This window comes from Rhinopithecus roxellana, chromosome 19 (genome assembly GCF_007565055.1).
Source record: "Rhinopithecus roxellana isolate Shanxi Qingling chromosome 19, ASM756505v1, whole genome shotgun sequence".
Classification (NCBI taxonomy): domain Eukaryota; kingdom Metazoa; phylum Chordata; class Mammalia; order Primates; family Cercopithecidae; genus Rhinopithecus; species Rhinopithecus roxellana.
Window position 1 is genome coordinate 29,099,544 of NC_044567.1, and position 144,179 is coordinate 29,243,722.

At 42.8% G+C, this 144,179-nt stretch overlaps 1 protein-coding gene across 2 annotated transcripts; it reads right to left on the reverse strand.

The window, feature by feature from the left end:
• Nucleotides 1-38,240: 38,240 nt before the first annotated feature.
• Nucleotides 38,241-98,308, reverse strand: HLF (HLF transcription factor, PAR bZIP family member). 2 transcript variants are annotated; one of them, XM_010357431.2, is made up of 4 exons: nucleotides 97,667-98,308; nucleotides 95,168-95,503; nucleotides 47,610-47,830; nucleotides 38,241-42,657 (listed from the first exon to the last, which is right to left on the reverse strand). In XM_010357431.2, the coding sequence occupies exons 1-4, from the start codon at nucleotides 97,779-97,781 to the stop codon at nucleotides 42,442-42,444; spliced, it is 888 nt and encodes a 295-aa protein (XP_010355733.1). In that variant the 5' UTR covers nucleotides 97,782-98,308; the 3' UTR covers nucleotides 38,241-42,441. The 2 variants fall into 2 exon arrangements, with proteins under 2 accessions (XP_010355733.1, XP_030779812.1); XM_030923952.1 differs by lacking the exon at nucleotides 97,667-98,308 and adding an exon at nucleotides 96,950-97,081.
• Nucleotides 98,309-144,179: the final 45,871 nt, after the last annotated feature.

The window sequence follows — 144,179 nt, forward strand, 5'->3', positions numbered from 1 at the left end:
TGTGAGCCACTGTGCCCGGCCACCACCTTTAACTATTTTGTCTTTCTCTCCTTTCATCACATTTACCTTACACACAGAACAGTTTCTGTACCAGTACCTCTGGGAATGGATATAGAAAAACCACACAATGGAGCAAGTTACCATCACTTTAAATGAAAGATAACTCACTTCCAACGCATACAGCACGATGGCTAGGATTTCTACTGTAACTCTCTAGTAAACTTGATCTCTATTATGGTTAATTTTATGTGTCAACTTGACTGGGTTAAGAGACACCCAGATAGCTGGTAAAACATTACTTCTGGGTATATCTGTGAGGGTGTTTCTGGAAGAGATTAGCACTGGATCAGTAGTCTGATTAAAGAAGATCTGCCCTCACTAATGTGGTCAGGGATCATTCAATCCTTCGATGGCCCAAATAGAACAAAAAGGCAGAGGAAGGCCAAATTCTCTCTCCTTGAGCTGGGACATTCATCTTCTCCTGCTCTTGGACATCAGAACTCCTGGTTCTTGGGCTATTGTACTCTGGGACTTACACTAACTGCACTGTCTTTCTCTCCAGGTTTTACCCCTGGCTCTATGGAGTCTTATTCTTAGAGCCTGTGTTGATAGTTGTGTGTGTGTGTGTGTGTGTGTGTGTGTGTGTATGCACATGTGCATATACACAAATCCACTCTCTGGCCTTCTCCACCCGCTCTGTGCCTCTGTTCCCTGGCAGCGCTGGCCTATATGCATCTGTGAGCTCATTTGCCCCTTGTGTTCCTGTTGGACCCAGCCAATGGGATGTTTCTGCAGGAAATCAAAGGGTAAGAGGAGAATGAGGACTTCATATGTAAGTCCCAGCTTTAGCCCAGCTGGATTGCTGTGGGTTGACTATGTGCCTCTATCAAAAGGCTGCCACTCCCATTGGGAGCCTTCTATGTTCAGCTCTCCTCTCAGGGTTCTGGAACTGCTCCTTCCTCTGGCTTCTTCAGCCCTAGGGATAGTAAACCTCCAACTGTTTTTAACCCTGGCAGAATTGCACTGTCTTTTTCTGTTTCCCTAAGACTTGCCCACACCTTTGTAAATAGTCTTTTTATAAAATTCTGTTCAAACAACTTAGTTTGAGTGTGCCATCAGATTCCTGCTGGGTTCCTATAGTTTCTCCTCTACCTCAACTATAAATATTTAAATTCCTCAGGCTTTGGTCTTAGACCCTTTTCTTTCTATATTTTTCCTAGTTTACTTCAATCACTTCTATTGTTGTACACTGACACTCTAATAAACTATATTCCTGGCTGAGAACTCTCCTTTGATTTTGAGACTTGTATAGCCAGCTGTCTATTTGGAAGTCCTGTGGACAGTAACCATACTAAAAGAGCATGCTCCATTCCCTGGTGTAAGTGTTACTGTCTGCTTAGCATCTGCTTATTACTATTGTCAATTCTGAGACTCTGTTGTTACAGCAGGACTCCAGCTATTCCACTCCAGGCCCTTCCCCTTACCCCCAATCTTTTGTATTGTCTCTTCTTCTAAATTGGCCTCTACCCAAAGGCAGTAGGGACAGTTTATTCAAAGTACGAGGTATTCTCAATTAAAAGAGGACTTTGTTCTGAAAGCTTATCAGGAGTTTAGAATTCTCAATGCTTTTCCCCATAGAACTTATGCTATAGCTTATGCCTTGATTTTTAGTTTACCTCACAAAGATTGCTGAAGGCATATTGTACTCGTAAGCTTCTCAAGGGCAATGACTGTATCTAGTTTATCTTTAAAAACAGCTTTATTGAGGTAAGATTCAAACATCATGCAATTTGTCCACTAAAAGTAAATAACTCAATGTTTTTTAGTATATTCATAGTATACCATCATCACAATCTAATTTTAGAATATTTTCATTCCTTCCTGCAAAACAAATCCCACACCCATTAGCAGTCATTTTCTCATCCTACCACACCCCATTTCTAGGCAACCACAAATCTACTCTTGGTCTCTATAGGTTTGCCTATTTTGGACATTTCATATAAGTAGATTGATACAATACATGGTCTTTTGTGACTGGTGTCTCTCACTTAGCATCATGTTGTAGTATATATTAGTACTTCATTTCTTTTTATTGCCAAATACTATTCTATCGTATAGATATATGACTTTTGTGTATTTATTCATTCATTGATGGATGTTTAGCTTGTTTCCACTCTTTGGCTATAAGGAATAATGCTGCCATGAACATTATGTATTTCGTGTAGAAATAGGTTTTCATTTCTCTTGGGTATATAGCTAGGAGTGGAATTTTCAGGTCATGTAGTAACACTATGCTTAACTTTTTGAATAACTGTCAAATAATTTTCCAAAATAGTTGTACCATTTTACATCCTTGATTAATAGATATTTATTTCAGCACTTTATGTCTTCTTCCTGCTTTCTGGCCTCCTCTGTTTCTGATAAGAAGCTCGTTTAAATCTTACTGGGTTTCTTTTGATGTGATGAGGTGTTCTTACTGTTTTTCAAGATTATTTGTGGCCAAGTGCGGTGCCTCATGCCTGTAATCCCAGCACTTTGGGAGGCCGAGACAGGTGGATCACAAGGTCAGGAGATCAAGACCATCCTGGCTAACATGGTGAAACCCCATTTCTACTAAAAATAATAATAATAAAAATTAGCCAGGTGTGGTGGTGGGTGCCTGTAGTCCCACCTACTCAGGAGGCTGAGGCAGGAGAATGGTGTGAACCCGGGAGGCGGAACTTGCAGTGAGCCGAGATGGCACCACTGCACTCCAGCCTGGGTGACAGAGTGAGACTCTGTCTAAAAAAAAAAAAAAGATTATTTGTCTCTCAGCATTTAACTAGGAAGTGTCTGAGTGTGGGTCTTTTTGTGTTTATCTTATTTGGCATTTGTTGAGCTTCTTGAATGGATAGATCAATATTTTTCATCAATGTTGGGAAATTTTTAGCCATAATTTCTTCAATTTCTTTGTCCCTTTCTCTCTCTCCTCTCCTTAATTTCTTCAATTTCTTTGTCCCTTTCTCTCTCTCCTCTCCTTTTGGTGCTCTCATTACATGTATGTTGGTGTGTTTCATGGCATTCCACATGTCTCTGAGGCTCTGTTTGTTTTTCTCAATTCTTTTTCCTCTCTCTCTCTTTTTTTTTTTTTTTTTTTTTTTTTTGAGACGGAGTCTGGCTCTGTCGCCCAGGCTGGAGTGCAGTGGCCGGATCTCAGCTCACTGCAAGCTCCGCTTCCTGGGTTTACGCCATTCTCCTGCCTCAGCCTCCCGAGTAGCTGGGACTACAGGCGCCCGCCACCTCGCCCGGCTAGTTTTTTTTTTTTTTTTGTATTTTTTAGTAGAGACGGGGTTTCACCGTGTTAGCCAGGATGGTCTCGATCTCCTGACCTTGTGATCCGCCCGTCTCGGCCTCCCAAAGTGCTGGGATTACAGGCTTGAGCCACCGCGCCTGGCCTCCTCTCTCTTTATGAGATTGCATAATCTTTATCACTCTATCTATCTTCAAGTTTGCCAATTCTTTCTTCTGACAGTTCAAGTCTGCTGTTGAGCTCTCTAGTGAATTATTCATTTTCACTACTGTACTTTTCAACTCCAGAACTTCCTTTCATCTGTGTGTGTGTGTGTGTGTGTGTGTAATTTATCTTTACTGATCTTCTGTATTTGATGAGATATTTTTACCATATGAGAGCTCTTCAAAAAATTCATAGAAAATGCATACTATAAAAAACTATGCATGAATTTCAAACTTTTTTGCACCAAATTAAACCCACACTAACTTGTTACAACATGTCTGAACATGATCTAGTTTGAGACAATAGGAAGGATAAGACATCAGTTGGAAAAGAATCCCATCAGAGAAATATAAATTCTGCTAAATTGAATCTGGAGCAAACATCAAATTTATGGTGAATCTTGAGTGGAAGAATGGTGAAATCATTGATGCTTTACAAAAAGTTTATGGGGACAATGTCCCAAAGAAATCAGCAGTTTACAAATGAATAATTCTTTTTAAGAAGGAATGAGACTATGTTGAAGATGAAGCCTGCAACAGCAGGCCATAAATATCAATTTGTAAAGAAAAAAATCAATATTGTTAATGCCCTAATTAGAGAGGACTGATAATTAACAGCAGAAACAATAGCCAGCACCAACACCATAGATAGCCCAATTAGTTTATCTTAAAAACTTCTGACTGAAAATTTAAAATTAAGCAAATTTTCTACTTTATGGGTGCCAGAACAATTGCACCCAGATTAGCTGCAGACAAGAGCAGAGCTTTCAATGGAAATTTTAAATAAGTGGGATCAAGATCCTAAAGCATTTCTTCGAAGAACTGTAAAAGGAGATAAAACATGGCTTTACCAGTATGACCTTGAAGACAAAGCAGAATTAAAGCAACGGCTACCAAGAGGTGGAAGTGGTCCAGTCAAAGAAAACGTGGAGGTTGGGCACAGAGCCTCACTCCTGCAATCCCAGCACTTTGGGAGGCCGAGGTGGACAGATTACCTGAGGTCAGGAGTTCGAGACCAGCCTGGCCAATGTGGCAAAAGCCTGTTTCTACTAAAAATGCAAAAATTAGCCAGGCGTGGTTACAGGTGGTGGGCACCTGTAACCCCAGCTACTTAGGAGGCTGAAGCAGGAGAGCTGGTTGAACCCAGGAGGTGGAGGTTGCAGTGAGCCAAGATCGCACCACTGCACTACAGCCTGAGCGTCAGAGCAAGACTGTGTCTGAAAAAAAAAAAAAAAAAAAAAAGGAAAGGAAAGAAAATGTGGGCTAGTTAAGAGCAAAGATTATGGCAAAAGTTTTTTGGGATGCTCAAGGCATTTTGCTTCTTGGCTTTCTGTAAAATCAAAGAACAATAACATCTACCTATTATGAGAGTGTTTTGAGAAAGTTAGCCAAAGCTTTGGCAGAAAAATACCTAGGAAAGCTTCATCATAGAGTCCTCCTCTGCCACTAAACTCCTGCTTATTCCTCTCAATAAACAAGGGCAATTTTGTAAGTTTAAATGGGAAATCTTTAAGCATGCACCCTCCAGTCCTGGTTTAGCTACTTCTGACTTCTTTTCCCCACCTAATCTTAATTTTTAAAGGACACCCAATTTTATTCAGTTAATAATATAAAAAAGACTGCACTGACATGGTTAAATTCGCAGGACCCTCAGTTCTTTAGTGATGGACTAAACTGCTGGTATCATCACTTACAAAATTGTCTTGACCTTGATGGAATTTATGTTGGGAAATAAGGTTTATATTTCTTATTTTTACTGTTTGTTGCTTCCACTTCCCATGAACTTTTTGAAGTGCTCTCATACCTTTATTTTTATGCATGTTTTCTTAGAATGTAGTTACAATAACTACTCTGAAGACTTTGTCTGCTAAGTACAACATCTGGGCCCTCTCTAAGGCTGTTTCTGTTGCCTGCTTTTTTTTCCCATGTATGGGTCATATTTCCCTGGTTCTTTTAATGTCTCACAACTTTTTACTGAAAACTAGACATTTTAGTTCGTATATCACAGCAATTTGAATACTGATTCTCTGGGGCTTGTTGTTTCCTTAGTCATTTGTTTAATAGCTAAGCTTAAGTACTTCTTCAAAGTCTATTGCAGTGTGCAGCTTTTAATGTCCCTGCTTAGATTTTTTTCCCCTTATTTTCATCGTTTTTTGTTTTGTTTTGTTTTTGTTTTTGTTTGACAGTCTTGCTCTTTCTCGCCCAGGCTGGAGTGCAATGGCACGATCCTGGCTCACTGCAACCTCTGCCTCCCATGTTCAAGTGATTCTTCCAGCTCAGCCTCCCGAGTAGCTGGGATTACAGCCACCCACCATCATGCCCAGCTAATTTTTGTACTTTTGTAGAGACAGGGTTTCACCATGTTGGCCAGGCTAGTCTCGAACTCCTGACCTCAGGTGATCACCCCCATGACCCTTGGACCCCCAAAGTGCTGGGATTACAGGCGTGAGCCACCATACCTGGCCCCCTTATTTTTATCTTTTAGCCTGGCTACATAGGGGTTTTCTTTAGGTCAGCATAAGCCATTTATTAGTCAAAGGTTATGCCTCAGTGTCCTTAGTCTGTTAGGTTTTTTTACCCTTTACTGTTGGAAATGATATGTGTAATGTGGAGGCTCTTATCACAGTTCAGGGAGCTTACTGCTTTTCTCCCTTGTTCACCTAGGAACTAGCAGCCTGGTGGTTCTCTCTCTGATTGCTTCTTGGAGGATGCAGCCTTGGGTATGCACACAGTCTTCCAGACTTTCAGGGATGACTACGATTTTATTTTTAAGCTTAGCTGTCTTAGAGTCACTCCTGAGTCAGAATAACATATTGTTCTGTTAGTCGTTAATCAGAAGTTGTGCTTATGCCCTTTTTACCAATAAAATTTCCACCTCTATGTTGATGGGCCTATGGGTAACTTGAGAAATGCTATGAAATCTGCCCCACATCCTTCTCTGATTTTTCCCAAGTGAGTGCAGCCTAGCACAGTCTTTCTGATTCCCAGACTTGACTGTACTCATAGAAGGGCTCTTCTTGGCTGTCTCTTTCCATGGTCTCCCTATTAAACTTCTGAATACTCTGCCATTTTGTTTGCACATGCACATACCAGCTGCCTCTTCATTGCCCTCCCAACAAGATTACGTTTTTTTTTTTTTTTTTTTTTTTTAAGAATGCCCTTACATATGGAGTTCACCCTTTTTTCCAAATAAAGTCAGTCTCCTCAGGCAGAGCTATGATGCTTTTGCTCTTTGTGGCTTGCCTTTCCCCCTAGGTAGAACCCCTGTGCCACTGCACTGAAGCTGGGACAGAGATCCTCTTTCCCCAGAGTGACCATCCCTGCTCCATGAGTAGGTACTGGGTGAGGGGAGTGTGGAGACCCCTTGTCTTCTCGTCTTACCTCTCCCAGCATGTAACTTCTCGCTTGCAAGTGAACTGAGGTGTAGGAAACCAGTCCCCCAGTATTCTTGACTTGCTGTGCCTACAACAGAGCTTCCACCTTATAACTGGGGGCTGGATGACACTTCTTGGCTTGCTTATGTGGAATAGAACTTCTGCAGACTGGGGCTTAGTGGGGTGAGAAATACTAGCATCCTGTCTCTTCTAGGGTGAAACCACAGCCTCAAACTAGGATGTAGAGAGAGATGGGGCCGTCTTGGCTGCTCATATACTGAGTAGAGTTTTCATAATAGGGAGGAAGATTAATGGGCAAATCACAGCTCAAATGCCACAGACTCTTGATATTATGATTGAAATTTTATAGATTTTCTTGAACTAATGTTTCTTATTTGCTATATGGCCTTATAACACTTTCCAGAGACTTTAAATGATGGATAATTTAAATAATTTTCTCTAATTCAATTGTTGTTTTTCTGGGGAGAGAGTCCACCAAGCTTGTTATTCCATTCTCCCAGAAGTCCCACCTCTTAATTCCTCTTTATATATTCACCATAATATCTCTTTGCACCTAACATAGAAGTGAAAAGCACATGCTCCAGTGTAACCAGCCTGAATTCAAGTCTCTAGTCCGACCCTTGTTAGCTGTGTTACTTAGTGCATGTTGTTAAACTAATAGTAGCTACCTCAGGGTATTGTGGTGAGAGTAAATGAGCTAATCCATGGAAAATGCCTAGCATGATATTTGTCTCAGAGTTAGCCATTCCCTAAAGGATCGCTGTCATGTTCATCTTGGTAACCCTGCGTGATGACAGATTGCCACAAGTGGGCACCAAGAACCAGGTGTAATGATGAAGGACTAGAGGGATTCAGTTAGGTTGCCCCAACAGTTACATTTGTAGGCTCATGCTTACATTTGTAAGCTAACGAGAGGTAAGTATTTTCCAAGAAAACAAAAGATGGAGTTTGAAGGCACGTTATAAACATTGCCTTTCTATTTCCCACAGAAGATGGAAATTCAGGATCCCTCCTAAACATCACCAGGCCATTTCCCCAACTTGGAAACTTGGCTATGCAAAAGGAACTCTGCTGTGAAAGGGGGAGTGCCTCTTTTGATTTGCAAGGTACTTTCCTGTGTATAAGATACTGTTCCATGAGTTGAGGGGATTCAAAGGTTCCCTTAAGGAGCAATCAACTGTAGTAAGTTGGCATTTACTTATTGAGTGTCTGCCATATGCTAAAGAGTCTCAATAGCTTAAGGCATCATCATGCCATTCCTTTTGTTTTTGTTGAAGAGTTCCCCAGAGGCTTGGCTGAGGATTTAGCCCATGTCCAGAGGGTGACAAAAAGTCAACAGACAATCTGGAGCAGGGAGAGGGCAACTTAATGAAGAATTAATTTAGTATGATTGATTGATTTTTCTTTTTCTTTTTTTTTTTTTTTTGAGACAAGGTCTCACTCTGTCACCTAGGCTGGAGTACAGTCATGTGATCTCAGCTCACAGCAACCTGTCTCCCAGGTTCAAGAAATTCTCCTGTCTCAGCCACCTGAATAGCTGGTATTACAGGCACACACCACCACACCTGGCTAATTTTTGCATTTTTAGTAGAGATGGGGTTTTGCCATGGTGACTAAGCTGGTCTTGAACTCCTGACTCAAGTGATCCACCTGCCATGGCCTCCCAAAGTGCTGGGATTGCAGGTATGAGCCACCGCACCCAACCAGAGTGAATTTGGCTCAATTTATTTAGAGTGGAGTGCAGGAAAGAAGAGCGTCAAAGGCCAGGGATGTCCCTGGCCATGTTGGAACAGATTGATGCGAAGTCAAACACTGTTAAAGCAGAAATTCTTAATATAATTAAATTTTAAGAGAAATCACAATAGTTAACAGAAATAAAAATGAAGCTGCTGTTCTGGCTGAAACAAGAGTAGCAAGCCTCGGTCTCCACCTACTAAGCTGCTTTCTCACCTTCTAACAGTCTAGAAAATGGTAGTTTTTGAAAACAAAATTCAATGTTGGAAGAATCTTGGGTGCATCTCTGTGTAATACAGTTTGAAACCCACTCTAACGGTTCAAACAGTAAGGTGAATGGATGAAGACCCAGGATAAAGGATGGTTGTGAGGATGGAGAAGATGAGGCAGAAGGATGGTCCAACGCCTTCACCCTGGCTGCCTCAGGCACCCTTTCTGTGTCACAGCTGCATCCTTTTCACTTTGCATCTTTCTTCTTTGCACTATTTCTCCTGTTTTTCTTCTCATTCTGTCCATTGCTTCATGCTAGTCTAGATTGGTCTGAGCCCAATCTGTGGCATTAACCTTGTTTCTTGTCTTTTTTTTTTTTTTTTTTTTTTGAGATGGAGTCTCGCTCTGTCGCCCGGGCTAGAGTGCAGTGGCCGGGTCTCAGCTCACTGCAAGCTCCGCCTCCCGGGTTTACGCCATTCTCCTGCCTCAGCCTCCCGAGTAGCTGGGACTACAGGCGCCCACCACCTCGCCCGGCTAGTTTTTTGTATTTTTTTTTTTTTTTTTAGTAGAGACGGGGTTTCACAGTGTTAGCCAGGATGGTCTCGATCTCCTGACCTCGTGATCCGCCCGTCTCGGCCTCCCAAAGTGGTTTCTTGTCTAGTTATAATTCACATTTGCGTTTCCCCTCCCAGAAATAACCCAGTCTTCTCACGGATCTGGGAAGCCACTGTGTTGTTAGGATTTTTTAGCTTTTGTGAAAATGAGAAAAAAAAAAAAGAATGAAGAGCATCTAGCAACCAATTATATGTATCAGTTTGAAATACATATATGTTTGTTTATACACACACACACATACACACACATTACTTGCCTGGGATTAAATAGCTAACTAGGAAGTGACAGAGCCAGGGCTTAAACCCACATCTGTCTGACTCCAAAGCTCTCATGCTTGGTATTTATGGATTCTAAGCTGCTTTGCCTGTTTTCCAGACCATCCATATTTGAGGTCCCTCCAACAATCCTACCCTGTTTCACATTCTAGTCAAAAGACATCTACCAACTTGAACGCAGTTAGGAAGGCTTTTGTACACAGCATTATTGTACATTCTCACGTCAATATCTTAGTTTGAGGATTACACTTTATTCCATTAAATTCAACAAATATTTATTGGGTGATTACTGTCTATCAGGTATTGAATAATAGAAAAAAATAGAGAGAGAGATTAACTGATCTCAAACCACTTTCATACTTTATCTCATTCAATCTGCATAGAAACCTCATAAAGTAGTTATAGTAGGTAAAATTATCCCAATATTCCAGATAAGCAAACTAAGGTTCAGACAGTTTGATTGTTTGTCTAATGTCACACAAATCTTACCAATTCACCAAGGTCCGGCTAAGACTCTCCTGCACTAAGTCTTCTTTCAAGAAGTATGGCAGTGATGTGGCTCTACCGTTAGCAGCTTCCTGATTTGGTTTCTGGCAGTAGCATCAGCAGCTCTCCTAAGCAGAGTGATCTTAGGGGCTGGGAGCTGTTCCTAGAAACTTAACTAGGAACCTGATCCTTGGACCTTCCCAACTATTAGTAATTCATTTAATACCTGGTAATAATTTCTTAGTTTTTAAAACCATCTGGAGTGGTTTCTAAAGTCTATAATTGGACCCTAACTGGTAAAATTACTAGCTAAAAATAATGAAGAAAAAAAAGAAAGAAAAATAACCATTGTCAAGGTCATTCTTCCCTCATTCAAAAGCAAAAGAACTGCAGGAGAGGAAAGATAGCTGTGTAGTTAAATACCATTTCTACTCAGTGACTTGAGCAGAAAAGTGTTGACTTTGTATCCTGTAATCTATCCATCTCATCCAGTTTCTATCTGGAGTTTCTCTGATAGAGAACCTTTTGCACAATCCCAAGAACAGTCACTTCTTTCATTTATAGGCAGTTATATATTAAGCCAAAATGTGTCTCTCTGTCACTTGTACCCATGGGTACTACCTACCTCCATCTTTGAGAGCTAGATAAAATTGCACTGATTTTTATAGAAGCTCTTTCAAAAATATTTTTGACCCCTATAAGACTAGTTAAAATTTTTCTTTCCAACCGGGCATGGTGACTCACACCTGTAACCTCAGCACTTTGGGAGTACATATCTTTTTCTATCTTGTTACTTTCAATTTGTTTATGTCTTTGAATCTGCAGTTTGCCTCTTGTAGACAGCATGAAGTTGGATCCTGTGGTTTTTAGTTTTTTTAAATTCATTCTGCCAATCTCCGTCTTTTGATTGGAGTGTTCAATCTACTTATATTTAATATAATTACTGATAAGATAGAATTTACTTAGGCCATTTTGCTATTTGTTTTCTATATGACCTATCTTTTTTATTTTTCTGTTTTTCAATTGTTGCCTTGTTTTGTGTTACATAGATATTTTCTAGTGTACCATTTATATTTCCCATGTCATGTCTTATACTATATATACTTTTAGTTATTTTCTTAGTGGGTGCTCTGGAGATTACATTTAACACTTTAATTTTTAACAATCTAATTTGGATTAATCCCAATTTAATTTCAATAGTATACAAAAACTGTGCCTATATTTCTCCATTTTCTCCCCCATCCTTTGTGCTATTACTGTTATAATTATACAAGTCCATCATTGCTTTTATAATCATTGCTTTATAGAGATGTCCTATAAATCACATAGAAAAAGAAAAGAATTACAAACAAAATACATTCATACTACCTTTTGTATTTATCTATGTAGTTACTTTTACTTATGTTCCTTATTTTTTCTTCATGAGTGTTTGAGCAAGTCTTCTTTCCTGTCAGCCTGAAGGACTCTTAGTAGTATTTCTTACAGGGCAGGTCTGCTGGTAATACATTCTTTTTTTAAAAAAAACCTGTCAATGTGTGGTTTTCTCCTTTATTTTTGAAGGATAGTTTTTTTGGTGAATACATAATTCATTTTTTTTTTTTAAGAGACAGGATTTTGCTTCATTGCCAAGGCTGGAGTGCAGCATCATGATCATAGCTCCTTGTAAACTTGAATCACTTCCTGGACTAAAGTGATTCTCCTGCCCCAGTTTCCCAAGTAACTTAGGACCACGGGCATGCATCACCACCCCTGGCTAATTAAAAAAAAGAAGAATAGAGATAGGGCCTCACTATGTTTTCCAGGCTAGTCTTGAGCTCCTGGCCTCAAGCAATCCTCTTGCCTCAGTCTCCCAAAGCATTGGGGTTACAGGCATGAGTCACTGTACCCAGCCCAGATACAGAATTCCTTATTGACAGTCTTTTTCTTTCTGTACTCTGAATAAGGCCTCCATGGTTCCTGATGAGAAATCAGTTGTTAATATTATTGAATATCACTTGTACATAATGAGTTGCTTCTCTTTTGCTGCTTTCAAAATTCTCCCTGTCTTTGGCATTTGACAGGTTGATTATAATGTGTCTAGGTGTAGCTCTCTTACATTTATCCTACTTAGAGTTCATTGAGCTTCTTAGATGTGCAGATAAATCTTTTTCATCAAATTTGGGAAGTTTTTGGCCATTATTTCCTCAGATATTCTTTCTTCCCCTTTTTTCTCTTGTCTGTTCTGGACCTATCATTATGTGTATGCTGGTGTGCTTGATGGTGTCTCACAGGTCTCTGAGGCTTTGTTTTTCTCAATTCTTTTTACTTTTTGTTCTCAGACTGGATAATTGCAAGCAGCCCATCTTCAGATTCTTTAATCTGTTATTTCTGCTCACTCAAGTCTGCCATTGGATTTCTTATTTCAGCTATTGTACTTTTCAACTCTAGAGCCTCTATTTTATTATCTTTTTATAAATTCTGTAGCTTTATTGATATGCTACATTTGCTGAAGCGTGTTCTCATTTAAAATAATAATTTTATTTTATTTATTTATTTATTTATTTATTTATTTATTTATTTAAGACAGGATCTTACCCTGTTACCCAGGCTGGAGTGCAGTGGTGAGATCATAACTCATTGCAGCCTTGACCTCCTAGGCTCAAGTGACCCTTCCATCTCAGCCTCACCAGTAGCTGGGACCACAGGTGTGCACCACCACACCTGGCTAATTTTTGTATTTTTTTGTAAAGACATGGTCTTGCTATGTTGCCCAGGCTGGTCTCAAACTGCTGAGCTCAAGTGATCCTCCTGCCGTGGTCTCCCAAAGTGCTGGGATTACAGGCATGAACTACCATGTCTGGCTTTTACTTTATTCTTTACACCTGGTTTTCTTTAGTTCTGTAAGCATATTGATAGTAGATGATTTAAATCCTTTGTCTAGTAAATCTAACATCTGGGTTTCCTCAGAGAAAGTTTCCATGAAGTACCATTTTCTCTGTATATGGGCCATGCTGTCCTTTTCTTCTATGTCTCATAATTTTTTATTGAAGACTGGATATTTTAAATGATATAATGTGGCAACCCTGGAAATCAGATTCCTTTCTTCTCCAGAGTTTGTTATTGTTGCTGTTTGTTGTTGTTGTTTGCTTATATAGTGATTTTTATAAATTAACTCTGTGAAGTCTCCACTCAGTTACTCTAGTGGCTAATAATGATTGGACAGAAATTTTCCTAAGTGCCTGGCATTAATAAGTTTCTTAGCTTTTGCCAAAGGGCTCTCTCTATGTGTTGCAATGTGTATTCAGTGCTCTGGCAGGCAGTCTATAATGCTGCCTTAGCCTTCACTTCCTGTTTGTGCAGAGCCTCAAGATCCACCAAAGGCAAGAGAGTAGGGCCTTCTCAGATCTTTCCTGGGCTGGCCTTCTAGATTTCCAGAAACATGCTGGAACTTTTAAAAGTCCTTTGTGGGCAGTTTATGGCTCAGATTTTCCTTTAAAGACTTCTGTCAGCCTCTTGTTTTTCCCAAATGTTTTCTCTGCTTCAGGCAGCTGTAATGTTTAACAATTACTGGTGATTGTTTTCAACAAATGTTCCAGGCCGTTTACATTGAGCCAGCTCTGAGTATGGTTAAATAAAGACAAGCTCTGAGAGTAGAGATTTCCAGGGAGTTATCAGACAGGTCAAATAGTGACAATCTCTAAAGATGAGACTTTTCGGGTGCTCCAAACATGTTCTGCTTTCTCTAGTGGCTGCTAAGATGCTGATTTTCACCACTACCATGGTTGTGAGGCTGCTGGTTTTCAAGGCTATTGTGATGCTGAGGAGATGGGGATGGGAGTAGGACAAGTTAAAACGCCACAGGGCTCTTTGTTCTTACTGAGATTCAATCATTTTCCCTGAATAATTACTCCTTGTATTGTTGAAAATCTTTGGTTAATTTCCAGAGTTCCGAGAAGTTGATTATAACAATTTTTGGCCAATGTCTCATTGCTTTTATGGAGAAACAGATTTTGCAGAGGTTCTTACCCTGCCATTTTGAAGGTCAGAACCCTCAGTTGCAGTATTTTCTAAGTAACCACATCCCATTGCTCACTCATATTTCACTTGTAGTCACCAAAATCTCTGAGTTTTTTGTTATCAACCACTGGTTACTCCTTCTTGTAGTTGATTGTTTTAAGTAGATTTAAGACATTTCATTTTTGCTAATTAAGTTTCATTTTCTTAACATTTGTTATAGTTCCAGGATAAATTATTTTGAATCCTGACATCAATAAGATTTTTTTTTTTAAGTTTCTTTTAAGTCATAGATAACATTGCTGGTCAAATCAGTGCATAGATCAGCTTTTTAATTAATTTATTTATCTTTTTAAGACAGAATCTTGCTCTTTCACCCAGATGGGAGTGCAGCGGTGTGATCTTGGCTCACTGTAGCCTCTGCCTCCCAGGCTCAAGTGATTCTTGTGTCTCAGCCTCTCAAGTAGCTAGGACTATGGACGCACACTACCATTCCCAGCTAAGTTTTGTATTTTTAATAGAGACAGGGTTTCACCATTTTGGCCGGGCTGATCTCGAATTCCTCTTCCACTGGATATCCCCTCTAGGGGCACATTTGTTTTCCATTAACTCGTTTTGAAACACGTGTCTATTTTCAAATAGTATCTCTAACATGACAAAATCTTACCAGTAAGACAACTTTTTCTAAAAAGGAAAGTTAGTTTCTAATGATTTATTCATAGTGAATTTTCCCAACTCTTATTGCTTACTAGTTCTTTACTCTTCACACATCATTTGTTTCTACAAAATATACTAACTGAAGTATCAGGGATCCATCATTGTTTTTGAAAAGTGGGGCAGACATCTTTCTATTCTCAATTTTCTAGGCTCCGTTTCATTTCCCCACACATTTCTCAAAGGGCAATAGCAATTGTGCAAGAATTCAATCTGCAACCTTAGCAATCTTGTCCCTGGTAAAGGAAAGGCCAGGAAGAACATAGTCTTGGAAAAAAACAGCTACACTGGTGGATTCCAATATGGGCAGCCTGGGCAACTAACAGATAGCTGTTGGTGAGATGTGAGAAATCAACCACATCAGAGTTCCAAACCACACTCAGAGGGATGTGGGGTGGTTCAGGGCTGGCTGTTTTTGTAATCATGACAGCACCCAGTCAGTCACTAGTGGATGGAGTAGAGAGGATCCAGCACTCCCCACCCCCTAGGTGAGGGAACTGGGTGAGAGTGCTGTAGGATAATAAAACCCAGCCAAGGTGACTGAAATTCAGAGCTGGAGCTTCAGATCCAGTCCCTAAGACAGGAGTCCTGCCCAGTGAACTAGACCAACTATGCTGGAACAGAGGGCACTAACCCTATTGAGACCAACTGTTGACTTGTTTCCTGTCTGTCTCAGGACGGCTCCAATGAAGCGTGGAGCAGCTGTGATTCCAATCCTGAGGGGTAAAAGAAGGCACGAGCTACCCAGAAATACGATTTTTGAGAGTTTGCACAGTATAATGGAAACAAAGATTTAGGGAGGCTAAGTAGACTGTAGTTAAATCCCTTGGCAAGTTACTTAATATCTTTGAGTTTTAAGTTCCTCATTGATAAAATAAAGATAATAATATCTCTCTTGTAGGATTAGTATGAAGGAAAAAGTTATACCTCAAGGACTCAACACACAAGAGGCCCAGGAGGCGAATGTCATTTCGCACTTCATTTTTTTCTCAGAGCAATTTCCGATCTGTACTGCCAGATGGCGCCCGTGAGCAGTGCCGCCCTTCCCTAAGGCTTTTCTTTCCACGCTTCGGGAGCTAGGTAATCTTCCTCTCTCTTAGTACTCAGGCTGGCATTTAAAATCCAGTGTTGCACACAGACTTTGTGTTTCTAATCCATCTGCTCCATGAAGAACTGTGAAACCCAGAAATACCTATTTCTAGTCAGACACCCATTTCTCCAATAGGATTTGTCAGATGATAAGGCTTTGTGATATAACCATGCAGCTGGGCATTCAAAAGAAGTCAAACAACCCTTAATTAGGAATCTGGTTTTTTGCACATTTACCCCCACTATAAGCGTGTAGAGACTTAACGGTCAGGCCGTGTAGGTTTGAATCTCAATGATAGCATTAGGCGAGTGACCTTGGACAAACTATTTGACCTCTCTAAATCTCACTTTCTTCATCTATGAAAGGGTTGTAATAATAGTAGCTGCTTCATGGGATTGTTGTGAGGTTAACTGAGATAACATACATAGGATACTCAACACAAAACCTGGCTCACAGTGCTTAGTGGCTTAGTGCTCACTAAGTGTAAGCAATTATACTAACAAGAGCATAAGCTTCGAAGTCAGATGGAAATAGATTTGACTCCTAGCTCTCCGACTTAAAAACTGCATGATCTTAAATAACTTATGTAACCTCTCTGAGTCCCACTTGCCTTGACAGTGCAAGATTATTATGAATATTGCAGTGAGATATATGCGATACCTTTTACTTTTTTTTGTATTATGACCCATTTCAAACAGGATTTGTGCTTACCTACCACAAACAAACAAACAGAGATAGCCCAAGGATTTTCATTAAAGCAAATAATAGAATCAGGTTGAAGAAAAAGCAAAGGCAGGAAAAGTAAGAAAAAGCCAGAGATAAGACTAGGCTCTTAGATAACATCATAAGATTAGGTCAGAAATTTGGCTTTGAGCTTCTTAGCATCCAAGGCAATAAAGAAGGGAAATATGGTTCGTTAGATGATTCACAGTGCCAAGATAAATGCAGAGGAGTTCTGAAGAAGAAACCCAGCTATTCCTAGTTCTGAGACTTAAGAGACTATAGCACATGGTGGATACACAATAGATATATAAATGTTAGCTGTTCTCATCTACAGCACAGAGGAAAGAGTGAGTCTAAGAATAAGAGCGACATGGGAGAGGTAACTTTCGAGATGAATAAGACTGAAGAAAGATCTTCCAAGCGCCTGGGGGGCTAGAGAGGAGTGGGAGCCTGTACATAAGGGAAGCGGGTGACAGTATCTGGACTGTCCCCACACATCAACAGCAAGGCAGCTTTAAGTGTGATGTCACACTGGGGTGAAGGTGTTTCCCTCTGGCTGAAAGGCCCAGGAACTTTGTCGTATGAGGAGGCTGGAGGGAAAGGATGCCTTCAAGCATTGTCCAAGCAGCTGTTTTGGTTTAGAGGCTATCCCTACTGGACATCTGGTGTTTAATGACAATCCATTTTTTTTTAGTGTGTTTTCTTTTGTTCTGTTTTCCTGAGGACCCAGACTTAGGGTTCTCAAGGAAAGAAAATGGTCAAGATAGCAGTAGGGAATGCTACCCTTTTTCTTCAATGTAATGGCCTTCTCAGCCATTAGAACCAGTGGAGAAATTGTCACATAGCGAAAGGGATGGAGCTTGGAGGTGCAAGTGAAGAAGGAAAGATTCTGGTGTCATTTAAACAGTAGGGAAAACAAAAACATAGGAATATAGCTTTAACAGGACACCCACATTCCTTTTCTCTGTGGCGTCTCAGAGAGGAGACTCTTACAGCTAGAATTTTTACTTCTAGCTCTTCAGTTTGCAGATGAAGACTCGGAGGCCTAGAGGGCTCAAATAAATGTGTTTACATCATTTAGATCACACAGATAGTTCATATCAGAGCCAGGTCTGGGACCTATGCTTATGGATTCCTAGGCCACAGGGCATGTAGAAGAAAGTAGTCTTCTGTAACATGTGTTACGATCTAGAGAAGAGACCTGAGGAATAAGTTTGGGTGTCAGTCCGCAAGGCAGTAAAGCACATGTGAAATAGCTGTGGAGATATGGTCAGGGACCTTTCTATATTGTGATGGCTGTGTTTGCCTCCTGGTGCTTCAGTGGCCACAACCCAATAACTGTAATCCCCATGGAGCTCTCCCTGCTGGCCTGCTGTGGGAGGTCCCACATTGCCATCGACCCACCTGGTACCTATGATGCTTCTTTGCTCAGTAAATAAGCATCTGTTCAATCATACATTGACTATCCAGTAGGGGCCAGGAACCGTACTAGGCACTTGAGTTAAAAATACAGAATACCTCTCTTAATGAGCTTCACAGTCTAGGTTAAATAGACAAGGGTAAGTGTGATAATCATTATATTAAAGGTTCTATAGGAATACAGAAGAGAGAGCATTTTGCCCCGCCTAGGAGTGGGAAGTGGTCAGGGAAGGTATCTGAAAGAAAGGCTACCTGAACTTAGACTGAAATAGGAGTAGGAATGGACAGGAGGGGAGGGAAGAGGGCATCAGGGAGTCACCAGGGAAGGACACTGTGGCATGAGAAGGCATAAAATGTTCAGAAAATGGAAAGTGGTTTGATTTCCCAGAGTTGGGTATGGAGAGGACATATTTATTATGCAAAAACTGCAATTACTTTTGCATCAACCTAATAGTACCATACTCTTTGCTTTCTTTTTTTTTTTTTCTTTAGACAGAGTCTGGCTCTGTTGCCTAGGTTGGAGTGCAGTGGTGCCATCTTGGCTCACTGCAACCTCTGCCTCCTGGGTTCAAGTGATCCTCCTGCCTCAGCCTCCTGATTAGCTGGGACTACAGGTGCCTGCCACCACGCCTGGCTAATTTTTGTATTTTTAGTAGAGATGGGGTTTCATTGTGTTAGCCCGGATGGTCTCGATCTCCTGACCTCGTGATCCGCCCGCCTCGGCCTCCCAAAGAGCTAGGATTACAGGCATGAGCCACTACACACAGCCGTTTGATTTATAATCTAATTTATCTTCTTTTTTTTCTTTTAGAGACAGAATCTCACTCTGTTGCTCAGGCTGGAGTGCATTGGGGTGATCTCGGCTCACCTCTACCTCCCAGGCTCAAGTGATTCTCCTGCCTCAGCCTCCCAAGTAACTGGGATTACAGGTATGTGCCACCACACCCAGCTAATTTTTGTATTTTTAGTAGAGACCAGGTTTGGCCTTGTTGGCCAGACTGGTCTCAAACTCCTCGCCTCAAGCAATGCGCCAGCCTTGGCCTCCCAGAATGCTGGGATTACAGGTAAGAGCCACTGTGCTCAGCCTTATAATCCAATTTAGGATGATTCTTTGGTTCTGTGCATTTAGGGATATCATACATCTAACTGTTGAGCAAGTTTTTGACTGCCAACTCTATGCTAGGTCCTTTGATGTGGCCCAAGGATGCAAGAGTAATGAAGACACCTTCCAAGGAAGCCACTCTCCCATGGAGGAGACAGACCCACCAAAAAAAAAAAAAAAAAGCCTTAAAATAAGATGTCCAAAATACAATGATGGAGAAACACAGGGCATTTGAGGAACACAGAATACCTGGAAATGTTTGTAACTTATCCTCCTCCCATGAAAGTCACAAAGGGGTTTTAAGAGTTTCCTTGCAAGTTTAAAAAACAGAGGGCGCTTTCCCTCTCAGTCAATCTGAAGATCCAGGCTCCCACCGACCTCCTTTCTCCAAGACCCTCCAACCATGGCCTCTCTCCTTGTGCTGCTAGCAAGCTTGTTGAACTTAAGTGGGAATGGGCCTCTTCCTTTCTGGATATAACCCCGAGATGTATTCCTCAGACCTCCTCCTTCTGGGATGAGAAGCCCCACACTTTCTATTAGCCCTGGAGTCCTACCAACATTCCTTTTCCTACCCTTGTTGGGGGGGACTCTCTTGGGCCCCTTTCGCGTCTAGCACTCCTGGAGTGGACTCAGGAATGCTGATGAATGCATTATCACACAGGCATGTTATTCTTGCTTGGGTGTCGATCTGAGCAGTTTCCAGTGAACTTATGGCTCTGCAGAAAGCATTGTTAAATGGGAAATTTATTTAAAAAAAGAAAAGCAAGAATATTTATATGGCACATGGCAAGTCAGAGAGGCAGATGTTATAGAGGTCTGGGTTCTAGTCCTGGTTTCCTTACATGCACCCTGGGTCCAAGCCTTTCCATGTGTCTCTACCCCGTAGTCCCAGCTACCATCACTTCTGCCTTCATCTGTTCCACTTAACTTCCACGTATACCTCATCATGATTTATTCTCCATATGGCAGCCAGAGGGATCTTTTTAAAATGTAAATCAGAGCATGCCACTCCCCTGCTAAAATATTTCAAATAGTTTTGCTGCACTTAGGATGAAATCCAAACTCCTTGACAAATCTTGTAATACCTTCCATATTCTGACATCTGCCTACCTCTCTAGCCCTATCCTGAACCCCTCTCCTCACTGTCTAAAGCTCTCTGACCTTCTGTCTGTCCCTTCATCACAGGAATGTCATTTCTGCCTCAGGACGTTTGCACCTGCAGTTTTTGTTGACTGAACTATATTTCCCCAAGACCTAGGCATGGCTTCTTCTTCTTATGAGTCAGGGCTTAGTTTCAAAGAGAACTTTGTTTTTTCTTCTTCTTTTTAAAGAAGTTTTTTCTGGTATTTCATCTAGAACTTCCCCATCACAACTTTTTCATTCTGCTTTCTTTTATTCTTTTCATGGTATTTATTTATTGTAATTTGAAATTATTTTGTTTGTTTGTTAAATGTCTTCCCTGTTCCCCTCATTGACTGTCCCAGTCACTAGAGCATCTAGAATAGGGTGTAAGCATAATAGATAATCAATAAGTTGTTGAATGTTTGAGTGAGTGACTATGCTAACGGTCATTTAATGTGCCTGAGCCCCAAATTCTTTAACAATAAAATGGGGAAGAATGTCTCCTTAGCTACATATTGGATTTATTTTTATTTATTTTTATTTTTTGAGACGGAGTCTCGCTCTGTCTCCCGGGCTGGAGTGCAGTGGCCCGATCTCAGCTCACTGCAAGCTCCTCCTCCCGAGTTCATGCCATTCTACTGCCTCAGCCTCCCAAGTAGCCAGGACTACAGGCGCCCGCCACCACGCCCGGCTAATTTTTGTATTTTTAGTAGAGACAGGGTTTCACTGTGTTAGCCAGGATGGTCTCGATCTCCTGACCTGGTGGTCTGCCCACCTCGGCCTTCCAAAATGCTGGGATTACAGGTGTGAGCCACTGCGCCCGGCCTGCCTATTGGATCTTTAATCATTGTTAGAAAACTCTCTGTGGTAGATATGGGTGTTATAGCCACAGAAGAAATGGAAATCCAGAAATAAATTGGGCTAAATAATTTGCCTAAAATCATAGTTGTGCCCTGCAAGTTTATCCTCATTGAGATACCAGCGAAGATCTTGGAGAGAGAAGCAAGGGAGAGAAATTTTCTATGTTCTTCCAAGTTTTAAATCTCACCAAAAAGCCACTCATTGGAGAATGGAGTCATATACTATCTATCTAGTACTCCTGACAGCAAGGTCTGTGGCTAGGACTCTATATTCCCACACAGAATTCTTCTGCATCTGATTCATTCTGAGCACACCCACTACATTCAGTCATTCATTTGCTTATATAGGTTGGTGTGAAAGTAATCGCGGTTTTTGCTATTACGTTCAAAGGCAAAAACCGCAATTACTTTCGCACCAACCTAATACATCAATTCATTGCGTACATGCTATTAGCGGCCAGTCGCTATTGTAGGTACATGGCAGCTTCAGGGAGGAACCCCTGACTCATAATAAAGGTTTGTTCCTGGAATCCCCTAGAAATGGATAGTCCCCAATGGGGTTTATTGGTCAAACTCGAATTCTTGAGGCTAATTAAAGTAATACATTTAAAATGATTGTTAGACCAGGTGAGGTGCCTCATGCTTGTAATCTCAGCACATTGGTAGGCCATGGTGGACAGATCACTTGAGGCCAGGAGTTCGAGACCAGTCTGGCCAACATGGCAAAACCCTGTCTCTACTAAAAATACAAAAATTTGTCGGGCAAGGTGGCACAGGCCTGTAATCCCAGCTGAGGCTTAGGCAGGGGAATCACCTGAACTCTGGAGGTGGAGGTTCCAGTGAGCTGAGATTGTACCACTTCACTCCAACCTGGGTGTCAGAGCGAGACTCTGTCTCAGAAAAATAAATAAATAAACAAATAAATAAAATGCTTGTTACCCAGGGTTCTGGCATGGAGTAGGCACTCAAGAGATGTTAGTGATAATGATGTTAGAACATGTACCTTTTTCCTTAGCCAGGTTGTCTAGAAGAGGAGAAAGAGATTTAAAATGCCCTTGGCAATTTTTCCCTCCCAGAGTCATCCTGTTAGAGAAACCCAGCTCACATGATTCCCATTGCCTTTTCCGAAATCCACAGCCTATACAAGCAACTGAAAGTAATAAGCATAATTTAAATGCTGTGTCTTTCCTAATTAAAATCCATCCAGAAAGGGATGCCAGGGTTATTTTTGTCTGTGTGGCAGAGGAAGTTTTATTACATAAATCCAGCCTTCTCAACAGAGTCCAAGAGGAGGTGTGTCCATGTGTGCTTGTGTGTGTCCTTGTGTGTGCACACATGCACCCATATGCATGTAGCATGAGTTTGGGGGTGTGGCCAAGAATGCATGGTTGGCACTGAACAGGTTGAAGGGTCTGAATTTTCAAAGGGAGCTATTGATAGAGTCACTGGCAATTGCTTCCCAAGGCACCTTAGGCTGGTGAAGAACCCTGGAGTCTACTTTGGCCCTCTTTGCTAGTTCTGAAGAAACACACTGGGATGGCTTTTCCATGAGGGGATGTTGACCTAGCTCTCTCAGCAGAGGCTCCGCATGCTTGGTGGCTCTTCTTGGAAACACTGGTTGCCAGAGCAGCTGTGTCAGCCTGGTTCTCCAGAAAAGATGGGAAAGCAGTCAGGGAGCCCTCTGCTAACCCAAGGGCTTCTTTCCAGGGGACAGCTCCCAAGAGCAATCCACACAGGAAACCCAGTCCAGATAGAAAAGAGATGACAATGGAAAAACAAGGAGGAAAAGAAGAGAAGGAAGGAAAAGGAAGAAGGGCAAGGAGATTGAAAAGGCTTAATTAAGAGACATTCTGAGGATGGGTTTTCTTTTCAAGGGCAGGAGTTCGTTTCTGTGTGGGAGGCCAGCTGGCTGAAGTATGAAGACAGTTTGGGGCACACGTTTCATTTTCAAGGGACTCTTCCTTCCCTTCACCTGGCCCTGAACCGTTGCTGTAACTCTACTAATACTTGTGAGATGAATCTCAATGTATTTTCTCTTGTTGATAAATTAGTTTCTTCTCCGGCAGCCCCTCTGCCACATTGCTACTGGGAAGGAGAATGTCCTAGAGTAGGCAAGAAGGCAGATATGATGCTAAGGGGACTTCCTACCCAACAGGAAAGAGAGGGGAAAATGCATCTGCAGGTCTGATGAGGGGGCTCAGAAGAGAGAAAAGACAGGGCAAGAGATAAGAGATGGGATGTTTTCACCCCTCAACTCAAACCCAGGGTCACTGTGGGTACGAGGGGAGGAAAGATATTGGGCAGGAGTCTCAAAACTTCCAGATAGGGAAATAGGATAACGTACACCTGGGAAACAGAAAGGTCTTGGAGACAGCCCATGGTTAGCCACCACAGCATCCAGCATGGCACAACAGCAGCAGGCTAGCAGGGCTGAGGAAGGTCCGTGTGAATGGGCTGGAGGTCCAACCGGCCGAGATTTGCGGACTCCAGCTTGGTGCAGGGAACACATTGAAGGCCCCCAGGGAGATGCAGAGGCTGAAAGAAATGAAGGACCAAAACAGCCCCCAGGCTGTCGATAAGAGGGTAGGGACCTCACCTCTGGAGTCCAGGTCAGGGATCACACACAAGGCTCTGAAGGACAAGGTGGGATTTGCCTTCCCAGGCAAATAGGCACAAACCAGACTAGAACAACCCACAGATCAGCACAGACCTAAGGCCAGCATGGGGACCTGAGACTCCCCACCTCATCGCCATAGAATCTGTGAGTTCTACCTGCACCCAGCTACTATCTTGAGAAACAGAAGAAGGTGAAAAGATCTTGAGAGAAACTGTCCTGGATACTTGTACTTTGAATGAATTGAATTCTTAACCCAAAGATATCAAATTGAGTGAAAGATCCTGCTTTAAACTGGAAAAGAAGAAATAATATGTAACTGGCCAATTAAGTTTTTAATGAACTCAAATAAGGATGAAATCAAGTATAGGTCATTTTAAGAGCTGCGTTTTTTTCACAGCTCAGTTGTAGTGTAAAGTTTTTGACCACTCAGTAATAAGGACCTTGCACATTTGCAAATAAATTTAGAGCGTACGAGTCATTTTCACATATGTTATTTTTTTTGAACTTCACATTGAATCAAGATGGATGTTAGTCTGACTTTACAGATGCAGAAAATGGAAGCTCAGCAGTAGTAGGACACTTGCCAAAGCTCAATGTAGATGAAGGCCTACTGTAGGGCCATTTCAACTACAAACTGCAGAGTCTCAGTCTAACACAGTGATGCTCAACTGGGGTGATATTTTTTTTTTGGCAATTTGAGTTGTTACAACAGAGGAGAAGGGGTGCTATTGGCATTTAGTTGGTATTTAGTAATGATATTTAGGGGTATTGTTAAACATCCCACAACGCACAGGACAGCCCCCACAACAAAGACTTATCTGGCCCAAAATATCAAGATTGCTGAGGTGGAGAAACCCTCTATGATATTATAGAGGATTCCCAGGGTGGAAAATGACTGTCTCCTTTCACACTTGTAGAAATGGACAAGAACTCAGAGCTGAGACAATTGCAACTTAACAAGAAAGCCCCAACTAACAAACTTATTTGCCAGAAACATAGACTTATTGGAGCTTCATTTCCAAAATGCTGTTGGCATTGGGTGAGTGAGAGGTCTTGCAGAGGATTAAGAAGAAATTGTGTTCACTATGGACAGGGGAGTACCCAGAGGTATACTGAAAGCAGATAGTATTTAATCTCCCCTCCTTTGACAACATAATTATCTTCAGCGACAATCATAAAATAAAACAAATAATAGTAACTGACAGAAAACCATGCTTTTTAAAATTTTTATTGAATGTCATGTTAATAATCATGTCATAAAGATGGCAACAATAGACACTGGGAACTACTAGAGGTGGGGAGGGAGGGAGCAGGGGGCAAGGGTTGAAAAATTATTGGGTGCTTGCTCACCATCTGGGTGACAAGATCATTTGTATCTCAAACCTTAGCATCACACAATATATCTAGTATGGTTTGGCTGTGTCCCCACCCAAATCTCATCTTGAATTGTAGCTCCCATAATTCTCCGAGGGAGAGACCCGATGGGAGATAATTGAATCACGGGGGGCGGTTTCCCCTAGACTGTTCTCATGGTAGTGAAAAAATCTCAGGAGCTCTGATGGTTTTATAAGGGGAAACCCCTTTTAGCTTGGCCCTCATTCTCTCTTGTCTGCCACCATGTAAGACATGCCTTCTGCCATGATTGTGAGGCCTCCCCAGCCATGTGGAACTGTGAATCCATTAAACATCTTTTTCTTTATAAACTACATAGTCTTGGTATGTCTTTATCAGCAGCATGAAAGCAGACTAATACAATATCCATGCATATATGTTCCCTGAATCTAAAAAAATTGAAATTATTAAATAGCAATGATGTCAGTAAAATAAATAAGTAAATATAGCAAAACAGGAAAAGAGCAGTAGACAACCCATACTTTTTAATTACATTAGTGTATCTTCTTTTAAAAGAAAAAAACATATACCTACATATCAGGCTGTGGCAATAATGCATAATAATATTACAGACTTTGTGTTTGTGCCTGGACTTCTGTAAATTTGTTAATAACTTGGTCAAAATTGGTCTTCTAGGCATATTTGGCTGGGTAACCAGATTTATCAAGCTATTTTCACTCACAGTTGATCAGAGAACTTTTAATTAATTTTAATTTTGAAATGTTCTTTCACACTGAGGAACAGATTTGCATATAGTAATTTTAATACTGACTTGAGGGCAAGTTTAGAAGAGATTCATAAAAATCCTATTCCCCAATAGGTTTCAGAAATTGCAATACTGCCCATGTCTTTGCTTCCTTTCAGGATTTATCCTAGCAGCTTTCCAAAGTCTTCGCATTTGAAAATTCCACCAAAATACCTTCAGCAGAAATTTCATAATTTCTTTTTTTTTTTTTTTTTTTTTTTGAGACGGAGTCTCGCTCTGTCGCCCGGACTGGAGTGCAGTGGCCGGATCTCAGCTCACTGCAAGCTCCGCCTCCCGGGTTCACGCCATTCTCCTGCCTCAGCCTCCCGAGTAGCTGGGACTACAGGCGCCGCCACCTCGCCCGGCTAGTTTTTTGTATTTTTTAGTAGAGACGGGGTTTCACCATGTTAGCCAGGATGGTCTCGATCTCCTGACCTCGTGATCCGCCCGTCTCGGCCTCCCAAAGTGCTGGGATTACAGGCTTGAGCCACCGCGCCCGGCCAGAAATTTCATAATTTCTATTGTAGTTGATAAAAACTTGAAAAACTTTTCTTTTGCAAAAAAGAAAAATGCTGAATAATATAGAACACTGATGTCATCCCTTTTAAAATCACTCCAGACGAGGTACCCTGAACTGCCTACACCATGGGCTGACCCACCCTGCTGCTCAGCCCTTGGATGCTTCCTGGAGGAGGAATGCTTCATGGTTTCGGGGAAGGATCTAGGTGGTAAGGCAGGCTTCATTGCATCACAATATTCCAAGATTAGATTTTTTCTTTTTTATGTTTTTTTAACTTTGCAAAAGGAATATGAAAATACAGAGACACATTAAGGAATAAATATCACACATTGAATTAGTTAGGATTAGGCTTGTTTGCAATCCATAACGTCATCTCTGTCCTCAAAAATGCTGGCAGCTTTGCAGAGGGGGCCCAGCTGTGGACAAGTATATTGAAATTGCACTGCAGAAAGTTAGCCACGGCAAGAGAGGGACATGTGGAGCGCTTGGGTTGGAAGTGGGTGGGTTCAGAGGAAGGAGTGACTGCTTCCAACTGGGAAACGAAGGAACATTTCATGGGAAAAGTGATGACATTCATCATGAAGAATGGGTAGAATTTAGATACTTAAAGCCTGCTTAGGCCTAGAAGACAGCAGAATGAAGAAATGAGGCTCTTGTACCTCCATATTTCCACCTGCAAAACAAGAATCAGATCATCTTTGCCCTTAGGATCCTCCATAGAAAATAGCCAAAGAGGAGACAGGGTGCTGTATTGAACAGCCTGGCCTAGGGAGCAGGGATTGTATTTAGCTGTGTGTAACACTTGGCAGGTCACTTTCCTTCTCTAGACCCCAAGGCTCTCATCTAGAAAATGAACAGATGCACCAGACGGAATACATCAAAAGCATCCTCTGACCCAAACGTTATCTTGTGATCCTCACAGTGCCTTGGGGAAGGTTTCTGAGAATGGGTAATGGACTTCCTGCTTGCTTAGACACTTTAGTGAATGGGTATCACAACTGTGGCATGGTTACAAGGTCACGGTCAGGGGGCCAGGACTACTAGGGTCCTGTCTGGGCTTTTTCTCTTTTCGTCTACCTGCCTGGGCCCTCAAATCTTCATCCCTACTTTGCCTATAGTCATTTCCACCTCTCATCCACGTGCACCCATTCACACCCCCTCCTCCACCACCGCTGCACACAGGGGAGAAAAGTAAGAAGGGAAGGAGCAGAGGAAAGAGGGAAAGACAGAGAGAGAAGGAGGGAGATAGAGAGGGGTGAGGGGAAATGGATGGGGAGAGAGAGAGAAAAGGAGGGAGGGAGTGCAGGAGTAAGGTAGAGAGAGTGAGAGAAACAATGACAGAGATGGAGACAGAATGAGAGATGAGGGGAAGGGAGAAAGAGGGAGAACGAGGCGGGGGGGAGGGAGCAAAGGAGAGGCGGAGGAGAAAAAGAGGGAGAGAGCGAGCGAGAGAGAAAAAGAATGAAAGATTGAGAGAGAGAGAGAGAGAAGGACCAGCTCAGTACACAAATAGCTCAAATCCAAGGTTCCCACTGACAGCCTTAAGGCTGGGGGACGTCTCCCCTGTGTCTCCCCTTTTAAATGATGTTTCCTCTATTTCCGAGATTCATCTTCATTCAAAAGAAAGAAAGGCACTTTGGTCTTTTAAGGGTTCCTTTTCATGAAGCCTCTCTTGTGTCAGCTTCCCTCTGTAGTTCTAGGGAGGCAGCAGGGGGTTGGGGCCTGAAAGAAGGGTGAAGGAGTTTCTGCAGTGCTGCCCAGGGAAGAGGCGGATGGGCTGGAGACAGGGAGGGGCATCGCAGGACAGGCACAGAAAGCTTGTCAAAGCACACTCATTTTTTGGCTTCAAAGCTATGAACAGAAAAGTTAGCAAGAGGAGAATAAGGTTACAGGTGGGGGAGGCTCGTTTTAGGAAAGACAGCCCTATCTCAGATGGAATAAACTGAGCCCTGGCTTCTCCCTCCCAAATCACAGGAAGTGGGCGGAGGAGCGCCAGGAGGCAGGCTGGGGAGTCAGCGAACTGTCAGAGGCATTTACTTCTTTCAGTGTATTCAAAATGAATTAATTATAACTGAGGACATTGGGGTATATTTACAGGGGGTTGAGGTGGCACACATGAGGTCTTCCCAGCCCATACTCCCTTGGAGATTTGGGATGTCAAAACACTCAGCAGCACAGACCTCCCGGCTCCCCTCTGACCCTGGGTAAGGTTTGCCATCACCAAATCTGTCTCCTTGTTTATTGTACCCTGAGTCCCTCACAGGGTTGCTGAAAGGGCCAAAAGGAAAAACAGCTGAGGGACTGTTAAGCTGTACAACGGTGTTCAGACGTGGTGGGATCCTGATCTCATGGGCAGGAATCATTTTTCCTTCCCTGAGTGCATCCTCTTCACAGGCAAAGTGCATGAGGGACCCTCCTTTTTCTTTCCTTCCTCTCACCCTCTTCCAAGGTCACAGGATGCTGGGAAGAGGAGGGACAGAAATGATGACTGGGGAAGAAACCTGGATTAGAGCTGGGCCTTGTGACTCATGCTGGAGCCCATTGTATCTACTTCCAAGGAAAATCACAGAATCCTCAATTGGCTGTGGATGTGGGGTCAACTAACGGGCACTGCCTTCCAGTCTTTTATACCCTGGGACTCATTTTCAGTAGTGGCTTCAGAATTTCTACAGAGAAGTAACTCAAGAGCTGTGGTCTATTTAAGGGGTAGAATGTGCCACCACAGGAATTAGAAGCCATGTTAGCAAAGCAAGGATCCTGGTTTTACTTGAGTATGTGCAAATTTGGGGTGGCTTTTGGAAATCAGTGGTGATCATGCGGGACAAAAGTCCATGGTGCTTGCACTATCAATTTACCTTGGGGACGGAAGATAAAGATGGGATGAGGATTGCTAGGGGTAAGATTGATGTCATGGCACGAGCATCAAATGGGAAGTTTGCAAACCTAGGATAGAATCCGGTCTCCAACATCAACTATTTGGCTTCTCATCTTGAAATAGGATAGTAGATGAGAGATTCTCTAAGACTCCTTTCTTAATCCATCTTCTGCCTCTAGTAGGTTAGGATAGAAACCTTACAAGTAAATCTAGCCTATAAGGCACAAATGTCTCAAATGGTGTCATTATGTTTTCTCATGTCCCTTGTGTTATTCATTTAATTTTCAAAGGTCAGAGAGAGAACACTAATCCTGAGCCACTTCTTTCAAGAGGCTCCTTATCTATCTCCTGCAAGGTCAAGGGAGAAGAGAGGGGATTGGGCAGTACAAAGGAAGAAACTCATTCTTGTTGAATGTTTACCATTCCAGGCCTCCAGATGCTTGATATTTGTTATCTTGCCGAGTACAAATAATATTAAGATGGCACTAACGACTCTGAGGTTCGGAAAGATTAAGTATAATGTTACCAGCTAAAAAGGCCTTCTCCATAGTGGACGCTCCATCAATACTTGTTTCTGAAATAAATGGACGCCAGAGACAGGGTTCGAACCCAGTTTTAATTCAACTCCAAAGCCTGTGTGTTTTTCACGCTGCATCCTCAAGCCCAGCTTGGAAAGGAAGATGGTGATTGAACTTCTTCAGAAGCTGCCCATCTCTGGCAAGCTTTGTCCACAATGTCATTCAGGAGAAACTCTTTTGAGGCCATGCACCAAATAATCAGTGATGACCTCACTTTCCCTCACCACTGACGAAGGATTCTGCAAGGCACGTTGGTTGATTCAAACAGAAGGAAATGTAAAAAGCAAGTATGTTGTGGCACTCGTGGTTGTGTTACAGTAGGTAATTAGTGAGACATGAGCAGGGCAGAAGAGGACCCCCCACCCCACCGCCCCGACCACCGGGAATATCAGGCGACCATCAGGTGTTGGTCAGGCAGTTGTTAAACTGTCTCTTTAAAATAATAATTGACCTCAGCTAGCACAAGGAAAAGACCAATCTCCCAATAGATAAAAACATCTGAAACTGGTGATGAGCAGCTTCTCTATGCGATCTCAGGAGTTGGGCGAGTGGGCTCAAGCATGTGCGCTAAGAGGCAAAATGGTGGCATGTAATTGGCATATGACCTTCTTCTAGGAACATTGGACGAGTAAGGGAAGAAGGTCTCAAGTGAACATACATACAACTTTAGAGAACACTGACAGTGTGGCTCCTCCCAAGTTGCAAGAGATAGACGCCTACTCAAACTAGCCTTAAAAAAAGGTGAGGCGGGAGAGGGTAATGATTATGCTAGATATTGTTCAGAATTCAAGGGAAGTGCAACAGTTAATCAGGAAGGGCAAGAATCAAGGAAATCCAAGGACTTTGAAGGACTGCAAAGACATGTACTAACTTGCTATTCACTCCTCCACTGACTCATTTTGTCCCTCTGTGATTTTTGGTGGTGGTGTTTTTTTGTTTGTTTGTTTTTTTGTTTTTTTGAGCCAATGTTTCGCTCTTGTTGCCCAGGCTGGAGTGCAATGGAGCAGTCTCGGCTCACTGCAACCTCCGCCTCCTGGGTTCAAGGGATTCTCCTGCGTCAGTCTCCCAAATAGCTGGGATTACAGGCACCCACCACCATGCCCAGCTAATGTTTTGTATTTTTTTTGAGACCAAGTTTTGCTCTTGTTGCCCAGGCCATGCAATGGTGTGATCTCAGCTCACTGCAACCTCCACCTCCTGGGTTCAAGTGATTCTCTTGCCTCAGCCTCTCAAGTAGCTGGGATTACAGGCGCCTGCCACCACACCCAGCTAATTTTTATATATTTAGTAGAGACGGGGTTTCACCATGTTGACCAGGCTGGTCTTGAACTTCTGACCTCAGGTGGTCCGCCTGCCTTCGCCTCCCAAAGTGCTGATTACAGGCGTGAGCCCCTGTGCTCTGTGTTGTTTAGGGGAGAACTTTGCAATCTTCAGTGTGCATAGGAATCATCTGGAGATCTTGTTAAACTAGAGATTGTTATTCAGGAGTCTAAGACAGGACCACAGAGTCTACGCTCCTGAAAAGCTTCCAGTTGATGCTGATGTTGCTAATTTGTGTACCACATTTGGAGAAGAACTTTGATCATGAGTTCACAAGCTCCAATTGTAATCACCTGGGGAAAAAATTTTAAACTATGCCTGAGTTCCACCCCTACCCCATTCCCACCCCTCCCATTTTTGACTCAGTTGAATGGAAGTATGACCTGGGATTCACATTTTTAAAGTTTCCCAGGTGATTCTAATGAGCAGTAAAGTTTGAGAGCCACTATCTTAGACTTCAGTTGATGCAGCGCCTCTGGGCCCAGGTGTCCCTCCTAGTCAGGCAGCTGTGGATGGAGGCAGGGCTCAAATTATAAACACATCAGCCACACTCGGGAATATATAGGACAGGTGGTCAAACAGGAAGCAGGAGTGGGCAGGTAGGCAAAGATCAGCACATCTAGAACAGGAAGGGGCTTGGAGTTCAAATAACTTGGGTTCAAATCCTGGCATTACCGCTTCCCTAGTTACATGCTTTGCTCCAGGAATTCTGATTTCAGAACTCTTTGAACTTTGGTTTCTTTAATGGAAAGATAAAGGCTACAATTCCTGACCCATATTCCTCTCAACCAGAGACTGCAGAGTAGAATAAACCGAGAGAGCTTTCTAAGGAAAATGGGCCGGCGTTCCACACCAGAGTCTGCAAATTCAACAAGTCGCAGGGTGGTGCCAGGCATGAGTGTTTTTGCAAACTCCTGAGAGGATCCTTATGCGCATCCCTGACTGTGAACCATGGATCGACTGAGATCATGGAACTTAGAGCTATTCTTGACTCCTTCTACTAAACCCTGCAGGCTCAGCCTTCCTAGATAGCTCTTGAATCTATGCATCCACCTCATCCCTAGAGACTTACTCAGAGACTAAAGTAGAAATCTCCCCCACTCTTCTAAATTCTATGCAATCCGTCTTCCTCATAACTGCCAGTATAATCTTTCTAACATAGACACCTGCTCATGTCATTCTCCTGGTCAGGCTAAAGTCCAAAGGTCTTAGAGCAGCATGCAAGGAAATTCATGGTCTGGTCATACCTCATTTTTTACCACTCATCTTAAACTGCACCAACCATGTGCAGTCGCCTGTAGGAGTGTTCTGTTCTCTTCTCTTACCTCTGTGCTGCCACCTGGGATATCCCTCTCCATCTCTTCCTGACAAGATCCGGCTCATCTTCACTCACCTCAACCATCACCTTCTTTCTGGGGACTCTCCAGACCCATCCTGTGCCCCATCAGAGCTTATGGGAGGCATGGGGTCAATTCTATTTTAGGGGCTATAAGAGACATTTCAAAAGATATAGAAATGCCAGAAGAAAGTTACAAAAAAAGTTGTTATTCTATCTTTAGGAATATGTATATTCACTTGGAAACAAATCAAACATTCTAATTTGAGCCTCTTCAAAAATGTTAGAACTGGCCAAATAACCCTTCTGCTCTTTCACCTCCATCAGCCCCACTCTAATGCCCTGCCTTAAGCCAGCAGGACACACATCTAGTGGTGCATAAAGTATATCCAAGGGATACGTTTGCATAGGCAAGTCTTAAGGGAATTTCTAGGTCCTCAAATTCTATATGTATTTTTTCTTAAAATTGACCTACCTGAGATAGTGGTTGTTGATGAGGCCTCATGCTGGTTGGTTTTTTTTCCTTTCCTCTCCTTTTGCAATCACATTTCCCCTCGTTTTACAAAACATAGGCATACTTCCTACCTGTCCTAAACCTTACTCTAGCTCTGGGCTCCAGTTCCAGGCATAAAAATGTCCAGGGCACCAGACAAAGGGACAACAAGGAAGTTTGTTGTCTGTGAAGTCTTTTTCTTTATCTGTTATCCACAACCACTCCCATCCATCTTCCTAGATTTGTAGTTCTGTTAAAGTTTTGTTTTTCATGGATAATAATTATTTAAAAATTTACCATAGGTGTGGTTTTGATCATGCATATGCTAGTAATGAAGGTAACCGTAAGTCATACCCAAAGAAAAAAAAATTTTGTTTTATGAGCCTTGTTTTATTTTCTCTGAAAATAATAAGAATCTCAGTCTACAGCTGTTGTTTTACCACCGAGAAATATGATGGAGGGGCACTATAAGGCTTTCAGGCATAAAAATATATTACATAAGAAACAAACTCAGTGGGGAAACAGAATGTAAATAATGATTTCAATAAAAAAAAAGTGGTATACAAATTCCAACTCTACTTTCCAAATGGATGTTGGTTGGTATTAAATCACTAGGGTTTTAATAGTTCATCAGATATATTAAAAAGAGTCATGAAGTAGCTTATTTTTAAATGCCAGTACTTAGAGCAGCTATTACATCCTTTGCAACTATTTAAACTTGTGATAAAAAAATTTTAGTTGTCAACTTTATAATGGGCAATGTGGATTCATGGTTTAAAAAGAATTTTAGGGAGCATGTGAGCAAAAAAATGGAAAGACTGGTGCTCTAAAAAATGGTAGGCCTCATCTTGAAGTGAGTATCTGAATAACTGGGGCTGGGGATGAAGGGGGCACTGAGTGGCCAGGGAGAGAATTTGGACTCAGGAGAGTATAATGAGTAGAAAAGCTGATCTGGAAGTAGAGGCTAGTTCCCCTGTGATATGGTTTGGCTGTGTCCCCACCCAAATTTCATCTTGAATTGTGGCTTCCACAATCCCATGTCATGGGAGGGACCTGGTGGGAGGTAACTGAATCATGGGGGCAGGTTTTTGCCATGCTGTTCTTGTGATAGTGAATAAGTATCACAAGATCTGATGGTTTTATAAAGGGCAGTTCCCCTGCACATGCTCTCGCTTGCCTGCTGCCATGTAAGATGCGCCTTTGCTCCTCCTTCACCTTCCACTAGGATTGTGAGGCCTCCCCAGCCATGTAGAACTGTGAGTCCATCAAACCTCTTTTTCTTTATACATGACTTAGTCTCAGGTATTTCTTCACAGCAGCATGAAAATGGACTAATACACCCTGAGAGCAACTGAACAATTCTGGACAGTGTTCAAACGCAGGATAAATGGAGGGAAGAGGTAGGCAGTGATGTTCTGAAGGCCCAACCCAGCAGGCTTAGCCTAACCAGGGTGGGAGTCTGTCCAGAAGGTGGACAAACCTCAAAGTCATGTATGTGAGGGGTGATGAGCCTAGATTGCAGTTGGGAACCTGGCAAAGATGTCAAGACATCAAATTAAGGACATTGGGCTTCAGAAGAAGGTTCTCATATTAGCGTTAGGCTAAACAGCAGTTAGGACATGCAATAAGCAACCCCAGTATCTCAATGGTTTAATACGGAGAAGCTTTTTCCTCCCTTGTGTAACAGTTTGATGACTCAGTGTCATGCCAGACCCCTATTAATCTCAACAAGCAAGGTACCATGTTTGAGAGGCAGAAGAAGAAACTCAGAGCTACCGAATGAGACATAAATTATTATTAGAGGAAATTTACACACAGGGATGGTCCAGTGGCAGTGGGCCAGACAGGAGAACCACAACCACTTGCAAATAGCATGTAGTTTATAATATAGCATTTCCACTTCGCACCCTCCCCTTAACAACCTCCACCTGACAACCTTCATTTAACCCAAAACAAAGGGCTTTGATCCCCTGTATGGCTTATGGTCCTTGGGACAGCCTGGGGGTTCAGATGTTCATCATAGATAAAAAATGAACCTCCAGGCTGGCCACTCCCGGATTCCTGAGCTTGGAACTCTGAACACATATTCCGCTGTGTCTGCCCTACAGGGTCATTCTCAGAGTATGCTTAAGCTATTGCTGTCAGGTGTGTTTGCCATACACTCAGGACCAGGGTCCCGTCCTTCTTAATCTCCATCTTCTCCAGGAGCCAGAAAAAAGGAGAGGGGATCAGGTGGCACTGTTTATGGGCCTTTCATGGAAGTGACACCTGGGGTTACTTCTGCTTATGTTCCTTTGGACAGAATTCAGTTGAATGGTCATACTAGAGGCAAGGGAGCCTGGAAAAAGTGGTCTAGTTGAATGTCCAGAAGGTGAATAAAGAGGTTTGGTCAACTCCTGATGTTTCCTACCCCTGTCAAACTCTGGAGTCAGTCTTTGGTCTGGGTTAAAATGCTGATTACCGGCCGGGCGCGGTGGCTCAAGCCTGTAATCCCAGCACTTTGGGAGGCCGAGACAGGCGGATCACGAGGTCAGGAGATGGAGACCATCCTGGCTAACATGGTGAAACCCCATCTCTACTAAAAAATACAAAAAACTAGCCGGGTGAGGTGGCGGGTGCCTGTAGTCCCAGCTACTTGGGAGGCTGAGGCAGGAGAATGGCGTAAACCCCGGAAGCGGAGCTTGCAGTGAGCTGAGATCTGGCCACTGCACTCCAGCCTGGGCGACAGAGCGAGACTCTGTCTCAAGAAAAAAAAAAAAAAAAAAGCTGATTACCTAATTTCCATAAGCCTATTTCTTTATCTGCAAAACAGGGATAATAATAGTACCTGTTTTGTAGTGTGAGGATTAAATGAGATGTGGAAGGCACAGGTTTAGGACTCAATAACTGTTACCTCTCTGTACTGTTTCCAGGCATCGTGCCAGGCTTTGCGGGATAAAAGGAAGTTAGAGACAGGGACTTTGGATCCAAGTCCTCCCTGACTCAAAACCCAGAGAGGCAGAGGATGCTTGCCACCATTGACTAGTCCTATCTCTTCTAAAGGGTCTTTTTGATTTATTACCAAGAAGCCATCTTCTGACCACAAAGACAAGATTTCAATAATTCTCACCCGGTTCCTAGCTGAAGATGTCCAAAGACACTTCTAGGAATGATTTTCAATGAGGAAATTGAATTTGTATGCTTTGAAGAGAGGGGCTTGATTGGGTGGTGTGGTATGTTTAAGCGTGCATGGAAGAGCCATCCTACATGCAGCATGTGATGGGCCCCAGGGACTGAGGACTTGTGTATGACTGGGAGTCTATGCAGCTTGGCTTTGTATCAGTTCTTGCCATCACAGAGTCCAAATGCTCTCCAGGCAGGAAGTCATTTCCTCCAAAAGATTTGAAGATGCCAAATATAAAATCAGTTGCCCCAGAAGAATCTTAAGCTCACTATTCTTATTCCTCTGAGAAAGGTGACAGGTGGGCTGGGTGTGGTGGCTCACGCCTGTAATCCCAGCACTTTAGGAGGCTGAGGTGGGCAGATCACGAGGTCAAGAGATGGAGACCATCCTGGCCAACATGGTGAAACCCTGTCTCTACTAAAAACACAAAACTTAGCTGGGCGTGGTGGCACGCACCTGTAGTCCCAGCTACTCGGGAGGCTGAGGCAGGAGAGTCATTTGAATCCAGGAGGCCGAGGTTGCAGTGAGCCGAGATCGCGCCACTGCACTCCAGCCTGGTGACAGAGTGAGACTCCACCTCAACAACAACAAAAAGGTGAAAGGTGTTTGATGGGTGAAAATAGAGCTGAACCTAACTTGTAACCATTCAATTTTAACTGGAGGTTGTCACTAAGTAAGAGATGCCCATCGACCTTGTGCACAAAGCTGGTGCTAGTCTATGAACTGTTGATGAAGTCATACTATGAAAGAACATTTCTAATGGTGTACCATCCGTTCTCACACCATCAGCCATCGTGCTCCAGCATGTGAGCAGGGGAATGGTTTTCTGTCCTCTTTGAAGGAACAAATGGTCTGAAATATTGAATAGGAAAAATGCTCAAGGCATACATTCTACTCCCGTGGTCCCCATGCAGTTATCTATTGAAGGCCTCGGATGTGCCAGAGACAATTCATTTGTTGCCATTAGTTCTCCCCACTACCCTCAGAAGTGAGTATACCTTCATTTTACAGATGAGATTTACGTTCAAAACTGTTTAGAAGCTGCTCAAGGTCACATACCCACTAGGTGACAGATCTGAATCCAGAATTCTACTCCTCAACACAGAGTCCCCTTCTCACTACGCCAGAGATGCTGAGTTTCTTGGCCTGGTCTGCAGCCCCACACAGCCGGTTTTGAGCTCCCCAGGTGAATCCACTGGGCTTCATGGGCTGAGAACCACTGCTCTACATCAGCCTTCTTACAGGAATCAGGGGTTTTACGCCCCCTTGCATCACAGGTTCCTTCAGGGAAGTAAAAAAAAAAAAAAAGCGACAAGTCTTCTCTACCGCAAAATAAATGTGTTTATACACAAAAAAGTTGCATACAATTTCAGGTAATTATGGAATTTCTGAAGCTTCTGCATGGATCCTCCAAGGATCATGAACTTGAATTAAGAGCCAAGTCTATAAATCCTTGACACCAATTACTTGGCTGCACATGGGAGTTGGCTGGGATCACTTTAAAAATTCAGATTTCCAGGCCCCATCCACGAACTACTGATTCAGAATCTCTGGATTTATACTCCTAGATGTTGCTGAATTATTTTTTATATATTAGAGAACAAGATAGTCTGTGGACTGGCTTTTGGGAACCACCCCTCTAAATGATGCTCATTCCAGGGATCAGAATTCATCTCAGCCGCTTTTACCTCTGTAGCATTAGGTAAGCTACTTAACTCCCCTTTCAATTTTGTCTTCTGTAAATGGGGATAATAATTGTCCCTACCTCATAGAGCTAATATGGAATAAAATACTCCATCTAAGTGTTTAGCACAGTGTCTGGCACATAACTACCCAATAAATGTTAATTTATTACTAATTATATAGTATTATCATTTTATTATCTAGGTAATAATCTATAAATGGTCTCTTTGCTACTGAGGTGAGAACAGAATACCATTGCTAGCCAACTGTTAATAAAAATACATGAAAGAAAGGAAAAAATTCAAAGTTTATTCAACATTAAGAATAACAGACAGATAAAGGTTTGGACTTAACAGCATAAATACCACCAATATCATGGTGTACAATTAAACTAACCTCATGTCAACTTGTACCTGTTTAACAGATGCAATCTTTGTGGTGTTGCCAAAAGGATAATGGATTATTGTTATGTTTGGTAAGGTGCTTAAAATTAAAGACTTTATGTCGACTTATTCACACGCACGCACACACACACACACACACACACACACACACACACACACTTACACTTGGCCTCCTGCAAAATGTACTGACTTTAGTTGCTATATCCGATTCGGATAAGGCTTTGCTCATTTTTTAAATGACATTAATAATTGCAGAAAAAACCTGGAGGAGACCTTGGCCTTGCCAGTGGGAGTACCTAGAAGCAGAAGGTGATCGCCACCTGGACGGCAGAACACTTAGTCTCAGACACCTGCGGGGTAGAGCCCCCAGTGCTAAATCCAGATCTCCAACTGCCATCACACACAGGCAAGCAGGCCTGGTCCCCTGCCTTGGGATCGCTCTAATTAACTGTGATAAAGATTAAGTTTCCTTAAAGGAAGATTAGGGTAAAATGAGATAAACTACTAGAAAAACCAAAGTATAGCTTTGCATTTCACAGAATGTCTATTGTTTTACCCTGGGACAGTGGGGAGGGTGCCACTGATAATTCTTCTTGCTTCTTCTGAAAACAGACCCTAGACCTTCGAATGTACATTTGGAATTACCGTGAGTTCCCCACCAAACCAGTGGGTTAGAAGGAACCTCTGGGTTATCTAGTACAGGTTCCCACCCACCCCACTGTGGAATCCCATCTGCATTCTCCTCAAACGGTCCTTCTGCTTCGAGGGATGGGTCCATGGAGGCCTGTTGTATTTGAAGACAAAAGGCCTATCACAGTCTTGCCAATAATGTGATATTTGAATGGTTCAAAGTGGCCACTTTCTGAAGAGAAAGAAGTAATGATTTACAGCCCTCCCCTCCACTAACTACCTCCTTAAGGCAGCACCAGCAGAAAGACGGGCTGGTCAATTTTTGCCTTTCTTTGCCAACCCTAGTCAAAAGAAACAACAATGTGACCTCATCATGAGGTCCTAAGAAGCTCCTTCCAAATCATCTCTAGATGATGTCAGTGTGATATGATTTGGATTCACTGTTAATGGCCAAATAATTAATCTCTGAAAGATGCTTAGGATGGAAAGGTGAAAAATGACAAAGGGACTCTCATAATAGCTGCAGTGTGCAGACATGTGTCTGACCCTGGTTGACCCAAATCACTCAGAGTCAAGCCATGGGCCTCCCGCTCCATGGAGCAGATCTGCCTTGTTTGCTAGTTAACTGCCCTGGATGGATAGGCAGCCAATCTAGAGGGAGTGTTCGTGTGTGTGTATCGTGACAATGACTTACATATAAGGCACCTGTACAGACTCCAAACTGTTTAAATATTTAAGACGAGGTAGGTTTCTGAAACCTCTCCTGGCACACAAGAGAATACATTTTATTAGAATCTTTTTATTTTTTTCTGCAGAAAACATTTCAGATGCTCATTTGATATAAACATCTAATTCCAAGAAAGATCAGTGCTCAAATATAGTTTTTTCAGCTACCATTTGATATGGCCATAAATTTGCATGGTTCATGTTGCAATCCTTCCACAATTCTCCACTTAAAGACATCATTTTTCTTTGTTTTTAATGACTATTGCCATCTAACAATTCTACAATTCGCCTCTTTGCCTGTAAAAAGGCCAACTCTATGTCCACTTGTGTCTCATATTGATATCTTTTATTTAGCTCTGCTTAAGATTGCAAAGGTTTTTGATTTTATTATTCACCTGAACAATGTATTGCAACTCCAATTGTACTGCAATTCTGATACACCCCCATCTCCTGCTGTTATCTATAGCTTGTGGCAAAATGAACACCTAGTAGAAATATCCTATTGGTTGGGTTTCCCAAGTCTACGACACTATGAGAGAAGCATTGCTGATGGACTGACAAGAAGACCACCAGATCATTAAAGAATTAGATACTCTGGAGGCAGGAAACTAGAAAATCCCATTAAGAAAGGATATTTTAATCTAGCATAAAATGTTTCTTTGTCGTAACAGCAGAATTTCTTGACATTTTACAACTTAATGAAACAAAAGAACAATCATCTTTAAAGTCAAACATCTATCAAATTATAAACCAAACACATAGCACCGATATCAACCTCATAAGACGTGCGGGCCCGCAGGGTAGAACAGAACTGTCTGGAGCACTGGTAGCAATGTGCCGTTCCAGGAACTCACAATTTCGAAGTGAACATTTTTGTGGCAGATGCTTTTCCTAAAAAACACTGTATCATCCAATAAATATTTGACTAAAATCCATTTTGTGCTTTTGGGTGACGTTAACTGACTTCTTTCTGAGGCCTAATAAGAAACAAGAAAGCTCCTTGTGTATTTTAGAGCAGGATTCGTCATCACGAGCCTCGATACTGTCATAAAATTTTAATTTAAAGCAGAAAACATGCTGATGTGTCAGTGATAGGGCTTAAAATATTAAAGACTTCAAAAACCCCCAAGCGCTTCTTCTCTGTACAACATTGGTGAATATATATCTTTGCTATATAATTTTAAAACACGGAATAGTTTTCCTCTCCTCTTTTCTATATATAATATATGTCTTCCAAAATACATTGTCAGTATTTATATCTGAAAAATACTGTACAAAAAAGAACTTCCTATAATTACTCTGTATAAACATTAAACGATTTAATAATCTCTCCTTTTGGTCTATAGTAAACATTTAAATTGATTGGATTAACCACAGTTTGTGACAACACCATCCCCTTCTGAGATACACCAGTGTCTTTTACATTCATTTTTCAGAAGTCCACTTTATAAGAGCACATACGTTCAAAAGCAAACAGAGAATAAGAAACATAAGCTTCAGAATCATTAATTTATGAGGCATTCAAAAAGGACACCACTGGGAAAAAGGGCCTTAGAAACATCAACTTATTAACTTAATCAACTGATTTTCTTTTTAAAAACAGCAAAGTATAATTCACAAAAATATATATATTACCAAAAAATGGGAAAACTGAATCTTAAGTAACTGTTTTGAATATCAAGAGGGATATGGAAAAAGTTAACTAGAAAAGTGGGGGGCGAGGCAGCGTGTCAGGGAAGGGAAACAACGAAACCGAACACATCAATGTCAAAGGCTAATCCAAGACGCAGTTTTTGGCTCGTGTACTGATAAATTAAGCCCTCATCCTTAGACCTCCCATTTCCCTCTGCTTCCTTGTCCTAGGGAATAGTCTGGCCATGCTCAAATGCATTCCTTTACTTTTTGTTTTTTAAAAGACAGTGAAATTCTTAGGTAGGGAAAATATCCTACGTCCACTAGTAATACTCAGGCAGCATGCTCTAGCGTACAATAGGATTATTGCTTTAGGTACAGACAGTGCAAAAACACACTCTGTGTTCTATTAATAGTACTCTTACTTATCTGGGGTTGGTAGAATTAAAAGGAAACTTAGTAGATAGCAGTAAGTAAATATGGGATCTAATAAATCTAAACAGCACTTTAATTTGAAGACGATTATCACCAAAACTGAAAGTAAGAGGAAAGCAACCTGTGAAGGACTAGAGCTGTGGTGTAGTGCTAAGTTATTGTGTGCACCTCATTAGCATGGGAACTTACGGACTAAACAGAAACAAGAGCTTGTACTCTTAAAAAAACTGAGATCTGCTATTTCACCAGGGCCCTTTTTAGTGAATCCAAGCAGAGAGTCCTGGAAGAGTAGGTAAGCTCGAACACGAAGCAACGCTGAACAGGCAGGAGTGAAGGAGGGAGGGGATGGGAGACCCGCGAGAGGGCTCCTCGGTCTAGTAAAAACATGGCATCTTTCTTCGTTGGAACTAAAAGACGATGAGAGGGCTATCTTAAAATGGCAAGAGCAAAGGAACACGCACACGCACATACCGCTGACCACACGCATAAGCACAAGCACATATACACGCACACACACACACAGATGCACACCAAAATGGGAGCCAGTTGTGTTTATGCCTCTGGTAAAGTGCTGATGTCAGAAAGGTTGGTTTGGGTGTGGTGCTATCAGACAGGAAACAAACTGTCCATCTATTCCAAAGCCAGCCTGCAAAAATGCCATCCTACAGGGGCCCGTGCCTGGCCTCATACTTGGCAAGTATGTTTTTGCATTTGCCCAGCTCCTTCCTCAAGTCAGCCACCTCCTGGCGGAGGGCCGAGTTCTCCTTCTCCAGGAACGAGGCCCGGATGGCGATCTGGTTCTCCTTTAGCCTCCGGGCGTCTCGGGAGCGCTTGGCCGCCATGTTGTTCTTTCTGCGCCTTGCCCAGTACTTGTCATCCTGCTCATTAGTTACAGAAGGGAAAAAAAAAAAGATATTAGATTTCAGCAAAGTCCAGTGCCAGCCAGGACACGGGCAGGCTCCAGGACTGTGCAGAGGTGCCAACCCGGGTTTCTTAGCTTGTGTCTCCTTCCTTGACAGTTTCTGCATGCCTGAGGGCGTGGCCCATGAGCCACACTTCCTTCCTGGAGCAAGGACCCACCAATCTGTCCCAACAGGCTCCTACTCTTTGCCCAGCAGAGGTGTGCTCAATGAAGCAGAGATCAGAAGCTGAATGGAAAGCAGGTGGCTCACCTCACCCTTAAATGACATTCCAACTTTCTTTACTCTCCCTGCTTAACATTTTATTTTAAGAACCCTTTTCCTCCATGGGCACTTATATGCTTTCTTGGCTATGAGTTGGCGCAAAAATTTTAGAAGGCAATTTGGCAATATCTATCAACTATTTAAATGCATATACTATTGATCTAGCAACTCCACCTCCAGGATTTTGTCCTGTAGCAATCTTCATACATGTACATATACACACAACCATGAACTGTTCACTGCAGCATTATGTGCAGTAGAAAAAATGAGGAAAAACTATGCATAGGAGATTTAATAACTATGTTATGATGCAGTCATACAAAGGAATACTTGGCAGGTGTTACAAACAGTGACCCACCTGCACCAGAAAGATGCTCATGATATGCCACTATGTGACTATGTGGGTGGAAACAATGGCAGTTTACACACAAATATGTATGGTCTCATCCCAGTCTGATTAAAAATCATGTAACATATTCATAGAAAGAGGCGCAGAATGATTTATACTAATCTATAAAAGCAGGGCCTCTAGAAGGGGGATTCGCAGTAGCAAAGGAAAGAGGTAAGACTTTCTACCTTTTATATTATTCTGAACCATTACGATATCATATAATGGATACATACACTTTGGTAATTAAAAATAGAAATTAAAAAAAAGCGTTCCACCTGCCACTCATCAATGTACTCATATTTGTGGCCAGCATTTACATTATTTACTCTAATTTCCTGTTTAACTGTGCTCTGGGCCTTTTTAGCCTGAGTAATATTTTACTGTGGTCCGTGTAAAAACAATCCCTCCTTCCCTGCCCTCCACCCCCGCTGCTGCCTCCCTGACAGAAAGGTAAAACTTCTTAAGAAGACTAAGAAACAGGGATCTTCTTTTAGATCTTCCCAATTCATTGATGGTGCCACCTGGTGAATTTTGCAACTCCCCTTTTTCAACAATTTGCAACAGCAAATCCCTCAGTCCTAGCAATTCTACTACCTGCATTTACATGACACCCAGAATAAGTGGATCAGGCCAGTGCTTGCCCCCTCAGAATTCCAAGGGGCAGCTGGCATTGGAGGAGGTCACACGGGTTGGGGCCAAGGCTGCAAGGAAAGTCTAAGGTCAGCGGTCCACCCCCAAAACTGCCCATTACCCTCAACAGGCATTTGCCCTGCACAAATACAGAAAGTGTGGGATAGGAACTGTGTAGACACCTCCTATCTGCCATCCACAAACCAGTACTATCATCTTAAATAAAGCACCCCCAGCTTTTTATACACTTCATAACTATATGTAACAGGGTTAACAAAAACAATTTTCATAATAGATGATACCAGAATTCTTCTGGGTAGGAGGGAGGAGGCTGCTCTTTGAAGAATACCTGGGCAAGCAAGCTAGGGCAGGTGTGCAATGGCTGTTGGCCATATTTGTTGTCTGTGCTTCTGAAAGCGAGCAGGGGAGCTGGAGGCAGGGGAGAGGCTGGGAGGGGCCAGGAGAGTCCATGACATCATGGTGGTGAGGGGGCCCAAAGGCATATTAACAACAGTGGTGAAGCCTCCAGTTCTGATGGAAGTTATTTGTGTTTTGATGGAAGCCTGGGTTCCACTCCCTTCACAGTATCAGTAAATCTATACCCAACAATGTGCCTGGGAGTGTGGTTTCCAAGAGCATTCAAAAGAGGACTTGATTTAGGATGTATCAGAGTCTGCACACAGGGGAACAGCAGCCCAGGAAGCGAAGGAGTACATAAGAACGAGCCCCGGGAACACTGTAGAAACTGCATGTATGTGATGGGGGAGGAATGAGGAGGTCACACCATAGGCCACAGGCTTGGTGTGGTCTAAGACAATTCTGACCAGGTCTTAAAGCCCAGGGAGTCACCAGCTGACTTCAGGGTAACAACCAACTTCTAACTTATTAGAGCTCTTCTCACTTCTGAAGTGCTTTGTTTCCCAGCCTCACCTGTCCACACATGCAGATGAGCCAGCCAAGGTGTGGAATGCAAAACAAACCTTTCAGGTGGGAGGGAGGGGAGCTGGGAACCGGGTGAAGAAGAGGATACAGAAGGTAGGAATGACAAAAGGAGTGTCCTGGACTAGAAAAACCAGCTCGCCTCCCTTTGTTATCGCAGAATGGTTGTGGGCAGGGGGAAGCGGGATTTTGAGCGGGGCTGATAAACTAAACTTGGCACTTCATCCTCTGCCCCCTTTCCCTCTCTCTCCCAGGTGCTGATGCCATCTGGCTACCCGGTCACCTCCATGCAACAAGGGACCCACTTAGCCCTGCCCCAGCCAACAGGTCAACACTCCCTGTTTCTCACCAGTCTAGAAGTTCCATGAAAGCAGGAACAGTATCAGTATTGGCTCACCTCAGTATTCCCAGCCCCTGATACCGGGTTAGAGGATTGGCACACACTAGCATTTGGAAAATATTCATCAAGTGAATGAATGGACCCTTAAAAGCATCAAGAAATCCAGGTGATTAAATGGATTTTCAGCTAGGTACCCCAGCATGTCAACCTCAATTCTCCCTTCATTCTCCAGGGCATGCATGCTAACCCTAATGACTGGCTCAAGAGAGGAAGTTCAGGCTGCTGCAGGGAAGATCATTTTGGGGGGGGGGGGGCATTTCATTAAATTGGTTTCCTTGTCCAATGCTGGAGGCCAGAAACACCTTCTCCCCCACCTACCCTTAGCTCAGACCTTTCTGCCAGAAGGAGAAACATGTTACAGCTCTGCTTCCTGCTTTATATTAGCTCATGGTCTTTAGCCTGAGACTTCATCCACAACTAAAAAATATCCAAGGACACCAGGCAGGACAATGTGCCAGCCCATTCCCCCGCTGCTATGTGAAAAGGTCAGGCCTGACCATGACAGCAGCAATATGTGTAATTCTAGCACAGACAGTTTTTGCCTGGCCTCTTTGTTGCCAAGGTTACCTGGGTTATTAACTAATCTTGCTCTTTGGTGAATGTGGAGACTTTGTGAAGGTCTAGCTGGAAGTTCTATCTATCACTCATAGTAGCATCCTTTCAAACTACCCTCCATTCAAGAGGAAATCTGTGTTGAACAGGATCCCTGGCTTTAGTTTAAGATACGAGGCTTTAAAATACACAAAAAATTGGATCACTAAGAAGACAAGACTAGGAAAGGCATCTCATTGAAATAAGGTTCCTAACTGCCCAAGACCTGAGCCCATGGTGACCCTTTCTTACCCCATCTCGGTCTAACCATCAATGTCCTGACTAGTTTAGATTTTCTGGTGTTTTTACCATGTGATTTCCTTTTTTGCTTCTCAGGGTGACAGCCACTGATTTGTCACCCACAGGCCCCTGTTATAGCCCTTGTCAGGGCCAACATGCTGCTGTGACCTTTTGTGAAGCTAGATAACCTGGGAGCCAGGCTAAGCCTTCCTCTAACAGGTAGTGATCTGCTGACCTCAGCTTTCCATTTTCTGCATTTTCTCAACTGCAAGGTGATAACTTTGGACAAATGAATCTCTAAGGTCCCCTTCAGCCTGACGTTTTCCTATTCTGCATCAATTAAGGTAATCTCAGGAATGTGGATGACAGCAGTGATTTAAATTTGCCAGGTACTTCTGCTTCCAGCATTTTTTCTAGATATGTAAAGCACGAACAACTGGTCTAAGCCAGTTCAGACGATGTCTCAAATTCCTATTTCCCAGCCTAGGAGTGTCTCTACACAGGAACCATAGTTAGCTTTGAGAGATGGGGGGCAGACAGTAAAAAAGGGCTAATTATGTCTGGTTCCAAGGCCTTGACTATGTAATACTCATATCTCTAGTACCCATATGATTAGAAAGAAGCATGAAAGTTCTAAGCAATGGTTAATAAGAAATGGTTCTATTTTGGCATTAGCAGACATGGCATGATTTTGGAAAGAATTTTCATCCTAAGGTATCATTAAGTGTGTCTGGTTAATTTTCTATTAAGCTGCATTTGACTTCCAAGGTAAAATCTATTTCCCTTTATAACTAATGTGTCCCTTCAACACTTCAGAGAAAACCTACTCAGAATTAACCTAGCAGTGAGATATTCAAGTGATCATTACTTAAGATACAAAGTGAACAGTACATACAAATGGTGTCAGGGAACTACCAGTTTCCTTCACAAAATCCCACCCTGGTCATCCAAGGTTGGCAATATGGAGGAAGGACCTGTCTCTGGCTGTTACTCCCCGCAGCCTACAGGGAAACGGCAGCAGCAAATTATCACAAATTCCCTAAAAGGAAGGTAAGCCTTCGAGGGCGATGAGGTTCCAATGCCCTTCTCAAATGATTTCCTTTCTCTTTCCAACCTTGAAAGATTTGGGGTTTGATTGTATTAGACTTTAATGGGTTTGCATGCAGATAAGAGCACATTTGCTTCCTTTGTGGGCTTAAAATCACTCCATTGTGGACTTTAAATCCATTTTACCGCTTCTCCTTGTTTCTGTTCAGCATCAAGACATAAAAGTGTATTTCAAAACACACCCAGACAGGAAACAACTTGCCTAGAAGTCACATGCCAAGAAACAGGAAAAGAAATCAGAAATCCTTCATACACTAGCTTCTGGGATCTTCCTGGGGTCACCCTTTTAATTTGTCTGCAGATACCACTCTCCATTTGCCCAAGGACTGATTACCAGTTCCAATTTACCTTCAGGTCATCAGGGATGAAGACTTTGCGAGCTTTCTTGATCATGGGCTGCGGCTTCAGTTCTTCCTCAGAGAACTTGCGTTTGCGAGGGTCAAACATTTCCTGGCCAGGGATACTGGAGAGGGCAAGATCGGCTGGGTCTGGTTCATAACCCACGGGGACCTGGATGGTGTCAGGATCAATGGGACTCGGTGTATTGCGGTTTGCTGGCAACAGCTGACCTGGAACAACACAGGAGTTTTAATTCATGAACACCCTAGAGAGACCCAGTAGGCAGCTACTTAATGATGGTCTGAGATGAGTGGTAAGAGTCTTCAGCTCACTTATATATGATCCTAACATGATTTATCTTACTCATCCTCACTGCATTTCTGAGAACACAGCAGGTTGTGACTCATGTCACATCAGGCAAAACAGAAACCCACATACACATGTTCAAAAACTAGAGAGGGAGAAGCCCAATTTAAAGATACACGTTCATTCTTTCCTATCACACATTTGCCAGGCACTCTGCAAGATGTAATGAACAGAACTATGTATTTTTCACCTTAAAGGTGTTTTCCAGGTGAGTCAGGGAGATAGACCAATAGTCTGTTAGGGGAGAGTGTAGATGTTGGGATGGAAGTAAATCTCATGTGCTTCCACAGTGTGAGGAAATGGTACGTAACACAAAGGAGGTTAGGGAGCATTTCCTAGAGATGACACTTGGTACAGCTGCATCTTGAGTCAAAGAGTAATTAGTCAAAAAAAAGGTATTCTAGGCTCCAAGACAAGACAGAGGTTTGCATTTTTGCAGAACCACATAAAGTCTTGGGTAGCTGTCACATTGAATCAGAAGAAAACATGGAGTAGGGAGAGGTGTGAGCACAAGAGACGTGGCCAAGAAGGTGGGCAGCGGGGATATAATTTTTAAAAATCCAAATGTCACTGAGGGATGCTGAGCAATGAAGTGACAAACAGCTGATGTTTGGAAGGAAGACTCAGGCAGCATGATGAACGGATTGCATGGGGCACGGCTGCGGACTGATCAGATACAAGGCTGTTGTGATAAACAGTGTACATATTAACAGTAGCAATGGAGATAGTGAGAAGGGGATTAGTTCAAAAAATATTTAACAAATTAGAAAGAACATAATAGAGACAATCTAACTTCCACTTGAGGGTCCTATAGGCAAGACCACTGAAATGCACAAACATCCACAGAACAATGGGTTTCTTGTGTTTCTCAATGTGTCTTACTGGTGAAAGTGAACTTCATACTAGACCCAAATGTTTATGCTGGGAGCTCTGAATTTTAACTTCTAGTTTTCATCTGAATTTTACAATCGCTCCTCTCATGCCCCATGAATAAATGAGAGGATGTAGTTCAGCTGTGTTTGGCGCATCTCCTCCTCTTCCTCACTGCCAATGGTAGGTCAATGTGTGAAGTATTCTTTAGGTTTCATTAAAACCTACCCCAGGTCGAAGCATGAAGCCACTGGCTTGCATTCTAGCAAAACTGTGAAACCGTGCTCATCTGCCTTCTGGAAAGGCCTGGTGGGGAGTTTGCAAAATGAATGCTCTGGGTGACCTTCTAGGTCTCCATTCTGCTTTGCGCTCTCTTTGTATCCTGCTTGCCAAAGAGGAAGAGATGGGCCCTGAGGCGCTGGCAGAGGATGGAGATTTCTCATTAGCCAATCTGTCGCTCAGCTCCAGCTTCTAGAGACTGCTGAGTTCTGTACTGGATGGTGTCAAGCTAGATTTGATCTTGTGCCTCTTGAGATTACCTCAGAAAATGAACCACATGTGATTCAAATGGGGATTGTATTTTCCCTTTAGAAACTCTTTGAACTTAATAACAAAGCTACCCAGTGCCATCACTGCAACGTCCCCACCTCCCCATACTTACACAGGCATATGCGCCCATCTCCTATCATCATGAAACACCTCTTAATACTTCCCAAATCTAATTGCTCCAAGATCCTCCTTAGTACTCCAATATTGTTTATTATGCTGTATCAAAATGTTCTCCTTTATTGCTTTCTAAATGTTCTTAAGCTGTACACACACACACACACACACACACCCCTCCTCTACCATACCACATGGTCTTTTACATTTTATTCATGTATCCCCACCTGACTCCTCACCATGACACATACTTCAGAGTTCAGCTTCTACAAAGAGTACTCCTCATTTAATGGTGGCCTCTGAGGTGCTGGACTCTGACATTCATTCGTGGACATTCTAACAATAACACTTCCCATTCAGGTGGAACCTTTCTTGGCATTCTTTCTCTCTAGGATTTTTCTCCAATGGAAGTAGGTCAGCCCTACTTGCAGAGTGGAGGAAACCTAACTGGACCACAGACAAGGTACGTGGCTTCCCCAGTATCAAACAGCAAATGGCAAAGAACCTGAGAAACAAAACCAGGTCCCGTTTCTCCCCAGAGATACCTTAGTGCCATCTTATTTATTTATATTTTCTGCTGAATTAACTCTGCTAAACTCATCTTTTCCTTTCATTTCAAAATGTCAATAGCATCACGAGTAAGGGGTATTTTTTTCCTGTCTCCTGTGGGATTTTCAAAATTTTAGTATAAGAATTGTCAATATAAGAATGCATGATTAATTTTTTAAATGATCAAAGATGTTCACTGCGAAATGTCAACAAATACAGAAATGCGTCAAGAAAGTGAAAGTCCTGGTTCTTGCTACTCTCCTCTTCCCTCCAGTCCCACTCACTGTCTTTCCAGAGGTGATCACTCTTAACATCTTGATGTGAACCTCTTATATGTTGGTTTTTACACATAAGTGATTTAACCCAAATGGTATTACACTACCCACATATCTTGTTACTTTTTAAATCTATCAATATACCATGTGCAATTTCCAATGTTAGTACAAATAAAACTACTTTTTAAACGGTCAAGAGTATCCCATAGTTTGGATATATAACAATGTATAATTCCTCAACTGATGGATTTTTAGGTATATATTTTTGTAGAAGTGATTTCTAGAAGTGAGACTGCTCACACGAAAGGCATGTGCATTTTTTATTTTTAAACATACTGCCAGGATGGCTATTAAAAAGTCAAAAAAATAACAGATGTTGGTGAGGTTGCAGAGAAAAGGGAACATTCTTATACTGTTGGTGGGAATATAAATTAGTTCAGCCCCTGTGGAAAGCAGTTTGGAGAGTTCTCAAAGAACTAAAAATAGAATTACCACTTGGCCCAGCAATCCCATTACTGGGTTTACACCCAAAGGAACATAAATCCTTCGACCAAAAAGACACCTGCATTCGCATGTTCATCGCAGTGCTATTCACAATAGCAGAGACACGGAATCAACCTAGGTGCCATCTACAGTGGGTTGGATAAAGAAAATGTGATACATCTACACCATGGAATACTATGTATCCGTTAAAAAGAATCAAATCATGTCCCTTGCAGCAACACAGATGCAGCTGGAGGCCGTCATCCTAAATGAATTAACACAGAAAACCAAATACTGCATGCTTTCACTTGTAAGTAGGAGCTAAACATTGGGTACACACAGACATAATGCTGGGAACAATAGACACTGAGGGCTCTAAAAAGGTGGAGGGAGTGGGGCAAGGTTGGAAAATGATCTATTAGGTACTATGTTCACTATCTGCATGGAGGGTTCAATCAAAGCCCAAATCTCAGCATCACATAGTATATTCATGTAACAAACCTGCACATGTACCCACTGAATCTAAAATTTAAAAAAAAAATACATTTTAAAAACCTACTGCCAAACTGTCCTCCAAAAAATGTCATATTTACACTTGCACCACCATTTGTAAGAGTGCACATGTCCCACAATATGACTTTTTAAATGTTGCCAATATGATATGCACAACTATTACTATTGTTTTGTTGAGACAGAGTCTCGCTCTGTCACCCAGGCTGGAGTGTAGTGGCGCAACCTTGGCTCACTGCAACCTCTGCCTCCTCGGTTCAAACGTCAGCCTCCCGAGTAGCTGGGTCTACAGGCGCCCAGCACCACGCTCAGCTAGTTTTTTTTGTATTTTAAGTAGAGACTAAAATTGTTTTGCATTTTTTAGTAGAGGCTATTTTTAGGAGAGGGTTTCACCATGTTGGCCAGGCTGGTCTTACTATTGTTTTAATTTCCATTTCCCTGGTTACTGGCGACACTGAACATCTCGCATGTTTATTGGTTATTTGTTCTTTTCAGAAAATTTTCTAAGGTATTTTTATACATATACTCTTCTAGGTGAGTTTCAGAATACATTGGTTAAGTTATATTTGAAGTTACCATTTTAAATATAATAATATTTGGCATTTCATAGGTTAATTTGAGGACAACTATCTTCAAAATATTGAATACACCCACAGTATGCGCTCCATTTTTATTTTTTGTGGGCTTTTTTAAAAACATGTATCAGTTCAGTTATAGTTTTCTTTATTTTAGCCTCTCACATTTCAGTTTATTCCTTAAATGTCTTATAAAAGTTGTTACTAGTGTATATTACCCTATTATATTTCCTAAGTGGCTACTGCTGCTATATAGCAAGCTACTAGTTTTAAAAGCTATTGGTTTATATCCAGCCACTTTACTTTCTTATCAGTTCTAATAGTTCCAACAGTTCTAACTTCTCTTAGTTTTTAGGTGAACAATCTCATCTTCTGCCTCTATAGATAGAGGTGGCATCCTTTCTATGTTTATAATTCCTACATTCTTTTAAATAATTTTCAATTTCACTGCATTAGCCAGGTTATACAAGACAATGAGAAGAGAGGCTGAGACGAATGATCACTGCTTGTCCCAGACTTTTAAGGAATATATGCTTTTAATTCTTCAGGTCCTTCAATATAAAGCCTTGTTCTAGTATCTTAGTAGATACAACCTGACAAGGTAAGGCAGTTCCAACTCTTTCAACCTTTGTTAATAATTTTTAGGCCGGGCGCGGTGGCTCAAGCCTGTAATCCCAGCACTTTGGGAGGCCAAGACGGGCGGATCACGAGGTCAGGAGATCGAGACCATCCTGGCTAACACGGTGAAACCCCGTCTCTACTAAAAATACCAAAACTAGCCGGGCGAGGTGGCGGGCGCCTGTAGTCCCAGCTACTCGGGAGGCTGAGGCAGGAGAATGGCGTAAACCCAGGAGGCGGAGCTTGCAGTGAGCTGAGATCCGGTCACTGCACTCCAGTCCGGGCGACAGAGCGAGACTCCGCCTCAAAAAAAAAAAAAAAAAAATAATAATAATAATAATAATTTTTAAAACCAGAAATAATGTATTAAGTTCTCTTAAATGCCTTTTGGTATTTATTTATTGAGATAATCATGCCATTTTTCTCCTGTATTTGTTAAGTCTGAGCTTGGTATTTCCAAAGCTTTATTTAAAAGATCCATAGTGGACAAGATCAACCCCATTACGTAGCCTCTGCAGTTACAGGAACATTTTTTTTTTCTTTCTAAAAGCATCTTGCTGAAATTCACTTCCAGAAGAACGAAGGAGGGTTTCTGGAGGAAAGCGTGGAACAAAGCGCTTAAAGAAATCTGGAAAGAGAATAGAAGTGACCTTCAAACCCAAAGTTGGCCTCTACTTTTGTCACAGACTGGGCATGGCTAAACTTCCAAATAGTACAACTGGAAATAGGATATTTCATATTCTTACATATTTTAGCAAGAATTTAGCAGCTTGTGTCTATTAGCTGATTAGCAAGCAGTCGTCAGTGAAGGGAACAGCAGCACTCTACGTCCTTATCTCTTCTCTAGTCAATGGTTTACTTTTTAAATTTATGACTGCATCAAAGTCACAAATCATAGTGTTTGTGTTACTTATTATTTAATCCTCAAGGCTAATTGCAACACCTGCAATCTTTCTGATGTGCTCCTCATTCAGGCAGTTAAGTAAATAGAGCAGGAGATTTGCAGCAGTAACATCAAAACACAATAGTCTAATGTTGATCACTGATGAGCATTAGCCAGCTGATAACATTATCCTCTATCAATTAAGGCTGAGGAAAGAGAAGACAATTTTTATTTTGGCCAAAGTGTTTCCTTTAGAGGAGATGGGTGAAACTCCTAGTGATTCAAAGCTTGGTGCCAAATCTTTCCCTCCTGCTCACCTCTGCCCTCCTCCTCATCACCAGTTTAGGGTCTGTTCACTTGTCGAATTCCTGGATCCCATGTAGTCATAACTGGAAATAGCATCTTTTACCCTCTTGCCATCCCCTGATGGTGATAGCATCATCAGGGATTACAGCTGACTTTGCTACAAACCATGCCTGCCTCTGAAAATCCTTTTAGATACAGGAAGCCAATTGACTTAGGAGACGATAGCAACACTATAAGGCCAACAAAGAGTGCTCACAATATATACAAAGATTGAATTAAAACCTCACAAATACAGCCTAAGGATACGGGCTTTCTGGACCCTGAGGCCACAGTAGCTGGTCTCCATTCCCACAGCAAGAATCTGTTATTTGTCCAACAAGTCCTCTCTGCAAAAGCACTAATGTCCTAATGGCCAAAGGCTCATTCCCAACCCATTCATGTCCTATTCCATGTGACTTGCACTTCCAGGCAGAGCCTATTTCCCTACCCCTCACATCTGGGCTGGTCTCTGACTTGCACTGGCCAACAGAATGTGGCAGAAATGACAGTGTTAGTTCTGATGCTGGGCCTAAAGAGGCTTTGCATGTTTCTGCCCCTTTTCTGTAGCACTTCTGTCATCACCATAAACATGCCCAGTGTAGCCTGCCGGAAAATGAAAGAACAGGCCAGCCTAGGTCAACTTAAATCACCTGAACTCTAGATATGTGAGTCCAGCCAAGATCAGCAGAGCCACCTGACCAACCCACAGCAATTACAGATGAGTGAACAATAAGCCTTTATTTGTGTACGGTGAGTTTTTGTGAGTGTCTGGTAAACCTTTTCATGGCAATGGAGACTCACCTACAAGCTGAGTTATTGTATAGGCAGAGAGTGTTTACACCCACATTAACATTATAGCAGGATTTAAATTTGTACAGGACAGATTTAAATTAGACCTGAGTCAGACCTGGGTTTGAATGCTGATTCTGTCACCTGTATGTTATAAACTTGAGCCTTTGTAAATAAATGACCCCCAAAATGCCTCTCTAAATCCTAATAAGGTCTGTATTGGGGAAAGGGACTACTGTTGACTTTTTCCCCCTTCTTTTTTTTAACCTACCTGAGTTTCTATTTCCTCAGTGCAAAAGGAGATTACTATGCCTGATTCTCAGGGGTATGTGAAAAATGAATTAGATAATATACACAAAGTGCTTAGCACAATCTGTAGTACCTGGAAAGTGTGCCATAAATGGTCTGCATATAAACACATATACAAAACACAGATAATAGATCACAGATACTTGAAAGTAAATCAAATAAACAGACGAATTCCCCTAGTCTAAGCCAGCACTGTCTGTCCCCTGAACTACTGCAACTTTTAACCATTCTCCCTTTTTGATCTCCCATGTCCCCACCGTGGTACACAGCACCAGAAAATAACTCTAAACATGCAGACCCATGCAGGTCACATCCCTGTATCAAACCCTCCCAAGGCTTCCCATTGCCACATATGATCAGATCCACGGCTCTACCTCACTCATACACTTGGCCACACCGGCCTTCCTTCTGCTCCTTGTGTACCCTGAATGTGACTCTACCCAGGCCTTTGTATTTAGTTTCCTCTCTACCTAAAACATTCTTCCTCTGCTCTCTGCCTGCCTAGTCCTCTTGCATCATTTAGACATTAGCACAAATGCCAATTCCTCGAACCCTCTGACTTTCCTCTACCCCTGCTCGGTATCCATTAAACCGCCCTATTTGATTTTTTTTTTTTTTTACAATATTTATCTCCATCTCAAATGATCTTTTCCATTTGTTTGATGTTGCTGATCTCTTCCCTCCACTGCCATGTAAGCCCCACGAGACAGTGACCTGGCCTTACCTGCTGCTGCCCCAGATTCTAGATGGAACCTGCATGGAGGGGACAGCACAAGCTACTGAGCAACTGGACATAACGCCCCCTCAGATACTATCAGGGACTTCTGGAAGGAACAGGGGCTAATTTTAATTCTTATTTTCAATATTTTGCAAATTGTCTATAATGAGTATCTTCACTTTCAAAATCAGAAATGAAAAATGTTATTTTTTTCACTTTGTACATGTATGTTCCAGGAGTCTGTGTTAAATGCCATTGAGAGAAGGCTGGGCATGGTGGCTCATGCTTGTAATGCCAGCACTTTGGGAGGCCAAGGCAGGCAGATTGCTTGACGCCAGGAGTTCGAGACCACCCTGGGTAACATGGCAAATCCCTGTCTCTACAAAATAATAATAATAATAATAATAATAATAATAATAATAATAATAAATAATTAGCAGGGCATGGTGGCACACACTTGTAATCCCAGCTACTTGGGATGCTGAGGCAGGAGAATCACCTGAACCTGTGAGGCGGAGGCTAGAGTGAGCCGAGATTGTGCCACTGCACTCCATCCTGGGTGACAGAACAAGACTCCGTCTCAGAAAAAAAAAAAAAATGCCACTGAGAGGAGACCATTCAACCCCCTAGAAAGGAAGAAGAAACCAAAGAGAGGGAGGAAATGTGATGAGGAAAAAAAAAAAAGGAGGTAAAAGCATGTTGCTCTGCTGCAGGCTGTTTTACCGAATTGAGGAATATATTATAGTTGATAAACCAACCTAGCTGAGACCTAGAGGGTTCCCATCCAAAAGGCCACAGCAGCAGATGCCCTTCAACGCATCTACGACCTGAGGGCAGAAGTGTACTAGGAAAGGAAGAGAAAGAAAGAGAAATTAAGAAACCAAGGAAGAAATACAAGAATGATTCAAAGAAGAAATAAAGAAAGAATAAAGAAAGGTAACATGGAAGGTAAGAAAGGCATCAAAAGGGAGGGGGAGAAATAAAGAAGAACAAAGAGAGTGTCCTGGATCCCAGTAACTGGGAACCTGTCATGGCTCTGACGTTTTTTAAATGTCCTGCACGTTACACGGTTGATGTACTAATTTTAAGGTAAAAACAAATCATGCATACACACACACATACGCATACAAAACAAATCATGAATACACATACACATACGCATGCGCGCACATACACACACACACACACACACACACACACTCTCTTCCTTTTTGCCTCATTCAGACAGCAAGTGCTCAGTAAGTTTTCAGTCCATGATTATAGAACAAATATACTGAAAGGCCTACTGTAAAGATCCTTTGATCTTAGTGGCTCTTATCCAGCAATTCTCTCCACACAGTAACAGGCTGTCAACAGAAATATGGGTAAAGCATGATGCTAAAAAGCCAGTTCAATCCATTATGTGTAAACATTAAGAAGAGAGTCTGTCTGTTACCATTTACTGAGCAGGCGAATGCAATGACGTCCTGCAGGCTGGTAGACAGGCTTCCCTGGCCTACTGAGTAATCAATATCAGTAATTTTTTTTTAAAACAGGGTCTTGCTCTGTCTCCTAGGCTGCAGTGTAGTGGCGTGATCATAGTTCACTGCAACCTTGAACTCTTGGGCTCAAACAATGCTCCCACCTTGGCCTCCCAAAGTGCTGGGATTACAAACATGAGCCACCTCTCTGGTAATATCAGTAATACTGACAGTAAGGTTCTTTAGAGGTATTATTTCATTTAGTTCTCACAATAGCTATATGAAGGTAGAATGGTTCAGATACTCATTTTCCAGATGTGGAAATAAATGAATAGAAAACAGAAAGTTTAAGACAAGCTCAGATATGCTAAATAATTTGCCCATGCAAATGGAAAAGCAGAGACTCACTTCCCCATCCTTCTCACGGTAAAACCCATGTTCTTTTTCACGCAAATGCCCCAGGAATGCAGCCAGGAAGCCTAACCACGCCCCAAGGAGAGCCAGGCACCTGGCCTTCCAGAATGAGAGTCCTGCATCAGGACCTGGGCTGGAGCCTCGTGCAGAACACCCCACAGAACCATCAGCCTCTGCAAGGAGGGCACTGTGTCCCACATAGTAAGGAGGAAAAAGTGGAGAGGCAGAGGGGGTGAAACCACCTGCTTAAAGTCACACAGCTAGAAAGCCAAGGGGAGGCCAGGTAGAGTACAGACTCCAGTGGGCTCAAACCATAGCCCATGCTCTTTCTGCTCCACTTCACTTCCTTCTCAGAAGAGAAAAAAAAGGGGAGACTCTGCAGTTTCCCTCCTCTCTAGCCCAATAGGTTCCTGGACAAGAGCTGGCAAACCCCAAAGAGGTAGGTATGGCTGTCTCTCATGGGCAAGAGCCCAAGGAAGCTCCAGGCAGCCAGGCATCCTGCTTCCTTTCCCTCCCTTCTTCTTTTACCTCCCTCTCTCTCATCCACTCCCTCCATCCTCCTCGCCTCCTGAACGGCGAGCTGTGCCAAGGGCAAGATTGCATTTGACAAAGCAACTGCCGACCCAGAGGCCAAGGCTCCTGTCAACGCCACATCTCATGCACTGTATTTGTAAGGAGCTTCTGGATAGGCCAGAGACCATGGCTCACTAGGAGAAGGGTAAGGATTCCCAGCAGATAGGGTGTCTGATGTATTCCATCACATGAAGAAGAAGTTGGCTTCAAAGGTCACTTCTTGGGGGAGGTCTGTATTACATCTATGCCCTTAAATGATTAGTCTGCAAATTAACGTTTGGTTTGGACAAAGACAGACAGTTTGAACCCTGTTTCAACGCTCCCACTCTGGCCTGAGCCCCTTCCCTTGGGCCTGTCCTGCACGAGGTAGCTCAGTTCGTCAGAAGTTGTAGATAAACAGGATTCATCATGACTCTGACACTACATAGTTGTGTGAAGCCTGGGGCCAGTTACTCTGCCTCATGGTCTGGTTCACTCATCTATCAAGTGGGAGAAATGATGCCCACCTCAGGGCGCTGGATGCGATGGACAGTATGAGGGAAGGCCCCTTGGTAGGTGGTGAGTCCACACTTCCCTCCTGTCACACTCCCCAGCTCCCATTTCCCTCTCGCTGCAGCCCAAGCAAAGCCTGTTAGATGTCACCCAGTGTGATCCTGTGCCCAGGACAGCACATTGCCCTGCGATCACGCATCAGTACTCAAAGTGGCCCTGACTAGACTCGTCAGTTTCTAACTTGGCAGGAGCTTAGGCTGGATTAACAAGGCCTCTCATTCCAGTGGTGTTTATCATCACGCTTCCTTGCCTATGATGTCAGCAAAACCGGCCTCCTTGAACCAACTGAGAGGTGAGACCAGTGGAACTCATAACCACAGCCTGTTAGAAGTCAGTTAAGGTGGCGTACAACAGACATGACAACTAGTGGCCAAGGCATGTGGCCCACGAGCCTTCTTGCCATGGCCCCCCGTGATTGTATGACAGAGCAACTTCCACCTCCTCTTCCCTGGGCCGGGAGCCTCTCCCCAGACATGTGGGGTCACCATGTGGCAGGTGAGGCAGGAATGGCTCTGTGCCTTCTACCTTGGCCTCCTCCTACCTGATAGCTGTGCCAGCACCTTAGGGCAAGGAAATATCATAGGGTGACCGGAAATGAACCCACGGTACCAGAGACAAACACCCGCATGAGGTATATTTCAGGTCTGGGCCCACTGATGTGGGTAGGGATGGTCACAACAGCCTCCCCCTTCCCACATTTATATTGAAACCATGCCCCAAAGACTTAAACCCGTGACTCAAGAATTAAATAGAAATTCTTGAGCTTACTGGATGGCAGATAAAAAATGAAAGATGGTAAAGTTGGCTAAAATTGGTTGGGACCAATATGGCCAACTGGAGTCTGCGCAGAACGAGCATACTGATGTCATAGCCAGAATTTCCACCACACGTTTCACATTCACCCCCCTCGCTGAATTTGCACAAACCATCCATGACGATGCACAGAAAGATAACTGTGCATGCCCAAGGACTTTCCAGACCACACCCTTCCTGCCACCAATCACCTGCTAATCCCGAAATCCATCCCCTAAACCTTTTCTAATACAAATGCTGCCTGAAAGCCAGCAAGCACAGGAAGACAGATTTGAGTTGGATCCTGTCTCCTTATTGGTCGATATGAAATAAAAGCTTTTCTTTTCTTAAAAACCCAGTGCCATAGTACTGGCTTCTAGTGCACTGGACAATGAGCCCTATCACCTGGTAACAATGCCATGCTTCTCACTCCATCCCAAAGTTACGGAACTATGGTGGGAGAAGGGTAGCTTTCTAATTTCCTCTGTACTTGTAGGGAATGGATGGTAGGTTAAGACCTGGAAAACGGGAGGTTAGGTCAGCTGGTCAACTGCTGGCTAGCTCAAAATCTGCAGTGTTTTGTGCAACAGTTATCCCTTCTTGAGAGGGTAGCAGTCAGTCCCTTCTCCCAGGGCTGCCATGGTGATGGTGGGTGTGATGACCATTTCAAGCCACACTGCAACTCTACACACTAGAGGACAGGCAACAAGAGACAGCTGGAGGAGCCCTCAGTCCAATGCTCACCTCAGCCCCTTCTCATATCCCTGCTATGGTGTGCAGAGCAGCGATGGTGGTCAAGGCTGCCAGCTTTCCTCAGAGGAGTCTGAGGGGAAGGGACTTCTGCTTTTGTCAACATTCTGCATCTGGCAGAACTAGCCCAATGACGTGCTGCCTATCTATAGCCTCATTCTGCCCTCCTAACAACTCTGTGAAGTAGGTAGGGCCAAATGGGCCCATTTTAACTATGTAGAAATTGAGCCACTAAGCAATTTATCTCGGTCCCCCTAGGATGGGCTACCGAGGGGGCAGAGAAGCAAGTTCTCCCATACCTGGAGTCTATTTTCAGAAACAGACTTTCCATTTTAAATGACAATATGCACCACTTGAATCAGCGCTACCTAGGTCCCTGGAGTCTCTTTAATTGTCTGACTTGGTGAAAATGTGCAGGCCTAGTTATTTGAAACCTGAAGTTTTCAAAGAGCTGCCATGGCTAGTTATTAAACTGACTATTCTCCTTTGGGCTACATTAAATTTTTTGTTTTGATTTAGAAGAGAGAGTGAAGCAGGAGATGAAATCAGCGACAATATTCGCTGATGTTCACTGAGAAACCATGTGAACTGCAAACAAATGACCCATATGCTTCCCGGGTGACACCCTTCCCTCCCTTCCAACCCCCTAAAACCAAGCTAAACAAAACAAAGGAAGAAAAACAAGGTTGTTTTAAAGTTTGCATTTCTGGATGAACATGAATAGGATTCAGGTGTGTCTGTGGTTCTGCAACTTCTCAAAGAGATCCACAGATTCTTTCTCACATGAGTCTGTAAGTTAAGCACTCAAAAGTAAACATGCCTTTCCAAAGCCTTCTTGCCTTGGCTCCTAGCCAGTGTTCTCTGTAATCTCTTCTACTAAAGTTCACAGAGTCCTAAACTGATCTGTGGACTGCTGGTCATTGCCTCCAATCCCTCTGTTATTTCTAAATCAACATGTTTAAGCCAAACTCATCCACCAATCTCCTATAGACCATCAGCCTCTCCTGCAGGTCACCTCATGCCTCTGAACTATTTCCCCCGTTCTGCCAGGCTTTAAACTTTAACCACCCATTTCCCAGACAGGTTGGGAAAATGAGCCAAAGATTGGAATCCAAAGACCCCATCAGTTATGGCAACCTTGAGATTACTCCTCAGTTTGCCCACCTGTTAAATAATAGGATGAGACGTTTGGGATGATAGCAAAGGCTCCTTCCAGATCTAGCAATAAATTATTCTTGGAGTGCAGTGGAGGCTTTCCTTTGTGTTTCAGATCCCTGTCACAAGACAGGTGCAGTCATGAGGGGCTTGGACAACTGCAAAATCTTCCTAACTGGTCTTTGCCACCTGCAATCCCATCTGCCAACACAGCCACCAGATTACTCTTCCTGGAGTATCTCCACCATGATCAAAGGAAGCCAATGGCTTCCCGTTGACTCCTACTCTGAAATCTTTGTCTGTTGGGGAGAGACCTTCACAGCCAGGCATATTGTTCCTATCTCGTGCTCTCTGCTCAAGCCACTGGTCTGCTTTGTTTCTAGACACTCTTGCTTCATATCTTCGTCACTTCTACTTGTCCTAACATCCATATCAAGGTCTAATTCAAGCCCTCCGACTCCTGACTACACCAGTGTTGGTGACAATTCCTCCTAACTTCTTTCACAACGTCTACACTGAGAATTTTCTTTTATCAGATCAAGTGACTCTATAATTTTTAATCAACGAGATTGAAAATCTTTCCAGGCAAATGACATGCCACTGCCTTACACAGAAAATGATAAACTATATCTTTGTTGATTAAGACACTCATTTGCTGAAAACACTTTCATTGAGCACCTAGTATGGGCCAGGCTTTGAGAATATATAAATAAAACCCAAACTTTAAAAGCATGCAGTCTGGAGGTGCAGATAGGTAAGTAAAAAGGTTATTAGATTGCACAATAATATGTGCTATAAAAGGGCTTTGCCCAGGGAGTCACAGGTTGGAGTTCAAAGGTTGATCAGAAATCCCTATCTTTGGAGGGAGGGCAGGGACAACAGGAAGTGTCCTTTAGAGGGAGTTGCCATCCTGGCCAAGTCTTGAAATTGGCCAGACAAATAAATGGGATAAAGGGTAACCAAGGCAGAGGGAACAAAATATGTGAAGGCACGAAGATATGAGAGAATTCACGGGCCAGTCGGGGAACTGAGAGTAGCTGGTGTAACTGGAGCTCGGGGGGTAAAATGAGTGGTAAAGGTTGAGACAGACAGAGAAGTGTCTTAGATGTTCAGGTTCTGTCTTCAAGGGTACGGGGAACTATCGATGCAATTAGAGCAAAGGACTCCCTTGTCCGGATGACTCATTCTAGAAAGATTGCTGTGGCAACCTGGCAGAACTTGGATTACAGGGGAACCCAGAATGGTGATGGCTCCCCTACATCAACAGCCGAGAACTAGGTGGATTCAAGAGTTATTAATGAGATGGGAGCAACATGAATTGTGGCCAACTGAACATGGGGAAAGAGAAGGAGACAGCAAGATTCACTTTTAGGTTTCTGGCCTGGACACCTGGAAAGGAGGTGTTGACATTCATTGAAATAGGGAATATTGTGGAGTGAGTACATTTAAGGGAAAATAAAATGTCTCATTGCGGATCCATTGAGTTTCAGGTGCCCAGATGAAGAAGCCTACAGCACGTGGATCTCAGCTTCATATACCAATGTAGGCTATAGAAAGGCAATGTAAATTGGAGATGCAGATATTTTAATCTTGATATCTCCCCAAACAAGAATACAGAGCAAGAAAACCAAAGAAAAAGTCCTGGGGAACACTGACAGTTTAGGTACAGCTGGAAGAGGAGGACTCTGTAAAAGGTACTTAGGAAAAGTCACACAGGTAGGAGGTAAACCAGTCCCTGAACAGGCTAGTGAAATGGGACTGACCAGAGATGTTTCCCTAGTTACACTGTTGATCCCTCAAGAGCAATCACTGTGCCTCCTAATCAAGTGGCTGCATTATTATATTGGTTAAACAAATGAGGAAGGCTAAGCACTCACACCTGTAGTCCCAGCACTTTGGGAGGCTGAGGAGGGACGATAATCTGAAGCTTGGACTTCAAGACCAGCCTGGGCAATGTAGCAAGATCTTATCTCTAAAACATATTTTTCAAAAATTAGCCGGGCCTGGTGGTGGCATGTGCCTGTAGTCCTAGCTACTTGGGAAACTGAGGCAGGAGGATCGCTTGAGCCCAGGAGTTCGAGGCTGCAGTGAGCTAGATGGTGCCACTGCACTCCAGCCTAGGCAACAGGACAAGACGCTGTCTCTTAACAAAGAAGAAGAAGAAAAAAAACCAAATGAGGAACAATATGACTAGGAGTTCAAAACCAGCCTGGGCAACACAGCAAAATCTCATCTCTCAAAAATACTTTTCAAAAAATACTTTTCAAAAGCGAGTCATGGTGGCATATGCTTGTAGTCCTGGCTACTTGCGAGGCTGAGGTGGGAAGATCGCGTGAGACCAGGAGTTCAAGGCTGCAGTGCGCTAGATGTGTGGCAGGCATGCTGAGGTGATGACATGCATCTTGGATGTTAGGTGTCTGCCTTCTATTCTCCTTGGGAACATTTTGTTAGAAGTGTTTGTAAGAGCACCTTGGTATGGTAAGAACCACGGCTAACGTAGGTGCTTCCTTTTGCTGTCTATTGCATCTAGTGTATGAAGTTCCTGCATCAACTTTCATTATTTTTAGATTTCATGTCTGGAGAATGTATGTTTTGGGGGGCATGGGTTACGGAAGTTGGCAGGATAGCAGGCGAAATAGCCTCAACAGTCTACAATTGGCACCACAGGCTGTCTTCCTATTAGTTAATGATCATTCTGAGAGGTTACTAAGTAAGTGTTGCTAAGCAATAAGAGTTGCCTGAAAGTGTATGCTAAAGAATATGGATTATCGGGGACAAATCAGCTAATTCCACAGAGTCATCTGGTACCTAAATGAAATGGACTTTATGCCTCTGGCATCTCATTTGGGGTACGGTGAGCAATCTCCTAATACCGTCAGCCTTTGCAGTTCTTGCTGGGCACTTCAGTGTCTGCTTCATGTAAGTATTCACTGCACAAGTCCTGTTACTGACCAACTGATATATACCTTTGTGATGAGGTATTGTGGAAAGAACTAGATTAGAAGGAGGTGACAGTTTGATCTTCAGTCACGCAGGCAGAGGGAAAGAAAAGACCACAGAGCAGCCTATATAGTTTACCGCTATCTATAATCTGAATTAACATTCATTGAGCATGCATCTGATTTTTACATTCAGATGCAAGCCAAGACTTGGAAAAAGGCATACACTCAGGTTTTCTCCTATAAATTCAAGTCGCACATAGGAGAAAAATGGCCGAACAGCCACTGATTTACACACGTAATAAAAATGGGGTTCATTAAACCTACTTCTTTCCACCTCCATGTTGGTAGGGAGAAGTAGGTAAATTTTCACACATATTTATAGGCCTGCAGTAATTCAGCCTTGCTTTATAGTCATACAGCTCCCTAACATACACTAGAATAATATTCTAGACCAGACAATTTCTTAGAAATATGTTGTTTCGGAAAAACTGAAATTTTCCAGCTTGCACTAAGATTAGCCAAGCTAAACCCATCTGTCTCCTGCTTAATGTAGTCTATGGAGAAACCTTCATGGGACAAAAATCTGCCTTTATATTTCACAGGCATAAGGTAAGATTTGTGTGCCTCTTGGGTAAACAGACCATAGATATGAAGTCATCATCAAAAGATCAGATTCTGAGTTCCACGCGTTTTCTTTCAGCTTCTAAACCCCGAGCCCACCAGACCTATGTAAGAAGGAAATTCCACCGTGATCTGCAACCTTTGGGTAGACCAAGAATATTCCAACATCTCTGAAGTCCTTTGTCATTCGAGAATGTTGACAAACTCCCATCCCAATAAGTATGTAGTTCCCCACATAAACCCCCTTAACAGGGGATCTAATCTAACCTCATCATGGGAGTCAGTTGGTTGATAAGGAGATCAACTGTGAAGATATGCCAGGCAAATGCTGGGTGGGAGTAGACAGGACTCAGTTTCTTCAAACAGGAAAAGAAAGAAATGCTGGCCAGGCACGGTGGGTCATGCCTGTAATCCCAGCACTCTGGGAGGCCGAGGTGGGCAGATCACCTGAGGTCAGGAGTTTGAGACCAGCCCAACCAACATGGCAAAACCCCATCTCTCCTAAAAACAAAAGATTAGCTGGGCATGGTGGGGGGCACCTGTGATCTCAACTACTTGGGAGGCTGAGACAGGAGAATCACTTGAACCCGGGAGGCGGAGGTTGCAGTGAGCCGAGATTGCACCATTGCACTCCAGCTTGGGTGACAGAGTGAGATTCCATATCAAAAAAACAAAAGAAAGAAAGAAAGAAAGAAATGCTGTTAGATGAAGACACATGGTCTTCAGGTTGGTAGGTGTGTAAGGGGTGAGAGTAGGGGCCTCTCACCCCTTAGAGCTGCTCAGGGGACAGAGGAACACAGCAGAGGGTGACAAGTCATGGCCTCAAAGGAAAGGATCAAATAAATGAGGGATGGGAAATTTTTTTCAGGCAGGCAGTAAAGAAGAGCAATAACCAAAGTAATTTCCTAAGATGGAAAATTCTTAGAACAGGTTTTCTGAAGAAGAGATGTCCATTTTCTTTCAATCTATTGAGGCTACCTAAGCAAGAGAAAAGAGACACTTCCAGTTCCCAAAGTTATGTGATAACCTGGGGACATTTCAAACTGAAATAAGAGAAAGACTTTCAATATCTACAAACTCTACCTACTGCTAATGAAATCTGAGGCCACACCAAAAGCAATTAGATAATTCTTCCTTGAAAGCCTATAGAAAGAAAACATGGTTTATGAACACACAACTATAGAATAACAAGAAAAGTATCAAACAGAACCTAGGTGGTACCTCTCTGGCTCTTGTTGCTTTAATCATACATTATCTTAATAAAGAAGGATTAATGTTCACATTTGTCTAAATAAAGAACTCCAGTTTAACAGAAATTTCAGAGGAAGTGGGTCATTCAATTTCTCCCAATTAACCACATTAAAGGAGATCTTGCAGTTTGGATCCGAAAGGACATGACCCAGGCATCATCAGGAGGAACCGCGTCTCCTAATTTTACACCCTCTATCTAAGACCATAGATGAGAACATATATAGGTTCTCAACCTCGGTTACAGATCAGCCTCACCTGTCGAGCTCTGTAAAAGTACAGATACTCAGCTCCCCTCCCACCTCACCCAGAAGATCTGAAAATGGGGCCTGGGCTCTGTAAAAAAAAATTTTTTTTTTGAATGAAAGAGGAAACAGCTTTCTCACACACTTTTAGTGGGAGTGTGAACTAGTTCAATTCTTTTGGAGCCTACACACTTTGATCCAGCAATTCCACATCTAGGAATGAAAACTTTAGATATACCACAGAAGTGTACGAAGAATGGAATCCAATGATGAAAACAATCTAAACCCCTAGAGGCATTGTTAAGTAAATTATGGCATATCCAGACCGTAGGCTCTATGCAGCCGGCAGATTTATATGAATTAATATGGAAAAATCTCCAAAGCATATCAAATGAAAAAGGCAAGATGCACAACACTATGTATTGTATGCATATACATATATTTCCATATTCCCATACACACAATATACACACACCCACCCACATATATGTATATTAATGCTTATAAACACAAAGGGAACATCTGGAAGAGTATGCAGAAACTGTGGACAGTTAAATCTGGAAATGGAATATGGGAACTCAAGGTACACTTTGTACAGTCTTATTTTACAACAATCATATATTACTTTTGTAATAAAATGTTTAAATTTCTTTAAAAAATATCACTGGTGATTATCATGTGAGGCCAAGATTGAGAACCACTGGTCCAGAAGAAAACAGTCCCTGTGGATGTTAAGGAGCTTGCAAACCCTACCTTGTAAGGAAACCAACCACCCACACCTCAGGAATATTTGCACCATGTCATACCCATGACTCACCAGAAGGTGGTGCTCCAGAGGCAACCACTCAGGCCTCCAACCAAAACCTGTCCAACCAATTTTGCATTAACCTGTCTTTTTGCTACTCCAAGGACTATTTATGCCCCAAAGCATTCTACACTACTACTTCTATAAAGGGCATTTTAGAAACACAGATGCCATATGCATTTTCCCCCATAAAAATCTACCAGTTAGTCAATACATTGTAATATAACTCTGGGAAATGTTGACCTGAAAGGAGCTGACACTGCTTGCTCTGGCCTCCCCCTCCTCCTCCACACTATTTCCCTGTTGTCTTTTCTCTGATTTACTCATCTTCTTATCTTATTCCAGGGTCAGTTCCACAAAGGCAGGTAGCCATCAGCTATGTGAGGCATTTGTCCTTTTGAATTTGTTCATACCTTTGGCGTAGAACAGGTGGTAAGGGACATAGGGCAACCCAGGGCAAGTACCACGAGTTTGCCTCCCCTCCCACTAACACTCATGTTCTGGAAGTGGGTGTGTTGCCACAGCAACTGTCAAATCCCATCCATTACACCGCCTCTAACCTCCCAACGTCTTCTTTAAACACCACGTTTGAGACGTGTGGTTCTGTTGCCCTGGCAGTGCAGAGCCGCAGGTCCCTTGCTAGGTGGCAAAGTTCTCCTTATCTGGGCAGGAGGGATTTAACCCCGCTGAGTATTAGCCATCATATACATACATTTTAAATTTTCTCTTTTTTTCCCCTCTCATTATATTTCAAACCCATGTCCCATAACATTCTGACCTGATCATTTCCTGTGAATTACTGGTGCATATTTAATGAAAACTCATTCTTAATATCAGCCAAGAAAAACTCAACAAGTCACTTATATTGTATCCTTTCTTTCCATGAATATAATTTTTGCTCATTCTTCAAGACACAATTCAAGGATCATCTCCAATCTTCCCTCCTCACTCTATTCAGAGCTGGCCATTCTTGCCTTCCTGATTCTACTTCGTAGATAATCTGACGCCATCTATCACACTCCATTCACAATTGATTATATCTCTTTGCCATTTACAAGCTTCTCAAGTTTAAAGGATGACATCTTCCTTATCTCTGAATTACCAGCACCTTGCCAGGCCCTCAGTAAATGATTAAAAATAATCATAAATAATGATGAATAAATGCACTCCAAAAAAAAATCCATGGGCTTGTGGTTTTCCATAAATTTTTATTATGTTATTAAATCACTGACATAACAGATGACAGCTGTGTATCTGACTTGACGACAAGACCTAAAAAACATACATACAAATGCTTTTTAAAAGGGAGACTATAGAAAGGTCCATTTCCTGAGACTTTAGAGCCATCCTCTTTCTTGTTCTTGTTTTTCAGATCCAGGAAGTGCATGGAAAGGGAGCCTTCTCCATATGGAGAGAAGCAGTGAAGTCCTGAAGAAGGAAGTCGTAACATTCCTTGAGTACTCACAAGGCGGCCTGACATCTGGTCCACACTTGGGGAAAAGAGGCCACATCCCCACATGGAGATCTATTTTTGCATTCTGAGCTGCTGATGCTTTGCTCGTACAACTTGCCTTACACACAGAAAGGGGAAGGAAACTAATATTTACCAAGTGCCAGCTACATGCCCTGTGCTGCTTCACGTGCATATCTCTCCCCCTACATTGTGTATCTTCAGAGAGCTCACCAGGTATGTCTCTGAAAAGCACATGGAAGTGAACACTGAATACTTCCAACTTCCTCCACTCACCCGGCTGATGGCCACATGCACAGCTGACGCCCAACACATCCATATATTCACGTATACTTCTTTATAAGGACTTCTCACCATGGTCAGACGAGAAAATCTTTTCGTGAAAGACAGATTCTCTTGACCATATGCGTCTCCCTGTTGCACTGGGGCAGATCAGCTTAGTGTGGGCACAAGGAGAATGAAACTTTGACTTATATGGACTATGCTGTGGGTTTAGCACCAGCACCCTCAGGGACACAGCCAGACTCAGTGTTTCCAATCCCTCTGCTAGGCTGTCCCTAAATCTTCCTGGGCTGCTATGTTTATCACTTCATGGTGCTTCTCTTTTAAGATCATATCAGAAGGAACTGTAGCTTAGAAAGTCATCCCTCATGACTTAAAAGCAAAACCTGCATTGAAAACTACCCTCTGTGTCCTTTAAAGTTAAATTCCCTAGGAATTGGCTGAGGAGACCTTAGGGCCTCCCCAGAGGTGCATACGTTGCTCCTTTCCTCCTCACTCCCTCCACGTCTAGGTCCCTGGTACATATCTGCCACCGCATTGTGCCATCCACACAGGTGTTCTGATGGTTTTAGACATTCTACTACCTTGCACAAGGCAAAGTCTTCTATTGAGAAGTAGACCATTGAGTTTTGGCTCCATGAATGGGCTTTGGTGCCAGACTGCAGCTTCATGTTCCAGCCCTGCCACCTATTAATTGCCCCCAGTGCCATTTTGCTCACTTTCTCTGGGCCTCAGTTTTCTCATCTGTAAAATGACAATAATAATAGTATACCTACTGAGTACTAACAATCGTTCCCAGAGATTGAGTTTTAATGATATAACACATATAAACCACTCAGCCCAGTGCCCAGACTATAAGAAGCACTAAAGAAGGGTTAGCTATTATTACACCATTCTTTTTCTACCCATTCGTTTGATAGGAGCTCTGTAGTCAGAGAAAACTTGGTGCATAGTTGACCGCCCAGTTCTCAGGATTTCACCAGCCAGGGAATAAAGGGGGAAGCTCTGCCTTCTCTCCTCAGAGCACAATGGCGATCGGCCGCTGCCCTGTCCAGCTGCCACACGTGATGGTCATTCCACCGGCATCCCCTATAACTCCTCAGGCACACACAGCACCTCAAATCTTAATACATAATAAATGTACATATTAATATAGTACATGTGATCTTTTGATAACACGCGTATAATGTGTAATGATCAAATCAGGGTAACTGGGATCACTGATCATTTCTTTGTGATGGGACCATTTCAAATCTTCCATTATTTTGAAATATACAATAAATCCTTGTTAACTATAGTCACCCTACTATTAGTAGGGTGCGTATCTGCGTGTACAAATAAGTTCGAGATACAAATCTGTGTTTTAGTACCTCTTAACTTCTCTAAATCCCACCTCCCAGCCCCCGCTAACCTTCCCAGCCTCTCTACCTCCACGAGATCAACCTTTTTAGCTCCACATTTGAATAAGAACATACAATACTTGTCTTCCTGTGAATGGCTTATTTCACTTAACATAAATGACCTCCAATTCCATCTATGTTGCTGTTAGTGACAGAATTTCATTCTTTTTTATGGTGGAATAGTATTCCATTGTGTACGTATGCCATGTTTTCTTTGTCCATTCACCCACTGATGGACACTTAGGTTGATTCCATTCCTTGGCTACCGTGAATAGTGCTGCAATAAATATGGGAATGCCGGTATCTCTTTGATATACTGATTTCCATTCCTTTGGATATAAAGGCGTACCTCAGAGATATTGCAGGACCAGTTCTAGACCACTGCAATAAAGCTAAGAATCCAATAAAGCAAGTCACATGAATTTTTTTGGTTTTCCAGTGCATGTAAAAGTTATGTTTATGCTATATTGTAATCTATCAAGTATGTAATACCATTGTGACTAAAAACAATGTACATGCCTTAAGAACACTTTATTGCTAAACAATGGTAATGATCCCCTGAGCCTTTAGTGAGTCATTTTTACTGGTGATGGGCCTTGCCTTAATGTTGATGGCTACTAATTGATCAGGGTGGTGTTTGCTGAAGGTTGGGGTAGTTGTGGCAGTTTCTTAAAATAAGACAACAATGAAGTTTGTTTGCCGCATCAATTGACTCTTCCTTTCAGGAAACATTTTACTGTAGCACGCGGTGCTATTTGATAGCATTTTACTCACAGTAGAACCTCTTTCAAAATTGGAGTCAATCCTCTCAAACCCTGCCACTGCTATACCAACTAAGTTTATGTAATATTCTAAATTCTTTGTTGGCATTTCAACAATGTTCACAGCATCATCACTAGGAGTAGATTCCATCTCAGGAAAGCACTTCCTTTGTTCATCTGCAAGAAACAATCCCTCATCCATTCAAGTGTTATCATGAGATTGCAGCAATTCAGTCGCATCTTCAAGTTCTACTTCTTCTAGGTCTCTTGCTGTTTCCGCCATGTCTAAAGTTATTTCCTCCACTGAAATCTTGAAGTCCTCAAAGTCATTCACCATAAGGGTTGCAATCAACTTCTACTAACTTCAATTAATGTTGGAGTTAGTTAATGTCCCTTCCCATGAACCATGAATGTTTTTAATGGCATCTAGAGTGGTGAATCCTTTCAGAAGGCTTTTGATTTACTTTGCCTAGATCTATCAAAGGAATCACTATCAATGGCAGCTATAGTCTTATAAAGTAAATTTCTTAAGTAATGAGATTTGACAGTCAAAATTATTGCTTGATCCACAGGCTGAAGAATAAATGTGTTAGCCAGCATGAAAATAACATTAATCTTCTTGTACATCTCCATCAGAGTTTTTGGATAACCAGGTAAACTGTCAATGAGCAGTAATATTTTGAAAGAGTTTTTTTTTTTTTTTTTTTTTTTTTTTTTTCTGAGCAGTAGGTCTTAACAGTGGGCTCCAAATATTCAGTAAACCATGCTGTAAACAGATGTGCTCTTATCCAGGCTTTGCTATTCCATTTATAGAGCACAGGAAGAGTAGTTTTAGTATAATTATCAAAGACCCTAGGATTTTTGGAATGGTGAATGAGCACTGGCTTCAATTTAAAGTCACCTACTACATTGGCCACTAACAAAAGTCAGCCTGTCCTTTGATGCCAGGCGTGGATTTCTCTCTAGCTATGTTTTACATGGTGTCTTCTTTCAATCCAAGGCTGTTTAGTCTATACTGAAACTCTGTTGTTTAGTACAGTCACCTTCATCAATGAGCTGAGCTAGATCTTTTGGATAATTTGCTGCAGTGTCTACACCATCTCTTGCTGCTTTGCCTTGCACTTTTTGTTATGGAGATGGCTTCTTTCCTTAAACCTCATGAAACAACCTCTGCTAGCTTCAAAATTTTCTTCTACAGCTTCCTTACCTCTCTCAGCCTTCATAGAATTGAAGAGAGTTAGGCCCTTGCTCTGGATTAGGCTTTGGCTTAAGGGAATGTTGTGGATGGTTTAATCTTCTATCCAGGACACTCAAACTTTCTTTATATCAGCAATACGGCTGTTTCACTACTTTCTAATCATTTGTGTGTTCACTGGGGTAGTGCTTTGAATTTCCTTCAAGAACTTTTCCTTTGCATTCACAACATAGCTAACTGTTTGGCTCAAGAAGCCTAGCTTTTGGCCTGTCTTGGCTTTTGACCTACCTTCCAAATTAAGCTTACTCATTTCTAGCTTTTGACTTAAAGTCAGAGACCTGCAACTCTTCTGTTCACTTGAGTGCTTAGAGGTCATTGTAGGGTTATTAATTGGCCTACTTTCATCCTTAGTGTTGTGTCTCCGGGAACAGGAATCTCAAGGAGAGGGAGAGAAATGGGGAATGGCCAGTTGGTGAAGCAGTCAGAAGAACATACATAACATGTATTAAGTTCACCATCTTACATGGGTGTGGCTCATGGTGCCCCCAAACAATAACAATAGTAACATCAAAGATCATTAACCACAGATCACCATAACAAATATAATAATAATGAAAAACTTGAAATATTGCTAGAACCACCACAATATGACAGAGACATCAAGTGGACACATGCTGTTGGAAAAATGGTGCCAACAGGCTTGTGCAATGCAGCGTTACCACAAACCTTCAATTTTTAATAAACACACTATCGGCAAAGCGCAATACAGTGAAGTCCAATAAAATGAAGTACGGCCGTATACCCAGCAGTGGCACTGCCGGGTCATATGGTAGATCTATTTCTAGTTTTCTGAGGAACCTCCACACTGTTTTCCATAGAGCACAGCACTTTAATTCTTGAGGCTGCACCAAGGCCTTCTGTTAATTTTGGTTGTGCTTATTTGTCTGGTTTTCTTTTTCAGCACTGAGGAAGAAAGATCATTTTGAGACAGGTTCTCCTTGGGTTGTCAAGAGAGACTCCTTTCACATTCCAAAGCAAAATATCTTGGAATTCTGTACCAGTGAACCCCCTGCTCTCCAACAAAGAATAACCAAAGGGAATGCAGAATTCTAATGAATGAGGCTGGCCTTTTTTTTTTTTTTTTTTCTAACTAGGCTCAAAACAGGCTTATTTATTAATACAATGAATGCAAAGTGCTAGGAAGGATTAAGAGCTGAGAAAACAGACTTAGAATTATCTCAATCAGGCCTTATGAACTAAATGCATTTCTTTTTATAAAAAGTTCCCTGAGACCCCCAAGTGAATCTGCAATGTCTAGAATCACATATGAATATATAGGTAAATTTTTATGTGAATATATGGCAACTATACTGAATTGTTAATTCTGGGTGATAAGAATAAGGATGTTTGCCACATTTAAAAAAAATTGTTCTATATTTTAAGTCATTCTCAAAGTAATTTTTCAAATGCCTCGTCATATGAATAACTTTATGCACTATTTTATGCAGAGAACTTTGCTATCTCATCTTGGCAAAAGGGGTGTTATTTTCCCCAGCATATTAGTAAACTGAGACACACTAAACTGAACAGGAGAAGCAAATGTGAGGAGGCTCAAGCAACTCTGGATATTGCCAGAGGCTCACACTGTATTTCCTGCTGTGGGCACACAGGGTCTGGGGTACAAAGAATGAATTCTGTGCAGGGATACTGAGGGCACTGCAAGTCCAGGGATCACTCTGTTCTAACTCTTGAGTCAGTGAACCAGAAGGGCAGCTTCCCGCCAGCTGCACATACCTCTGTGGTGGGGTCAACTGCTCATGGCCTGGTGCTTGGAAGTCTTTAGCAAGGCCAAGTCTGTTTTAGTGCCACTTATCACTGGCTGGCATAGGGGGACATGCCATTCTGTAAACCAATCAAATCCTGTGCTCAAAGAAGCTATACCCTGACATACCACATGGAGAGAAGAGGCATTCTCCTGCATCTATTAACCAAAGAAACATAGTAAGTTGTATTTTTTCAAAAAATGTATATCCATCTGCATCCTCCCTTCCCCACACCCAACATGGAGCTTCTCTACTTACCCAGTTAAAAATCCCAATTAAGAACCTGTGGGATGAGTTTTAAGAACTCTTACAGGTGATCTGGGAACATGCAGGCTGGAGCTGCTGACTTCCAATCATGTCTCTGTGATTAAAGGGTGGAAAATTGGGGGGTCAATATCCACTTTTATTTGTAAGCATCTAAATCCTCTTCTCTGAAAACACTCTTCATTCTTGAATCTTTTTTTTTTATTTAACTTTATTAATTTATTTTTTTTTTTTGAGACAGGGTGTGGCTCTGTTGCCCAGGCTGGAGTGCAGTGGTGCAATCTCAGCTCACTGCAACCTCTGCCTCCTGGGCTCAAGCAATCCTCCCACCTCAGCCTCCCTAGTAGTTGGGACTACAGGTGAGCACACCACACCTGGCTAATTTTTTTCTATTTTTGGTAGAGATGGGGTTTCATTACATTGCCCGGGCTGGTCTCAAACTCCTGAGCTCAAGCGATCCACCTGCCTTGGCCTCCCAAAGTGTTGGGATTACAGGTGTGAGCCATGGCATCTGGCCTTGAATGTTTACCAATCAGAAAACAGTGAAACTGGCCAGGTGCGGTATGTTTACCGATCAGAAAACAGTGAAACTGGATGGGTGTGGTTTGTTTACCAATCAGAAAACAGTAAAACTGGCCGGGCACAGCGGCTCACACCTGCAATCCCAGCACTTTGGGAGGCCAAGGAGGGCGGATCACTTGAGGTCAGGAGTTCGAGACTGGCCTAGCCACCATGGTGAAACCCCCTCTCTTCTAAAAATACAAAAATTAGATGGGCACTGTGGTGCATGTCTGTAATTCCAACTACTCGGGAGGCTGAGGCAGGAGAATCCCTTGAGCCCAGGAGGCAGAGGTTGCCGTGAGCTGAGATTGCATCACTGCACTCCAGCCTGGGTGACAGAGTAAGATCCATCTCAAAAAAAAAAAAAAAAAAAAAAAAAAAAAAAAGAAAAGAAAATAGTGAAATCTTCATGAGAAAAATAGCTCACTGAAGTATTATGAGGAGCCTATCAGCAGGGGTGTATCTGCACTTCGCTTCCTCCAAGACCATCCTGAGTCATGTCTGGCCCAAGGGCGTGCATCATACTATCATGACCCTTTGCAAAGACCCACCATGTTGAACAAAAGTCTGCCAACATACGCACTCATTTCAAACCACTTCCAGTGAAATTAGTGTATCTGTTACTTCATTCATTCAACAAGTGTTTCCTGTGTATCACCTCTGGGACAAAGCAGCTGCCTAGGTGCTGGAGATAAAAGCCAGTCCCCACCTCTGGGAAACTTGCAAGTCAACTACAGGGAGTCCACAGGGACCTACCAAGGTATCTACAGTGCTTTGGGAGTTGGGAAGATAGACTTCAAAAATCCTTCACCTGTTTTATGCAAAATGAGAAAATCTTGCAGGATTAAAGTATTTACACTGGTATGAGGATGGGCCAAACACAGGTCCAACAACTTAAATTACTGATTCTCAAAGTAGTCCAGACACAGTCCTTTCTGAATAATAACTGTCCTGCTATTAGAATGCACCAAGGAAATGCACGGTGCCTTGCTTCAATTAATTATAAAATGAAATTACATTCCCTGAACACTTCCCAAGTGCGGGCAGAGGGTAGATGCCTTATGGTGTGTTGTTTTGCTGCGTGGCAAATGGCAACTGGCCAGGGCTTACACATTGACTATGGCTAGTACACCAAAGAGATAATCTACACATGAGTAATGCAGAACTGACTCTTGATACTGGCTGTAGATGACTCTCAATCATCAACTATGAGAGCTTTCATCGATCAAAAAAAGAAAATGTGGCTTTTAAAAAATACCGGTCTTATTTATAAGGGGAAGGGGGAGATAGCTCCAAATAAACGTCTCAACTTCAACTATTTCTCAACACTTTCAGAAGACCTCTTTCAATGTACAGGGTGACTTCACCTTTTCAATAACCTTATCTAACCTCCCCTGGAATGACTAATATGATTGCAACAGTATTACTCTTTGAAGCAGCATGCTTCTCCCCTGCCTCCCCTCTGATTGAGCTAATGCATCTACCAGCCATGTGAGAACTTGGCATCATTTTTAAGGTTAATTACCAGCAGGTTTTTGAGACAGGTGGAATGGGTTTCTGTCACCTCCCTTCTGTAGAGTAAGTAAAGACTGCACCTGCAGACTGGCAGGAGGCTATATCTCAGTCCCTGAGATTTGGGGCATCCTCTGTGACAAGGGAGGCCTTCCAACATGGTAGGAAGAAGCAGCCTGGCACGTGCATCTAGCTGGACAAGTTTCTGTAAGTCTTGATTGGTTGTTGCTTGGCTGGATGATACTGATGGCAAAAGTAACATTCCAAAGCAGTAAATATAAGACTCTGAATAAGGCTTGGCGCTTGGGAAATCCTTATGGAATTTATGGCTTGGTGTGATGGGGAAAAAAAGTTTATTTTGAAGCACTTGTTATGAGAGGGGTCTATTTCATTGAGAAGAGAAACGTCAGTTATTATTCCAATAAATCTTTGTTTTCTAACCATTCAGATCTTTCCTAAGGAAGGTTTAAAATCCTAAAACCAACTTTATTTTCAAACACAGTCAAGCTTCAGGTGGCCACCTATAAGAACAAACAATAGAGGAGCTTGGGGAAGCGAGATTACCCCAAGAAATGAATTATACCACCTCTTTCTCCTAATTCCTCTTTTTGAAATTAGATACTTGTTTTACTGAAGGCAAAACAGCCAGCTTGGCCCCTGAGAAAAGTGAGATGAGAATGGGAGTAGGGGTGGAAAAAGGAGGGTACTATCAAGAGGTAAAGCACACGGTGGGGGGAAAGAAATAAAAATAGACAAGTCAGGGAAAACTAAATGGCAAAGGTCCATTTGTTTATTTTAACAGTGTTTTGCCATTCCAGGCGGCTTGCTGAAGTTCCTTCCTTCCACGGCTGGCCTTGGACCAACATTAGAAAAGCCTTAGATCTTTGGAAAGAAGGTTTGGACAACAAAGTTGTTTTATCTGGGAGGGTAACTAGCTTACTCAAGAGTTCCAGGACTTTGGTTTTGATGTTAATACCTTGGCCTCAGTTTCTGTGTCCCAGGCGGTCCTGGCTCTGTGTACTGATTTTGCAAGAGAAAAGGGTGGCCCGAGGAAGGAAGGGGCTTCTCACAGGTGCCACTGCCACATTTAGCTGGATCACCTTCGTACCTGGGCACCACGAAGAAGATGAAGGCGGGGGAAAAGTAAAACATTTTCTAAAGGTCCTATCTCTCGACACTCATAAGAGGGAAACAACACTTCTCTAACTTACTCCCCAAATAGACACCGCCGTGGATGTTCTGCCAAGGAGTGATGTGAAAGTGTGTTCCGAAGTGAAATGTAAGCTTGGCCCGGTGCCCAGCTCTCTGCTGTATTTTGCACAGAGTGCTGCAGGCTGAAGGACCAAAGGAACACATTTCTCTCCACGTGACTGCAAGAGCCAGGCAGCCCAAGCAGATTTCTTTGTGTTAATAAAATGTGATCTCTAGACTGTACACACCAACAGCCCTGGAAAACGTGAGCCAGAGAGAAGGACCCAAGGAAACCCAGGGCCCTGGCTGAAAAGGGACTGCAGCTGCCGGCACACTGTGTTGTATCAAGGCAGGGGCATTGCAGGCCTGGCAAATGCAAGTGAGAACACAGCCAGAGATGGAAAGACATGTCAAAGGCTCAGGGGAATGCTGCTTAAGAAATGAAAACAATCCATGGAATCCCATCAAACATGATCCTGCGCAAATGTTTACTCTTTCTTAGTGGGCTACAGACCAAAGTCCTCAATGGACACTCTCAAGACTTTGGATATACCTGGGATCCAAGGTACCATGTCTCAAAACTGAGACCACTCCAAATATGGCAGGAGCTTGACTCCTAGGTTAAACTGTGTATATTCTGGTCTGGTGTAAGGTGTGACAAATACACATATTTCCACACTCTCACCCCACAGGGACCCAGGCAAATGCAGTCAACTCTCTATGAACCAGGGCAGCCACGGGAGGCAATCACAAGGAACCCAAACAATCACCATGGGGTGGCCTGGACTCTGGGGAGCTTTGCTGTTGTGGGCAGCCCCTGACTTTTTGCTTCAGTGGTCTTGGTCTCCACTGGCCAAGAGACCATTGCTCAGGGTCTCAATCTATTCTATATTTATCTATATCTTGGGAAGGGAGGAGGTTCCTAGGCTGAGGAAGAAAGGGGATTACTGGCCCCTGCTCACTGGGTCCCTTTCAACATATTACTTAATCTCCGGACTTTCAAATTCACTGTGCCCTGTGGTCAGCTTGTTCCCAATTTCAACAGGGTGTTGGGGGCAGGAGCTGAAAGGTAGCAGGAGCAGAGCACCAGGACCCAGAGAACTTCTGCACCTCTCAGGTACTGCACTGGAGAACGCAGAAGTTTATAGGGCTAGAGGGCACCTCTGGTTGGAGAGAGGAGAAGGTCCTAGAAGAAGTCATCCCTTGGTCCCCCTCCCCTGCAGTCACCCAGTGCCCAGGTTTCCCAGCCCTGGGGCAGGCAATTAGCCATCACCAGCTAATTATGGAGCAGCTGAGTTGATGAGCAACTCCCAGGCCCAGGTGAGCCTTCACATTGGTTAATCTGCAAACCAGTTAATCAGCCTCAGGATAATTGAAAGTTAATCGTATGCAGAGCTCAAGTGCAGTTACTGGAAACAACAGGAAACAGCAGTAGCAGAGGAAGTCAGGCCCACTCTCAGTGAACTCTTTTGTAAAACCCTATAGCCAATGGTTAACCTGCAGCCCACTTCACCCTATTGCCCAACACACTCTTGGATCAAGTCCTTGTCACACAACCTCCCAAAGTGCTGGGATTACAGGCGTGAGCCACCGCGCCTGGCCGCGACTCAGAGATATTTGATGGGATACAAAAATATGCTGAGGGAGCTTTAGCTGAAATTGAACATCCCTCTCAAGAGGCTAAAATCTTGCCTAGTTTCATGCCGATATACTTTGTAATCCCTCAAGACTGCTGTATCTGGATCCCAGGGAACACACAGTAAGTGCTCAATAAACTGCAGCTGGTTGATTATTTCCCTGGTGCAGTTCATGGATTTAAAGTTAGGAGGCTGGGAGGGCTCAGAGACATTTGGCTGGCTATGTTAGAAACATACTGGGGGAGCTGCAAAAAGCACTACACTCCCCCTCAACCGTTCTTTATAGAAAGAAAAATCTGAAGAGTTCAAATCTTACCAGGAAAGCAGATCAACAGCACAAAAACATAAAGCACGTTCCACAGCTGAGGAGAAATGAACTTCAGTTTACCTGTTCCATCAGCATGGATAACTGAGAATCACCTTCAATCCTAAACAGACTGGCAAGTTCTCTAAAGCTTCCTTAAAGAAAAGTGGCTGCACTTTGATTTCAAATATCAAGAATCGCAAGTATGGAGTGTACGGTTGACTGCCTACCAAGGATGCAGTTTACCTGGAATTTGCAGCCATGACCTCTGGCCACAGGCAGCTAACCAGGGCCTGCGGTTTGTGGCTGCCTCTGCTTGGTCAGTGGCACCTAAGCCTGTGCTTTATCGGAGTATCCACGAAATTACATGTTGGAATTACAGCTTCCCTCCACCTTGCAATTCCTGTCTCGTGACCAAGGAGCTGAATCAATAGACTTCCTTTCTTCCATTCTCTCTGTTAAGCTAATCAGAATAAGCCTCCTTCAGAGAGTAAAACATTATGTGCTGGAGGCTCGGAAAACACTTTTCCAGGACATCGGAAGCAAGACTGGCCTGAGTCCTTGATCTGCTGCCCAGTAGAAGGACAAGTACTAAAGGATCTTCCCAACCTGCTCTGGCAGGACAGCAAACACCAGGCACCAGTACTACCCCACCCAAGCCAAAGGCAGACATCACTAGTTAATCACAGAACTCTTCATTGAGCCCAGACCAAGCCTCGGAATCTTTCAAAATGACTTTCCAGGTACCTACTAATCCATCAGTCAGCTGCAAGATGAAACCTACTATCACAGGCAGGTCCTACAAACCTGACTCCAGCCACCTAGAAAAGCCAAAGGCCCCCTCTGGCCACTGCCCTTCTAGAAAAGTTGCCATCAAAAGAGCTAGCAGTGGGCCCTGGGGTTTTTCCTTCTGCGGGCTTTCCTTTTTTTTCTTTTTCTTTATAAAAAAATTATTTTGTCTGGCTAATAGACTACTGCTAAGAAATCCAACTGTTGGAGCAATGATTCCAGCCAGATAATTTATTTTCAGGGTTGCTCTGGAATGCTGAACACCAGAGAGAATCTGGTGGTTCCCATTCAGCATGAAGACCATTTTTTAAGGAAGTAACTAGCTTGACCGTTGTTGTTTTTTCTCCAAAAGGTGTCAAATGTCTTCTGCTTTTCAGCTTTAGTTTTTAAACTCTGTCATCCTTTATGAGTGGCAGAATGTCAGATTCTTAATCCATCTACTACTTGGCTTGGGAGCAGCTCCATTACTCCCAAGGGACTTTAAATTTTTTTAGACATTCACCAAAATGTGAATGTTAGTCGTCTTCCAGCACACAGTAGTCTTTGAACATGGAGTCATAAAGCTAGAAACAGCGCCTACCTTTTATAGACAAGAAAAATTAGGTTTTGAGAGGTCTGGTGACCTGTCCAGAGACACCTAATGCTGACAGATTGGCTTTAGAACCTAGATTGGCTGACTCTAAGTTCAGTGCTCTTTGGAACTGGCCTACCTTTGAAATTGTTGCTATGTGTTTTCCATCTCCTGCCACCTAAAACCCAATGGAAATAATAATGGACATTGATGTAAACTGTTCGGTCAGTTTTCTATTATGACACACTTGTAAGTTAGAAGGATGCAGATTATTCCCATTTTACAGATGAAGAAGTAAAACCCAGAGAAGCTGAACACCTAAGGTTATACTCGCAATTAATAGCATAGCCAGGACTATAGATTAAATCTCCTGTGTTCCCAAAGCAGCATCACGGAGCTTACAAAGACCCAGTCCAGCAACTCAAAATCCTGGAAGCAAGACTCCAAAGACATTAACTACAAGTGCATTTTAGAACGTGGTCTTTAAATACCAGATTTGGACTCTGAATTAAAACTCGCTGGGTGACAGTCCGAGTAGGCACAGTCCCACATCCTTTTACTGATAGCTTGTTTAATGTAATTTAACGTGCATGACAATCCTACAAAATAGGCCACCATGTTCCGGATGAGGAAATGGGGGCTCAGAATTCAAGTGACTTGCTCAAAGTTTCCTGGCTTTTCAGTAGACCCCTGATTCCAAATTGAATTTAGCTTGGTGACTAAAGGGCTCCACAGTCACGTGCTGATGCTATTAGGACTGTGTTTCTCTGAATATCTTTATCAACGCTTGTTATTTCTGCCTTGAAAATGATTTCATCCTGATCTCCATGGTTTTTGGCCACCGAGATATGCCCAAATTTATTTTTAAGCTGCCTGTAGTCAGAATGGAAGGGCTGATGGAGAAAAAAAGAAAACATACTTTGGCAATGTATTCACAACATTCAGTCCTCTTGGGAACAGACTAAATTCCAGGGACCAATATCATTTCTAATATGAGTTGATTTCCTACAACCACTTACAGTAAGTATTTAGGACAATCCTGGTTTTAACACATAATGGCTATTGCTATGATTTCATACTGAATTATCCTGATTTAAACTTAGGAGCATTGTGTCCACTCTTTTATAAAAGCAGGGAGGGACTCAGAGATATTTTTTGTTTTGTTTTGTTTTGTTTGAGATGGAGTTTCACTTGTGTTGCCCAGGCTGGAGTGCAATGGCACGATCTTGGCTCACTGCAACCTCCACCTCCCGGGTTCAAGTGATTCTCCTGCCTCAGCCTCCTGAGTCGCTGGGATTACAGGCACCCGCCACCACGCCTGGCTAATTTTGTATTTTTCGTAGAGACGGGGTTTCACCATGTTGGTCAGGCTGGTCTCAAGCTCCTGACCTCAGGTGATCCACCCTCCTCAACCTCCCACAGTCCTGAGATTACAGGCGTGAGCCACCGCGCCTGGCCGCGACTCAGAGATATTTGATGGGATACAAAAATATGCTGAGGGAGCTTTAGCTGAAATTGAACATCCCTCTCAAGAGGCTAAAATCTTGCCTAGTTTCATGCTGATGTACTTTGTAATCTCTCAAGACTGCTGTACCTTTAAAAGTCTTATCCTGCCACACCCATATGTATAGTGCACAACGTACTGTGTTCAGCGAGACGCATGTCAAAGGCCAAGAACCCCACAGCTGTAATCTAGTTGGAAACCAAAGTCATACCAGGTTAAACTCAATTCTTAAATCAATCAACTTCTAGTTGTCCCCTTTGTGTAAAAACTGTTTTTAGACATTTCTTCCAAATAATCTACTTTTGTTTTTACAATTTCCTTATATTTCCATTCCACTTCAGAAAAGCCCATTCTTTCCTACCTGGACCCCTCCCTGCCATGTTTCCCTCTGGTACAGAGAAAGGAGAGTTAAGAAGTATGTATTTGAGAGACTCACACTAAGGAAAGCAGAAAGTCAGGGAGTTTTGTGACCATTGAAAACCCATTTGCCTGCCTCCACGTCACTCAAGAGCCCATCAACAACAACTAGAGGACAGCCAGTTCACTACTTTATGGCCCAGAAGTGTCATCAAGGGTAAAAAGAAGAAAGAGAAAACACAGATCTGGCAGCATATTGGAAAGGCTCTAGAGCACCAAAGGAAATGTATTCTAAATTCTCTTTCACCCTTACCCACTCAAGATCTTCCAGGCATAGCACCAGAAGACATATGCAGGCACAGCAGGGCATATGGAGATGGAAGACACAGACTAGTTGGAAACCAAAGTTTCCGCAGAGCATACATCTATTAGAAGAGCTATCCAAGAAAGCAGGCAGTTACACTGTGACATGCTAGGGTGATAGGACCACAAATGGTGTTTGAGGTGGGATGTATCTACTCACAGGTGTAAATACACAGGGTGCTCACCTGCTTTATTATCTCTTCATGATCCTTTCTTCCCTGCAATAACTCAAAAGCAGTTTCCAGGCCATCACTGCTATAGCATTGCTGTAACACAGGATGTGTTCCCACTTAAGTGTCCATAAAATAGCCATGGAGGTGGAAGAAGAGAAGGAATAGTAATTGTAGAATAAAAATAAAACTGCTGAAAGCTGCTATTTATATACTGAGCACTGTTCTAAGTGCTGTACATGTATCATCTCATTTACTTCTCCAGGAATCCTCTGAAGCAGGTATTAGCACCCTCACTTACAATGGAGGGAACAAATGCAGAAGAGTTATATGGCTGGTAGATCCCACACCATCTTTGGGGGTTGGCCGATGACATCCTCTCTGATGGCAGGTAAATGAATGAAAATAATATTTTGGTTCCATATGCTTATATGAAAATTTAACTTTAAAGATATGAAAATTTAGTGGTGGGGGGAATGGAGAAGGGGACAGATGGAGATAACTGGCAATAATTTGGTGGGAATGCTAATCTCAATTACTGAATTGTCTGAATGACAAAAATTATTTTGCTATTCACTAATATGCACTTGTGGTTCAGAATATTAATTTATATATACACAGTTAAAATCTTTAAAAATTATTTTGTACTCAAGTTAACTCTGTGTCCCAAAATTATGTTTGCATAATTAATCTGTTTGGTAATATTTTTTCTTTTTAAATTAAAAAAATATATAATGTAGAGATGAGGTCTCACCAGGTTGGTCTTGAACTCTTGGCCTCAAGTGATCTTCCCACCTTGGCCACCCAAAGCACTGGGATTACAGGCATGAGCCACTGTGCCCAGCTAGTAATATCTTTCTTTATAAATAAGACAAAGATATAAATTTTAGTTTAACCAATTCAAGATAAAATGATCATAAAATCTGAATCAATGCAATGTTACTGCCACGCAAGTGAGAGGGTCAAAGAAGAAATAAAATAAGCAGACCTAAATTGCTTCTTTATACCTAGTTTGTGTAATACTGAATCTTCCTGTCATTAGTTGTTTAGGAAGTCAATAACTAAATATCATTATCTGGCCTACTATGTTTAGATAAATTTCACTTATAAGGTTAAAAATAACTTTTTTGACATGAATATAAATATTATTTTAAAATCATTTAGTTGTCACTGCCCATTTGAAACAAACACGCTTTAGATTCTATGAGGAAAAAAGATACTCACTTCCCCAGGAAGGTGTATTAATACAAAGAAATCAATCATAATGAAATGAACTTTATGCAATTCTTATGAGGCCAGTTCTGCAAATTTCTCTCTTCTTGTCTTCAGAGACTCTTTCAAGGCTTTATTTCCATCTTTACAGTTCAAATTACCTACTATTTCCTCTATAAATCTTTCAATGGCCTTTGACCTTTTAAAAGCAATACTATTTTGATTGGATCTGAGATCTCTGTCCTGTTTTCATAGTTCTCTAGTAAAAGCCTGCATGGTCTCCTTCAGTGATACTAATTCAGCCCACATCATAACAACTCCATCCTAAGGTGAATTAAGTCTTCTGTTCAATCTTCAGAGCAGGTTGAGTTTAACTGTTTGCCACTATCCTTAAAATAACCCTTCATATCTTGGGGTATTGCGATTTCTGTTCTGGGTAATCTGATTACTGCGTATCTAGATGATCTTGTTCATCTGGTTTGCCGCATTGACTCCCACTGGTCAGGGCCTGGTGGCATCCATCCCCCAAACAAACCTTTGCTTTTCCCATTCAATTCAATTCAAGTGGCATTTATTGTGTATGAACGGACAGGCGTGCTTAACTCTTTCCATTAAGTGCAGAAGCACTTAGAGAGCAGTGATGAGACTTTCCTGCTCTACTGTCCATGCCTGGGTTCCACAGCAAAGACATCACAGCAGACTGTTACCCAGAGCTAATTAGAAAAGAAAGCATTGCTCTTCCCCACTCAAGGAATTTCTGCCAAAGCATTTATTTCTGCTGATCCATTTATGCAATTCCACTTTCTAAGAGAACATTTTGTCACAGATGATTTAGTGTTGTAGCTCCCTGAAGCATCTTTCTGTAGCATGCACTCATTGTTTTTAGGAATATAGGGTCTCCCAGGCAAAATTTGAGAGGCAACAGGGTTTAACAGCCACAAGCCACGTCTCATTATAAGACCTCAAATTCCAAAGCATTCTTCCAAAGATCATTAAGGAAACAAATCCCAGATTAAACTTTTAAAAACAAAACTTTTACGAACCCTGTGTGACAGGGGAGCTGTGTAGTTTTTCAGGAAAGAAAATGAGAGTGGATGGGTAGTGAGTTAAGAGAGTAACATCAGTTTATTGAAGTCAGAAAAGAAGGAAAACTAACATTTTAGGAATTTCCACATTCAGTCATGGAGTCTGTACCCACCACACAAGCCAATTTAACAGAAACAAATACTATAGTTTCTGCCCCAGCAGACACTCGATTCTGCCAACACTCCTGTAATTGTCCCAATTGTATGTAGCTGGAGATGAAATGCCCACATTGACAGCTATTTTCTATGTAAGTGAACTAGATTGGGTTGTGGCAACTCTTTGAGCCTTCTGAAATCTTGGCTTGATAACAGGGCACACTTTAGAGGGTGCTTGAGCAAGTCATTTCATGCACGTGACATTCAGCAGTCCAACCCCCTACAATCCGATCCCCTCCCACAATGTATGTCCCTTTCCTTTACCAGTACTCCCAGTGTGAAACACACACACACATCCCATATCGAAGCATGATGTACAGTTCTGTTTTCAGGAAAGAAGGGAGCCACAAATACAAGGTCAGGACTCAAGAATGCAAAACTGTAATAATGACTCCTTTGTTTCCCAGGAGTAAAATTAATAAGCCAGCCAGAAACTTGGCTTAGTATTTTTAGCTTGATATTACTGCTCCAGGTAATCCTTATAATCAGGTACTATTAGTATCACTGAGACATTAACCTTCCCACCCCCACCCACAAACCCAAACGCATGCATGCCCACGCACACGCACGCGCACACACAAACATACGCATAACATCTGGTTCAATATACTTATTTGCAAACCTAGTAAGCTGTATAAAATAGAGGCATTTAAAAGTGATGAACGTTAATGAGTTGGGTTTATTAAAATCTATTTTTCTACTCCTATGAGACCAGGCCTGCTTTTGGACTTTTAAATTCTGAACCAGTCAAATCCCTCAAACTATTTCCTTGCCAAAGAGTGTTTCCCCCAATCACCAAAATTATGGGTTTTATAAATGAAACCTAAACCCTGTGTTTTTGAATTACTTTCTCTAGATCATTAGAACATCGTGTTTTGAAAAGCTGTTTGATGTTCAAGGGAGAGTATTTATTTTCAAAATAATAAAAATAAGGAAATCCTGGTTTGCCAGAGGAAACTATTGTCAAGTTTCTAAAAATGTTTCCAATCCAACCTTGAACTCAAGTGGAAATGTTCACATGCCACTTTCCTGCTGAAAAACCTTCAATGGCTCCCTATTGCCTACTGGATAAAGTTCAAGCGCTGCAGCCTGGTACTCAGGAAGCTGTCAGCCTGACTGGCACCAACCTCTCTGACTCATCTCCCTGACTCCTTGATATGAATTTTCTGCACCAGCCAAACTGGATCTACACCCTGTTGCCTAAAACACCCTGTGGGCATTTCTGCCTCTGTAACTTTGTGGGGCATGAACCTCTCCAATCTGGCTCTCTCACCCCTCCTTCCGGGCCCATCACAGGCTACAACTCTTCCAAGAAGCTTCCCCCGGCACCTTTGCCTTGAGCAAAGGCTGCTTCCTGTGAGGTCTGGCAGCTCTTATTGGCTATACTGCTCCGTTATTTATTTTTAAAATTTTTATTCATTTTCTTGATTAATCTTTCAACCTCCTCTTTTCAACAGATATTGGAAGCCTCTATATACCAATCATTCGACACGGAGAACATGCTAGTTTGTCCTGTCACTCATCACTTTGCCTAAAAGTCTTATCTTCCCTACTAAATCACTCTCTCTGGAACCTAGCAGCCAAATTGTACTCTTGTCTCTCTTCCTCAGGGTGCACAAATCAAAACACCAAAGCACAAAACAAAAACAGATGCTATTTCTGGGACCGTGCACATTGCTCTTCGCCTCCTAAAACCTCCTCTGTTGCTTTCTCTTTTATTTTTAATTTTAGATACAGGGTCTCACTCTGTCACCCAGGCTGGAGTGCAGCGATGCAATCAAGGCTCACTGCAGCCTCGAACTCCTGGGCTCAGGTGATCCTCTTGCCTCAGCCTCCCAAGTACCCAAGACTACAGGCACGTGCCACCATATCCAGCTAACATTTTAAAAAATACATTCTGTAGAGATGGGTCTTGCTATGTTGCCCAGGCTGCTCTCAAACTCCTGGTTTCAAGTGATCCTCCCGCCTCAGCCTCCCACAGTCCTCTGTTGTTTTCTAATCACTGTATCACTTCGTAGAGAAAAGTAACTGAACCGACTCATAGTAAAGGCTTGTCTACTATGTACAGGGCACCAAGCTGGATCTTTCCTACATGGTAGCTTTAGAAAGCTCACAGAAACCCAACAAGGATGTTGCTTTGTAGAAGAGACTATCAGGGTTCAGAAAGATGAAGGATTTACTCATTAAAGAACCCCTTGAGGAGAGGAGGAATTATTATTCTGGAATGCTTGTGTCAAGTCTTGCTTGCAAGCAGGAGAATAAACTGAACCCTTCTCCTTTTGAAACACCATAACATACCTTTATGGCTTCCTTACCCCAAGGTCACTATATTGCCTTTAAATATAAGTATTAATGTCTATCGTTAAAAATTCAATGGTAGAATAATTGATTGATCTATTACCAAATATGACACGGAAGAAATCTAATCAAGAACTTCTTTGGGCAGGGCACAGTGGTTTCCACCTGTAATCCGAGCACTTTGGGAAGCCAAGGTAGGTGGATCGCTTAAGCTCACGAGTTCAAGACCAGCCTGGGCAACATGACAAAACCCTGTATCTATAGCAAATACAAAAAGTAGCCAGGTGTGGTAGTGCATGCCTGTAGTCCCAGCTACTTGGGAGGCTGAGGTAGGAGGATCTCTTGAGCCTGGCAGGTTGAGGTTGTGGTGAGGCATGATCATGCCACTGCTTTCTAACCTGGACAACAGAGCATGACCCTGTCTCAAAAAACAAACAAAACAAACAAACAAAAAAATTCTTCAAAATGCATTTTTTTAATTTAATCCTGTGAGCCAGGAAGAATGAGTAAAGGGTACAGTCAGCTACTCAAGGTCACCTAAAATTCAAAGGCTAAGAGAAGGGCAGGCAAGACTTGGCAGAGAAGCAGGAGAGAAATCCAAATTTCTTGACCAGTGTTCTTAATTAGCTAGGAAGGGAAAAGTATCAAGACTGTCTCTGAGCCCCATGCTTGGTCCTCCCATGGGAAATGCGATTAGCTAGTGGTGAAGGTGCTGCTTGCAGCAGCTGTTATTAAGCACTTGCTGTGTGTGACGCAGGGTGACAATTACTCTGCATGCATTGGCTCATATGACCTTCAACAGTCCTATGAGGCAGGTCCAATGATTATTCCAAAGTTCCAGACGAGAAGCTGAAAGCTCAGAGCATTTAAATGACTTGCCTGAGATCGTGAGCAGCTAGTGAGTGGCAAAGTCAGGATTCACACTCAGGTTGGTTTGTTTACTGGATTCTGTGCTCTAAAAAACATTACTGCTATATTGCCCATATAGACTGGTGTCTCAAACACAGGACATTCTGACGGACATTGTGCCTGGTGAGACAGAGGCACCTAAGTCTGAGGGAAATTGAAATTTATAGGAAAACAGTGGTATAGTATCTTTAGGACAAGACATTTGCTGGGGGAGGGCCTATTATTATAATCACTATTAGCTGTGACAAATATTCTCACCCACTACCATTACAGAATCAAACACAGGCCCTGTACCTCTCTAACATATTATTTTCTATTTTTTTTCATCTTATTACTTTCTCTACTACCTTCCCTCTTCCCTCCATTTTTATTGCTGAGACATAAAAAATGATTCCTGGGTAAAAGTGATTAGTGCTAGTTGGAAGAGAGGTTTCTGAGAAACCTAATAAATCACGGCTGTCTTCCCCTTCTCTGGCTTTCTACATAAGGATGTTATCAAGGGTTTTTTCTTCCTACCTCCCCCACCCCCTTTCCTTCTCCTCCACCTAATTCTGTCTTTATATTGCTATTTTTCTAGTCTGGTAGGCACAGTGCTGAACTGGAAAGACTCTGCCAAGACCCTTGGCAGGAGCTGGCCTCCAGGAATCTTGCCCACCACAGCAGCGCAGAGAAGACAGGGCCTCTGGGCAGACAGGCAGGAGAGAGGGCCGGGTTTGGGGTCTGGCTAGAATGTTGGACAGAACAGGTTTCCCTGGCATCTGAGCTGTCCTCCAGAGCTCAGCTTTCTCATGCCAGGGTCAGGATTACAATTGCTTGCTGGCACTTGCTGTCATTCTCCTGGGAAGGGAAGCGAGAGGGAGGAGGGAAAAAAAAAAAAAAAAAAGCAAGCCAGCACACCACACAGCGTTGGGCAAGCTCCACAGGGCACAGCCACGTGTCTGGAGCACACGGTCATGCAGGCAGGCACCCAGGGTTGCCAGGGCTCACACGAGAGCTCGGGGGCTGGGCACCTAGACAGTGGCTGTTTCCACATTGGCAGAACAGGAGTTGGTAACCCAGAAGCCATGCTGCTGGGTTAACATCAGGGAAGTGACTTGTCCTAACCCAGAAGGAAGAGAAAGGTCAGGCTGGCTGCACAGAATAAGTGTTGGACATGATGGGAAAGAAAAAAAAAATGCATGAAAGTATGTCCTATTTTTGCAGAGGGAAGGGGACTGGATAAATAAACCCCAAAATAGAAAACAGGGGTTGGGAATACAGTCATTCCTTTCTGTACCTCCATGCCACTGACACCATAACGGCTGAATGCACCGAGTACTCATGCAGTACACACCGGCCGGACTTGTCAAGTGCGATCTTATTTAAACTTGCCAAAACTCCAAGGGAGAGGGGCCATTTGTAATTTCCATTCTATTGATGAGTAAACTGAGGCTTAAAGAGGTTAAGAAACTGACACAAAGTTACATGGCAAGCCAGGGGTGGGTCCAGGATGTAAACCCAAGCCCCTGAGCCCACAGCCTACACTCCTAACCACCAAGTTGCCTTGCTTTCCAGACATACCCCAAAATACCTCTTGCCACAGGCTTGGGATTACTATCCTGTGAATGTCAGCAAGCCTGTCCTCTACAGGGCTCTGTGGAGAAGATAAACTCTACAAGAAATAGAACAATGTCTGCCTGCCTCCAGAACCATGCAGACTCCCTCCCCTTCAGGATTCCCTAGCCCCTGATGAATGAACAGCACTTTCAAGATGCTTGAGACACCGGGCACAGCTACTATCAGTCGTGGCACTCCCAACCTGCAGATGTTATCAGTCTGCTGGATTAGAAAGATATGTGAACTGCACGCCCTTAAGGGGAGCTTCACTATTGGGAAAAGAAAGAGAATCCTCCGACCTTCCATAAACACAGAATCACCTGCACAGAACTTCCCTCCATCATTACTCAGATTCCCAGGCCAGCATTTTCTTTCCATACCCAAACCTTCTCACAAGGAAGGTCGGCAGAAACAGAACACAAACTCCATATTGCAAAGGTACAATGGGTTCTCCCCCACCCCCGCTCCTTTTGTGCCACCCACTTATGCCATCCTTTTCCCACACACGACCACATGGAAGGGTTTTCACTTTACTCTGTAACCAGCCTTCATCATAACCCGGTCTCCATGCTCAGAACTAGAAAGACAGCCTTCTTAATTCTCAGCGGAATATGGGCCTAACAGTGGTAGGACACCCCCCAGCTATTCAAAGAAAAACCACCAGAGGAAACAATTTCAAATCTGGCTTTACAAGCATGTGATATAAAAATAACTCTGCCTTTGTCTGCTATAGATGACTTTCCCTAAAGGGATGGCTGTCCTTAAAGCTATCGCTCAATTCTCAAGGCAAACAGAGTCTTCTTTTTCCAGTACCCAGCATATATTCATACCTCCAGGAGAGCACCCCCACATCCCACCTCTGAAAGTATCTACAATGCAAACATTGAAGTCATCAGAATGACTCCTGCCATCTCTGCTGGCCTAGGAACGTTCAGGACACTGCACCTTGGATGACCGAGGAGCCCCTGCAGTTAGCTCCAGCCTCCAAGAACCACTACTCTTCCCTTCATTAAGATGTCAGCCCAGAAAGCTTGGTGACCATACAATAGCCACAACAGGTTTTAAAGAATCCCTGGATTGCTTCTTGGAAGAAAACTGGATTTCTTCAGATATTTGATTCATTCTTTGGTCAGTTAGAGGAAGAGAGATGGGGTGCCCAAGATAAGAAAGGGGGTGGGGCAGTCATGGTAAATACTATGAGAATTCACAAGAATGGGCCAGGTGTGGTGGCTCACACCTGTAATCCCAGCACTTTGGGAGGCCGAGGTGGGCGGATCACTTGAGGTCAAGAGTTTGAGACCAGCCTGGCCAACAGACCCTGTCTCTACTAAAAATGCAAAAATCAGCCGGGCGTGGTGGCGCATGCCTGTAATTCCAGCTACTAGGGAGGCTGAGGCAGGAGAAGAGCTTGGACCTGGAAGGTGGAGGTTGCAGTGAGCCAAGACTGTGCCACTGCACTCCAGCCTGGGTGATAGAGTGAGACTCCATCTCAAATAAATAAATAAATATTCACAAGAATGCTCACCTTGTCATTCCAAGAAATCCTTGGGGTAGACCTAGAAATGCAGACTTTATCAGCTCATGGTTCCATTGCCTTTCAACCAAACAGGTAGCAGTAACACCACAACAGAGCATAGCTTAAAAGATGCATGCTGAGTGAATAGCCAGAAACAACTGTTTGGTAAACTACTCTGCAATTATCTCCTGATTAGCCTGATGGCTTAGTTTTATCAACTAAGTGTATAATTATGCTCTTATTAATATTCTATTTCTTCTTGGCAACCCAACGTCCCCTGACCTTCTTAAAAGTTTTGCCACAAAGCATTGCAGGTGGTTTATCCATTCGTGTGACAGGGTCCTAAAGTAAGTCTAGATTTTGCTGTCCAAGTTGAAGTTCTAGACCAGTGGTTCTCCACCGGAAGTGATTTTATTATGCCCAGGGGACATTTGGCAGTGATTGAAGACATTTTTACTTGTCACATCTGGGGCAATGAGGGTCCTACTTGCAACTAGGAGGTAGGGGCAGGGATGCTGCCAAGCATCCTAGAAAGCATAGGACACAAGATTTACCCAAAACGTTAACAGTGCCAAGGTTGACAAACACCAATCAAGACTGAAATTATACAATTCCCATAATGCCTAAGGCTACATCTGCACTCTTCCCTTCTGAGGACTTATTTTCCTCAAGAGTAACTTGGTACTTCTATTCTGGTCACTCCTGTGAGCCACACAGAATAATCAAGAACTTTCTCCTGTTTCAGGTTTGCTTGCAATATCCATCCACCAAGCCAACATCTCTTAGAATTTTATTTTGCATCGTAATCTTTATAATGATCAACAATCTATGAGCAGCAGAGCGTTATTTTACCTGAGTTTGGTATTTGAAGACAAGGTTTAACTTTTTTCCTTTTCTGTGAGGACTACTGAGTTTTCAATTCCAAGAAGGAAATTATGTTGAAATGTGTTTCCATTATTTAAAATAAGACATTTAAATGGAGAACTTATTTCTAGATCCTCAGTGTTCCCTTTGATCCCAGTGTCTTTTCACCAGAACCTTACAAAACGAGATCCCCTGAAACTCAGGAGTTCTTTGCTATGGATTGCAACTCTGACTGGGCATTCCAAGCTTCTGAGAGTCACTGATCAATACCGACTCTAATGAGCTCTGACAAATGAGTTTTCAAGCTGCTTCAATTTCCAAAACCCCAATTTTTGACTCTCAGTAGGAACCAAGGTGTGAACACCCAACATGTGCAGGTCTCCTGGGAAAAAATACAGTATTCCTAACATGGTACACATCCTAAATTTGGCAGGGGACTGAGAAATACTTGTCAATTGACAAAGTGTTAGGGTCAAAATATCCCAATGCAGTAACTACTGGGCAAAATCTCCTGACATTTCTCTCCAGAGGAAGGGTCATGTACAGTACCTAGTTACCTTAAGAAGGTATTTCAGAAGACAGGGATTGAAGTAAGTAACAACAGTTGACACATATAACAATGATCACAATTGCTTCCGCAAATAGAACACTCATTGCTAATCATTTGACCCTTTATACATATTACCTCTAATTTTCACAATAACTCAATCAAATAGAAATTGTATCCTTCTATGAAAAGGGAAACTGAGGCTCTAAGAAACGATGTGGCTTTCTAAGGTCACACAGCTACAAAGTGGTGATTCTCAGTCTACAGAGTACAATGACCGAGGCACAACTGTGTCTCTCACTGGAGCTCTGTTCCCTTCTCTCCTCGCTGTTTTCCCACTTTGAAGGGTTATTCATTTTGTTGGTTGTTCCTACAAACAAATTGAAGATAGTGGCACCGCACATTCTAAGTAGCAGGGACTCAGGATCACATAAAGGAGTGTTTTCCCAAGCCCGCATAGCCTCCAGGGGTGGCTGGAGACTAAGAATTAATTCCATTCCAGCCAGTGGCCTTGAGTTATAATTCAAAGTGAATTTTGGAGAAGGGGCCGGCACGCAGAGATTTGAAAGGAAGAACTTTAACTCTAATACGAATATATCAAGGCAGGGGTATTCTCTTCCTCCTTTGCATCATTTCCTCCCATTTAAATCTTGCTCTGTGTGCCACAGAAATTTCTACAAGAGTCGAGGACACGGAGTTCAGTAACAATCTCTAGCACAAGTTTCGCATTGCCCTGCTTTCTGTCTTCCCCCACAGCTAAGGCCCTCAGCTCTGTGACCTTCCGGACGATTTATCTGGATGAATCTTTGTTCCTGGTTACCTGTGCACATGAAATTGTCTTTCTTCCTGTTCATTTTGTACTACAGGGTGCTAAAGGCATGAATTCAAAGCTGCTTCAATCTGTGTTTATATCTGAGCATTAGCAGTGGGTTTTGAAGTACTGGTCATTTCAGGTGATATTTTTGTGTACTATTTCAAGATCATTTACAGCTGACCTTGCAACCTTGTGGGCTCTGATACAGGTGGATTGAGTATGATGGACAGACGAAAATGAAAAAAAAAAAAAAGTAAGAACAGTTGGGTTTATGGGAATAACAACGAGAGAGATGGAGTGTGGTCCTGAAGAAGGCTCAGAAGCACAACATGAGAGCCTGCTTTTAGATTCTATATCTCAGCTAATGACAAAACAAGATGAAAAGGATGGAAAAAATATACCTGCCCCACAGCCCAACTCACATGTTTTTTTTCCTTCAGGATAGAGAAGAGTGAATGTAGGTAAACCAACCCCTATTGAGAGGCTACCTATTATCTATGTGTTTAGGGAATGAGGAAAAGAGATAGGAGATGTGATGGAGGCTTAAATTAGCCAAATCATTAACTGTAAGTTGTTACTTCTTAAACCTGCAACCCTTGGATCAGCCGCATCAGAATCCCATGGGGGAGCTGGTTAAAATGCATATGCCTGGGCCCTCACTCCAGACCTGCAAAATCAGAATTTCTAGGGGTAGATACAAAGAGTCTGTATTTACCAGACCCTCCAGATGAGTGACATGGATGCTCATTAAAGTGGGAGAGCCTCTGCCAGGAGTGGAGCAGAAGGTTCCTCTCTTAAGATCTTTGCCAGAACCTGAGTGTTAAGATGTTTACGCTAACTCTACCTTGCCTGTCCCATTCACCCTCCTCCTCCCTTTCTGAAGGGAGAATCTTCAGGGCACTTACCTGGTCTGATGGGGCTCTGCATACAGTTCGGAGATGGGATGCCAGGGTGAAGGGGTGCAGAGGCCCGGCTGCTGAGGTCCATGACCGAGGGGGCAGCCGAGGAAGCTGGCTGCAGCCCAGGAGGGTGAGGGCTGTGGTCATGCTGAGATGGGCTGGGGGGAATGCCATTTTCTGACAAAAACTCCTCCAGGTCCATGTATTCCAACTGGAAAGTATCTCCGTCATATGGAAGGGTTTTGTCCCATAAGGTAGGCCCCAGGAATGCCGACTGGGGGACCGTCGGGCTGTTACTCTCATCATCCAGCTTCTTTTCCTTGTCTTTATCTTTACTAAATGCTGCAGAAGAAGGGAAAGTTGGACTTAAAAAAAAAAAAGAAAGAAAAGAAAGAAAAGAAAAACAATACCGCTCTTTTACCACTCTTCCTGGCCTGTTATAAAACTACTTCTCATGAATGGCAGAATCCTTCTCTGGCTGCTGTCTTTTGTAGATCTAGAGTTAAAAGTTCAGGCAGGACGTGGATCTCTGCCTGTTTTTCAACATCTTCCTATTTACTTTGGAAAGAAGGCACTAGCCCTTGGGGCAGGGCTACAGGCTGATCTAGGATAAAAACCAGAGAACAGCCTCAGCACATTGTTTGAGAAGAGTAATAACTTAAATCTAAAATAGTAAAATAGCACCTGCGATTATATACAACTGCTGCCATTTTTAACAAAACAACAGCCAGGCTTGGAATTATCTTCCAGAAATTCAACACAGCAACAACATGAGGTCATTTAGACTTAGAAAGCCAGTGAGTTAGTGGTCTTAATTTTGGTAAGGCAGGGACCTTCCACCCTTCTTTAATATCATGTTTAGAGCACCTACTGGATATCTGGTTCTTTCCATATATTATCTCAAAAATCTCACAATAAACTTGCAAAATAGCAATTACCTCCATTTACAACAAAGACTTGGAGACTCTGAGACTTGAAGGAACTTGACCAATGCCTCATGTTGGCAGAGGAGAAAAATGAGAACTTTCTGAGCTCACATGTGTTAGCTTCTAAAGCCACTGGGGCACACTGATTTTTACGAAAGGAGTTTAAAAAAATACAAAGTGTTTTCTTCCTTCTCTTCCCCAAACATTTGAGTATGATCCAATTTACAAAGAGTATGCATTTACAAAACCTTTCAAAAGCACAGATATTGGAAAAGGTGAGTTATTCTATACACTTATGTTGGAAGTATGCAGCTATTTTCTACCTGGAAATACTGCTCGCCCATTAGGTCTTTAACGAGCATTCTGGATCTTGCCAATTCTAGTATTCAGTCGTGGGTGGAATCTGGGATTAAGGAATTTGCTTCTGAGTTTCATCTTCAGAGAAACACAGCCTCCACTGCCATCCATTCTAACCCTCTACCGTCTCATCTGAAAATCTGACTTAAAACACCCACATATGCAAAAGCCTGCAGGCAGCCCCTTCCTCCGAAATGCTCTTCCTTAAAGCATAGTTAAGGAGGGGTCCGTGGCTATCATCTGCAGATTGCAAACTCTTGCAATGCAACAGGTTGTCCTCTCCTAGGAAAGAAGGTGCAAGTACTCCCAAGCTATTTGTAGCCAAATAACCTTTCAAGACTTTACACTGTGAGCCACACGGTTCGCATTTGCTACTGTGATACCGAAGGCATGAAACCGCATCAACCCAAATCCGTGGTATCACTAGCTGGGTTTGGGGCCTCATCAAACGTACCCCTCCTCTACCGCTATGGCCAAGGTTGTCTTGGGAAGGTTTGGGACTTACCAAGAAAGGGCTCAAGCCAGAGGAGGCTCCTGCGCGGTTACACGTGAGCCTGCTCCGCTCTCCCCTCCCACCAGAAAAAGTGCACCGGGAAAGTGTCAGCGCTGGAGGCGTGCACGGCTTCCCGCCGAGAGACCACTCCCCCCACCGGCTCCAGCCCCCACCCCGCTTTCTCAGCTACCCTTCACCAGGAGAAAAGGCGTCTTCTCTCACACCTCGTGGGTTACAAATACTAACCAGTAACAGAAGCTGTAACACAACCCCAAAACCCAGGCTACGCAGTGAGACCCCCTCCCTCAAGCCGACCCCCGCCCCCTGCCCCGCACAGAACCAGGCCCCAGGGTTTCTTCTCTCCAGCCCAGGAGGCTCTGCCCTCCGCCGGCGGGCTCGCTCTGCGTGCGGGTGTACCTCGTTCTAGGGAACGTTCCTGACCTGTCAAGTTACACCTCCCACCCGCGCCGCAGGAGCGGGACCCAGGGAGGCCGGGTGCCCGAAGCTCTTTAAATGTAGCTCAGGAGGGGTCCCTCCCCTTTCATGGAGGAGGAGGAGGAAGGGGAGGAGGGGTGCTGGGTGAGCTCCTCAATTTCATCAGAGCGGGGCCGGGGCGCCGCGGGACAGGGCGGAGCGGGGTGGGGGGATGCTCCAGCGGGCGTGCCCGGCCGCGGAGGGGGACCCCCGGAGAGTCGTCCCTTCCCGGAGCGGGGCCGCGGCAGCGCTCACCGTCTTCGTGGTGAAGGGGGAGCTTCAGCGGGTTCTCCAGCAGGGACCTGAGCACGCCGTAGGGAGGCGGGATAAAGGTGGGATTCAGGGGGAGCGGTCGGGACATTTTCTCCATCGCGATGCACTCAAAATTTTTCCCCTTAAAAAAAGAAATAAGAAAGAAAGAAACAACCGCCCCCTAAAATGTTGCTGAGCTTTTCCTCCGTCCTTTGCCAAAAGTACTCGCTCTCAAGGCGGTGGAGAAAAGGGAAGAAAAAAATTACTTATATTTTTATAAATACATCTGCATAAAAATATATATTAAAAAAAAACTTTCGGGTTTCCAGTGCAGACGGTCCCAGGAGAGCGCGCCAAGTGCCCGCGGGCTCCCCGGCGACGCGCAGGATGCTCTCACCTGCCTCGAACCCCTCGTCTTGCAAAATGTTCAAAATTGAAAAAAAAGAAAAAAAATATGTCGACAGCTGCAGAAGGGCAGAAGGCACCGCGCCGACCCCAGCCCCTAGTGCCAGCACCGGAGGCGGCGCGCCGTCCCACCCCACCCCCCTCCCCGCGCCGGCGGCCGCTGCTCCCCAGCGCTCCGCGGCCCCGCAGCGCCGGGCTCAGCGCATCCGGCCACCCATGTGCCGCGGCCCTGACAAGAGTGACGTCAGGGCCCGCACCTCGCGCCCATAGGCGTGCGGGGGCGGGGCCACGCGCGGCCCCGCCCGCCTGGCCCGCTCGCCCCGCCACCGTATGTTTAGCGTTGCCGCGCGCGCCGATTTTCCGGGACCTTGCAGTGCTGGCTGGTTGCAGGGGAACAGGTGCCAGATTCTCTGGGCCATCAACTTACGCTCCGATTTTTTTTTTTTTTTTTTTTTTGGTCTGGATGGGAAGAGGAATGAGAAATTTATATCCATAGTTTTCAGGCTGGGAATAACCTGAGGAGTTTAAAAGAAATCCCGATGCCCAGGCCATATCCCAGATCAATTAGAATAGAACCCTCTGGGGTGCTATCCGGGCGTCCATAGTTTTTAAAGTTCCCCAGGTGGTTCCAAAGAGTAGCCAAGTTTGAGATGATTGGTTTAGATCGGATTGAAGGTAATGACTCTTCTCAATATTTCTCCTGGCCCCAGCCAAGCTTAGCGTCTTCTTTCTTGCCCAGTTTCCACCACCACCAAAAAATAACTACTTCCTACAAGTCCGAATGGGATGCAAAAAGCAGAGCGGGGAGCAGAGGGCTGAGCTGCTGGGCACTGTTTCCCACGCTGCCCAGAGGTGTTAACGGTGGAGGGCGAGAGGGGGTAGACATTTACCTGAAACGGAAACAGGCGGGAGAGACACAGACACACTGAATGAAATTTTAGGAATATTTACTCTGGGTGAGTACAGGTGACTGTGCTTGGGTTGAGTTATTAGGTCTGCACGGTGATTAAAATAATTTTGTAAAGTATCCCCTACGGGGGTTTCGGCTTTCCTTGCTGTCACAGCAGCTGCGACGTGTCCCTCTGCCAGTTTGACCCCGCGGCGCCCACGGTCCCCGAGAGCTGCGTGCGAGCCCCTGTGTGGTAGCTCCGTTCCCGCGTAGGGTGGTGAGGGCGCTGGCGTGGCGTGAAGCCGCGGCGCCCCCTGGAGAGCTCCGCGGGGTGCCAGGCAGCTTCTTCCCCTCCCGCCTTACCTCTCCTTACCAAGAGTAGGGTAGTTCGATCTGGGGAAGGGGCTGCGAGAACGAATGGGCACGAATTAAAGAAAACCGTTTTTCGGTGAGACATAAAGGCCTCTGTGACCCCAGGCTGAATCGCTGGGGAAGGATGTGGTGGAGTCTTGATGGGGTTTACTTCCCCAGGAAGGGGTTGGAAGAGAGGAGGCGCCTGAAACCCCGGAGATCAGGAGCGGCGGCGCAGGGGGATTCAGGGTACCCTGGCAGGGTGATTGTGGCAAGTGCCTTTCTGCCCTGAGCTGTAGGTTCCTCATAAAAGGACACGTAATCCAGTGACCTCTCCCTCCTCACTCTAAAATTATGGCAAAAGGGTAAGGCGACGTTCTAAGTGAGACGGTGTTGCAGTGTTTCAGGTTTCAGACAAATTCCAGAAACAGCAAACTTTTAGTTAATGCCACATGCATTTATTGAGCACCACAGTATGTATGCCAGCGACTATGCGGGGGCTAGTGAAAAAAGATGAAAAAGACATAATTTTAACGTTCAAGAACTCGTCGTTTAGGGTTTGGCATATAAACAAACAATATAAAATAGTATTAAAAGAACAAAAATGGAAAGATGGAGGTGGTAGGGGCACTTACATTATTAGGAGAGGGATTCTAGAGAAGGTGCCTGAGCTGGGCGTGGAGCTAATGGTCTTTCGTGAATGGTCTGAATCCATTAATTCTATTATATATATTTTTTTAATAAAAAAGGGAATCCATCTCCACTATCCTTTTGGAGAGAGAGGCTATTTCCCTGTCTTGAGTTCCTTACATCCCTGTAAGTTCATAAACTGGGAGGACTGAGAGCATCCTCTCAGCCTGGCTAGAAATCTGTTAGATTGCAGATTCCAGGTGCACGCAAGATGCGTTACCTAAGCTTTGTATAACAGTCCACTGACATTGCTCAGCACACCCAAAGCTCTCCACCTGCTCATGGTTCTCTGCATGTCCTCACTTCCCCATGTTTGCAGACATGAAACTCTTATCAGGTCAAGTCATCTGGTTTCCCAGAGTAATCTTCTCCTTACCACCTGACAGAGCTAAATACTGTGGCTTGGAAATTGCATTTCTCATTGTACGTGGATAAACTGGCATTGGTTGATCAAGCAGTTTCTTGGGAAATCGGTTCATTTAATTTAATTCCCCTGAGCCTGATTAGCTTGTCACAGACCAGATTGAGGACCGGCCCCTTAGACCATGGTGACTCCCTCTCACTTCTCTCCATCCTTCTCTAACTTCAAAGGTATTTCTTTGAGTCTTAAAAATTATAAGCACTCGCTAATCTTCAATCTAGCCCCATTCCTTAACAAGATAAATGAAACGTACACCTTTTCTACTCTGGCCATTTGTAAATGTTATTTTCTTTTTTTTTTTTTTTTAACAAACCATGAATATCTTTCTTTCTCTTTCTCTCTCTCTCTTCCCCAGAAGCAGTTGCGGACGGCTGCTCAAGAGAAACGAGCAGGATAGAAGAAACCAAAGGTTATATTGGTTGGGTAGTAAGACCCTCTGAATTCTACAGGCTAATTCTCAAATGGACATATCCCTAATGAACACTAACCCCAATCTGCACATATGCCCAGAGATGACTGCCGCTCACAAGTGCTTAGCACTTGTCCACTTACAGAGCCCTTCCATGAGTGTCATATCATGTAGTCTGACAATTCCATGAGGAAAGCAATGATTCTAATTTTTGATTGCTGTGTAACAGATCACTCCAAAACCTAGTGGCTTAAAACAACAACCATTTTATTATTTCTCATTATTCTGCAATCTGGGTTAGTCTCAGCTGGGACACTGGGGTGGCTGGTCTTCTCTTTCTCTTCACCTGGCCTCCTTACACCATAGATTCATTTTGCTTGTTGTACAATTTCATGCAAGTGAAATCATACTGTATGTACTCTCTTGTGTGTAGCTTCTTTCACTCTGCACAATATTTTTGACATTCACCAATGTTGCATGTAGTTCATTTCTTTGTATTAGTGAGTAGTATTCTGTTGTATGAATATACAAAAGTTCATCTGTTGTATTGGTGGACATTTGGGTTGTTTCCAGTTTTTAGGCATGAATAAAATGTTTATGAGTATTCTTGTCTGAGTTCTTTTGTGAACACATGCTTTCATTTCTCTTGGATAAACAAATAGGAGCAGGATTGCTGGATCATAGAACAGATGTGTGTTTTACTTTAGAAGAAGCTCTTCCATAGTCTTCTGAAGCAGGTAAATTGTCCTGCATTTCCAGCAACAGTATATGTGAGTTCTGGTTGTTCTAGCTCCTCACCAATATATGGTGGTGTCAGTTTCTCTTAAAACTTGTAGCCATTCTAGTGGATGGGTAGTCAGTTCTCAGTGGACCTTTCATCTGAATTTTCTTGATGAGAAATGATGGCATCTGCTACTTCATGTGCTTCTTAGTAACTTGCACATCTTCCTGTTCAAGTCTCTTGCTCATTTTTGAATTTGGTTATCTTTTGATTACTGAATTTTAGGAGTTCTTTTATATACTTTGGATATAATCACTTTGTCAGATGTTTGTGTGTTGTGAATATTTTCTTCCAATCTGTGGCCTGATTAGTTTTTATAATAATGTCTTTCCATGAGCAGTTTTTAATTTTGATGAAGTTCAATTTATCAATTTGTTTTTCATGATTATTACTTACTGTGAACTAGGAAACTTTTGACTACTCCTGAGTCCTGGAGATATTCTTCTATACTTTCCTTTATAACTTTTATAGTTTAAGCTTTTTCATTTAGGCCTATGACCCATTTCAAATTAATTTTTGTGTATACTATGAGGTAAGAATTAAGGTTGCTTTTACTCATGGGGATATCCAATTGTTTTAGACTTTCATTTCCCCCTTGAATTTTTTTTTTTTTTTTGAGTTGGAGCCTCACTCTTGTTGCCCGGGCTGGAGTGCAATGGCACGATCTCGGCTCACTGCAACCTCCGCCTCCTGGGTTCAAGTGATTCTCCCGCCTCAACCTCCTGAGTAGCTGGCGTTACAGGCACCAGCCACCACATCCGGCTAATTTTTGTATTTTTAGTAAGAGACAGGGTTTCTCCGTGTTGGCCAGGCTGGTCTCGAACTCCCGACCTCAGATGAGCCACAGGCCTCGGCCTCCCAGAGTGCTGGGATTACAGGCATGAGCCACTGCACCCGGCCCCCCCTTGAATTGTTTTGATGTTATTGCTGACAATTATTTGACTGTGTATTTGCAGGTGACCCAAACTTTTGACCCCAAGGAAAAATAGGTGTTTTATCACTAAGGACAGAATAATGCTATTTCTATGTTGTTTCTAAGTTTCCTGGGTTCTGATTCATATCTAGCAACAGAAAAAAGTTCATCAAAGTTTGCGGCTAAAATGAATGCCTCACTTTCCGTGGCTCATTCAGTTTGTTGACAAGACCTCTACAAAGTTGTCCACATTAAGTTAGATAAGAGCCAAAAGCAGAGGCATTATCCAATTTGCTTTTTTGTGTATGAGCAAATAATTAAGCCTATTGGCTAGCAATGCCTCAGTGCTCCTGTCTTAACCTGCATGTGCTTAAACAATAAGTCAAAACTAAACCTCTTTGTTAGAGAAATTCGAACAAATACTAGATAAAGAACATTTGACAAGCCACTGAAAAACCCTTCCATTGGCCCTTCAAGGAGAAACGGATAGCAGAGGCTCTGGAGGTTTAAAACTGTCCTAAAAATAGGAATGACCATAGAAGAAACGTTCCTCAGAATCAACTTCTTAAAAGATGCCAGCACAGCTCTCCTCTGAAGTTCTGGAAAATAGCCTTTTGCCCAGCTAGTGGTTGCCACCTGTCCTGTCATTTCAGAAGTTTTGATAGTGAGGTTGGGTGGGGAGTCTTTTGTGCAGCCCGGTAGGGGCAGACGTGAGGCAGCCATTTTGGCACCTGCCTTGCAGGTCTGCAGAGAGAACTTTGCAGTGTAAGCAGTGTTTATGTTTCAGATTCCCAGTGGGTGTGAAACCTTGTTGAGCACACAATGCCTGCCACTGTAGCCTACTTGGGGCTAGGAACCTGGGGTGGATGGAGACAAGCACTGTGGTTACGAAGGGCTTTATACTCCAGTGAGCCAAACCTGTAGATGAACCTGTTTATCTCGTTGTCAGAAAGGGCACTTTATCCAGGGAATTAATTCAGAAGTGAAAGGCATCACGTGGGAGTTAGGCTAGATATGCCTAACCCAGGCTTGTTCCTTCTCTCCTTCCTGAAACCTCTAACTCAGCTAAAGCGCCAAAAAGGAAAATTATATCTAATTAGCTTAACTACTGGAGACCCCCAAATCTCTTTAGTTGGTATAGGATCATGGAAACCAAAACAATAAAACATTTGTTGGGAATGCCATGCTCTCCTCCGAGGCTGACTCATGTAAAGGAGCATGAGTCCTTCCCTATCCTTTCCTTGAGCCTTCCCCGTCCTTTCCCCGAGCCCTGTATTGTTGGAGTAAATCTGAGTAGGAAAGACTAAGATAGGTAGATAGATAGAAGAGGTACTAAATCAGGCATGTGTGTGTATGTGTGTTCCACATCAGAGGATGGTAGGATTTCTATACATGTGATAGGAAGGAGGATGAAAGAAAATTGTATAAAAGAAAAAGAAAAGAATGTGTATGGCAAAAGGAGAAGAAAAAAATCAATGCAGTGTGTTGCATAGAATGGATTCAGGATTTGGGGCCAGATATACATTCACATCTGCCACTATTACTACTTCTACTACTACAACAAATGCCAACAACAGCATGAAGAAGGCATAAATTATTGTGTGTTTGTGTTCTGGAGCAACGTTAGACCTGTTAAATATATTATCTCCTGTATTACGTATTACTTGTGACAATGATATATATTTCATTATTCCCATTTTTCAGATGATGACAGCGAGGCCCAGAGAAATTAGTGACTTGTCATGATCCTATGGCTAGCTAATACATGGAGAAGCTATGAGTTGAAAATAGGTCTGCTTGACTCCAATGCTTGCACTCTTAACCTTGCTCCAGTAAATGAATGACAAACATTCATTCAATAAACTTACTCCATTTTTACTGGTTCAAATTCTGCCTCTGTCCTCTGACCTTGGATAACCTCTCTGATCTCAAGTTTCTTTGTGTGAAATATGAACTAATGCCTGTGCCTCCCAGCTTGCAGAGTTGCTAAGAGGATTAAATGAGATAATTTATGTGGAGGTGCTTGGTACATTGTGAAGCGCTAAACAAATGTGAGGGCTTGCTATTTGGGGCTTTTTTTTGCATTTTCTGGTTTCTCTGCTCCTTTGCAGAGATGCTCCCACTTATGAATCTGCAAAACTGTTGATGTAGTCCATGATATTAGAAGCTACTTTTCATCCAAACACACATCCCTTTTTCTTCTCACCCTTTTCTCCCTCTCACCAGGGGCAGCTAAATTCTATTGCTCCCAGTCTCCAAAAGAAACACAAGTTTGAAGTTCAATAAAAAAAATCAAATACAGCAGATTCCAAATAGCCACTCAGCCAGAGTCAGGAAAGAATAGCTATTTCCTATATCTTCATAAGGGGTGAAGGAATAGAAGTTTGTGGATTAACTAACACTTTAAAATTATTTCAAGTCTAGTAAATGCAGCTGAAGGTAGAGACAGTTGAGCTATAGAGGCAGAAAATCACCATGACTCAGAAGCTAGTCTTTAATTTGCTTAGTATCCAGTGTCAATTAGACTGAGTGAAATTGACTGACATCAACCACATTCTAAAATATAACTGTAAAACCAAAATTAAAAATTATATATAATTTCTAAGCTGCACTTCGGGCTCTTTTATGTGCATGGAAAATATAAGACCAGGTATCCTCAGGTAATCAGAGTTTATTTTTAAGCTAAACAAGTGGAGAGCAAGACCACAAAACTGTGCTGAGTGTATGCATGCTCTGGTGGACCAAGTATTTTCATGACTAATGCATCCTGAAAACCTGGGGAGAACTTGAACAACAGCCTATCATCATGTAGGGTATCAGGACCAACTTCCCTCCCTTTATTGCATATTAATCCCAAAACAAAGGTTCTGATTCGTAGACATTGTCACCATCTTCTTTGAAGTTTCTGCACTGGGTGGAGTCTCACGTGAGCCATCTCATAAGTGATTAGCTAACCTTATACCTATAAATGAGTGTCTCTGTTGGGACATTGGTAATTGGTCCAGTTATAGAGCCCAAGGCAGCTGGTTTAACTCAGATACTGGCAAAGTACCATGTGCAGCCAGATTAGCCTGGCATAGCTCTCCTTTAAAAAGGAGCTCTTTCTAGGGAGCATGCCAGATGTGTTGAACTTCAAGCAATAATTAAAAATTTGTGTCAGCTGGACAATGTGTTCCCTGCCCTGTAGGGATACTCTCCATGGGAGCTTTCTTGCTGAGCATGGAATCGGAGCAAGGGGAGTGAATTGGATGACCTTAATGACAGCAGGCAGTGCCAGCCAGGTGCGCACAGCCTTGCCGAGTACTTCTTTCCAATTGAGCATGTGGATGTGAATGTTTCCATCCCAGGGACTTGGAGCCAGGGTGAGAGAAGCAGGAGGAAGCATCCTGAAGGGTCTTGCTTGGCCCGCTGTGGTTTTAGATCTTACACATCAATAGACACATTCTAGGGTTACTTTCTTCCTACTCATTATGCCTCAAAGACATTGCATCTGCTGGTCTTTGTACAGCGCTGGAAGCAGCATTCCTGACTCTTTGGACTTCACTTTTACTAGGTTCCAAGCACACCATTCCCCATCTGTTAATGCATTTTCGGTGTCAGGCAGGGAACATTAAGATTGATGAGCTTTCAGCAGGTCTGCTTTCCTGAGACGACAACTTAGTCTTCTGCTCCTCGATGCACACAACACTGACAGAGGGCTCTCCTAGGCCAGGTACTGTGCTGGGCACTGAGGACTAAAGCAAGGAGGAGAAATATGGTCACAAAGGCGTTACAGTTGGGTGGGGATATAGCAGCTTAACCAAATACCTATTTCGGTGTGACAGGTATCATTGATAAATAAGGAAAAAGGGAGTATGAGTGGGAAAGTGATTAACTCTGTCCGAAGGGCTCAAAGCAGTCTTTATAGATGAACTTCAAGTAAGGTTTTGTAGATAGAATAAGAGTACATCAGGGAGGCAGGGAATGGGAGAGGAATGCCAGTACGGTCTACACAGGCAGGAATACCACAGTCTGAATACAAGCTGTTCAGTTTTCTGGAATGCAAAGCTTACTAGAGGAAGAATGACACTGATTATTTTAACAGTAAGAACTATTATTTGCTGACCACTGACTGGGCTAGGCATTGTGCTAAATTCTTTGCATGCATCATGGTAACCCATCTTTAAAACAACCCTAGGAAACGGGTACTACTATTTCTTACTGATGAAATTTCTTGCCTATGTCATAAACCCAAGTCGAAATGGCTTAGGCGAATGCAGGGGTTTTGAAAACCTTTTCAGTCTCTTCCTTCTCTTTTTGTGTTGTTTTTATTCTCTGCAAACTTAACCTCTACCACACACTGGAGCATGTGATTTCCAGTAGTTCAGGAGTTTTACATATTTGCCTTTCCTCCACCAGAGAGGAACCAATTTTCTTTCTCAATTTCAGTTTAAAAAATCCCAGAGAGGCCAGGCACGGTGACTCACACCTGTAATCCCAGTACTTTGGGAGGCAGAGGTGGGTAGATCACTTGAGGCTGAGTTTGAGACCAGTCTGGCCAACATGGCAAACTCCTGTCTCTACTGAAAATACCAAAATTATCCAAGTGTAGTGGTGCACACCTGTAATCACAGCTACTCAGGAGGCCGAGGCACAAGAATCTCTTGAACCTGGGAGGCGGAGGTTGCAGTGAGCCAAGATTGCACCACTGCACTTCAGCCTGGGGGAAAACAAATTCTCAGCGAAGGGTTTAGATAGGCCCAGCTGTCCTTCTTGTATTAATTAGTAATAGGACTGTTAAGAACGTGACCATTCCAACCGGCACTGATGGTTAGAGGGAAAGGAGGAGCAATTTCCAAGAGGAAGGAACCCCAAGCAGACAGAAGTACATATACCCACTGAATTCTTCATTTTGTAGATGAGGATATTGAAGCTTTGAGAGGTTGAGGTCACACAGCTAGTAAGGAGCAAAAACTAAAATTCAGTCTACCTCAGTGGTTCTCAAAAAGGAGCTCTGGAACAAGACCACTGGAGCTCAATGCTGGTTCCACCATGAATTAGCTGGGTGGGTGACTCTGGGTATGTCACTGAGCTTCTGGGTGCTTCAGTTTTCCCAACTGTAAAATGAGCAGAGTAATTGTACCAAGCTCACAGATGAGGATTAGATGCATTAATACCTAGGGAGAACGTAGACTAGTGCCTGGCACAAAGGATAAGCTCAATAAATATGAGTTGGTGTGCTCACATGCTTCATGCTAGCTTTCCTGTCCTGGTCGGATGAATGACTGTTTCAATCTTCAGGGTTCCGCTCAGCTGCCTACCTTGGTGAAACCTTCCTGATGCCCCCAGAAAAAGTTAGTCCTCCTTTGTGCTCCTGGCACTTTTGCTTTCATATCCATCTTCCCAACTGCTCCTTGAGGATGTGGTTCTTTCCTCTTGACATGTGTCATTCCACCAAACAGTATACCCACTACATAGAAGACATTCAGTAACTGTTCGAAGGCATAAATATACAGATTTCACCAGGGCAACACCAACATTGTGGGTCATCGAAAGGTGGGTCATCTAAACTGATCAGTTTGCCAAGGATTGTTTTTTCCAGCTCTCACATTTTGACTCTTCTTATTTGCCTGCCCCTGAAGGATTGAAAAATATCGTTTACAGAGTTCAGGAACGTGGTTCTTCCTCCTTTGCTGTCAGCTTTTATCCAAATCTGAATGTCGGTCGTGTTTGTTATCAAGGCTTCCCAGAGTCTCCATTACCTCCCTAGCGTGGGTTTCTGTTTACCTACTGTGACTTAACCCTGACCACTCAGCTGTCCTTCCTTATGAGTTTCTGCACACTCTGAGTCAGAATGGCTTCCTGTCCAAGTGAGAGCTACTGTCAGGTTTGTAGGCTTGTGGGTCCAGTTGCTACTCAGTCAGTGCGTAAGAGTTACAAGCCGCCGATAACTAGTAATCTGGGTATCTCATACCATTGCCTAATCATTCTGGTTCTTTGTTAAGAAGATGGCAGGCAGCCTGTGGGATTTTCTTTCTTTCTTTTTCTTTTTCCTTTTTTTTTTTTTTTTGAGACGGAGTTTCACTCTTGTTGCCTAGCCTAGAGTCCAATGGTGCGATCTCGGCTCACGGCAACCTCCACCTCCTGGGTTCAATTGATTATCCTGCCTCAGTCTCCCGAGTAGCTGGGATTACAGGCATGCGCCGCCACCACGCCAGGCTAATTTTTGTGTTTTTAGTAGAGACAGGGTTTCTCCATGTTGGTTAGGCTGATCTCAAACTCCCAACCTCAGGTGATCCTCCTGCTTTGGCCTCCCAAAGTGCTGGGATTACAGGCACGAGCCACTGCGCCCAGCCTGGATTTTCTTTCTTTTTTTATTTTTAAATTAAAAAAAAACATAAACCTTACAATTCAGGGTCATTGCAGCACTGAAAGACAAAAGCCACACTCAGTTGTTCTTTATCAGTAGCTGTCAAACTTTATAATACCACAGTTTAGAGGAGCTGGCTAGAATGCAGATTCTTGGTCCTGCTGCTAAAGATTCTTGTTGAATAGTCTGGAATGGGGTTGAAGTATCTGCCTTTTTAACAAGGTAGGTAGTATTCTATGGCTGCCCTAACAAATTACCATAAACTCAGTGTCTGAAAACAACAGAAACTTTTCTGTCACAGTTCTGGAGGCCAGAAGTGTGAAGTTGAAGTGTCAGCAAGGCCACGCTCCCTCCAAAGGCACCAGGGCAGAATCCTCCCTTGCCTCTTGCAGCTTCTGTTGGCTGCAGGCATTGGTTGGCTTGTGGCTGCATCACTCCAGTCTCTGTACATGGCCCTTTTCTCTGTGTGTGTGTGTCTGAAATATCCCTTTCCTTTCTCTTATGGAAAAACACCAGTCACTGGATTTATGGTATACCCTAAATACAAGATGATTTCATCTTGACATCCTTAACTTAATTACACCTACAAAGATCCTATTTCCAAATAAGGTCACATTCATAGGTACTAGGGGTTAGGATTTGGACATATCTTTTTGAAGGGACACAACCCACTACAACAGGTTATTCCGACATATGCGGTTCTGGCATCATACTGCAAAAACACTGTCCTAGTTTCTAGATGAGTATTAGAGATTATCCTGACTGGTTCTCATGCAATCTAGACAGTTCTACAGTTGAGTACTAATCAGTTGAAAAAATTAGAAATGGACCAGACCCAGTGGCTCATGCCTGTAATCCTAACACTTTGGGAGGCCGAGGTGGATGGATTACTGGAGCTCAGGAGTTCGAGACTAGCCTGGGCAATATGGTGAAACCCCGTCTCTACAAAAAAAATTAGCTGAGCATGGTGGCTTGCACCTATACTCCCAGTTACTTGGCAGGAGGATTGCTTGAGTCCAGGAGCTGGAGGCTGCAGTGAGCTGAGATCACACCACTGCAGATCACACCACTGCACTCTAGCCTGAGTGATAGAGTGAAACCCTGTCTCAAAAAAGAAGAAAGAGAGAGAGGGAGAGAGAAAGAGAGAGAGAGAGAGAGAAAGAGAGAGAGAGAGAGAAAGAAAGAAAGAAAGAAGAGAGAGAGAGAAGAAAGAAAGAAAGAAAGAAAGAAAGAAAGAAAGAAAGAAAGAAAGAAAGAAAGAAAGAAAGAAGAAAGAAAAAGGAAAAGTATGCTTTCCCCTGGCGCATCTTCCTGCCAGTGCTTGCTGAGGTGTTTGGCAGGGAGGGCGGTGGAGGAAAACCAGAGGGGCTAGCTTCTTTCCCCTGCTCCATATTTCTCTCTGTTTCTCCTTGGCTCTCTCTCTGTCTGTCTCTCAACTCCTCCACCTGCCTCTGCTCTGAAATGCCTGGTCTTTTCCTCTCCAGCTACCACTTTTAGGGACTTTGGCTGCAAAAGCAAACTTCTAGACGCAGACATTGCCTCTTAGTCAACTGCACTGAGTTTGAATGAGTCCGAAACATAAATATCAAATATATAAATGAATAAACACACACACACACACAAGAATGGAAGTATTTTCTCCTCTTTTAATTCATTTAGGATTTTGTATATTGAACCTTGAAAAAAATCAACCCCTTTATCCCCTATAATCTTCATCCTGGTTTTCCCCTCCCAATATTTTATCAGTATAATTTTACCATCGAGATAAGATTCCTTCTCTTTCTCTTCCTGTGTGTTAATCATGTTTCCCATTCTATTTCAAACCAAAGAAGGCTTTGAAACCAAGGACCTACAATAATGCCTGTTTTTCTGCAAAAGTGTAGGCATCTTAATATCATGGCTGCAATCCGCCTTGTCTACAAGAGCTTCATCTCCTTTACCACATGTTCATTTCCTGAACACCTAATCCTCCAACGATCAGTTACAAATCCTGTAGCCAGTGCCCCCTCCTAAGACCAGACATATTCACCTTTTATAGAGTCCTCAGTCTTTTCTCCTCCAAAGCGATACCAGGTCCTAGAACCCTTCCCAGAAGCTGTGACTCCTCTTTGACATCAGAAATCTGGTCCATTTGTCTTGGGTTCCAGCCCAAAGCTGTCCCTCCCCCTGTATTATCAGGTATTTACTGCATTATCAGGTATTTTCCTGGTAGCAAAATCTAGCTAAATGAACCTCTTGACTGGGGTCCACCTGTTTCATTTTTGTAGCCCTGCTATTCGTTTAACCCTCAGTGAATCCACCTCACACAACAACACGGCTGATGAATCCCACAAATGTAATGTGGAGAGGGCCAAAGAAACCAGATGTAAAAGGGTATGTGCTGTGCATAAATTTCCTATGGGATTAGAAGCCATCATACTCTTGAGGGTGGGTGGGGGCCTGATAAACATTTAATGACTGGCTCTCCTCCGAGCAAGAAAACCATGATTGAAGTGCTGGCTAATGTCCATGGTGTAAATACTCCTAACCATTGCCAATTCAACCTACTAACATGACGTCACTTAACATGGAGCAGGAGAAGTGTGTGCTATAGCATAGCATTATGTGGTATTTCCACTAGACAGATACAATAGATAAATAACCTCAAGAGCATAAATAAGTGTATAACATAGTGAAATAAATAGGAAGTAATGAATTTTGAATATTTATTACCTATTACTGTGTGCCAAATGATCTTTCTAGCATCTCACTCTCCTACGAATGTAAAATCCCTACAGCTAATGTCACCTGAGACCACAGAACTAAAATGACTGCAAATATCCATGATACTCTCGATTTCCACCATCTTTGAACACTCCTAATCTAGTCTATATTTATTTGTCTTTTCAACAAATGCTTACCCAGCTATGTTTCAGGCACTTTTTTCTCTTTGATAGTTTTATTGAGGTATAATTGACATACAACAAACTATACATGATTAAGTATACAATTTGATAAATTTTGAAGCGATTACCTATGAAGCCATTACCATAATCAAGATAATGTCCATATCTATGATAACTGGCACTCAAAAGCCACAGGAGCTAGCTTCAGCACAGGACTAGGTTGAGTAAGTGAACAGAATGGAACAAGATGGGAGATTCTGGAGTTGGGATAATGTTCTATTTCTTGATCTCCGTGACAGTTAAATAGGGATTTCTGCGTGCTTAAAATGTATTGAGCTGAACACTTACAATGTGTGGACTTTTCCCAATGTGTGTTAAACATCAATAAAATCCATCCCAAAAAGGGAGTAGGATTAAAGAGGGAAAAGGGTCAGTTACTTCTTCTGAACTTAAAATTCTCTGGTTTTCTGTTGCATTTCAGTTAAAATGTCAGCTCCTTCCCACAGCTTTCAAGCCTTGCCCTGCACCTTCTAACCCCTGACTGTATTTCCAGCTTGACTAGCTTAGGCCTTAGTTTCTCAAAGCTATCAAGTTCCTTCCAGCCTCAGGGCCTTTACATATGCTGTTCCCTCTGCCTCAAGCTCTTTCTGCCACTGTGTTAGTCCACTTTTGCACTGCTATAAAGGAATACCTGAGACTGTGTAATTTATAAAGAGGTTTGTTTTAGCTTACAGCTCGGCAGGCTGTGCAGGAAGTGTGGTGCTAGGATCTATTTCTAGTGAAGGCCTCAGGGAGCTTACAATTATGGTGAAAGGCAAAGGGGGAGCCAGCCCATCTCATGGCAAGAGAAGAAGCAAGAGACAGAGAGAGAGAAAGAGAAAGAGAGAGAGAGAGAGGGAGGGAGGGAGGGAGGGAGAGAGAGAGAGAGAGAGAGAGAGAGAGAGAGAGAGAGAGAGAGAGAGAGAGAGAGGAGAGAGAGAGTGGTTGCCAGGCTCTTTTAAACAACCATATCTCCTGTGAACTCATAGAGTAAGAACTTACTGATTATAGCAAGAACAGCTCCAAGCCATTCATGAGGGATCCTCCCCCATGACTCAAACATCTCCCACCAGGCCCCACCTCCAGCATTGGGGATCACATTTCAACATGAGATTTGGAGGGGACAAATACATACACAAACCATATCGGCCACTTTTCCTAAAGCAGCTACTTCCTTCTCATCCTTTAGAGCTCAGCCTAATCATCACCTTCCCAAGTGGCTGCCTTCTCTAAAGTAGTGTTACTCTTTTTCTCAAAGCCTTATTCGTTTCTTTCTGCATGCTTTTTAAAGTGTGTAACTGTTTCTTCATCTGTTTGCTTTTGACCTTTGGCCTACTTAACTGTAAACTCCATGAGGTCAGGGATCACAGGTTGTGTCTTGTTTACCAGTGTAACCCAGACACAGTTTAAGGGGCCCAAGAGGTCTTTAATAAAAATGTAATGAATGGGCCCGGGTGCGGTGGCTCATGCCTGTTATCCCAGCACTTTGGGAGGCTGACGCACGTGGATCATGAAGTCAGGAGATCGAGACCATCCTGGCTAGTACAGTGAAACTCCGTCTTTAGTAAAAATAACAAAAAAATTAGCCAGGCGTGGTTGCAGGAGCCTGTAGTCCCAGCTTGTCGGGAGACTGAGGCAAGAGAATTGCTTGAACCCTGGAGGCGGAGGTTGCAGTAAGCCGAGATCGCACCATTGCACTCCAGCCTGGGTGACAGAGTAAGACTCCATCTCAAACAAAACAAAACAAAACAAATATAATGAACAAAGCAGTTAATTCTTGGTTTTCTTGGGGAACGCAAGGAAGCTGTGCCCCAGAGGATGTGTGTAGATATAAGGAGTGGGAGCAGAGGAGTCAGTCCAATATGCTGATTACAAAGCCGGTTAGGTCACTCCTTACCAACTGCAGATTCCATGTCCTGCTTCCTGCAAGAGTCTGAAGGTTCACATCAGATGAGGAGACTGAAGCCCTGAGTGCCTAACGTCATGAGCAGAGGTGGAACTGGAATTGCCATCTCCTGATTCCCAAACTAGTGCTCACCTCTCTTTGTCATATTTTCAGAGGCTGGAATTGGGGAGTGGGGAAGGAATGAGAAAGCGGGAGAGAAGGAGCAAGAGCTTTAATACATGCAGACATGGAAGAGAATCTGGCTTTATAACTGCCTGGTTCAGCATTCTTAGGCAAATAGCCAAGTCTCCCAAGCCTCAGTTGTCTCATCACTAAAATAGGGATCGTAATGACCATTTTATAAGAATCTTGCAAGAAATGGAGGGAACAATATATATAAAGTGCTTATCTCATCCTTGGTGTTTAGTGAAAGCCCAGTTGGTTCCTTTTGTTTCCTGTAGTAGCAGCAGCCTCTAGGGGCTGGGCAAGATGAGGCCTCCCCTCGCTATTCCACGAATGTCCTAATCATGACTCTGATTGTTGCCCAATTTAATCAATGCCCTAGCAGTGGGTTGGCATTCTCAGGCTTTAACTGTCTAAGAAAAGCACTGGTACCACAATGCTATGCTAACACATCAAGCTTCTCCTCTTAAATGTCTAATGAATTCATTCCTGTAGGCACTCTGAGAAGAGTGAGAAAATTAAGGTATAGATTGGATGTAAAACGATGACAGTTGTGAGGCATAAAATCAATAATGTCCCACTTTCCCAAAAACCTGGAACATTTGTCATGTCGAAAATATAGTGAGACATCTTCTGACCTACTTGCGTAGTGATGCCATTCTTCTAAGAACAATCTTTTCTAATTACAGGTATTTAACTTCTCATTAAAACTTGGTTACACTGATTTTAGGGTTCCAGGCATTAAAATGATGTACGGAGTGAAGTGCGTGCAGAGGAAGGAAAGTGATATATTTTTAGTATTTACGTTCTTGCAGACACTATGCTAGCTGTTCACCTCCCTATGAGATAGGCATACCCTTCTTCATGTTAAGAACTTCAGGTTTCACTTAATTTGAATGTAAAAGATGCCAGTTGGGTAGAATCTAAGATGCTGTAGCAGAGACTTGGAAAGTAGAGGGGTTCCAATAGGTTAGAAGTTTGTTTCTTTCTCATATAACTGTCCAGAGATAGGCAGCCCGGGATTCTAGGGTTGTTCTGCTCTCCTTCAAGATGGTGCTTCCATTTCTGAAACTAAGATGATGGCCCCCTGCTGCCATTGTGTTTGCATCCCACAGAGCAGAGACAGGGAAAGGCAAGGCAATCTTTTCTTTTAAGGGCATGATTCAGAAATGCCAGACATCATCTTTGTTCATGTTCCTAAAGAGCTTAGATGATTTAAATAATACAGAAGTTAATTCCTCTCACATGTGACAGTCTAAGGGTAAGCAGCCCGAGGGCTTCCACAGTATCAGGAGCCACATTTCTTGTTTTTCCACCATCCCCCAGGGTTTGTCATCTACACAGCAGAGGGCAGCTTGCCACCACGTGGGTCCACGTTCCAGCCAAAAGAACTGAGAGAAAGAAAGAGAGGACAATCCTTTTCCTCTTGAGGGCACAACCTGGAAATTGTTCACTTCACTTCGGCTCATACCCCATTGGCCAGAATATGGTCACATGGCCAAAACTAGCTGCAAGGGAAGCTGGGAAATGTGCCTAGCTAAAATGGGATAATTTTGTTACTAAAGGAAGAAAGAATAAATGGTTTCTGCCAGAAAATAACTCCTCTGACATAGGAAACCATTATAGGGATTTGTTCATGTGATACAATTTATTTGTCAGAAATTTCATGACTGTTGGATATAAAGTGCACTGTGGAGGGTAGGCACAAGCATGGTAGCAGGAAGAGTAGCTAAGGAATAAAGTGGCTTGGTCTAGGGTGTAGCAGCTGAGATGATAAGTGGTCTGATTCAAGATATATTTTGAAATGTACTTTCAAATGCCCTCAGCACACACACAAAATAATAATAGTATTAACACAAATTTTTAAAATAAAAAAATAAACTTAAGCAGGATTTTCTGTGGAGTGGATATGGAGTGTGACAGAGAAAGAGGGGATGAGGATCTTTGGATAAAAGGCTTCTTCAAGTCACTCAGGGTTCAGCTCAATGAATTTTCCTTAATCCACTGGTTCATGGCAGTCATGCTATCACATCATCCTGGTTTTTCTTCCTAAACCGTATCTCTATCTGAAATTATCTTGCTTAGTTTTCTGTTTGCTTGTTTTCTCTTCCCACTAAAAGATATGCTCCATGGAGTAGAAATGCTTTCTATCCTGTTCATTATTCTAGTGTTGGCACCTAGAACAATGCCTGGCACACAGTAATATTAAGAGCCAACGTTTGTAAGCCAACATTTACTTAACACTTGTTGAAGGGATTAATCAGTTAGATAACAGTTGGTGTTTCTGAAGATGATAAATGAATAGAAAGAAATATTAAATGATATAATAAGGAAATAGAATGACAGGAGCCAGAAATCTACACATTGAAGAGGCTACAATGTTCTTTAAAAATGATTAAATATTGACCAATGCTGTCACATTAGTGATGTTGGTTATCTAAAGTTTACAGTCCTAGTAAAAAAGTCAGGTTACTTTAAAAGAAGAAATGATCAGGCTGCTCTCGAATATCTCAACTCTCTCTTTAGCCCAGTAGATTTTTTCTAAAGGAATCCCTAGAGATTTAGAGGGGAAAGAGTATGACACAAGAATTCTAAAAGCAATCAAATTGTCATTCAAGCATGTAAGGACTGTGGAAACATATCACCTGTACATTTTTCCTGGAATGGAAAGATACCATTAGGGGCCCTGGGCATGATTATGATGTTGAAGCATATAAGCATTATTGGTGAGCATTAAAATATATTCTACACAAAGTCTGAGTGTTTTTAATAATTACAGTTGTAAAACATAATGTAAATGTTACATTTCTTGTAAGAAAAGCTACACAATGTAAACTAATAATTGAAGATTAATTTGGCTGCTTTAACAGGTACCAAATTAACACAGTTTAAACAAGATGACGTTTATTTCTCCCTCCACAATGGTTTGATGATAAACAGTCCACAGCTGCTCTGGGGCTCCATGATACTAGGCACACAGGTTTACTCTCTTGTTAGTCTGCATTCCCTGAAGGGTGGCTGTCTTCAGCTTTGATGAATAGGGTTCATGACCATGTTCACTGGGTTCATGTTCTAGCAGCAAGAAAGGTTAAAAGGTGGAGAGGGAGCAGAAATTGAACACATCTCTTTTGACCTATGACCTATGACCACACTTAGGAAGGAAGGCTGGAAAATGTGGTCTTCAACTGGGTGGTACACGTCCACCTAAATCCTCTATGATTATAGAAGTAGTAGAGAAAAGACATGCGTGGGGAGGGAAACTATCAATCTTTGACATTCTACTTCAAGGGTTGTTGTGAGAATGAAATGAAGTATATCAGGATACATGCTTAATATTTGCCCCTAAACGTAGTAAGTGTTCAGGAATAGCAGGTTTTCTTTCTAAATGAAAAGAACCTTATTTTTCCTTATAGAAATGATCATGTTGGTTATAAAATATTCAAACAATATAAAGGAACACAAAAAAGTCAAGATCACTCTGAACCTCATCTTCAGAGTCAACCACTGCTAACATTATGCCCATATCTGATAACTTATCAAATGTGTATTTGAGTCCCAATATGTGATATTAGGGACATAATAAGACAAAGAGGTAAATATGAGCCTTCCAAATTTAGTCGATTTCCTTTTGAATTTATCTCATTGATATAAAACTATGAAAAAAAGATGAACTCTTATAAATGTTTCAGCACTTCAACAAAATGTATTCTCTATAGAGTAAATAACTGGTATATATACCTATTATTTCAACTATATTAGTTGCGTTATGTGTTTATGTTATGTTATTTGGTGCAAAAAATTTATGATTGTTTTGTCTTCTTTGGGGACCGGACCATTCATAATTACCAACTCTCCCCTTGAGTTTGAACATCTGATCTTAATATCACAGCCCATCCTTCATTCCTTCTTCCACTTGTCTGGATTCTTAGGTTGATACATGAGTTTGTCCCCAAGCAGGTTCAGAACCCGAATAGGTTAATCTTTTTAAGAGCTCAATTTTCTTCTCCCATTCCCTTATAACAACTAGGGTATAGTTTACAGCCACCTGCTTTGTACTTACTAATCTTAGGTTCTATAAGAACTTGAGATATTTTAAACACTGCATATCCTATTTGGATACATTTCCCCCACATTGAAAAAGATCGTGCCAAGTTGTAGCAGCAACTCAAATCTAGAGAGTCTGAGTTTTCATTAGATTTCAGGTGAAGTCATCAATTCACAGCTAATGTGTAGTTCAAAGGCATTGTACAGGGTCCTTTGATGCCTTTGAAAATGTCACACATACCTTAACATTTTGTGCTTCATCTATAGAGAAGGAACCACTTCAGAGTTGGCATCTCTGTTTACAAAGAGGCAAATATGAGCCTTCCAAATTTAGTCAAATTCCTTTTGAATTTAGCTCATTAATAGAAAACCCTGGAAAAAAAAAAAAAAGGGTAAATCCTGGCTTGTTTGTGCCTATTTTTTTCTAAGAAAATAATAAAATGGATGCCTGCAACTATTTGAGGGTACCCATTACGTGCCAAGCATTTCACATGTATCATCTTTACTCTGATCTTCATAGCCACTTGCCATATGAGTGTGATTACCACCATTGCGCAGGTAAGAGTACTGAAGGGAAAGTCACAAGTACAGCTGCACATGTAGACTACGAGTGGCAAGAGGGAGCTGGGGGTCAAGCCTGTTCTGTTTAACTGCAAAACCTCTGTTTGTTCCACTGCTCTAAGAGCTGGACTTCTGAAGGAAATGGGCAATTCTTTGTTTTTCTATATTTTGTGTTCTGAGTAATGTTTCCTCTTTTTCTCTCCCTGGATGCTCTTTACTAGAGTCTAATAAGAACAAATTCCATATGCAGCTACCGAAATGCAAGTCTGAAGGAATGGAAGGCTAGAACCTGTTTTATTTACAGTTCAGCAAACAAATACAATTTGCTTAAATAAACCCACCAGGAGGGTTGGTGGAATCAAGTCTCTTGTTATTTTAGTGCTGTAATTCCAGAATGTACCTCGGTGATTTAACAAAGAACACTGATATCAAATATTACTCTCTATTTATTGCAAATACCATACGAAGATTTTGTTGCTGTTTACAATATGTGAGCTCTGTAGCAAAACATGATATCTAGTTTCAGAAATGCTAACTGCATTTGGATCGCAAAACAGGTAAAATTTTCTGGGGTACTTATTTGTGCTTCTTACAACCAACTAAAACAGTTAACGTGTAACTTGGGGAAAGAAAGAGTTGTTTTTGTTTGTTGCCTTTGGTTTTCTTTTTTGAGATGGAGTCTCACTCTGTCGCCCAGGCTGGAGTGCAGTGGCATGATCTTGGCTCCCTGTAACCTCCACCTCCTGGGTTCAAGAAATTCTGGTCTCTCAGCCTCCCGAGCAGCTGGGATTACAGGCGCCCACCACCACGCCCAACTAATTTTTGTATTTTTAGTGGAGATGGGGTTTCACCATGTTGGCCAGGCTGGTCTTGAACTTCTGACCTCAGGTGATCCACCCACCTCGGCCTCCCAAAGTGCTGGGATTACAGGCGTGAGCCACTGTACCCAGCCGAATTGTTCCTTTTAAATGCAGGTATATTTCCAATAATATGCAATACAAAGTGTTTTGGTATAACTGACTAAAAGGACCTAGGAATGATTTAATGAAATGAGGAAATGATTAGACCAAACCCATAGCATTATAGTTGTAGGTCTTTTCCACAGATTCAGGCCCTTCTTCAGACTTATTGATTCAAAATTTTGAGAAGTAGAGTTACAGACATGTGCTTTTAGAAATTTCATGGGTAATTTTGATGTGCATCCCTGGTTATAGACCTCTGGGTTGGAGCCAGGTGTGTATCTTTAGTACACTGAGTAGCAATAATAAGATATTTTCTTTCCAATGCTGGCTGCTACTACAAACAGTTATTCTTCCCTGTCCCTTTCCTCACTCCAAGAAAAAGGAATTTATGCAATGAAATAAAGATGGGCAGATGTTCTCAACAAAGGGCGATATGGATCATCTCATTCTCAAAGAAATGGGCCTTACTTGTCTGCCATGAATACCTGACACAGATGGAGTTTAATAGACACTTGCATACTAGGAAAGGGTTTTGGGAATGATAAAGTTTCAGGAATGATAAATGCAGGTTTTTTTTTTTTTGCAGGGCGGGGTGGGAGGACAGAGTCTCACTCCGTCACCCAGGCTGGAGTGCAGCGGCATGGTCTTCGCTCACTGCAACCTCTGCCTCCCAGGTTCAATCAGTTCTCGTGCCTCAGCCTCCCAAATAGCTGGGATTACAGGCATGTGCCACCACGCCCAGCTAATTTTTGTGTTTTTAGTAGAGACGGGGTTTCACCATGTTGGCCAGGCTGGTCTCGAACTCCTGACCTCAGGTGATCCACCCGCCTTTGCCTTCCAAATTACTGAGATTACAGGCGTGAGTCACTGTGCCTGGCTTCAGTTTTTACTAACAAAGAAACCAAAATACTTTTTTTCCATTCAATCATATGGTGAATAGATGGACACAACACTGGAAATCATGGAGTCCAACTGTCTTATTTTATATTAAGAGAAACTGAGCCCAAAGTGGGGAAGTGACTTCTATGTCACACAGCTTTTTCCTACAGTACAAACCATTCAATTCAATGGCCAACCTAAGAATGCAAACCAAGCTTTCTATTCGTTTTTGGAACCTTGCCTCACTGAAATTAGAAAGAACACAGAAACAGCTGTTCAACTATGTCCAGAAATGAGATTCCATTCTTCAATAAAGCACCAAAACTTTAGCTAAGAAGTGTTAATGGAGAAAAAAAGATCAGCTTGAAACAGATTCTTGAGCAAAGTTGCCCATCCTCACAGAGGCTCACAAAGAGTGAAATAACCAAAGTTACTTTTCTATTAGCTTTCCTCTCATTAGTGTGAATTGTCCTTCCAGGACATATATTTGAGAGTGGGCTTAGCCAAATCTTCATTACATGCTGTTTTTCCAGATCTATTCTCAGAGAGGAGCTTTCCTATTCTCAATCTCTCTTCCTTTCCTAGCACCTAAACAAAAACCTGGAGAAAAGCATTTGTAGCAGTGTAAAGATCTGGTATCAAGTAACCAATATAATATTATTAATGCCTTGTTGGATGTTATGGACCAAATTTTGTCCCCTCCCCCACCCCATTCATATGTTGAAGTCCTAGCTCCCAGTACTCAGAATGTGGCTATATTTAGAAATAAGGTCATTGAAGAGATAATTTAGTTAAAATGAGGTCATTGGGGGCAGGCTGTAATCCAATATGACTGGTATCCTCACAAGAAAAGGAAATTAGGACAAAGACATATGAAGAGCGAAGACCATGTGAAGAAACAGGAAGAAGATGGCCATCTATAAGGCCAGGGGAGACTCAGAAGAAACCTACCCTGCTGACACATTGATCTTGGACTTTTAGACTCCAGAACTGTAAGACTATGAATTTCTGTTTAAACCACCCAGTCAGTGGTATTTTGTTATGTCAGCTCTAGCAAACTAATACATTGGATGTTTTATTCATTTGTTATGGATGTGAAATTTAATTCCATTCTTTAACAAGTGCATGCTCAAAATGGAGTGTCCGTACCACCATTCTGACCCTTTAGTTAAAATGAAAACCTGGGCTAGGCGTGGTGGCACATGCCTATAATCCCAGCACTTTGGGAGGCCAAGGTGGGTGAACTGCTTGAGCCCAGGAGTTCAAGACCCACTTGGGCAAGATGGCAAAACTCCATCTACAAAAAAACTTCACTGGGTGTGGTGGTACACGCCTGTAGTCCCAGCTACTTGGGAGGCTGAGGTGAGAGGATTGCTTTAGCCTGGGAGATCAAGGTTGCAGTGGGCCGAGATCATGCCATTTCACTTTATCCTGGGTGACAGAGTGACACCCTGTCTAAAAATAAATAAAATAAAATGAAGACTTAGACACGGTGTCAGGATGTTTGCATTGACAAACACCTGAAAACCCAATTCTGATGATTAAAGTAACAATGGGATGCATTTAGCTCAAACAGTTCAAAGGTCAAGAGGTAGTGCAGGTTTCAAGTGTAGTTTGATCAGGGTGTGGCTTCCTCTGCTTCTCCCTATTTATCAGGTGTGTGGTTGGGTTGGTTCCTCTCAAGGTAGAAAGATGGCATCAGTAGTTATACATGCTCCTCCATTCCTATCCAAGAAGAAAGGATGGCATCGAGTAACTATAACAAGTTAAGGCTTTCCTCTGATTGAACCAGTCATTGTTACACTGATAATAACAACAGTAACAACAACTAATACTTAATGTACTCTTAATATATGCCAGGCAGTTTTCTAAGTGCATCTGCTGCATGAACTCTTTCAATCCTTATAAAAAGAGGAATGGTGGAAACAAACTACATGTCCATCAACAGATGAATGGATAAAGCAAATATGGTATAGACGCACAATGGAATTCTATTCAACTATAATAAGAAGGCAATTCTGCAATATAAAACAAGATAGGTGAACCTTGCATACGTTATGCTAAGTGAAATAAGCCAGTCACAGAAAGACAAACACTGAATGATTCCACTTATCTGAGGAATTTAAAATAGTCCAATTCGAAGACTCAAAGAGTAGAATGGTGGTTTCCAGGGGCTGGGAAGAGGAGGAAATGGGAAGTTACCAATTAGTGGGCATAAAGTTTCAGTCAAGCAAGATGAATAAGTTCTAGAGATCTCCTGTACAACATTGTACCTATGACCAACAATAATGTTTTACACTTAAAAAAAATTTTAGAAGAGTAGATCTCATGTTAAATGTTATTATACTACAACTTTAAAAGCAAATAAATAAACATAAAACCCAAACAAAATGAAACAAAAAACAATGGGATCACCCTGATTTGTTAATCTGGTCAAGCCCATCCCCTGAACTGAGAGAGGAGGTAAGGCCCCCCACCAGCCGAAATTGTAAGATTGATACACAAGGTGAAGGATAGATATTAGGAAAATAACCACAGTATGAACTACAATCATGTGTTTGAAAAGTTATAACTCTGTTCCATGCTTCAGATTTCCTTAGTGATCTAGCTTAACACAGGCAAAAACAAGATATGTTCTCTTGTCATTGTCCACATTACTTACATTACCTTTTGTCACAAATGTTCTTTCTAATGTCACAGTATTGTTTTCTCCTTGCAGATACAGATGCCAACAGAAATTGAGTTAGGAAGCTTGCAGGCTTCCAGAAATTCACCAACACCTGACCAGCTTTTCTCTTGCAAGTTAAAGTGACCTCTTAAGAGGGTCAAACCCTGGGTCCCTTTGATTCTGCTACTGTTCTTACATTTGCAGAGGGGTGTGAAAACCTCTTTGCTTGTTCTGGCTTGTGTGAGCTGCTTTCTCTTTTACCCTAGATGTACAGTAAGAAAGGAGCAATCAGAGACAGGCATTTGGTGAGGCTTTAGTTTGTCCCACTTTCACTCTTGCCCCCAACTCCCACCTTGTCCATGTTAGATGTTCCCTGTAAGAATGAGATGTACTGATCTGATATTTTCCATTTTTAAACTTGAATTCAATTAGACTTTTATCATGGGTCGTATAAAGCAGAAATACATGTGTATTATGATTTCTGGCATTCTAGTGAATCTAGTGTTAATTTCATAAGGCTTCATTGATTTGAAATAAATAATGGGCAATTTACTGACTGAAGGCTAAATATTTGTACAAATTCGTACAACTTTTTTTTGAAAATAATTTGACAATACTTTATCAAAAGTTACAAAATATTTGTATCTTTTATATAGCAATCCCACTCCTAGGGGTTATAAAAAGTGGAGGGGGGAAGCCTCATGCACAACAGTGTTCATTCAAGACTGTCTTAGAATAATATAAATGTAAACAATATATATTCCAACCATATGCATGGCTAAGACAATTATAGTAAAAACTTCTTACGGGAAAATATTATGTAACTATTAGTAATTCCCTTTGTTTGGAACACTTTCCACCCCCTCTGCCTTATTTCTCTGCCAGCTAACTCCCACTCAGTCTTCAAGACTCAGGGTACCCACCACTGTGCTTATATAACACCTGGGCACACCTCTATTAAAACGTGTAGCCCACTGCATTGTAACCCATTGATTTTGCCTGTTAGTGTCCCCCACTGGATTGCAACTCACTGAGGCAGAGTCTGTCATTTGTGCAACAAGTTAAAAATCAGAAAGCAATGGGGCAAGAAATAAAATTATTTCTGATATATAGAATTTAGCTTCAGTTAATTCAGACCTGCTTTCATTCGCTGCTCCCAACCCCCTCCAGCCTCCAGCAGCAGCAGCAGCAGCGCCCCTGAAGTCTCCTGTGGAAGGTGAGAAATCTGCCGATAAGCTTTCTAGTAGGAGTGTCTTTGGGGAGGGAGTGAGTGGGAGATTAGAAATGGGGCCGGTGGAATATTCCTGCAAAACTCCAGGAACCATTAGCATTCCACTTCTTACAAAGTTTGTTTTCATGTCTGAGTTGCTCTATGTAGTGCACAAATTGGGAATGCAAACTTGCAAACGATCGGTGTGATATACTGAAAGACGATGCGCGTTCCCTTCTTGCAGGCAGAACTGCCTTAGGAAGCATGAAAGTGGACGCAGCCCTGTGCCAGGTGACAGCTATTTGAGCTCGCTTCCCGGCCCCATTCATTTCCAGCTCCGCTCCCAGATACTTCGCGAGCCGCTCCCTTTTGCCCGCCCGACTTCTGAGCGGAGCACTCGGGTGGGAGGAGAACCGGCAAATCCTCGCGGGCGCCGGGCGCTCGCGGAGCCGCCCGCGCCCAGCCCCGTCACGTTGGCTGCCTAGCGCATCCCGGCTGCGCCCCGGCGGGGAGGCGCAGAGGGTAGCTAAGGGGAGCAGGTCACGTGAGAGGAGGAGTCTGACCTACTTTCCAGGCGGCAGGCGCATGCGCACTTCCTACCTGCGCGCTGGCCGGGAGGCTCACGTGGAATCGCACGTGCCTGGTTCTCCAGCTAGGGGCCCCTAGCCGGGCGCGCGCAGGGGCGGGTCCGCGGTGGGACCCGCGGAGGAGGGCGCGGCGGGGCGGAGCGCTTGGAGACTCAGTCTGCGGGTCCCGCAGTCATCATCCGTGACAACCGCAGCCTCTGGAGAGCTGCTTAGGCGCCCTGCGGGGCTTCCCACGAATTCATCACATTCAACATTCGTGAATTCAGAAATTAAGACAAAGACTGCCCCTCTGCCCTGTAAATCACCAGTTCTGCAACTCAGAATTTATCCTGCAATGGGCTTCTGCTCCTGTGAAATGAAGTCCCTGAAAGGATAATCATTACATCATTGTTGGACATCACAGACGGCCAGAAACAGTCAAAATGTCCAACGATAAAGCCGGTTAAATTCATAGAAACATAAATTATGGTTGGACCACAGTTGAAGTTGTCTGCAGCTCTTAAAAACAAATAGACTCTACTCTCTAGACACTAATATGGAAAGACCTTCAAGGTAAATTATGTGATTTGTAAAAAGATGTAGAACAGTGTATGGGATGCTGACATTTGTGAGAAAAAAAGTATATATGTATATATGTTATCTACAGACTAGTTCTGAAAAAATATATTAGATGACTGGGGGTGGTGGTCAGGGAAGACGCAAAACTCCACACTTATGTAATTTTTAAATTTTGTAGGATGGATGATTAATTTTTTTTTTTTTTCAAATGACATTTAAAAACAGAGTTATTTAGCACTTACCCTGTGCTGGGTATCAGCTTTTATGTAAATCATTTCCTTCTAGAAAGTTTGTCATGTACAGTATCTGCCGCATTTCCTGTTCTGTTCAGCTTGAATCTTAATGTCTTAAGCTTTCTGATAAACTGTTGAGACTTTTTTTTTTAAAATCCCGATATGAACAACCCGAGTCCTCCACATCTTTAAGATTCTTTTCAAGTTCTGTCTCTTGAGGGAAGGTATGTTAACCAAGAGGCTCTCAGCAACAAATACTTGCATAATAGAGCCGACATAGCAGTTTTACACATGTGATTAGTTTTTACTCTCCCGATTACTCTGTGAGTTTGTAGTGCAGATATTATTATCATTGTGGTTATTACGTATGTGCCGGTTATATTTGGTTGCAAATTAACTAAAAGTCCAACTCTAAGAGGCTTGAATGGTACAGCTTATTTAACTTTAGGTTGGATGTTGGATTTCAGGGATACATCGGTTTGCCTGCTAAACAATGCCATCAGGAACTTGTTTCTTTCTAATCTTCTGCCAAGGTTTCCATAGTGTCAGCTTCATCCAAAGGTTTGGGAGGCCGGGCACGGTTGCTTATGCCTGGAGTCCTAGCACTTAGGGACCCCCAGGCGGGCAGATTGCCTGAGCTCAGGAGTTCGAGACCAGCCTAGGCAACATGGCGAAACTCCATCTCTACTAAAAAATACAAAAATTAGCCGGGCGTGGTGGCTCACGCCTGTAGTCCCAGCCACTCAGGAGGGAGGCTGAGGCACGAAAATCACTTGAGCCTGGGAGGCAGGGGTTGCAGTGAGCTGAGATCCCGACACTGTACTCAAGCTTTGGGGATAGTGTGAGAGCCTGTCTCAAAAAAAAAATAAAAAATAAAAAGTAAAGCTTTGGGAAAGTCTCGTTTAGTAAAAATGCTTCTTCCCAGAAGCAGCAAGCAAACATCCTCCCTATACTCCTTGGCCTCAAGTTGGGGCAAGTGCCCACACTTGAACTAGTAACAGTAGCCAATTCATTTGTGTTCATCTGTTAGTCCATGTGCTTTGAGGGGAGCTAAAGAAAAAAAAACAACAACAGACAAACAGCCTATGGATGGTGCAAAGCGACCACAATGCCTCTTAATCATTACCATCACTCCTGCTATTATTTCCCTCTTTCTGGCATGGCAAACTGGATGAAGTGATAGCTCTTGACTTCCTGAAGATTATGTAGGCAGTATACTTGCATTTCCCCGCTACTGTATACCTTCTCAGTGATGGAGTGAGAGCATGAACACATCAGAAAAGTCCATCTCCAATTTAGCAAAACAACTTGAGTTATAATGAGATATCAGTGATACCATTATGGCAGAATTATATATAAGGAAGTGTGCAAACACCACATTTACATTCTATCTCCTCATCCACCCATCCAATAAGTATCAAACTTCTACTGTATGTGGAAGCATAAAGGCTCATACAGAAAAAACAGCCTATATTCATAACCAAGCCCTGAACTCAGAGGGAAGACAATCAAGTTAGGCAGGCAAGATAAATACTTAGGAAACGCTGAAATAATGATATGAGACAGCGTGCAATTAAATGTCTAAGTGGATGATAATACACTGTGGCAGATGTTGAGAGCAGAGGCAGGCATTGGTTGAAAAAAATATAGCAAATAGGAGTGAGCCTTGAAGGATTGCTAAGGTAAGATACAATAAGCACTGGAGAAGGGAAAGGCATATAGATAGTTGGACAATATGAGCAAAAGAGTACAGGTGGAGGCCGGGTGTGGTGGCTCATGCCTATAATTCCAGCACTTTGGGAGGCCAAGGTGGGTGGATCACGAGATCAGGAGCTGGAGACCAGTCTGGCCAACATGGTGAAACTCTATCTCTACTAAAAATACAAAAATTAGCCGGGCGTGGTGGCGTGCACCTGTAATCTCAGCTCCTCGAGGAGGCTGAGGCAGGAGAATTGCTTGAACCGGGGAGGCGGAGGTTGCAGTGAGCCGAGACCGCACCACTTCACTCCAGCCTGGGTGACAGAGCAAGACTCCATCTCGGAGGGTGGGGTGGTGGGGAAGAGTACAGGTGGAAATGAATAGGATGTTCTGAAGATTAAAAACCTGTCGGCATGGCGGGGGGTGTTTGTGTTGGAGGAGTGAGCAATGATGCTGAAAATGTAAGCAACCAGGTGCCCCAGGCCCCACCATCATGTGGATATAGATGCGTTGTAAGTATTTAAATTGCCCTGGCTCTATTCCCACCTGCTCGTTGTTTCCAAGTCTCAACCAGTTATATCAGAGTACCCGAGGGTCTTTCACATGTGTTCACAGATCAATCAGCCAGTTCCTGTCACCCCACAGCATCTGCTGTGCTCTCCTTCTCCTGTTCTGCTCCCTCTAACTTCACCTTTTCCCAGAAAAGCAGGATGGAGGATGTCTCACCACCACTTGGCTAGTTACATGAGAGGAGGGGGAAGAGTCAAGAATGATTCCAAGCATATCCACATTTGCTGCCTGGTATGTCAAAATGAAACACATTACGCACAGAGCACGCCTGTAATTGGCATGGTCAGACCAGACAGAGAAGGGACCTCATCGAACACATTAGGTTTTAAAATATTTAAGTAGTTAACAACGATCAATTCAAGATTGAGACATTCTCTCAAGGGCAGCCTCAAGCCAGTGCAGCTGCCAGGGTGGAAAATTTAAGGAGGCGCTCACTCTTGGGGTGGTGCAAGGGTGAACTCACAGGAATAATGTGCCATCGTATTTGTCTTGTGGTCTGGACAGGCCAAAAGTAGACACTTTAAAGTGTCCATCTGAAACTGTAAAGCCCCCAGCTTATCAGTCTTAACAGCAGGCAGAGATAGATTCATACCCCGATATTTATTTGTCTGTGCTTCTCTTTTTTTCCCTGTAAAAGTCTTTCTTACTTATCCTTCTTACTATAGCTCAAATCATACTTTAAACTTTGAGTTTTTAACTAGGTGTGTGGATTTATGTGGACATATATGCTGTATATTCATTTGACAATTGAACAAACATACATTAAGGATCTGAAAGGATAGACCAGGAGATTCATTAGTTGTTGGGTCTATGAAGAAAATAAACAAAAATCAACAAAAGTCCTACTTTCTAGGAGATCCCAGCCTAGTAGGGGAGGTAGTCTATAAGGAGAAGACAGCCAGGTATGAATGTTTATTAGGATGGGTGGGGGTTGAGGACCTGAAAGAGTGAATGGCTGTCTTTACTGTAGTTGGTGGTAGATGGGAGGTAGCATCCTACCTTCATTAGCATGTGATACCTGAACTGGGTCTTCAGAGGTGAGACCCCATAAGTCAAGCATTGTACAGGCATTTGGGGTGGAGAAAGGAGGAGTATTTAAATCCCAGATATTAAAAAACCTCTCACAGTTGGAGACCGGTCTGAAGATAGAAAAATGGTGAAGGTCCTGAGAAATGGTCAATAAAAGATTCTACTCACTGTTATGAAGGGACAGGAGAATGGCCAAGGTGCCTGATGTGTGGAACTGGGAGAAAGTTTTGGGCGTGATGAAGCCATCCATTCCATAACTCTTGTTACAGGAAATGTAAACATTACCAGGCAGAGTGGAGCGTATTTGCATAAGGAGACAAGGTTTTACAGGCCTGGAAACTCCCTTTCTCTTTCCCTTTTGATGCTCAACATTATTTGAAAATATCTGATGATGGAGATAGTATGCACTGAGACCAGTAGGCAGAAAAAGATACCAAAATGTCATAGTGATAGAGGAAGGGTGTGATTGGTATCAGGTTCTCAATTGTCAGTTGAGGATGAAGCATGTGTTTGATGGTGGGACCATTTTATCATCAAGGGAGTATTGGCCAGAAATGTCCATAACATTGGGAGCTCATAGATGAGCGTAAGAGACCCTTCCTTGTTTTCCCTTCCCCCACATTTTCTGGAAAACAAAACTTTGTGAAATGCTGTGTCAGGAACATCCACTGGTGAAGAATCTTTTGGAATATCAGCCGGGGCCTCCTGCTTTGGCAGTGCACTTGTAATGCAGTAGCTTGTTCTTAGATAACCAAGCTACTGGTATGTATCAGTCAGCATAGGCTGGCATGGGTCATTGTAACAAAAAAATCCAAATACCAGTGACTTGAAAGGGTAAAGATTTTACTTCTTTTTAAAATTAAATTATTTATTTTGAAGTGGGTTCTTGTTCTGTGGCCCAGGCTGGAATGCAGTGGCATAATCATGGCTCACTGCAGCCTCAAACTCCTGGGCTCAAGTGATCCTCCTATCTCAGCCTCCCAAGTAGCTGGGACTACAGGCATGCACCACCACACCTGGTTACTTTTTAAGATGTTTTGTAGATATGGAGGTTGTATTAGTCTGTTTTCATACTGCTATGAAGAATACCTGGGACTGGGTAATTTATAAAGGAAAGAGGTTTAATTGACTCACAGTTCCTCATGGCTAGGGAGGCCTTAGGAAACTTACAATCATGGTGGAAGGCAAAGGGGAAACAAGGCACATCTTACATGGCAGCAGGCAAGAGAGAGAGCATGTGAAGGAGGAACTGTCAAACATAAAACCATCAGATTTCTCACACAGTGAGAAATCTCTCACTATCACAAGAACTGCATGGGGAAAACTGCCCTCATGATCCAGTTACCTCCCACCAGGTCCCTCCCTTGACACCTGGAGATTATGGGGATTATAATTCGAGATGAGATTTTGGTGGGGACAGAGAGCCAAACCATATCAGGGGTCTGGCAGTGTTGCCCAGGTTGGTCTTGAACTCCTGACCTCAAGCAGTCCTCCCTCCTCAGCCTCCCAAGGTGCTGGGATTATAGGCGTGAGCCACCACACCTGGCCAAAGGTTTGTTTCTTCATACTCATACCCATTGCAGGTTGGTGCTCCATCTCATCGTTGTTCTCACTTGAGGACTGAGATACAAGCTACAACCATTATCTGAGACATTGCTGGTCTCTTTGGCAGAGTGAAAATAGAGCACTGGAGGGTCCTACATTAGTGCCTGGAGGTAACACTCATTGCTTCCACTCACAACCCATTGGCTAGAACTTGTCATGTAGTTCTTCCGCACAACCACGGTGGTTGCGTAAGTCAGTTCTGATGCCAGGAAGGAAAAGGTGCTGGAATATTTGTGAGCAGCTTCAACAACTACTATGCACGTGGCATCTTTGGCCTCAGGTTGGCTCACCAAATTCTGAGTCCAACAGGCAAGTTGAAATACCAGGAATGATATTGATGGTAGGAATAATAATAATAAATAATTTTTATTAAGGGCTTTCTATTCTATTAGAATAAAGCTAGACATTAGTCTAAGCATTTTCCCCATAGAAGCTTATTTAATTTTCGCAACCATTTTGGAGACAGAGGTGATCACAGAAAAGATCATTCTAGCATAGGGAGGATGTAGTCTCTCAATAGGGAGTGTAGCCTTAGAGTCAGATTTCATTTAACAGAAAAATAAACTTGTTTTATATAAACCAGGAGCAGGAAGTGGGAACTATCAGTTTCATATATATTTCCACTTTCACTGCATAAAGAATTGATTCAGTGTGTAACAAAATCAGGAAAATACAAATTCAAGGGCATGAATAAATTAACTAGGACATTGTTTCTTGTACTTCACTTCCACAGTAATAATAGTTACTTTATTAATTGTTGCACATTTTATTACAGGCTTTCTTCATTCCAAGCAACCACAGGCTTTTCAAAGAATGTAGTGAGTACAGTATCTTCCTCCACATTGGCTCAGAGATCATCCCTGGAGGAACTACATTAGGAGTGTGCTTACCATGACATACTGTTTGCAAAGCTCTAGCTGAGGGATATCTGGAAAAGAGGTTGTGTGTGTGTGTGTGTGTGTGTGAGAGAGAGAGAGAGAGAGAGAGAGAGAGAGAGAGAGAGATGAAAAGAAGTCTGGGGATGGAGCAGAGAATAGGCATGTCTGTGTATCCCTAAGTGTGTTTTTCTTTTTACATCTGTATACCTTGCCCGACTATTCATTAGCAGCTTATTGAGTCTTGCTTTCATAGCTGTTTCACAGCCTCCAGGGAGAATCACCTACCAAATGTTTCTGAGCAATCGCTGCTGATTTGGAAAAATGTTTTCTGAATTGCACACAAAAATAGCGAAATAATATTAACTAACATTTGAGGCTTCATAACCAAGCACCTTGTTAACTCCTCTACGTGCATTATGTTATTCATTCTCAAAATAACCAGTGATGAGGTGAGTACTATCATCTGCTCAAGTTGACGCAAGACAAAACTGAGGCACTGAGAAGTGACACTGCTGTTCAACAGAGCAAAGAGCTTACTGACTTCAGAGACCACACTTGGGACCTCTGCAGGATCTTGCCCTCTGGAGCCTTCCTATGGCCCAACTGAGTCTGGCATTCTGTGTTCTAACTCCAACCCACCTTTACAAGCTTATTGTCCACCACTCATTTAAACTTTCTGCTGCTGGCTGTTTGGCTGTTCCCTGATCTCCCCTAAGCTTATTAACTCAACTTTTCACCCACAGCGCATTCTGCCCTCTTCTGGAATGTCCTTTTTCTCTACCTGCCAGAGTCCTGCCGTACCTTCAGGCTCATATCAAGAAATGCCTTCTTCATAAGTGCCATCTCATCTTCCTAACCATGTCTAACTACTGCCCTCTTTGTTCATCTGTCCTGTGGGTTTCGCCTCTGTCCACCCTGTGCTGGAAGAGCATGGTATGTCATATGCCTAAGTTTATTTTTCAAGAACCTAGCCGACCAAGTGGTACACATGATAAGTGCTTGATGAATGAACAAAGGGGACAGTTCTATAGGCCTGAGAAAATGTTAAATGGTTACACTGCAAAATGAGAGCATTATCTTCCCTCCTCTGGTATTTAAGGAAAGACCCATTGTCAAACAGAAACTAATGAAAATAAAGCTTATTATAGTTGACTTGAATATTCTTTGATCAAACCATGTTCTTCAGAACTTACTGGTGTTCTAAAGGAAGTTTGATATAATCTGGTCATTCATCCACGTATTATTTATTAAGTGACTACCATGAAAACAAGTGCTGTTCTAGAGACTAGGGATCCAGCAATAACCCAACAGATAATAAACAAACAAGTAAGGAAATATATAGTATGTGTGATGGTAATAAGTGCTCTTGGGGTAGAAGAAAATAAAACAGTATGAACAGGAAAACCTGGGGCTGGAGGGAGCGATGTAATTGTGTTTGCAGTGGTCAGATAAGCTCTAAGCAAGGAGATGATATTTGAGAAAAGAGCTGAAGTAAGTGAGGGTGTGAACTATGCAGATATCTGGTAAGAGGGCATTCTAGGAAAGGGAACAGCAAGGGCAAAGGTCCCAAAGCAGGAGTGTGCTTTGTGTTCAGGAACAACAAGAAGACCAGGGCGGGGGTTGGCGGGGGTTGCAGTTCAAGGAACAAGGAGGAGAGAGATAGAAAAGGAGGTCATGGAGGTCATATGTAGTGGGGCTGGTGCAGATTAAGTAGGGTTTTTTAAGCTATTGAAGGACTTTGGCTTCTAGTGAGTGAGATAGAAGTCATGGAGCATGGTGAGCACAAGAGTGGCATGATCCAACCTCCGTATCAGAAGAGCCCCTCTGGCTGCTGCACTGAGAACAGACTGTAATGGGGCAAGGAGATGGGAAGACCAAGTAGTTGGCTATTGCAATAAACCAAAGGAAACCTGGACAATGGCTTAATCTAGAGCAGTGGTTCTCAACGAAGGGAATGTTGCCCCCCAGGGGACATTTGCCAGTGTCTGGAGAGGTTTGGTTTGTCACAACTCAGGGGCTGGTAGGAAGCAGGTGCTGCTGGCATCTAGCGGGTGGAGGCCAGGGATGCTGCTAAACATCCTCCAGCACACAGAGCTGCCTCCTCCCACAAAGACTTATCCAGTCCTAATGTCAGTAGAGCTGAGGAAGAGAAACTGGTTTAGAGTGGTAGCGAGTGGTGATGGTGAGAAATGATCAGCTTCTGGATGTATTTTGAAGGCAGTGCCAGTGGGATTTGCTGATGAACTGCAGATGGAGTGTAAGAGGAAGAAAGGAACCAAGGGTGACTTAAAGTTTGTTGCTGGAGCAACGGAGAAAGTGGAGTTTCCATTAACCCAGAAGGGGAAGAGGCTGGGAGGAGCAGATCTTGGAAGTGCAGCCAGGAATTTGGTTTTGGACATGTCAAATTCCATCAGGGCATTGCTCCCATCCCCAGTGGTAAACAGGGGTCTCATTATATATTGCCAGTGAAAAATGCACAGATAATCCAAAGCAGATAGCTCCTCAATTATTTATATTTTGCTGGACTGCATTATACGACATTCTCCCAGCAAGTTCATTATCCTATTTATATTTTGCTTATGTGAGTATTCACCTGGGTTTACAATTCTGGAATGTGGTCTGCCTGAGAAGAGCAGATGAGAAAGCTTAGGAAGCAGGGAACCAGGAGAGAGCTAATAATAGCTTAGCATTAGGGTCTTGTCTCTACCGGGGGGTGGTGATCAATCTCTCTGTTCATGGTCATTGGTGGAAAGACTGGGATATGATCACCTATCCTTTTTTCAGTGTGACACCTGGTACAGATGCCACAATATCTACAGTGAAGTATCATGTGAAGAGTGTCCATGTCCTGAAGTGGATAGGTGCTCACTGGAGTTGGGTAGGGCCACATTCCAGCTTTGCCACTGACTGTATCCTTGTTATGTGTGAGTTATATGAATTCTCTGAGCTTCAGTCTTACCATCTGTAGAACTGGCACTACAGTAGTTCACTCAAAAGGTGATGCAAGGATTAAACGAGCGAATACACGTAAAGTGCTTAGATTGCTGTTAGACACAGAGTAAGTGCTCAGTAAACATTTGCTTACTATTGTTGTGAAGATTGCAGGTTAGGGGTGGGAAAGATCCAAGTTCAAGTTCCAATTTTGTGGTCATGAACTTTCTCTGACCCTCAGTTGCCTCATCTTCAAAATGGCTATGATAAAAAATATCTATATCTAAGAGATATGAACACTGCATGAAACAGACTACGTAAAGCAGGCAGCAGATGGCCTGAGTTACAGGAAGCACTCAGAGAACAGATCTAGATCATGAGCAAATGAAATCAAAAATCTCATAGGGTGACTTGAACAGACACATATCTTGAAACACCATGGAGACCCTTTGCATACTTCCAGAGGCTGCTGAGGAGCCAGAGCCCCAGAGAACCTGATGCCACCAGCCAGAATTCTGATTTCTAGGCAAGCAGTCCTAGGATGGAAGGGACAAGCCCAGGACTGGATGCAACATGTTTATGCTATGCTATGTTATATTATGTTATGTTATGCTATGTTATGTTATTATTTCAAAGGAAGAAGACAAAGGAAGAAATGATGGTAGTTTGAAACACGTGAAGAAAAAATAAACCCCAAATTAAACCCTCAGGACTCCATTGTGCCTGAGAAAGGACAGAGCAGGCTCCATAGAGAGTACTCGGATGGGCTTGCATTGGGAATGGAACTCTCCATACCCTTCCAACTAGGTCCGGAATGTGGTATGGGGCAAAGCAGGGGATTTACATGTAAGTCATGGGAGAAGGTGCATGTTTCGTATTTTTCAGGCCAGGACAGCAGCATTCTGAATGGTCCCAGTCATTCAGTTCACCCACATTTACTGAGTGCTCGCCATGGGCCAGGAGCTGTGGTAGCTGTTGGTATACAGAGGTGGATGAGATACCATCTGTACCTTCAACTGCCTTACAGGACAGTAACAAGACAGGCATATACACAGCTAGCTCAGGTGCCACGCCGGGTAGAATTTAAAGCTTTATCAGAGGAGGTATGGGAAGCAGCTCAAACTTACCAAGAGTCATCAAAGATGATAGAGAAAGGACAGCTTTGATCCAGCCACAGTGCAAAGAGGTGAGAATGCAGGAATTAATAGAATGCAGTTCCTGTCCTAAAGCAGCCCCACAGCCAGTAAGGCCCAGGGTTGTTAGTGTGTGGCTCATCTGCCACGTGTAGGCAGCCGATCTTATGCCGCGGGAGAGCTCAGCTTCTCCTTGGCAACCACCTTTTGCTTCCCTCGACCTACCTCCACATTGAGCTATCACCAGCTTTGACATTATGGGATCAGAAACTTACACTAGAAGGACTCCTCAGTGATTATCTATTCAATGTTTTTCAAACGTCCTGTAGGGATGAAGTTTTTTGGACTTTATCCCAAAAGTTCCAAGGGGCTCTCATCAGGGCAGCTGGAGGTAAGGAAATAAAAGGAAAGAGAAATGAAGCCACCTCCTCTTTAATTTCAACCAGAGCAGTTCTGTTTTTATTTATTTTAATGGTCTTCGTTTTCATATAAGATTTCACTTAAAGGGTTATACAGCTGGAAAAGGTTTGGGAGGCACTAATTTTGTTTTTATAGAGACGAGATCCGGAAGAGAAATTGCTGTTCAAGATATCAGAGTCAGAGAAAGCTGAGAGCCTGGGTTTCCAACTTGTGGGCCACTGAGCTTTCCACTGTGCCCACTGCCTCCCCTGTGAAGTGGGAGCACATCTGCAGGGGAACCTCAAGCTTCTCCCTAAAGTGAGTGGAGCAAGGTCGTGTGATGGGTTTACACTGGGGAGGGAATGGAGGAGCATGGAAGAGCTGTTGTTTGTGGGCACTGCTTGGCACCTCCCCCTGCCTGCAGGTCATGGTGGTGTTGGGTGGGCACGTAGAACATAGGTCTGTGCTGGAAAAGAACCCAGGGCTCTCTCCCTGATTCTGGAAAATAGAGCTCTGTCGGGAGCTTCCTGGGAGTGAGAATTTGAAGGTGGCAGGAAGTAAGTGTGTTTTGAAAGAGGGACAGCTTAGGAAGTGCCCCCAGAAGAAACAGAAATAAGCAACTTTTCCCTGGGCACCAGAAACTTGGGCAGCTTTTAGGCTAAGGTTCATTTGCTGAATGCCTATGGGGGAAACAAAAGTGAATGGTAGGTTTGTGTTCTGTAACATAAAGAAACCTATAGCCCAGTGGAGGAAGTTAGAACAAGTACATTTATAACACAGGGGTGAAGAAAGAAGGCCAGAAGAAATAAGGAGACACATGCCACGGGAGCTAGACCATTGTGAAGGGGAGACCATTGGCACTGCCTGGTGAAGGACGCTTTGAGGTGGAGGTTGAAGCCATGTAAGCCAGCAGGAGATGGGAAAGGACACTGCATACAGGGGGCACAGGAGGAACAGGGACAGAGACAGGTCCTCACTGGCTCTGAATGGGAAGAGGGATTCTCTGGTCTGGCTTGAGTATACAGTCTCTGAAAGGCTATTTTGGACTGAATCACATTCTTCCCAGAATCTGAGGTGAAGTCCTCAGGGGTCCTTCTCTGATATACCAAGCAGGCCATCGCTGATGTACGTAGCTTTGGGAATTTGGTTTTGCTGCCTAGGGAGAGGGAGCCAGGTTCAGACAGAGATGGTAGGAGGCTTCCAAATAAAGTAACATTTCACCTCTTCTTCTGTTCCTTCCCAGAGGGAGAAGGTAAGAGCTGATGACCTATGGGGCCCTGTAAGCTATGGGTCTTGGAAGGTGGTACGTGGATGGCATTCACTTGGAAATCTGTCTTCCTCTCCTAACTTGGAAACTCTGTCTTCCTCTCCTAAAACAGCTTGGAAACCAGCCGGAGGTCAAGGGAAATTAGCAGCCTCCCCAAACCAGGATGAAAACGTAGTTACTATTTCTTTGGCACTTCCCCAGGTTAGCCACCTGACACAAGTCAGGGAGAGGAGAGGGCATGGATCACAATGAACAAAGGACAGCTCCTCTCCCCTGGCGAGAGAGTAGAAAAATGCCAGAAGTGGGGAGTGGGAAGGAGACAGTAGAGCCAGCCTTGAATGACATGGCTGGATCTGATGAATTTCAGTGCTTACAAAATTAAATCATTATCAAAGAAAACTTGGGGATAATGAAATGCTTTCCAAGCTATCTGGTTGCCCTTGATAACATAATTACATGCCCCACTATGGATGTGTGACCAGGTGAACAAGGGTTACTGCTCAGAGTCGCAGGCTAGGGAGCCAACAAGTGAACATCCTTTTGAACTGATTTTGAATATTTATGTTTTCCTTTTTTTTAAAAAAAAAACATCAAAATTAGAATAGAAGTATGCCTGCTGTGTTCTCAAAATTAAAAGACAAAAATTCATCTCTGAACTTTTGTAAATTTTTAACATGCATTCTCTAAAAAACCTGTAGTAGAATAATATGGAAAAAAAAACCATGAAGATACATGTTTCTTTTTTCTTTTCTTTTCTTTTTTTTTTTTTATTGAGACAGAGCCTGGCTGTGTCACGCAGGTTGGAGTGTAGTGGCCCGATCTCGGCTCACCACAATCTCCACCTCCCAGGTTCAAGCAGTTCTCCTGTCTCAGCCTCCCCAGCTGGAACTACAGGCATGTGCCATCATGCCCAGCTAATTTTGTATTTTTAGTAGAGACAGGGTTTTGCCATGTTGGCCAGGCTGGTCTCTAACTTCTGACCTTAGGTGATCCACCCACCTCAGCCTCTCAAAGTGCTGGGATTACAGGCATGAACCACTGCGCCCGCTCTTACATACATGTACGTCTATGCTTCTTTGTCCTCTCCAAATTTCTTCATTGAGCATAACTTTGTAATTTGCTTTTTTTTTTTTTTTTTTTTTTAAAGAAACAAGAGGATTCCTTGTTTCCTTCTTCTCTGGAAATAAAGGGGAGACATTCGATTGTAGAATCTGCTTTCAAATCCCCTCACCTTTAATTCTTGACTTACACAGCATGTGTGGTATGCAGAGGCAGGTCCCAGCTCAAGATGTGGTCTGACTCTCACAGAGTGGACAGGGAGAAGCAGTAACCTTTCTTCCCTTAGTGACCTGAATACAGCAATGTGGCTCAAGTCTACACCAGTGTTTTTATTAGGATGTCTCATGGTTAGACCATTTGCATCGTACTTCTAGCAGGCTAAGGACCTGCATTTTCTTTTCGTGTGCCAAGATTGGTCAGTGCTTCACGCATTCTGTCCCTGAGCTATCTGTGGCCAGAGAAGGTGCCAGTATGGGTCCCAGAGAATGGGCTCACAGGGCAGGGAGTATAAGCCAGAAGTCAAGGCAAGAACAAGAGGATCATAGTGGCAGAGGAGACCCCATGGTCAGAGCCAAAGGGTAAGTGTTTAGTCAGAGTCAAAGAATGGAACAAAAACTCAGGAACTGAAGTACCCAGTGGGTTAAGAAATGAGTTGGGCTGGGCACAGTGGCTCATGCTGGTAATCCCAGTGTTCCGGGAGGCCAATGCAGGAGGATCACATGAGGCCAGGAGTTTGAGACCAGCCTGGGCAACATAGTGAGGCCTCATTTAAAAAAAAAAAAAAAATTAGCTGGTGCATGCACCTGTAGTCCTAGCTACTCAGGAGGCTGAAATGGAAAGGTAGCTTGAGCCCAGGAAGTTGAGGCTGTAGTCAGCTATGAATGTACCACTGCACTCCAGTCTGGGCGACAGAGTAAAATCCTGTCTCTAAAATAAAAATAAAGAAGTTAGCTGATTACCCTGGTGACCTTGGGCAGTAGGGCTCTAGGGCTCTAGATCTGGGCTGTGTAAGGTGTCTGAGACTGAGTTTTTCAGGGTGTTGGCCATGTAGCTTGGGAATGGCATGATCGATTTTCAAGAATTTAGCTAGCCAGATGTGTGATCGATTTGTTGAACCTGAGTGCATGCTTTGACATGTATCTCTGTTAAATCCAATCTTGCTATATTCAGCCCATTGTTACAGCTCAATAAGATATTTCTGGGACATGATTCTGTCATCCATGTGTTTGCTTTCATTCCTAGTTTGACGATCCGGATTTGATCAGAATGTATTCCAGGTATTCATACCAATCTGTTGAAGTTCGTAACCAAAGACCCCGGCTGCATCCTCCAGAGATGGTTATTCAATCATACATCAGTTCACTCACCTTTTACCTTCTTATTTGTGAAAATAACCTGAGAGACTCCACAAAATCCTTTATTGTAGAGCGTTCCTCACATACATCAGTTTAATGACCTTAACCAAAAAGACTTGAGGTGAATTTAACAAGACTTGTACTTGGCAGATTATATCTCTTCTCAGCGTTTTCTCCTCTAAGCTAAGCATCTCAAGGGCTGTAATTTTTTTTGACACCAGAAATGGGAATAATGAATTACAATGTAATCGAGTGACAATAAGCTAGATGCATTTACATAGAGGTAGTGTCCAAATTTGCATTCATTCCTAAAACATTTTTATGGCGGTGCAGTCACATTGACTGAAGATTCCAGCTGTCTGGATACCCAGATACTCACAAGGTAACCTGATCTTGGTACTAGATTTGGCCTGGGTCTGAGCAATTAGCTCTGTTTGTCTAGAGACATTTTGATCAGTTCCCCAGAACTGGACAAATTCCGGAAAATCCACCCATGACAAATATCTACACATTCAATAAACTCATTTGGAAAAAAAACATGTTTCTTGAGTGTCTACGTTGTGACTGGCACTGTTCTGGATACTGGGATACAGCAGCAAATAAGATAAAGTTTATTCCCTCATAGAGCTTACATCAGAGCAAAAAGGCACATAATAGACAAGTAAGCAAATAAACAAATAATATGATTTTAGGTAGTCGTAAACATCATGAAAAAATTATGCAAGGTAGGGGATAGACAGTGGTGCATGGCTGCATGGTAACTGATGATGTCTATATAATCAAAATATATATACTGATTATGTTTATATAATCAAAATAGAATTTGTAATATGAATTTCTGTCCCATGGCAGATGTTTGTGTCCTTACTGCAGGACACAATTTTTTTCAGTTACAGAGGGCAGGAAAGCTAAATTGAAATGCATATCAGTTTGGAAAGTGAACAATTTGTATAAAGGGAGAAAGATGGTAGGATGTGGTAGGTTATGGACTGTCCTATTGCACTGAAACCTATAGTGGGCACAGTGAAATGGTAAGAAATGAAATGTGGAAGTAAGAACATTACATAACTGTGGCTCAGCAAGAAAATATATACTCAAACCTAGATGACATCTTAGAGAGTACATCTGATACAGCCTCTTTCTCCCCTCACCGCCCACGCCAAAGTTAAAAGGCATAAAGACAATGAGTGTGCAGTTCTGGGCTTTTCTGACTTGACAAGCCCCTCACCCTGTTTGGGCTGTTAGGCCAATACCATCTTGGTGCATCACTTGAGAGAGGCATTGGATACCTGCTCACTCATGCCAGTATGTATTTTACTGGTTTATATTCTGTGTGGTGCCTAGTAGTCAATAGGGCCATTTTAAAAAGTCAACAAAACCACTACTGAGTCTGACTTATCAATTTTGCCATCCTCAGACCTGCATCAGTCTCAAAGAAGGGTGGTCTAGTTCAGAATAAGAATAATCACTACAAAATTTAAGCATTTTCTATGTGCCAGGCACTATTTCGTATGTTTTACATGGACTCATCTCTTTCACCTCTTACAACAAAACGAGTAGTATATCGCATGCTTATAGCAGCACAATTTGCAGTTGAAGAAATATGGAACCATCCCAAATGCCCATAATCAATGGATAAGGAAAATGTATATATATATACACCATAGAACATTACTCAGTCATAAAAATGAATGAAATAATGGCATTTGCAGCAACCTGGATGGAATTGGAAATCATTATTCTAAGTGAAGTAACTCAGGAATGGAAAACCAAACATCGTATGTTCTCACACGTAAGTGGGAACTAAGCTACGAGGATGCAGAAGCATAAGAACGATACAATGGACCTTGGGGACTCAGTGGAAAGGGTGGGAGAGGGGTGAGGGATAAAAGACTACACATTGGATACAGTGTACACTGCTCCAGTGATGGGTGCACCAAAATTTCAGAAATTACCACTAAAGAACTTATTCATGTGACCAAACACCACCTGGTTCCCAAAAACCTATTGAAATAAATAAATAAGTTAATTAAAATAATTAGATAGTGTATGAATCAAGATGGCTAACTGCTATATCAAATAAGTCCTCAAATGAAAGGTGATTCCAGGTTGGCAAAGGGGCTCTGCTCCACACGTTCATTCAGCTACCGGGGATGCTGGCGGCTCTGCAACATCTAGCCAGTGGAAAAGTAAAGAGGAAGGAAAATTGCATATAGGAAGTTTTTATGGGTCAGGTCTGGAAAGGTTGAACAACACTTCTGCTCGTATTCCACTGGCTAGAAATAAGTCACATAGCCACTCTTAAAACTGCAGGAGAAGCTGGGAAACGTGCTCTCACTGTGTGCCCAGGAAGAAGCAGCAACAAGGAACCGTTATAATTATCTTGAATTTTTAGATGAAGAAACCAAGGCTCAGATAATTTAAATATCTTGTCTAAGATAGTAATTAATTAATTAATTCAGTCAGTCAGGATGCTGCTGTTGAAACCAGGCTAGTCTGACTATCCTAGAGACATTCTTAACCAACACGTTATATGACCTCTTGAAGGGAAATGCACACCGGCTTTGACGATTCTCCCAGATTTCCCCTGGAAAAGAACTGAGCACACAATGCCAAATTTTGCCTCTGCAATCCCCATTTTTCTACACGTTTTTGGCTAAACAACCCTCTTCTATTGCCATAGACTTTCTTCAGTTAGGTTAATTTTTATTACACTGGGACAAAGTTGCCTTTTCCTTCGTCCAGGAAAATTTTTCATATCATACTTATGCATTAATTTTGCTGTCAAACTCTCAGAATTCTTGAGTGCATTTCATCATTTCTCCCACTTAGATGATTCTGCTGTTAGTCAATAAAATCACTATACTTTCTAGGCATCACGTTTACACCTGTGCATTCAAAACAGTTAAGCCAGCACTCTCTTTTGTTGTTGTTACCAGGATGTCCTCTTCTCAGCTGTTGCTGCTCTGAACTCCCTGGATAACACAGTTCTGCTATCTTTAGTCAGTTTTACTGACCTCATGAATATACTGTCACTGTGGGAGCAGGCAAATCAATGAGAGCACAGAGGTTTAAACCTTCATGAAGGTTTATAATTGTTCAGGTCCTGCCCTGTCCATCTTGCAACATCAACATCTTTCTCAGTTCCCTCTCAGTTCTGCAAACATGCTTCCCTCACCATAAATTCCACACCTCATAATATGCAAAAGGGAGGAATATTTTCAAGATCGATGGGAGAAATGAGCCTGTCTTTTGACCCCAATTCAGTTGTGTTGGTCATCAGGGGTTTCATCTGGTGATGGAGTGGTCCGTGATATGCACTGATAGAAAACCTGCCCCTCGTCCCAACTTGAAAGCAGACATTCCAGTCTCCTTATCCCAGAGAATGATGCTCAGAACCACAAATGTCCTTTTCAGTATGAACAGAATATGCCACTATGAGCAAGATAAAATTATGATTTTGACTATCTAGATTTTGACCAGGAAAACCATATATTTCCCTAAGAAGAAAGGGAATGCTGGTTGTCCCTGTAGTATAGGATTTGGGGGAAGAATAAAAGAACTATCCTGAATTTAAAGGATAAAGAAATTAATTATTTATCGTAATGTTTTATTAATTGTTTATCATTAATTGTTTTCATAATGACCCTGTGGGCCCCTTGGGAAAAATAATGAGAAATGTAATGGAGAGCTGGTGATACTGGATGTTTGTTTTATCCAGATATTATGTTGAAATGTAATTCCCAGCGTTGGAGGTGGGGCCTGTTAGGGGGCGTTTGGGTCATGAGGGTGGATCTCTCATGAATGGCCTTCCCTATTGTGATAAGTGAGATCTCATTCTCTTAGTTCACATGACAGCTGGTTGTTTAAAGGAGCCTGCCTTCTCCTTCTCTTGCTCCCCATCTCTTGGTCCCACCCTTGTCATGTGACCCAAGGGCTTTCCCTTCACCTTCCACCATGAGTGTAAGCTTCCTGAAACCCTCACCAGAAGCAGATACCAGCATTCTGCTTTGTGTATCGCCTGCAGAACCATGAGCCAATTAAACCTCTTTTCTTTATAAATTATCCAGCCTCAGGTATTCTTTTATAGTAATGCAAAAACAGACTAACAGCTGGTTTCTGTGACATGGCAATAAAAATCTTTGAGAAAGGTAGTAGAAAAAGGCATTTGAGGGAAAGTGCCTAAGTGAGCAGGAAATTCATTCCAAGGTGGAGAGATGAGAAAGTCGTAAGATGCTGGATGGGAATGAACACTTTCGGCCCAGGAAGTGCCACCCCTTGTTTCTCTGCACCTGAGGAGCTTATCTGAGGCATTGTGGGAAAGGGCGGCAATAACAATACTAGATTGTGTGCTCCAGGAGGTCAGTGACCATCATTGCCTTCTTCTCCACTGTGCCCCCAGTTCCAAGGCCAGTGTTTGGCATGTCATAGCTGCTAATTTAGTATTTGTTGAACACATGTTGCATGAGTGAATGAAAATGACAAGAGCCAGGCTGCTTTTTGGGATTGCTTGTAAAGAAATTATCATATTAACAGGGGTAAAAACTTTCCCCCATCAGGCTAGGGTAATGATCGCTCCAAGGCCAGGGATGCAGCAGAAGGGTAAAAAAGAAGCCCTGATGGTAGAAGCCACCAAGGGGCAAGTGAGGTCACAATATGACAGAATGGCAAGAAATGAATGCATGAACTC

Bases quoted from the DNA above. Each gene is read 5' to 3' on its own strand.
- HLF (XM_010357431.2), bottom strand. From the start codon at position 97,781: ATGGAGAAAATGTCCCGACCGCTCCCCCTGAATCCCACCTTTATCCCG. The intron at 95,504-97,666 runs GTGAGCGCTGCC...CTTCTTCTGCAG, and splicing joins CCCCCTTCACCACGAAGACG to CATTTAGTAAAGATAAAGAC. The intron at 47,831-95,167 runs GTAAGTGCCCTG...GTGTTGTTCCAG, and splicing joins GCAGAGCCCCATCAGACCAG to GTCAGCTGTTGCCAGCAAAC.